At 48.2% G+C, this 137,062-nt stretch overlaps 2 protein-coding genes across 3 annotated transcripts in view; one reads left to right on the top strand and one right to left on the bottom strand.

Moving 5' to 3' along the window:
* Positions 1-20,393: 20,393 nt before the first annotated feature.
* Positions 20,394-71,896, bottom strand: socs7 (suppressor of cytokine signaling 7). 2 transcript variants are annotated; one of them, XM_078424474.1, is made up of 10 exons: positions 70,454-71,896; positions 44,627-44,691; positions 36,996-37,100; positions 35,120-35,239; positions 33,326-33,441; positions 32,196-32,364; positions 27,068-27,196; positions 25,439-25,574; positions 23,754-23,906; positions 20,394-22,887 (listed from the first exon to the last, which is right to left on the bottom strand). In XM_078424474.1, exons 1-9 carry the CDS (start codon positions 71,482-71,484, stop codon positions 23,786-23,788), a joined length of 1,992 nt encoding a protein of 663 aa, XP_078280600.1. In that variant the 5' UTR covers positions 71,485-71,896; the 3' UTR covers positions 20,394-22,887; positions 23,754-23,785. The 2 variants fall into 2 exon arrangements, with proteins under 2 accessions (XP_078280600.1, XP_078280601.1); XM_078424475.1 differs by lacking the exon at positions 35,120-35,239.
* Positions 71,897-112,121: 40,225 nt separating this feature from the next.
* Positions 112,122-137,062, top strand: part of gpr179 (G protein-coupled receptor 179) — a 54,408-nt gene continuing 29,467 nt past the window's right edge. Inside the window, exons 1-2 of the mRNA XM_078424493.1 lie at positions 112,122-113,470; positions 130,616-130,724. Of these exons, the coding sequence (XP_078280619.1) occupies positions 112,335-113,470; positions 130,616-130,724 (1,245 nt within the window). The 5' untranslated portion in view covers positions 112,122-112,334. The remainder of the gene's footprint in view (positions 113,471-130,615; positions 130,725-137,062) is intronic.

Genomic DNA, 137,062 nt, shown 5'->3' with positions numbered 1-137,062 from the left:
ACATACTGTCATTAAATAAAAGCATAAAACATTAGACCGTTTCCTTAATCATCGTTACTCTTTTGCATATTTTTTATTCATTTGTTCTATATCTATAAATCACCATCTTTATCTCTCCTTCCCCTTTCCCCTGACTCTCAGTCTGAAGAAGGGTCTCGAACCCAAAACGTCACCTACTCCTTTTCTTCAGAGATGCTGCCTGGCCTGCTGAGATACTCTACCACGTTGTGTCTATTTTACAGTATTTATCAGTGCCATAAGCAAGACGTCTGTCTATTCCCTCCCCAGATGTTATCAGACCTGCTGAGTTTCTCCAGTACTTTGTGTTTTAAGATGGCACAGTGGTAGACCTGCTGCCTCACAGCACCAGAGACCCGGGTTTAATCCTGACTACGGGCGCTGCCTGCACAGAGTTTGCACGTTCTCCCTGTGACCACGTGGGTTTTCTCCGGGTACTCCGGTTTCCTCGCACATTCCAAAGACGTGCGGGTTTGAGGGTTTAATTGGCTTCTGTAAATTGTCCCTAGTGTGCAGGATGGGACTAATGTATGGGTGATTATTGGTCGGTGCAAACCTGGTTGGACAAAGGGCCTGTTTCCACACTGTACCTCTAAACTTATCTAAAATAGTGGTTCCAGCATCTGTAGTTTCTTGTGTAACCATTTAATTAAACCTGTCTATTAAATGGAAAAGACAATACTGTGAGCAATAACATAAAAGCACACAAAAATAATATTCAATTGAAGAGGATGAATTAAGAAGATGATTAGTTGCATTTTTGCATTGTATAATCCCTTGTGTTTTGCTTCTCACCGATGCACTGACCATTTTTACACTAAATGAGTTTTGATAAGTCATTTAATGCCCTCCTCCCCTCCCCCCTTTCTCACTCCCAGTATTGCAGAGGGATGACCATGTCCTTAAAGATTAATCGTGGTGTTTGGTTTTCAATTTATATCCATGTTTTTAACAACTGAAAATAAATCACCCGAGATGAAAATGAGTTAAGATGCCATTAGTCCCACTGTGTCTGAAGGAACTGCAGATGCTGGTTTAAACCAAAGATAGACACAAAATGCTGGAGTAACTCAGCAGGACAGACAACATCTCTGGAGAGAAGGAATGGGTGACGTTTCTGGTCAAGACCCATAAGAAGTGTCTTGACCTGAAACGTCACCCATGAGTTCCACCGTCTACGTGCAATAACATTTGATTTTCAACAGTGCTGTGTTGTTATTGAAGACCCTGGTGTTCTGGGTTATATTGATAACAGCTCAAGAAACACAAATACACAGGTCTCTAAGTCTACACAGCAAGGGCACAGCAAATTATCTCTGGATAATAAAATGTTGACATTGACGCTATTCAAATTATGTTTTAGTGCAGGGCATGTACTATTAAAATAGTGACAGTGTAATTATTAAAATGAATTTGACAGGTGATTTGTCAGTAATTCAAATCTAAAGACGGGTTTTCAAGGGATTTTGTGTGAGGGGGTTTGGTAATGGAAGAGTCCTGATTCAAATCATTGTGTCCACTCCCACCACAGATGCTGCCTGACCCAATGAGTTACTCCAGCACTTTGTGTTTTTCTCAAGAGTCCAACATCTGCAGTTCTTTACGTCTCCCTTTAGAACACAGCATGTACCAGTACAATGAGCAAGGCTATTGAATCAAAGATCAACCTGAGCCATAAATGTAGATACTTTCCTCTGTGGCACATGTGGCACACTCCCTTGTTCCAGAAATGAGTATTTAATCATCAGCAAAACATGTAGTACATGTGTTGGCCGAAGAAAAGTGAGAGGTGTTGCATTTTGGGAAGTCAAACGAGAGCAGGACCTTCACAGTGAATGGTAGGGCCCTGAGGAGTGTTGTAGAGCAGAGGGATCTAGGAGTCCAGGTGCACAGTTCCCTGGAAGTAGTGTCACAGGTAGATAGGGAGCGTTGTAGAGCAGAGGGATCTAGGAGTCCAGGTGCACAGTTCCCCGAAAGTAGTGTCACAGGTAGATAGGGAGTGTTGTAGAGCAGAGGGATCTAGGAGTCCAGGTGCACAGTTCCCTGGAAGTAGTGTCACAGGTAGATAGGGAGTGTTGTAGAGCAGAGGGATCTAAGAGTCCAGGTGCAGTTCACTGAAAGTGGCATCACAGGTGGACAGGGTGGTAAAGAAGGCTTTTGGTACATTGGCCTTCATCAGTCAGGGTATGGAGTATAGAAGTTGGGATGTTATGTGAAAGTTGGACAACACTCTGATGAGGCTGCATTTGGAGTATGCCTGACCATTGCCCAGACCTTGCTGTTTGTGTGGGTGGCTTCACTTGCTGAGTTACAAACGGAACTGAACATTGTGCGTGCATCAGCACTCATCCCCACTTGTGACTTAACGACAGGAGGAAGGTCATTTTTTAGGGTTTTTTTTGTTAGTTTAGTTTAGTTTAGAGATACAGCGCGGAAACAGGCCCTATCGGCCCATCGGGTCCGCGCCGACCAGCGATCCCCGCACACTAACACTATCCTACATGCACTTGGGACAATTTTTACATTTACCAAGCCAATTAACCTACAATCCTGTACGCCTTTGGAGTGTGGGAGGAAACCAAAGATCTCGGAGGAAACCTACGCAGGTCACGGGGAGAACGTGCAAACTCCGTACAGACAGCACCCGTAGTCGGGATTGAACCCGGGTCTCCGGCGCTGCATTCGCTGTAAGGCAGCAACTCTACCTCTGCGCCACCGTGCCGCCCACATTGATCAACCAATTAATCCATTCATTCAGTATTCAGTTTCATGAATAATCTGCATGCTAAAATACACCAAAAGGAAGTCAACCCAACAAGAGAGAGAGAGTTAATATTATGCATTCCCCAAACTATAAATTCTTTATAAGACCTTGCTATTAATGCTCGAAAAAATAAATTGCTGGTTTTTAAAGAACAATGAATGCCCACGAATGGAAGAGAAAGAAAAAGTTTAATTCACGTTGCACCTTACATAATCTCAAGGTGTTCCAAGGTTCTGTACAAGGGCGGGAGACCCAGGTTCAATCCTGTATGTGTGGAAGTTGGACATTTTCCAAGAGTCCTCATTAGTTTCCTCCAGATGTTCCTGTCTCCTCCCACATCTAAAGACATGTGGGTTTTTAGGTTAATTAGTCTCAGCAAAATTGTCCCCAGTGTGTAGGAGTGGATGGGAAAATGGAATAATATGGAACTACATATGAAGATGGACACAAAATGCTGGCGTGACTCAGTGGGACAGGCAGCATCTCAGGAGAGAAGGAATGGGTGGAGTTTTGGGTCGAGACCCCTTCATCAAGTCAAGTCAAGTCAAATTTATTTGTCACATACACATACTCGATGTGCAGTGAAATGAAAGTGGCAATGCCTGCGGGTTGTGCACAAAACAAAACGGGTTGTGCGGGTTGTCCAGACTGAGAGTCGGGGGAGGGGGAGACTAGAGATATGTGGATGGGTAAGGCATTAAAACGACAGATCAAAGCAGACGGTGATCAAAGAAATGTAAGAACGGATCATTGTTAGCTGAGGGGACAAGGAGGCTTCCGATCAGCGACATTAATCAGGTGGACAGTGAGACTAGTCATAGATCTTGGGTGTGGGAGGGACGGGGCGGGGGGAAATAGAGAGGGAAGCAGAGAAACTAGTACGCTGTCCGCTTACACAATAGGCGACTTACGTAAACAGTTGTGTATTCAGACCCTCGTGCAATCAAGGCAGTTTGTCGTTTGCACCACTCTATGCGGTAGAGTTGCTGCCTTACAGCAAATGCAGCGCCGGAGACCCGGGTTCCATCCCGACTACGGGCGCTGTCTGTACGTAGTTTGTACGTTCTCCCCGTGACCTGCGTGGGTTTTCTCCGAGATCTTTGGTTTCCTCCCACACTCCAAAGACGTGCAGGTTTGTAGGTTGATTGGCTGGGCAAATGTAAACATTGTCCCCAGTGTTAATGTGCGGGGATCGCTGGTCCCGATGGGCCAAAAGGACCTGTTTCCGCGCTGTATCTCCAAACTAAACTCAAGTTCACTTCTGCAATAAGCCGCAATGGCAGCAGGGCCTTAGGATGGGTGACATTTGGGGTCTGATCCCTTGTTCTAGACTGAAGAAGGGTCCTGACCCGAAACGCCACCCATTCTTTTTCTCCAGAGAAGCTGCCTGAGTTACTCCAGCACTTTGTATCTATCTTCGGTATAAATGATCAGCCATGATCACATTGAATGGCCGTGCTGGCTCGAAGGGCCGAGTTGCCTCTTCCTGCACCTGTTGTCTATTGTCTAAATCAGCATCTGCAGTTCCTTCTCCACACGGTGCTGTCGTGTGAATGGGCGAAGGATGGGCACCGTGGACTTGGTGGGCAGATTTCCATGCTGCATCCCTAAGCTAAACTAAACTGGGCTGAGTGGTTCTCGTGTATTTTCACTTTTACAGCAAGTTTGTGCTCGGCAGTCTCCCACAGACGGCAATGAAGTAAAGACCGGGTTTTCTCATAGTGATTTTGAATATGGAATAAAGAAATTCCCAGACCTTGGAGAAGTAGGGACCACGATTGCTGTCTTTCATTTGTGCCCTGGGACTGTGTTCACCTTAAACAAAGAAGTGGTCCCTTGATTTTACACTAGAAGGGCCCGCTTTGGTTATTTATACAAGTCTTTGTAACGAGATTCAGGCTCTTGATACAGCACAAACATCACAGCTGACGATATCACAGGTGCCATTAAATGCACATCTTCCCCATCTTATGTCAACCGTTCTATTGGGAGAAGAGTAAAGAGAATCACTCTCAGCTCATCTCCATAGCAAAGAAATAGAAATAACCGCAAGACTTCTGAGACACCCTTGAAAATCTCCCAGCGGCCACATCAAGATCAAAGCTGGTCTCTGCTGGCAGCTGAAGAGCCGAGAAGATTTATAGGGATGTTGCCAGGACTCGAGGGCCTGAGCTATCCAGAGAGGGTGGGTGGGCAGGATCGTACTTTGCTCCTTGGGAGCGCAGGAGATTGAGGGGTAATCTTATCAAGGTGCATAAAACCATGAGGGGAATAGACAGGGTGAATCCACAGAGTGTTGTAACCAGGATAGAGTAATCAAGAACCAAGGTTGAAGGTTTAATTTAGTTTAGTTTAGAGATACAGCGCGGAAACATGCCCTTTCGGCCCACCGGGTCCGTGCCAATCAACGCTATCCTACACCCACTAAGGACAATTTTTACATTTACCAAGCCAATTAACCTACAAACCTGCACGTCCTGTGGGAGGAAACCAAAGATCTCGGAGAATACCCACGCAGGTCACGGGGAGAACGTACAAACTCCGTACAGACAACGCCCGTAGTCGGGATCGAACCCGGGTCTCCGGCGCTGTAAGACAGCAACTCTACCGCTGCGCCACCGTGACCGCCCTAAAGCTGAGAGGGGGAAGATTTAATAGGAACCTGATAGCAATTTGAAGGGTATATGGAACAAGCTGCCGGAGTAGATAGTTGAGGCAGATGTTTAAAAGGCACTTGGACAAACACATGGCGAGGTAAGATTAAGGGAGACCAGAATCAAATGCAACCACGTTAAATGGGGCATCTTTGTCGACATGGATGAGTTGGGCCGAAGGGCCTGCGTCAGTGGTGCACGACTCTGACTAGTTGGGAGTGCTAATCCTGTCAGACTCAGAATGACAGGCGGAAATACAGCATTTGCATGGATATTACGAACACAGAACAGAAAGGGGAATGCAAAAACAGATGGCACAGGACAGATAGCAGAACAAAGACGCCGTGACTATCTGGAGTGACTCAACAGAGTGGGGCTCTTCAATATATTAAATACATTCTTGGAGTGTCAGAACACATGTGTTTGAAATGACACCAAGACTTGTTAGATATGTGGGGGCAGGATGTCTGCTCAGGGGAAATAGAAGATTAGACACCATCAATAATCTGGAATCATTTGGATCATTTGGAATGTCCAATTAGGTTTTCAGGAAAGAAAACCTTCACCACCTCGTGCTGAAAGTGTCGCGCTTACTCCCACGTGGAGAGGCTGAGGCCACTCCAGCAGGTGTGTGCAGGCGGAGGCTGGACAGGTGCACGAGGAAGATAAGGGGACCAGGTTGTGTCGACGGGGAGAGATGGTGAAGGAGCCGGCCTGTGCAGCACGTGTCAGAGGCCTCTGCTCGCCACGCCGCTTCTTTGGGGGGAAAAAAGGAACTTCGAGTCATAGAGTCATAGAGTGACACGGCCCTTCGGCCCAACTCGCCCACACCGGCCAACAAGGTCCCAGCTACATTAGCCCCACTTGTCTGCGCTTGGTCCATATCCCTCCAAACCCGTCCCATCCATGTACCTGTCTAACTGTTTCTTAAACGATGGGATAGTCCCAGCCTCAACTACCTCCTCTGGCAGCTTGTTCCATACACCCACCACCCTCTGTGTGAAAAAGACACCCCTCGGATTCCTATTAAATCTTTTCCCCTTCACCTTTAACCGATGTCCTCTGGTCCTCGATTCCCCTACTTTGGGCAAGAGACTCTGTGCATCTACCTGGTCTATTATTCTCATGATCTTATACGCCTCTATAAGATCACCCCTCATCCTCCTGTGCTCCATGGAAAAGAGACCCAGCCTGCTCAACCTCTCCCCGGAGCTCACACCCTCTAGTCCTGGCAACATCCTCGTGAATCTTTTCTGAATCCTTTCAAGCTTGACAATATGTTGCCCTGTGGTTTTGTGAAGCGGCAATGGAATCCAATGCTCCTTGTAACATAAACAGCTGGAGGCGCTCAGTGGGTCAGGGGGAAGTGGAGCGATAGTGAAAGTCTAAGGAGCGATAGTGCTTTGGGCTGGGACCTTTCTTCAGACTCTTCAGCCCCGACCCGAAACATCGGCAGTCCATTTTCCTTTATAGATAGATGCTGCCTGGTCCGTTGAGTTCCTCCAACAGTATGTTTATTGCAAGATTGGCAGCCACTTGTGTCTTCATAAATTTTAGACCTTAGACTTTAGAGATATAGTGTGGAAACAGGCCATTCGGCCCAAGGAATGCGTGCCGACCAGCGATCACCCCGTACACTAGCATTATCCTACACACACACTCGGGACAATTTACAATTTTTACTGAAGCCAATTAACCGGCAAACCTGTACGCCTTTGGAGTGTAGGAAGAAACCGGAGCACCCGGAGAAAACCCACACAGGTGGGAGAACGTGAAAACACCCTACAGACAGCACCAGTGGTCAGGATCGAACCCAGGTCTCTGGCGCTGTAAGGCAACAGCTCTACTGCTGCATCACTGTACCACCCCTATACTTTATATTGAATATTCAAAGTTTGCACTCTTATAAAACATACAGCAGAAAGCTGCAGCACAAGAGGAGGCCCTTCAGCCCACAATGATATTCTGGGGACGTGTGAGACAGTTTGCAAGCCCTGTGGAAGGCATATCAAAGTGTAGGAAGGAACTTCAGATACTGATTTAAACCGAAGATAGACACAAGAAGCTGGAATAACTCAGCGGGTCAGACAGCATCTCTGGAGAAAAGGAATAGGTGACGTCGTTTTGGGTCTGAAGAAGGGTCTCGACCCGAAACGTCACCCATTCCTTCTCTCCGGAGATGCTGTCTGACCCGCTGAGTTACTCCAGCAGTTTGTGTCTATCTTCGAGGACATGTCAAAGCTGTTAGATCTGGCTGCTAGATTATAATCCCATATAATTAGTAATTAAAGTTCCGTCAGATGCCATGGGGAGGTGTGGGGCATCTTGGTCTGCATGGGCAAGGTGGACCAAAGGGCCTGTTTCCTCGCTGTATAACTCTATGATCAAACCTCAAAGCCACCCCTTTTAATCAAATAAAAGACACAAAGTGCTGGAGTAACTCAGCGGGTCAGGCAGTATCTGTGGAGAACATGGATAGGTGATGATTCGGGTCGGGACCCTTCTTTAGACTGATGGTGGGTGGGGGGAGTAGGGAGAAGGGGCAGGATAAGGCCTGGCAGGTAATAGGTGGATACAGGAGAGAGGGAGATAGGCAGATGGTTGCACAGAGTCCAGAGGCAAAAAGGCTGAAGGGACACAAAGTGATTGAGTAACTCAGCAGGTCAGTCAGCATCCCTGGAGAACATAGATAGGTGAGGTTTCAGGTTAGGACAGAAGATGTGAGACAAAATGATACATATCTGTGTTCTCCAGAGACGCTCATTGGAGACCTTTGAACTATCTTTAAGTATAAGAAAATAACTGCAGATGCTGGTACAAATCGAAGGTATTTATTCACAAAATGCTGGAGTAACTCAGCAGGTCAGGCAGCATCTCGGGAGAGAAGGAATGGGCGACGTTTTGGGTCGAGACCCTTCTTCAGACTGATGTCAGGGGGGGGCGGGTCCCACCCCCCTGACATCAGTCTGAAGAAGGGTCTCGACCCGAAACGTCGCCCATTCCTTCTCTCCCGAGATGCTGCCTGACTTTGAACTATCTTTAATCAGGCCTTGTCATTTATCTGGACTGTGGTGGCCCGATTGTGATCGTGGTGTCGTTTCTTTGACAGGAGAGCATGCAAAACCTTGACACACATGACAATAATAAACCGAACTAAACCCATTGCATTACTCCAGCACTTTGTGTCTTTTTTTATGTATAAACCAGCAGCTGCAGTTTCTTGTTTCTAAAAGTAAAGGTTGCAGTGAGATTTATTAACTGCCACCAGATGTCAATGTTAGTCCAGATTCGGTGGAGAAATGGTCGGGTTTTCACGAGGATCTTTAGACCTTAGAGATACAGTGTGGAAACATGCCCTTTGGCCCTGGAGTCCGTGCCGACCAGCGTTCACCCCGTGCACTAGCACTATCCTACACACACTAGGGACACTTTACAATTTTTTACTGAAGCTAATTAATCCACAATCCTGCACGTCTTTGGAGTGTGGGAGGAAACTGGAGCACCCGGAGAAAACCCACGCAGGTGTCGAGGAGAACGTACAAACTCCGTCCAGACAGCGCCTGCAGTCAGCATCGAACCCGGGTCTCTGGCGCTGTAAGGCAGCAACTCTACCGCTGCGCCACCGTGCCGGTCCTCAGATGTGCCAAGACTTCATGTGCACGTTCGCCAGGTTTGGGGTGCAGAAAGAAGCCCGTGCATGCATGCAAACGAATCGTGATAACCATCTCCCAGCTGCACTCCAATGCAGCCTGACCGCAGGGTGTAAGATCGCAGTAGCTCTCCAGCACGCACGCAGGTTAACCCACCTGTACAGCTGCTGCCTCACAGCGCCAGAGACCCGGGTTCAATCCTGACCTCGGGTGCTGTCTGAGTGGAGTTTGCACGTTCTCCCTGTGACTGCGTGGTTTTCCTCCTGTTTCAACCCACATCCCAAAGACGTGCGGGTTTGGAGGTCTCTGAAAATTGCACTTAGTGTAGTGTGTGGATGAGAAAGTGGGATATCATAGGACTAGTTGGAATGGGTGATCGATGGTCAGCATGGACTCAGTGGACCGAAGGGCCTGTTCCTGTGCTGAATGTCTGAACTGGCTAAACCTGGCCTGGGACGATACCTCTGTTCACGTGAACGGAAAGGAAGGATGATTGTGTAAAGTGAGATGGACACAAGGTGCTGGAGTAACTCAGCAGGTCAGGCAACATCTCTGGAGAGAAGGAATGGGTGACGTTTCGGGTCGAGACCCTTATCCAGTCTGAAGAAGGGTCTCGACCTGAAACGTCACCCATTCCTTCTCTCCAGAGATGCTGCCTGACACGCTGAGTTTCTCCAGCATTTTGTGATACCTTCGATTCGTGCCAGCATCTGCAGTTATTTTCCTACGTGGTGTAAAGTAAGATAGACACAAGGTGCTGGAGCAACTCAGCGGGTCAGGCAGCATCTCTGGAGAAAAAGGGTGGGTGACTTTACAATCATGATCCTTCTTCAGACCTAGTGTAAAGTAAGTTTTACGTTCAGTTTTGGACAGATTTGATAACTTGCAGTCACGGGGCATGACATCAAAGTTTGATCGGCAAGTTTCTGATGGATGCACTACACATCCGCATGATGACGTTGACCTGCCACTCCAAACAGCCTCGTTCATGAGGCTAAAGGACAACTTCAGAGCAGTGAGTACCAGATAGGGAACCTTTTTACACAAAGGGTGGTGGGTGCATGGAACGAACTGCCAGAGGAGGTAGTGGAGGCAGGGACTAACGCAACATTTAAGAAACATTTAGACCGGTACGTGTAACACAAAATACTGGAGTAACTCAGCAGGTCAGGCAGCATCTCAGGAGAGAAGGAATGGGTGACGCCTCGGGTCGAGACCCTTCTTCAGACTGGTCTCGGCCCGAAACGTCACCCATTCCTTCTCTCCAGAGATGCTGCCTGACCTGCTGAGTTACCCCGGCATTTTGTGAAATAAATACCTTCGATTTGTACCAGCATCTGCAGTTATTGTCTTAGACAGGTACGTGGATAGCATAGGTTGAGAGAGATTAGTGCCAAACGGCAGCAGGTGGGACTAGTGTAGATGGGACATGTTGGTCGGTGTGGCCAAGTTGGGCCGAAGGACCTGTTTCCACCCTGTATGGCTGTGGCTCTTCAGTCAGGAATTGAAGACATATATTTATTAATCATTGTTTCGTCCATCAGATTCAGCTCAGTGAGGGAGCGGTGATTTAGATGGAGCTTTGTCTCCTCCCCACATCAGCTCCCAAAGCACAATTTGGAATCTGCCATCTTCTCAGCACTGTCACCAGGATCCTCACCCAGTGTCCAGACCTGGAATCTCCTCCAGTCTAGGGTTGCCAACTGTCCCGTATTAGCCGGGACATCCCGTATCTTGGGCTAGATTACTTTGTCCCGTACGGGACCGCCCTTGTCCCGTATTAGTGGGGGGTTGCCAACTTCCTCGCTCCCATATACGGGACAAAGGGTGACGTCACCGCCCCGCGCCCCACGTGACCTCACCCAGCCAGCGGCCACGTGGAGCGGGAGCACGTGACCCTTTGTCCCGTATTTGGGAGCGAGGAAGTTGGCAACCACTACTCCGGTTGTACTCCCGTGAACAACAACATGCGAGAAGGTTGTTCCAAATGACCTTCACAACCGATGCAGCGCCTCTCAGGGCCTGTAGAGGGAGTGCCACGCTGCCTCAGAAGGCAGTGGAGGCCAATTATCTGAATGCATTCAAGAGAGAGCTAAATTAGATAGAGCTCTTAAGGATAGCGGAGTCAGGGGGGATGGGGAGAAGGCAGGAACGGGGTACTGATTGAGAATGATCAGCCGAATGGCCTCCTCCTGCACCTATTGTCTATTGTCTTCGGGAAGAGTGTGGGATCACATACAACGGGGGCATCTCTGGAGGAGACTCACTGTGATGGATGTTTCTTTTTTTTTGATTTGTGTTGGTTTGTGATTGTGTGTGAAAGTGCATATTTTTATTGCTCTTATTGTTGGACTGTGGGTAATGGAATTTCTCCCAAAAGACTTGTTTTTTTGGATGACAATAAAGGCTATTCTGATTCTGATCTCTCACAGAACTCACGCTGGAGATCATCTTCAAATCAGTTCCACGGGGGTTTCAGTCAGAAGCGGGAGATCCAGCAAAGACTGGTGAACAGTGACTGTCCTTCAGGTGCGGTTCAGGAGGTACCTTGGGACATCCTAAAATAGACTCCGTGTGAAATGGAAACAGGGGCAAGGTGAGATCAACCTTTCCCAGCTACTGCGAAATGGTACAGAATGAATATGAAAGACGCCAATTTTTTTGCAAGACAAGTGATCTGCTGAAAATGACGGGTGACGTTGAGGGATAAAGAATATGAAGGACACAAAGGATAAGTCCCTTCCTCTTAGAGATGGTGCTGTGGTATAATTGACCCAACCAGGATGCCAGGCTAGGTCCCATGTTATTAAGAGACCGCAGATGCTGGTTTGTACCAAAGATAGCCTCAAAGTGCTAGAGTAACTCGGTGGGTCAGGCAGCATCTCTGGTTTAAAAAATGACAGGTGACCTTTTGGGTCGGGACCCTTCATACTTTGGTTCAAATTGGTTTCATTTGGTATTCATCAAATTCACCTCTCCACCATTTGTTATTAGGCAATTGAACCGTCCTCTCACCAACTGGAGGGCAGTCCTGACCTCCCATCTACCCCAAAGGAGACCTTCGAACCATCTTTTATCGGACTTTACTGGACTTTATTGCACCAAGGCAAATTCCTTGTACGTACTTGCACCATACAATTCCTTGCATGTACACTAATAAAATTTATTCAATTCCAATTTCAATTCAATTCAAATCAAATCCAATTCGATTCAAATCCAATCCAATTTAATTCAATTCAATCTATCTTTCAAGACACCCTTTATCCTGTATCTGTTCACTGTGGACGGCTTGGTTGTAATCATCATGTATAGTATTTTCGCTGAATGGATATCTCTCAACAACAACAAAAAAGATTTTCACTGTCTCTGGTTCGGTGCACATGACAATAATAAGAGACTAAACTAATTCATGTGTAATAGTTACATGATTCCACAAGGTGGCAGGCCCGGTCCACTTTCACTGAAGGTTTCTGACTGAGGTGACTCTTCTTTGACCTCCTGCAAAAAATACCACCAACATAATAAAATCCTGAATAAAATAAAATTAAAACAAAATAAAATCAACAATCAACAGATGCAGCTGAGACTCAATTGCAAAATAGAAAAAAGAGATTTAATAAAAGTCAATTCAAATTGATTCTGTTGGCGAGTTCCAACCATTTATTGAAATGGACGACCTTCAAAAGCAGAGACGCAAGGAACTGCAGATGCTGGAATCTTGAACAGCGCACAAAGTGCTGGAGGAACTCACCGGGTCCAGCAGCATCACTGGAGAACGTGGATAGGTGACGTTTCGGGTCAGGACCCTTCTTCAGACTGATTGAAATTGGGGGCAGAGAGCTGGAAAGGAGATGGGGGTGGGGGGGTGGGGGGGTGGGGTGTACACACACACACAAAGCCGGGAAAGTGATAGGTGGATACAGGTGAGGGGGGGGGAGGGGGGGTTGACAGAAGGGTGCAGTAAGTGGCAACGGCTGGAGGCGAAAAGGAGACCAAAGGGAGTCAGACAAGTGAAATATAAATCCAGAGGGGATGGAGGGTGGAGAGGGATGGAGGGGATGGAGGGGATGGAGGGTGGAGAGGGATGGAGGGTGGAGAGGGATGGAGAGGATGGAGGGTGGAGAGGGATGGAGGGGATGGAGGGGATGGAGGGTGGAGAGGGATGGAGGGTGGAGAGGGATGGAGAGGATGGAGGGTGGAGAGGGATGGAGGGGATGGAGGGTGGAGAGGGATGGAGGGTGGAGAGGGATAGGGGATGGAGGGTGGAGAGGGATAGGGGATGGAGGGTGGAGAGGGATGGAGGGGATGGAGGGATGGAGGGGATGGAGGGTGGAGAGGGATGGAGGGGATGGAGGGATGGAGGGGATGGAGGGTGGAGAGGGATAGGGGATGGAGGGTGGAGAGGGATGGAGGGGAAGAGGGATGGAGGGTGGAGAGGGATGGAGGGTGGAGAGGGATAGGGGATGGAGGGTGGAGAGGGATGGAGGGGATGGAGGGTGGAGAGGGATAGGGGATGGAGGGTGGAGAGGGATGGAGGGGATGGAGGGTGGAGAGGGATAGGGGATGGAGGGTGGAGAGGGATAGGGGATGGAGGGTGGAGAGGGATGGAGGGTGGAGAGGGATGGAGGGTGGAGAGGGATGGAGGGTGGAGAGGGATGGAGGGGATGGAGGGTGGAGAGGGGTGGAGGGTGGAGAGGGATGGAGGGGATGGAGGGTGGAGAGGGATGGAGGGGAAGAGGGGCCGGATGGGGGAGAAATAGATAGGGTAGACAGTCAGAACGTTTTCCCCAGGGTGGAAATGCCAAATACTAGAGGGCAGAGCTTTAAGGTCAGAGGGACAAATTTTGAAGGGCAAATGTGCAGGACAAGGTTTTTTTTTACACCAGTAGTGGGATCCGTTGCCTGTCCTACTGACAACATGCAGCCACTGACTTCTGCAGATTGTTGTAATTAGCCAACTGAATGATAACGTGTGGGGCATGTCTTTACACAGAGGTTGGTGGGTACCTGGAACACGATGCCTTGGTGGTGGACGCAGATACGATCAGCAGGGATATGGAGGGATATGGATCACGTGCAGAGATTACTTTAACTTGGCATCTTTTTCAGCACAGACATTGTGGGCTGAAGGGCCTGTTCCTATGCTGTACTGTACTGTTCCATGTTCTACGTTCTCTCAGAAGAATCATTCATTCACCCTGTCAAGATTCCCCGGGATTCATTAGATCATAAGTGATAGGAGGAGAATTAGGCCATTCAGCCCATCGTCTACTCCGCCATTCAATCATGGTTGATCTATCTCTCCCTCCTAACCCCATTCTCCTGCCTTCTCCCCATAACCCCTGACACCCGTACTAATTAAGAATCTATCGATCTCTGCCTTGGCCTCCACAGCCTTCTGTGGCAGAAGATTTTTTGTGTTTTGTGTTGGATGGAGTTGGGTAATTTGCTTATTTTATTGCTCTTATTGTTGGACTGTGGGTGACGAAATCTCGTCCAAAAGACTTGTTTTTTGGATGACAAATAAAGATATCATGAATCCTGATCCAACGAATTCCACAGATTCACCACCCATTCATTCCCCACAGATTGAATGAGGTCTCTTGCCTTTAAAACTCACACGCATGCAAGTCTGCCCTGTCCTTTGCCTCAGAAGGCAGTGGAGGCCAATTCTCTGGATGCTTTCAAGAGAGAGCTAGATACAGCTCTTAAGGATAGCGGAGTCAGGGGGTATGGGGAGAAGGCAGGAACGGGGTACATTGTGAATGATCAGCCATGATCACATTGAATGGCGGTGCTGGCCCGAAGGGCTGAATGGCCTCCTCCTGCACTTATTGTCTATTGATCTACCCTTGGCTGACTGAATTAGTCCACAACTCTCCCTATAGAAACATAGAAAATAGGTGCAGGAGGAGGCCGTTTGGCATCCAAACACAGCAATAGATTTTAAAAACTGATCAATATTTTGTTTCTTGACATTTAACTTGGCAGCACTCATAGGAAGATCAGAGGAGCAGACAGAATGGGATCAAACATCGCAGAAATCTCTCAACCCTCAGGGACATCTAACCAGGCATGACAAGTGTCACTCCATAGATGTAATAATATTCAGCTTCATTTAAAACTGTCACCAATTTTGATGTATCTTATTATTAAAAATAAACACTGCTCTCCATCTTTGAGTGGGTTTGTAATATGTGTCATCTTTGTACGTTGTAAATGTCACTCCTAAGACTCGTCTACTGTGAACAGCTCTGTTCTTGTGGTATTAACTTAGCAGCAAAGATCTGCTTAAAATACACAGGGAGCCAGCCACAGTTTCTCCTGCAGAGTGTCTGGATAATACTGATCACCCTACTCTGAATATTTATTCACAAAATGCTGGAGTAACTCAGCAGGTCAGGCAGCATCTCAGGAGAGAAGGAATGGGTGACGTTTCAGGTCGAGACCCTTCTTCAGAATGAAGAAGGGTCTCGACCCGCAACGTCACCCATTCCTTCTCTCCCGAGATGCTGCCTGACCTGCTGAGTTACTCCAGCATTTTGTGAATAAATACCTTCGATTTGTACCAGCATCTGCAGTTATTTTCTTACCCAACTCTGAATGGTGCTGTCATCAGGGGCATGCAAAGAGAATGGGCATGTTTTTAAAAACAAAAACAAAAACGTTTCGCAGTCTGACAGCAAATCATTTATTGTCAGGTTCAAATCAAGACGGGGTCTCGAGCCTTCTTGTGCCTACCTGTGAGATCTTGCTGTGTAGACACTGTACAATGTTTTCCATCGATGGCCCCACTTCCACAGGCAATTTGCTGGCTGCAGCGGCTCCAAGTTACGAAAGTGGAACATACATACAGGGATGTAAAGCTGAGGCTTTGTAAGGCACCACTGCATTTGGAGTATCAGACTGCATTTGGAGTATCGCGAGCAGTTTTGGGCCCCTTATCTGAGGAAGGGTGTATCTGCGTCGGCATCTGCAGTTCTTTCCTACACAAGGATGTACTAGGGTTAGGAGAGGGTCCAGAGGAGAATGATCCCAGGAATGATTGGGTTAACATGTGATGAGCCTTTGACGGTTCTGGGCCTGTACTCGCTGGAGTTTAGAAAGACGAAAGGTACCGAATAGTGAAAGGCCCGGATAAGAGTGAATGTAGAGAGGATGTTTCCACAAGTGGGAGTGTGGAATTGTAATTTAATTATTAATATGGAACTCAGGGATGACGTCTGTGAAAACCATAAAAATCCACCCAGTGCCTTGTGGTCGTTCAAAGGAGGGAGGATTATTGCCTCTGTTCCAGGTACACAAGAGTTTTGGACACTTCAGTGAGAGCTGTGACCGAGTGGGTTTTCTCCAGGTGCACCGGTTTCCTCCCAAATCCACAAAGACATGCCAGTTTGCAGGTTAATCGACCTCTGTAAATTGCCCGGGAGTGGATGAGAAAGTGGGATAGCCGTAGAACTCGTGTGAACGGGGTGATCGCTGGTCGGCACGGACTCTCTGTACCTGGAATTTAGAAGGATGAGAGGAGATCTTATCGAAACGTATAAGAATATTAAGGGGTTGGACACGTTAGAGGCAGGAAACATGTTCCCAATGTTGGGGGAGTCCAGAACCAGGGGCCACAGTTTAAGAATAAGGGGTAGGCCATTTAGAATGGAGATGAGGAAAAACTTTTTCAGTCAGAGAGTTGTGAATCTGTGGAATTCTCTGCCTCAGAAGGCAGTGGAGGCCAATTCTCTGAATGTATTCAAGAGCGAGCTGGATAGAGCTCTTAAGGATAGACAATAGACAATAGACAATAGGTGCAGGAGTAGGCCATTCAGCCCTTCGAGCCAGCACCGCCATTCAATGCGATCATGGCTGATCACTCAATCAGTACCCCGTTCCTGCCTTCTCCCCATACCCCCTCACTCCGCTATCCTCAAGAGCTCTATCCAGCTCTCTCTTGAAAGCATCCAACGAACTGGCCTCCACTGCCTTCTGAGGCAGAGAATTCCACACCTTCACCACCCTCTGACTGAAAAAGTTCTTCCTCATCTCCGTTCTAAATGGCCTACCCCTTATTCTCAAACTGTGGCCCCTTGTTCTGGACTCCCCTAACATTGGGAACATGTTATCTGCCTCTAATGTGTCCAATCCCCTAATTATCTTATATGTTTCAATAAGATCCCCCCTCATCCTTCTAAATTCCAGTGTATACAAGCCCAATCGCTCCAGCCTTTCAACATACGACAGTCCCGCCATTCCGGGAATTAACCTAGTGAACCTACGCTGCACGCCCTCCATAGCAAGAATATCCTTCCTCAAATTTGGAGACCAAAACTGCACACAGTACTCCAGGTGCGGTCTCACCAGGGCCCGGTACAACTGTAGAAGGACCTCTTTGCTCCTATACTCAACTCCTCTTGTTACGAAGGCCAACATTCCATTGGCTTTCTTCACTGCCTGCTGTACCTGCATGCTTCCTTTCATTGACTGATGCACTAGGACACCCAGATCTCGTTGAACTCCCCCTCCTCCTAACTTGACACCATTCAGATAATAATCTGCCTTTCTATTCTTACTTCCAAAGTGAATAACCTCACACTTATCTACATTAAACTGCATCTGCCATGTATCCGCCCACTCACACAACCTGTCCAAGTCACCCTGCAGCCTTATTGCATCTTCCTCACAATTCACACTACCCCCCAACTTAGTATCATCTGCAAATTTGCTAATGGTACTTTTAATCCCTTCGTCTAAGTCATTAATGTATATCGTAAATAGCTGGGGTCCCAGCACCGAACCTTGCGGTACCCCACTGGTCACTGCCTGCCATTCCGAAAGGGACCCATTTATCCCCACTCTTTGCTTTCTGTCTGTCAACCAATTTTCTATCCATGTCAGTACCCTACCCCCAATACCATGTGCCCTAATTTTGCCCACTAATCTCCTATGTGGGACCTTGTCGAAGGCTTTCTGAAAGTCGAGGTACACCACATCCACTGACTCTCCCTTGTCAATTTTCCTAGTTACATCCTCAAAAAATTCCAGTAGATTTGTCAAGCATGATTTCCCCTTCGTAAATCCATGCTGACTCGGAATGATCCCGTTACTGCTATCCAAATGCTCAGCAATTTCGTCTTTTATAATTGACTCCAGCATCTTCCCCACCACTGATGTCAGACTAACTGGTCTATAATTCCCCGTTTTCTCTCTCCCTCCTTTCTTAAAAAGTGGGATAACATTTGCTATCCTCCAATCCACAGGAACTGATCCTGAATCTATAGAACATTGAAAAATGATCTCCAATGCTTCCACTATTTCTAGAGCCACCTCCTTAAGTACTCTGGGATGCAGACCATCAGGCCCTGGGGATTTATCAGCCTTCAGTCCCATCAGTCTACCCAAAACCATTTCCTGCCTAATGTGGATTTCCTTCAGTTCCTCCATCACCCTAGGTTCTCCGGCCCCTAGAACATTTGGGAGATTGTGTGTATCTTCCTCAGTGAAGACAGATCCAAAGTAACAGTTTAACTCGTCTGCCATTTCTTTGTTCCCCATAATAAATTCCCCTGCTTCTGTCTTCAAGGGACCCACATTTGCCTTGACTATTTTTTCCCTCTTCACGTACCTAAAAAAACTTTTGCTATCCTCCTTTATATTATTGGCTAGTTTACCCTCGTACCTCATCTTTTCTCCCCGTATTGCCTTTTTAGTTAACTTTTGTTGCTCTTTAAAAGAGTCCCAATCCTCTGTCTTCCCACTCTTCTTTGCTATGTTATACTTCCTCTCCTTAATTTTTATGCTGTCCCTGACTTCCCTCGTCAGCCACAGGTGTCTCTTACTCCCCTTAGAGTCTTTCCACCTCTTTGGAATAAATTGATCCTGCAACCTCTGCATTATTCCCAGGAATACCTGCCATTGCTGTTCTACCGTCTTCCCTGCCCAGCTCCCGCCTCATGCCTCTGTAATCCCCTTTGCTATACTGTAATACCGACACTTCCGATTTTCCCTTCTGCCTTTCCATTTGCAGAGTAAAACTTATCATGTTGTGATCACTGCCTCCTAATGGCTCTTTTACCTCTAGTCCCCTTATCAGATCAGGATCATTACACAACACTAAATCCAGAATTGCCTTCTCCCTGGTAGGCTCCAGTACAAGCTGTTCTAAGAATCCATCTCGAAGGCACTCTACAAACTCTCTTTCCTGGGGTCCATTTCCAACCTGATTTTCCCAGTCTACCTGCATGTTGAAATCTCCCATAACCACAGTAGCATTACATTTTTGACACGCCAATTTTATCTCCTGATTCAACTTGCACCCTATGTCGAGGCTACTGTTTGGGGGCCTATAGATAACTCCCATTAGGGTCTTTTTACCCTTACAATTTCTCATTTCTATCCATACTGATTCAACATCTCCTGATTCTATGTCACCCCTTGCAAGGGAATGAATATCATTCCTTACCATCAGAGCAACCCCACCCCCTCTGCCCACCTGTCTGTCTTTTCTATACGTTGTGTACCCCTGGATATTCAGTTCCCAGCCCTGGTCCTCTTGTAACCATGTCTCAGTGATCCCTACAACATCATACTTGCCCATGACTAACTGAGCCTCAAGCTCATCCACTTTATTTTTTATACTACGCGCATTTAAGTACAACACTTTAACTTCTGTATTTACCTCCTCTCTCACATCGTTCACAATTGGCCCTGCCCTTAATTTCTTTTCCGCTCTAGAACTTCTGTTCCCATTCTTCCGAGAGTCTTTTGCAATATCTCCTGTATTCCCTTTTACCTCATCTTCATATTCACAATTTGTTAACCCCTCCCCCCCACTACTTAGTTTAAAGCCACAGGTGTCACACTAGCAAACCTGCCTGCCAGAATGTTTGTCCCCCTGCTGTTAAGATGCAACCCGTCCCTTTTGTACAAGTCACCCCTAGCCCAGAATAGCGGAGTCAGGGGGTATGGGGAGAAGGCAGGAACGGGGTACTGATTGAGAATGATCAGCCATGATCACATTGAATGGCGGTGCTGGCTCGAAGGGCCGAATGGCCTCCTCCTGCACCTATTGTCTATTGTATGTAAACGGGCATGGCAAATCTAAAAGGGGGAAAGTTGGGTAAACACAGAGGGACAGGAAACAAAAGCTGTGCTTACATTCAACAGACTGGGACAAGGAAGCACTGGGGCAGTGACGCGCCTGACAAGACCAGCTGCAGCTATCCGCATGGTTTAATAAAGAAAAGTTGAAAAGAGAGAAAGCAAACGTCAATTCTGGCCCTCCACAAAACACACACACAACGCAACACATCTTTAAATCAACAGGTTTATAATTCAGTGACCTTTTACTCTGACCCAAGTCTGTACAAGTAATATTTTATACCAGTAGTTTCAAGAATAAAAATTCGATACAAATGCACAATACATAATCAACCTTCTCTGTCCAACATTTACAAAACATGAGTTGAAACATATACATTTGACGTCTGCCGACATCAGCACTGATTGTTCCATGGTCTTGTATATACTGAGAATGAACATACATGCGTATTAACAGGGTATGTACAAGGTGCAGTGGCTGCAGTTACCATCCATCTGCATTGCAAAATATATCTCCATTTAACAGGTAAGGCCATTCTTAAAGGGGTACAGCTTCTTGCTTTGAGGTTCGACCAGACTAATTCCACACGAGAAGAAGATGCCAGCCAGTCGCACGAACACCGGACAATATCAATGTTGTAGCAGAGGTTGTCCTTTAACCTGGGGGACGGATTTCTTGCCAGTGGGCTCCCTGCACCACCTCACACTGTTCTCCATGTCCCCACCTCAGTGCAAAGCCAAACGCCCACCAAACACGTCAGCATCAGAGTGGCGCCGAGCAGGAAGGTCGGAGGGAAGGTAAGACACAAAAAGCTGGAGAAACTCAGCGGGCCAGGCAGCATCCCTGGAGAAAAGGAATAGGTGACGTTTCGGGTCGAGGCCCTTCTTCAGACTCGACAGGTGACGTTTCGGGTCGAGACCCTTCTCTCGTTCTAAGGGAAGTGTGGGCTGTGGAAAGGACTCCTCTATTCTACAGTAGGATTCTAGGACAGGGTTGGGTGCTTGAGGGACCTCTGTTCTGCCTCTCACCCAGAAGCAAACAGGTTTAACACAACCCACAGCAGAAGCAGAGGGATAACTTTAGTTTACGGCTCAGCTAAAGCAATCAGTTGCCCCTGCCAACGTTACAGCTGTTTGGGCAACAGAAATTCTTCCTTACAGAATTCATGTACCACCATCCTAAAAATTAAATACACAAAATAAAACTTTGCTCAGGATTGATTAAAAAAATAAAATAAATAAACACAAAATATACACGCTAGAGACAGCAGATGCTGGAATTTGCAGCAAAAACATGATAGAAGTCATGATAGAGTCAGAGTGATACAGTGTGGGAAGAGGCTCTTCGGCCCAACTTGCCCACTCTGACCAACACGCCCCCGTCTGCACAAGTCACCTGCACCCAGACCCTCCGACTTTGTTGGGATTGCTTTCTGGAATGGATGAAAAATGTTTTTTTTTAAACTTATGTACAGTAAAACAAAACAAATGCTGGAGGAACTCAGCAGGTCAGGCAGCATCTGTGGAGGGGTCAGCAGACAATATTCCTTTATCAAGCTGCGTTTTCTTGATGTGTGCAGGGACGATGCAGATACACGCTGTGGAAAACCTTCTCTGGGAACACCGTCCCGTTTGGGTCTGAAGAAGGGTCTCGACCCAAAACATCACCCATTCCTTCTCTCCAGAGATGCTGCCTGACCCGCTGAGTTACTCCAGCATTTCGTGTCGACCCGAGGAGGAATGTTTACAGTCCAAGGTCAACGACTGGTATTTTACTCTGGGCAGAATTACTGTGCCAGGTGTTGGCCAGGTGAACAAAGGAGGACCCTTTGGTGCGGGGGAGGAGGAGGGAGGAAGGAAGGAGTACCTTTTGGAACTTAGTCCGCACCTTTGTAGCGACACGTTTGTCGGCAAAAACAAAAGCATTTCACTGCACCTACTTACACCCAGGGGTGGGAGCTTCACCCTGGGGTGGGACCTTCACCCTGGGGTGGGACCTTCACCCTGGGGTGGGACCTTCACCCTGGGGTGGGAGCTTCACCCTGGGGTGGGAGCTTCACCCTGGGATGGGACCTTCACCCTGGGGTGGGAGCTTCACCCTGGGGTGGGAGCTTCACCCTGGGTGGGAGCTTCACTGAATCTCAGTCTCAGCCTCTGTGGAGCGTGGCACAGGGTGAACGCTGGACTTCCGGCAGCGAAGGTGAAATCCGACCAGACAGAGAAGTTACTTATACATGATTTCCATAAATTATCAAGTTAAATAGCCTGCAAATATAACCAGTAGTTTAATCCATGAATGAACAAAACAAAAACAAACATTGTGCAATATAACCCTTCCATATATAACCCATTCAATGCCAGTCGAGGCTCTCGGCACTGTGAGTGTCCCTGGAAGCAGGAGACCAGTGTCTCTCTCCAGTATAAAGCTGTTAGTAACTAACGCCAGTCTTTTTTCTCAGCAAAGTGCAAATCCACCAAATCAGTCGCTTGATTGTCCCGTCCCGTCTCCAGCGTTCGGGGGGAATGTCCACCAGCCTCCATCCCGCGCCACACGGCAGCCCCTCGCGCCGGCCGCCTTGCACCATGGGCCCACGTTAGCATGGGGAGTGAGGAGCGCGCACACTTGCACAAGATCGGTGGGCCCGCTCGGTGCCAGAGTAGCCACCCCATCAGACTCTGCTGTTCCCACTGCCCACAGTGACCGTCGCACCTGCGTGGAAGTGGAGAGAAGGCAGGGTCAACCCCACTGTGTCAGTGCCAGCGTGTCCCACACGCCTGTACGCCGATCTCCGCACCCCGCGGGCATCTCACCACCCAACCCCTCTCCTCAGCAAGGAGCACAGCCGAACGTTAACTGAAGCAAATCGGTGAAGGCCTGGATAGAGCGGACATGGCAGCAACTCTGCCCTAGCTCAGCTGGCTGCCCTCACAACGCTGCACTCCCGCGCTACTGCACGGGCCAGAGTGGCCTCCTCCTGCTTGCATTTCTTGCCCTCATAAGTGATAGGAACAGAATTAGGCCATTTGGCCCATCAAGTTTACTCCGCCATTCAATCATGGCTGATCTATCTCTCCCTCCTAACCCCCATTCTCCTGCCTTCTCCCATAATCCCTGACACCCGCACTAATCAAGAATCTATCAATCTCCGCCTTCAAAATACCCACTGACGTCCTCCCCAGCCTTCTGTGGCAATGAAGGCCACAGATTCATCACCCTTTCACTTAAGAAACTGCTCCTCATCTCCCTTCTAAAGGTACGTCCTCATATTCTGAGGCTGTGCCCTCTGGTCCTAGACTCTCCCACAAGTGGAAACATCCTCTCCACATCCACTCTACACAGGCCTTTCACTATTCGGCAAGTTTCAATGAGGTTCCCCCCCTCCACCCCCCATCGTTCTAAACTCCAGTGAGTACAGGCCCAGTGCCATCAAATGCTCATCGTACGTGAACCCAATCAGAGTACTGGGCCAGGTGGCCACGCACCAAGCAATAGCCAACCTATCCAAACCCGGGGAGACAGGGCTGAGAGTCAGAGCGAGGAACAGCTCACGCGGGCGGAGCTCTGTTCGGTCTTACTGTAGACGATTCCAGCCGCCAGTCCGCACCCGCTACGTCTGGGTGTCCATGTCGTGGTCGGGGGCCGCGTTGAGACGGGCTTCTCTCAGAGACAGGTAGGTCTCCTCCTCAGGATCGTAGTAGTAGAACTTGCGCAGGTACGAGATGAGGGGCCTGGACAAGATGGACGACAGTCAGCTGGGAGCCGACCGCAGCGTAACGCACAGCTCAGTCATTAGGAATAGGAGTCGACTTAGGCCATTCGTCCCATCAAGTCTACTCCGCCATTCAATCATGGCTGATCTATCCCTCCCTCCTAACCCCATTCTCCTGCCTTCTCCCCACAACCTCCGACACCTGTACTAATCAAGAAATGATGGAGTGTGGCCATTCAGCCCAAACTACCCATGCTGGCTCACTGGTTGACTCCCCAGTCCCCACAGCTCCTTGCCCCTGGACTGCAATGTGTTCCATGAGAACCCTGATCCTGTTGATGCAGAAATAATGAACTGCAGATGCTGCTTTACACCAGAGATAGAGACAGAGTGCTGGTGTATCTCAACGAGTCTGCATCTCATAGTCATACAGTATTGAAACAGGCCCTTCAACACAACTTGCCCATACTGACCACCATAGCCCATCTCCACTAGTCCCACCTGCCCACGTTTGGCCAACATCCCTTTCAACCTGTCCTATCCTTACCTGTCTAACTGGCAGCTCGATCCACACACCCACCACCCTTTGTGTAAAAGAGTTATCCCTCAGGTTCCTACTAAACATTTCCCCCCTCACCTTGAACCTACGTTCTCAGGTTCTCGATTCCCCTACTCTGGGCAAGAGACTCAAGAATGTGTTTCCCCAGTCTATTCCCCTCATGATTTTGTTCACATCTCTGGAGAAAAAGGATGGGTGTGTGACGTGAAAGGTCTGAAGAAAGGGCCCGACACAAACGTCGGCCATTCTTTTCCTCCAGAGATGCTGCCTGACCCGCTGAGTTACTCCAGCATTGTGTGACCATCTCTGATCCAAGATTGTGTCGAAGGTCCCAGTAACTAGCCCAGGGCTCGTCAGTCCGACCCTGCCACCTCTAGACTGCGGTCAGCTCAAACCCCTCTCCCCACCCACACAGGGAGTACCCCCAACAACACCCACCCCCACAGTCTGCATGCCTGCAGGCCCAGCCTCGCGTATACTCACACTATCGTACACTCACCCCACGCCCACACTCAGCCCCCACCCACACTCACCCCTCCGCCCCCACACTCACCCCCCCGCCCCCACACTCACCCCTCTGCCCCCACTCACCCCCCTGCCCACTCACCCCCCTGCCCACACTCACCCCCCTGCCCCCACACTCACCCCCCCGCCCCCACTCACCCTCCCCAAACCCACACTCACCCCCCCCACACCCCCACCCACTCACCCCTCCGACCCCACACTCACCCCCCGCCCACACTCACCTCCCCCACACACGCGCGTACACCCACCCCCCCCCTCCCACACTCACCCCCCCGCCCACTCACCCCCCCCCCAAACCCACACTCACCCCCCCCCCCCCACACACGCGCGTACACCCACCCCCCCTCCCACACTCACCCACCCCCCCCTCACACACGCGCGTACACCCACCCCCCCCTCCCACACTCACCCACCCCCCCCCCCCCCCCCCCCCCCCCACACACGCGCGTACAACCCCGTTTGCTCACTTGGGCAGCGGCAGGGCGGGGATGTGGTCGATCCGGACCAGCTGGCGGATGCGGAAGCGGCAGAGGTGCTGCAGCGACTTCACGTTGCTGAACCGGGACACCGGGTACAGCAGCTGCACTGGGGTGGGGGGCAGACCTGCAGCGGCAGCAATGCAGCGGGTCAGAGCACAGTCGACCCACACCCCACAGAACACACCCCCACCCCCACTCCTCCCCACCCCCACTCCTCCCCACACCCCCACCCCTCCCCCTCCCCACATCCCCACACCCCCCCTCCCAGCGCAGGGGAAGAGAATCTGCAAGAAGGTCGGGTCAGTGCAGCGCTGTGCACGCACTCCCCCCTCCCCCCCACCCCCACCCCCAGGGCTGGGGAAGAGATATAGCAGGACAGTAGCCCCCAGGTCTGTGTGTGCACCCCACGCTTCCCCTCCCCTCCCCAGGGTGGGCCGGGAAACAGCAACAACATTCAGTCCAGGGGCAGGACAGGACAGGGCAGGGGAGGCATCTCAGGGGAGGGCAACTCAGCATACAATGGACACGTGGGCAGATGGGGTTGGGCAGCCTTGCACCAAGCCGACTGCCTGTGGAGCTGGAGATACTGCAGTCTGAGAACACACAGCTCCTCGCGATGAAGTGGAGACTCGCTAAAACACTACCAGGCTCATCATAACCCCAGGCCATTCGCCGGCTGAAATCTAAACCCGTCAAAGTCAATCAATCAGCACCGACCTCAAGTAAAGGACATGTCTAAAAATATGCAGATCCAGCCGTGCCTGGTGGTGTTCCTGCACTGGCTCCCCTCAATGACAAAGGGTCGAAGCTGGAACCAACCTGTCCTTCCTCATTGAAAATCCCAGCCCACCGACTAAGGAGTCCTTCCTTTTATTTTGTTTTAGGTAAGACACAAAATGCTGGAGTAACTCAGCGGGTCAGGCAGCATCTCGGGAGAGAAGGAATGGGTGATGTTTCGTGTCGAGACCGTTCTTCAGACTGATGTCAGGGGAGGGGGAGGGTCAGGCAACATCCCTGGAGAAGGGTTCAGACCCAAAAAGACACCAATCCATGTGCTCCAGGGACGCTGCCTGAACGGCTGAGTTACTCCAACATTTTGTCCGGTCACGGACATCAGGTGGTGAGTGTGCACGTGTGCGCGTGCATGCGTGTGTGCACGTGTGTGTGTGCTCGTGTGTGCACATGTGCATGTCCAGGTATGTGCGTGTGCAGGTATGTGCGTGTGCACGTATGTGTGTGTGCACCTGTGGGTGTGCTCGTGTGTGTGTTTGTGTGCGTGCATGTGCAGGTATGTGTGTGTGCACGTATGTGTGTGTGCAAGTATGTGTGTGTGTGCAAGTATGTGTGTGTGCACGTATGTGTGTGTGCAAGTATGTGTGTGTGTGCACGTGTGCGTGCATGTGTGTGTGCATGTATGTGAGTGTGCACGTGCGCTAGTGCCCATGGTGTGAAGTGAGTTGCTGGAAGATGAGAGGCATGCACAAGCAATGCACAACACACCTGGGTCCCAGGTACACTGGCCCCACTCAGGGAGTGGCATGGAGAGGTTACACAGAGCAGGTGCTTTATACAAAATACAAGCCAAGTTACAAAGGCTAGGAAGGACGACGTATTTACCAGGAACTCTGGAACGCAGGAAATAGAGGAACTTTCCGTTTTTGGAATGCATGATGGCCCTCTCGATGAACTCCACCACGGATTGGCAACGGTCTTCAAATTTTGGGTGGCACCACAAGCTGAATGTCCCTGCGGTGAAAGTGGGCAGAGTGAGTGGCAGTCAGGTCAGGGTCCACACTACAGGTCTTTAGAGATACAGCGCGGAAACAGGCCCTTTCTGCCCACCGGGTCCGCGCCGACCAGCGATCCCCGCACACTAACACTATCCTACACCCACTAGCGACAATTTTTTACATTTACCAAGCCAATTAACCTACAAACATGCACGTCTTTGGAGTGTGGGAGGAAACCGAAGATCTCCGAGGAAACCCACGCAGGTCACGGGGAGAACGTACAAACTCCGTACAGACAGCACCCGTAGTCGGGATCGAACCCGGGTCTCCGGCGCTGCATTCGCTGTAAGGCAGCAACTCTACCGCTGCGCCACCATGCCTCCCACAGTGGGTCAATGGCACTCCACTGCTGAATGTATCACGCTGCAGCTAAACTCTCAGTCCAGTGGCAATCTTACTATGCATCGGCAAAATCACACTCACTGTACAAGAGTGTAAGATCATAGATTCTGAAGCAGTATGGTAGAGTCACCATGTTTCCAGTGCCATTTGTACCGCCGACCAAAGATGCAGCATGGAAACAGGCTCTTTGGCCCATCGAGTCCACGTCAACCACCTATTCGTACAACATTGAGTGTAGAATCTAGCCCTCAGGTTCCTATTAAATCTTTCCCCCCCCTCACCTTAAACCCATGTCGTCTGGTTCTCGATTCCCCTACTCTGGGCAGTGCGTCTGCCCGATCTATTCCTCTCCTGATTTTGCACAGGTGCTCCCCGGCTTGCGATGTTTCGACTTGCGATAGTTCGAGTTTGTGATGGTGCAAACGGCAGCGACCTACAGCGAGCTTCCGCTCTCTTCCGCCCACGTGACCGCATGTCACAACACATTTCGACTTACAATACTTTCGGTTTCCGATGGGTTTCTCGGAACAGAACCCCATCAGAAGCTGAGGAGCATCTGTACGCTTCTATAAGATCACCCCTCACCCTCCTGCGCTCAAATGCACTTGAATGGATCCAGATGAAAGGCCCCATTTAACTGGTTCAGAGTTGATCTCTGTGCAGGAGGACAGACGCTAGGAAGATGGATTATTTAGGACACTCCTTTATCCCCCCCCCAAAAGATTTAGATTGTAAATAAAGATAAAGTATTTGCAGTGACAGATTGGTGGGTAGCCAAAGGGCGAGGTGACAGACTGCAGAGGCAGAGTGGGGTGAGCGAACACTTTCACATAGAGCTGTTGTCAGCTGCAAGGCACTGCCTCGAGAGGCAATGGAAAGAGGTTCAACCGCAACTTAAATGTTTGGCAAAAAAGGGAAAAGATGGACCTGCCAAAAGGGCCGGGACTAACTGGAGCGCAGCCTTAAAAGTGTCTGAAGAAGGGTCTCGACCCGAAACGTCACCCATTCCTTCTCTCCAGAGATTGCTGGTCAAAGCTGGGGGTGTTGAAGTGTGAGTGAGATTATCAGGTTGGGCTTGATTGGATTCTGAAGGACAGCTTGTGCATAAATTACTTAAAGGAGACGGATGAGAGGGGATCTTATCGAAACGTATAAGATTATTAAGGGGTTGGACACGTTAGAGGCAGGAAACATGTTCCCAATGTTGGGGGAGTCCAGAACCAGGGGCCACAGTTTAAGAATAAGAGGTAGGCCATTTAGAACGGAGATGAGGAAAAGCTTTTTCAGTCAGAGAGTTGTGAATCTGTGGAATTCTCTGCCTCAGAAGGCAGTGGAGGCCAATACTCTGAATGCATTCAAGAGAGCTGGATAGAGTTCTTAAGGATAGCGGAGTCAGGGGGTACGGGGAGAAGGCAGGAACGGGGTACTGATTGAGAATGATCAGCCATGATCACATTGTATGGCGGTGCTGGCTCGAAGGGCCGAATGGTCTACTCCTGCACCTATTGTCTATTGAGATGCTGCCCGTCCCGCTGAGTTACTCCAGTATTTTGTGTCTATCTTCGGTGTCGGCCAGCATCTGCAGTTCCCTCCTGCACTTAAAGTGCCAGCACGGACATGAAGGGCCAAATAATAATAATAATAATAATAATAATAATGCATTACATTTATATAGCGCTTTTCAAACACTCAAAGACGCTTTACAGGGATTACTAGAACATAGAGAAGAAAATAAATAGATAAATGAGTAAACGAACAGAAAAAGGAGACAGAAGTTGAGGTGACCTTCAGTGGTTGAAGGCAGTGCTGAACAGGTGAGACTTCAGTGATGTTTTGAATGTGGTGAGTGAGGAGGAGTCTCTGACGGTTTGAGGTAGTGAGTTCCATAGGGTGAGAGCAGCAATGGAGAAAGCCCTGTCCCCCCAGGATCTGAGTTTGGTCCGGATGGGGGGGGACAGGAGGTTGGCCGTAGCAGAGCGGAGCGTGCAGGTGGGAGTGTGCCTGTGGAGGAGGTCAGTCAGGTAGGATGGGGCCAGGTTATGGAGGGCTTTGTAGGTCATGAGGAGGATTTTGTACTGGATTCTCTGGGGGATGGGGAGCCAGTGGAGCTTGTAAAGGACGGGGGTGATATGGTCACGGATCGGGGAGTGGGTGAGTAGACGGGCAGCGGAGTTTTGAATGTATTGAAGTTTACTGATGATTTTTGAGGGTGCGCCATAGAGGAGGCTGTTGCAGTAGTCCAGACGGGAGGTGATGAAGGCGTGGATGAGAGTTTCTGCAGCTGTGGAGGAGAGGGATGGACGGAGACGGGCGATGTTTTTGAGGTGGAAGAAGGCTGTCTTGGTGATGTGTTTGATGTGTTTGTCGAAGGAGAGGGTTTGATCAAAGATGATTCCAAGATTCCGGATGTGAGGGGAGGTGGATACTGGGAGACCATCAATATTGAGGATGACGTTTTGGGTGGATTTGGCGAGCGTTTTTGGACCAATGATGATGATTTCGGATTTGTTGCAGTTGAGTTCCTGTGCGGTGCGGTTCCAAGTAATTAAAACCTCAGAGCTCACATAGTTGTTCAGAAGCCACAATGCCACAGGCAAACAGCCGGTTATTGCTTCAGACTGACTCACACTGGCTGCTTTTGAAACGCCGTCATTTACTAATTCCAGGCTACTGTGACGTTCTACAGTCATTGCACTCAGAACCAGATCTGGGGCAAGATACAGCACAGTGCCAACGCAATTTGGAAAGTTCCACCGGGTCTTTGACGTTTAAACAATAACGGCCCTAAAAAATAAAAGGCACGATGTTGAAAGGCAGCAAGCTTTGCATTGCCCGCAACCCAGTTTGCTCAGAATCCAATTAATCAGGTCACTGCCACCCTGCTCCGTGACAGGGAGATCTGATCAGAACTGCAGAGGCTGGGAATCTGAAATAAAAGCAGAAAAGGCTAGAAAACTCAGCAGGTCAGCCAGCTGAGAGAGGACAGAGAGTGCTGGAGTAACTCAGCGGGACTGGCAGCATCTCTGGAGAACATGGATGGGTGTCGTTTCGGGTCGGGACCCTTCTTCCGATTCGATCCAAACCATCACCTATTCACTCTCTTCTGAGATGCTGCCTGACCCATTGATCTGGCATTTTCTGGTCAGTTTCTTCCCTGCTAGTATCAGGCACCTGAATCATCCTACCACAACCAGAGTTTTGTTTAGTCTAGAGGTACAGCGCGGAAACAGACCCTTTCGGCCCACCGGGTCCACGCCGACCAAGGGCCCCCGCACATTAACACTATCCTATACCCACTAGGGACAATTTTTACATTTACCAAGCCAATTAACCTACAAACCTGCACGTCTTTGGAATGTGGGAGGAAACCGAAGATCTCGGAGAAAATCCACGCAGGTCACGGGAAGAGCATGCAAACTCCGTACAGACAGCACCTGTAGTCGGGATCGAACCCGGGTCTCCGGCGCTGCATTCGCTGTAAGGCAGCAACTCTACCGCTGCGCCACCATGCCGCTGTGCAGAGAGCGGAGCTGAACTACAATCTAGCTCATTGGTAACCCTCGGACTATCCTTGATCGGACTTTGCTGGCTTTCCCTTGCACTAAACGTTATTCCCTTTATCATGCATCCATACATTGTAAATGGCTCGATTGTAATCATGTAATGTCTTTCTGCTGACTGGTTGGCACGCAACAAAAAGCTTTTCACTCAAACACGGTACAGGTGACAATAAACTAGACTGCACTGAACTAAACTGGTAATGGTCATCAAGTGACCATCCAAATATATTAAAGCACCGTAATATCACAGGGACCACAGTACTGGTGAAGGAGGCAGACCAAGAGCGGAACTGGACACAGGTTCCGACCGTAGGCCTTTCCAGGGAGCATCAATAACACTGATGGTGGAGTACAGAGAGCACAGACGGCTTCCTGCTGCTGAAAACAATCCCAGTGATCGTGGCTTATCAATCACAACAGCGGAGCACAAAGATTGTCAGCACCATCTGCCTCCCTGTCACCGAGGCATTGCAGCCTTCACACACAACCCCCCCACCCCCCCGCAGGGCGGCAGCACCAGGTGAAAAATTCATCCGCTTTTAGAGATGAAAATCAAGACAGACCCCTGCGACACACACGTCTCACACCGCCTTTGTAAAAACGGAGGCGCTTGCATTTACTGACAGCTCTGCAGAAGCTGCAGCTAATCAAACGGAGCATGCAACGCATGGAATGCAACGCATGGAATGCAACAGGTTGGGCCGGCAGAGCGAGACCTTCGGTTTCCTCCAACACTCCAAAGACGTGCAGGTACGTAGGTTAATTGACTTGGCAAATGTAAAAGAATCGAAGATCTCAGAGAAAACCCACGCAGGTCACGGGGAGAACGTAAAAACTCTGTACAGACGGCGCCCGTAGTCAGGATGGAACTCGGGTCTCCGGCGCTGCATTCGCTGTAAGGCGGCAACTCTACCGCTGCGCCACCGTGACCGCCCTGGAATTTTCTCTCGAGGCTCCGAGAACAACATCCCCTCCGGCCGCCCTCCATTTGAAGGCCTCCCTCCCTCCCTCCCTCCCTTGGCGGGCTGTTTGTCAGAAGCCCCAGGCCCTCACCTCGATAGTGCTCCATCCTGGTGTGGTGGGTGATTCCCTGCGAGCGGAAGCTGAGGCTGAGGATGTAGCGTGGGTCCGAGCTGTCCCTCACCAGGAACGAGCCGTCGGGCTTCCCCTTCAACTTCATCTCAGCATCGTCCCAGTTCATGGGGCCCCAGTACCAGCCGCACTGCAGGGGGGCAACAGGGACAGGCACTGGTCTTCACGTACTGACATCACCACCGCGCCTCTCGTCCCGGGACACCTCGCGCTGCCGCCCGCCAGCGGGGTGGCGTGGACGTATCGCGTGGTGTAGGGACGCGGCAGACAGCAAAGGCCCACCACAGCAATCTCCAGACCAGAACGATGAGGGGGGACCTCACTGAAACTTACCGAAGAGTGAGCGGCCTGGATAGAGTGGATGTAGAGAGGATGATTCCACTCGTGGGAGTCAAGGACCAGAGGTCGTACCCTCAGAGTTAAAGAACGTTCCTTTATGAAGGAGACGAGGAGGAATTTATTTCATCGGGGGGCGGTGAATCTGTGGAATTCATTGCCACAGAAGGCTGTGGAGTCAATGGATATTTTAAGGCAGAGATAGATAAAGATTCTTCTTTAATACGGGTGACAGGGGGAGACAGGAGAATGGGATTAAGAGGGTAAGATAGATCTATGGAATTCTCTGCCTCAGAAGGCAGTGGAGGCCAATTCTCCAGATGCTTTCAATAGAGTTAGATAGAGCTCTTAAGGATAGCAGTCAAGGGATATGGGGAGAAGGCAGGAACGGGGTACTGATTGTGGATGATCAGCCATGATCACAGTGAATGGCGGTGCTGGCTCGAAGGGCCGAATGGCCTACACCTGCACCTGTTGTCTATCAGCCATGATTGAATGGTGAGTTAGACTTGATGGGACGAATGGCCTACTTCTGCTCCTATCACTGACGAACCAGCTGGCTCAAGGGTAGGTATTGGCCATGAGACTGGGGTAAAACTCTCCTGCGTTTTTTTGGGAATACTGACCTGGGATTAGTTACAACCACCTGGGAGAGGAGGCATCCCATTTGGAAGGCTGCCCCCCCCCCCCCCCCCCCCCCCCAGCATCACTCTCTGCAACAGACAGAGTAACGGTGCCGCAGCGAAGCATCTTACCTTCTCCAGTTCCCGCAAGCTGGCGGCGAAGGTGTTGGAGTCTCTCCTGTTCAGCGGGCAGGGCTGGTTCTGCAGGGTCATCGGTCGGACTTGGGGAGAGTTCCTCTGCAAAGTGTCTGGGTGACGTTTAAAAAAAAAATCCCAATTAGCGCCCGAGATGAGGGCCGTTCCAGACAGCAGAGCAAGGTGGAGGCTTTGCACGCAAGTTAAAACATGAGCATCTAATCTCACCGCAGCGTCAGAGGAAGAAACAATCCTTTCATTCCTTCACATTGCAGCTTCTCAACAGAACGTGTCAGAGGGGGACAATTAACTTTTTCCACCCATGTTTTAACTTGCAACCCAGGGTCAACCCCTGACCACAGGAGCTCCCAGTCTCAACAACACCTTCAGCAACAGACGGGTCCCACCAAGATGCACCACAGGAGATCCTTCTTCCCTGTGGCTATTAAACTGTGCAACTCCTCCCTCTTCTGTCGTGGGGCAGACTGAGAATGACTCCCCTCCTCAATTTTTACACATCCCCAATCCTTTCCACTGGTCACTTTAATTTCATGTGTTTTATGACTGTTGGTAGATCAATTTCCCACCTGGGATAAATAAAGTTCTATGGTATCGTATCGTCTCACATTCTCGTTCCGTTTGCCCCCCTCCCTCCAAGCTCACTGCCCCCTCTCGCCTCCATCACCCTACGATCCTCAAAACACCAGATGTGGCCGCCTTTGTGGCGACTCTTTTGTGTACTTTGTGTGAAGAAGCAAAGAATGTCATTGCACCTTGGTACACGACAATAAAGTATCATCATCATCATCATCAAATTCCATGGATCCACCATTGGTCGCCAAGTTTAAACCCATCATTGCTCTGCCCTCACCACTGAACCTCTCTCTCATCCTTTAGGATGGCACTGAGAGCTTTCCCATCCACCAACCCTTTGGCAGCCATCTTAATTTAACCAGCTGTCATGATAATGCTTTTATTGGCCACCCAGAACATTTTAGTTCGTTAATGCTTTATAAAGTCAAATTATTCTGTGGCAGGATTGTATTGTGTATTGTAAATCCTTCAAACGTTCGGCTGAGCTGAACCAGAATGGTGTCACTTCCCTTCGCAAAACAATGAGGAAGTATTGGTCTTCATCAGCAATTACCGAATAGTGAAAGGCCGGGATAGAGTGGACGCGGAGAGGATGTTTCCACTAGTGGGAGAGTCCAGGACCAGAGGGCACAGCTCAGAATAAAAGGATGTACTTATAGAGAAAAATAACGCCAACGTAATAGATTGGCCAAATGGCGTGACCAGAGTGAGGCCACATGCAGACTGGAGGACAAGGGCCTCATTCTACTGGGGTAGCTCACAACACAATGGTGTGAACTCCAATTTTAGTAAACCTCCTGTTCTTTTCCCCCACCCCCACTTTTTGTGCCTCCACCCATCATTTCTCCCACTAATCACCCCCACCCTCATCTCTTCCCATCTATCCCCACCTCTGGCTTTCAATTTCACTCTCTTTATCAGATGCCCTTTTCTCCCTTTGTCCTCTTTTGATTTCCAACCTCTGTTCACCGATCTGTCCATCAAAGCTCTCCTCACTTGTATCCACCTATCACTTGCCATGTTTTGTTCCTCCCCCCCCCCCCCATCTCTTTCTCCTCCCACTGCTACGATCAGTCTTAAGAGTCCCAACTCAAAGAGTCATCTGTCCATGTCTTCCGGAGATGCTGCCTGACCCACTGAGTTACTTCAGCACTTCTTTGCGCTACGCATCTGCGGTTCCTTGCGTCTCTCTCTTACCACTCAAGCTGAGGCTGAGCTGAATGGTGTGCGGAGGAGGTGGAGGCAAAGGGAGCGACTGTAGGCTGGCGGCGGCCGGACTGACCGGGTAAGACGCAAGCTGAGGCCCTCCAATGTCATCTGGAAAACAACACAAGGAGGCTTGAGACACCTCGGTGAAGACAGGGCAGCAACTAAGCACCAGCAGTGGAGCTCCAGTCACAGCAGAGGTTTGCATTGATTGAAAGATACAGCATAGCAACAGGCCCTTCGGCCCACTGAGTCCATGCTAACCACTGATCACCCGTTCACACAAGTTTAGTTTAGATTAGAGATACAGCGCGGAAACAGGCCCTTTGTCTCATCAAGTCCTCGCCGACCAGCGATCCCCGCACGCTAACACTATCCTACACGCACTAAGAACAATTTACAATTATACCAAGCCAATCAACCTACAAACCTGTACGCCTTTTGAATGTGGGAGAAAACTGGAGATCCTGGAGAAAACCCTCCCAAGCTCCCATAGTCATGATGGAACTCTGTTTCTGGCGCTGTAAGACAGCAACTCTATCGCTACCACCTAACACTGTGTTATCCCATTTTCACATCCACACCCGGGGCAATTTAGAGGATCAATCAGCCTACAAACCCGCAGGTCTTTTGGGTTGTGGGAGGAAACTGGAACACCTGGTCGCAGGGAGAATGTGCAAACTCCACACAGACAGCACCTGCGGCAAGGATCAAACCCGGGTCTCTGGTGCTGGGAGGCAGCAGTTCTACCTGCCGCGCCAGTGTTGCGCCCTAATGTTATCTAACACCTCGTGAACTGGCACGGAAGAATCACAGACGTCGCTGACTGGCGTAAATGAATTAACTGGAGTAAAGTGCACCCCTCCTGTAACCCTGGAGCACAAGGCAATGACCGCAGACCCACCTACAAATGGAGGACACACAGGGATCCAGGCTGCTCACTGACTTTGTGTGGAGAGCCATCTCTGCATACCTTACACTGGAGGGGGCCGGGCTGTCAGAACTCAAAGCATGTTGTTTATAACTGCAGGATATTTTTGCAGGAAACTGAAACTGCATCACTCAGAGGTCAGAGGATTTATTTTTAAATGAGGTGAATTCCCCTTCTACCTGCTATCCTGCTATAGGTTGCTCAAAAGTAGAATACAAGAGTATTAATGTTACTGCACCGAGAAATCTGGGTCACAACTTCAAACTAAAACTGGGCAGATATAGAACAACACAATGGTGTGGTAGGGAGGGGGGGGGTTCAGAAAAAGCAGAGCCAAATTTACCTCTTTCACACACTTGTAGAAAGACAAAGTTACCCCCACATTATTCAACCGGACATCGGAACATTCTGTCTGAAGAAAGTCCAAAGAAGGGTCTCGACCTGAAACTTCACTCATTCCTTGTCTCCAGAGATGTTGCCAGTCCCACTGAGTTACTCCTGCCTTTTGTGTCAATCATCAGAATGCTCTCATTAAAACAAGGGATCACTTCAGTTGCTAAGAATTTCTTTTTAAATAAGAGAGACATCGTGGAAACAGGCCCTTCGGCCCACTGAGTCCAAAATGACCGGTGATCACCTCATACTCTAGTTCTATCCTACACACAAGGGACAATTTATCAAAGCCAATTAACCTAGAAACCTGCATGTCTTTGAAATGTGGGAGGAAACCGAAGCACCTGGAGAAAACCCACGTGGTCACAGGGAGAACATGAAAAGCTCCACACAGACAGCACCCGTAGTCAGGATGGAAGCCTGGTCTCTGGGGCTGGAAGGCAGCAACTCTACCGCTGCGCCACCGTGCTGGCCGGTAAAGGGCTGCGTGTAACAGTGTAATACCGCGCGCGGTACGGCGTGGCAGACGTGCAGATACTTTACCGAGTAGGCTGAGGCTCCGGCGGGGAGGGGGTGGCGGCGTCGGCGGGTGAGGGGACGCAGGGCCACGGTGAGAGATGTCCAGGTCCACCAGTGACACCGTTTCTCCTGTTGGTTACACATGGAAGCAAAGATCAGTGAGGAGAGAATTAACCCTGGAATTTACCCCCTTCCCCCACCCCCCAGCGAACATGGAACAGTACAGCACAGGAACAGGCCCTTCGGCCCACAATGTCTGTGCCAAACATCATGCCAAGCTCAACTCTTATCTGCCTGTATATAATCCATATCCCTCCATATCCATATGCCAAACCAAGCGTATCTGCCTCCAATACCATACGTGGCAGCTCGTTCTAGACATTCATGACCCTCCGTGTGTACACCGATCGGCCAAAACATTATGACCCGATGAGCCAAAACATTATGACCACCTGCCTAATATGCTGTTGGTCCTCCGTGTGCAGCCCCATATGCAGCAGGGTGCGATGCACTGTGTATTGTGACACATTCATCCCGTGGCCACCATTAAACCTTTCTGTGACTTGTGCCACAGTAGACCTTCTGTCGGTTCGGACCAGACGGGATAGCCCTCGTTGCCCTCGCGCATCGATGAGCCTTGGGCACCCAACACCCTGTCGCCGGTTTGTGGTTTGTCCCTCCTCGGACCACTGTCGGTCGGTACTCACCACTGCTGACCGCACCCACAAGCCTTGCCGTTTCAGAGATGCTCTGACCCAGTCGTCTGGCCATAACAATTTGGCCCTTGTCAAAGTCGCTCAGGTCTTTACTCCTGCCCTTTTCTCCTGCATCCAACACAGCACTCCAACTCCCACTCCCAGTCTGACCTTTCTGTCCTGGGCCGCCTCCATGTCAGAGTGAGGCCCACCGCAAATTGGAGGAACAGCATCTCATATTTCGCTTGGGCAGCTTACACCCCAGCGGTATGAACATTGACTTCTCTAACTTCAGATAGTTCCTCTGTCCCTCTCTTTCCCCTCCCCCTTCCCAGTTCTTCCTGTCACCAACTACATCCTATCTTTGTCACGCCCCCTCCCCTGACATCAGTCTGAAGAAGGGTCTCCACCCGAAACTGCACCCATTCCTTCTCTCCTGAGATGCTGCCTGACCCGCTGAGTTACTCCAGCATTTTGTGATACCTTCAAGAGCTGACTGTTCACTTGCTGCCTAATATATCCCACCCCTTGACAGGTGCCATTGGAACAAGGTAATCAATGTTATTCACTTCGCCAGTCAGTGGTCAGAATGTTTTGGCTGATCGGTGTATATAAAACAATCCAAGTTCCCTCCTTAACCTCTCCCTATAGCTAATACCCTCCAATTCAGGCAGCATCTGGTAAGCCTCCACTGCACCCTATCCAAAGCTTCCACATCCTTCCTGCTTTGAGCAACCAGAACTACACGCAGTACTCCACTGAGCAGCAGTTTCACCCGCACCCCCACACCGCACAAACCCCCAAAATACCAACGCCCCAGCATCTGCAAATCCCATCCATCAAGCGTGAAAGATGGTCAGTCAGCAAATAACACAAGGAGTGAGATTTAACGCCGTTTGGCAAAACAACCCAGAGAAGGGGACAAGATGAAGTCATCATCTGGGTGTGGAGCCTGACGGGCATTCAGGAAACAGATTCCACAGCAACTGAAAGGGAACTGAAATATTCCTCAGCAACATTTTTTTGCTGATGGGGGAAATCAACACATCGTCAGTATGCCACGTCAAAGGAAAAAATCTGCAGAGGATAGGGGAACCAAACAGGGATGTGAAACTAATCAAAGTCAGAAGGAATAGGACTAGAATTAGGCCATTCGGCCCATCAAGTCTACTCCGCCATTTAATCATGGCTGATCTATCTCTCCCTCCAAACCCCATTCTCCTGCCCTCTCCTCATAACACCCGTACTAATCAAGAATCTATCTATCTCTGCCTTACAAAATATCCACTGACCCGGCGGCGGCCTCTGCAGCCACAGTTTCACCACCCTTCATCAGACCACTTTTGCAAAAGCCGCCACTAGTAATGGACCAAATGCTTCGATTGTATCTTTGATAAAGTGATGGACACAAAATGCTGGAGTAACTCAGCGGGTCACGCAGCATCTTGGGAGAGAAAGAATGGGTGACGTTTCGGGTTGAGACCCTTCTTCAGATTGTATCTTTGATAACGTGATAATTCACATCCAATACTCTACCCAACCAGGACTCTGTCCCGACGGAAGCAAGTATAATTATGGGAGGCAGAGAGAGCATAGACGGTCAGAACCTCTCCCCAATGGAGGTAATGCATTGCCACAGACAGCTGTGGAGACCAATGGGTATTTTTAAGGCCGAGATTGATAAATTCTTGATCAGTACGGGTGTCAAAGGTTATGGGAAGAAGGCAGGAGAATGGGGTTGAGAGGGAAAGACAGATCAGCCATGATTGAATGGCGGAGAAGACACGATGGGCCGAATGGCCTAATTCTGCTCCTAGAAAGTATGAAATGTCAAGGACGAGAGGCCGTGGATTTAAGGTGAGAGGGGCAAAGTTTAACAGAGATGAGCAGAGCAAGTATTTGGTTTACTTTATTAAAGCAGAGTGCGGGGTGCGTGGAACATGCTTCTAAGGGTGGTGGTGGAGGCAGATGGGATAGTGGCATTTCAGAGACTGTTTGGATAGGAACATGAATATGCAGTGAGTTGGGGGGAATGAGTCACGTGCAAGCAAAGGTGGCTGGTTTAATTTAGCATCACGTTTGGCGCGGACACTGTGGGCTTCAAAGGACCTGTTCCTGAGCTGCCCTGCTCTATGTTCATTGACTCAGGAGACCAGAAGCTGGCACGAAGGGTCAAATGGCCTCCTCCTGCACCTATGTTCTAAGCACAAACCTGCCTCAGTAACTCAGACAGACGCAGAATACTGGAGTAACTGGGGTGGTGCAGCGGTAGAGTTGCTGCCGTACACCACTTGCAGCGCCGGAGACCCGGGTTCCATCCTGACTACGGGAGCTTTCTGTGCGGAGTTTGTACGTCCTCCCCATGACCTGCGTGTTATTCGGTTTCCTCTCACACTCCAAAATGTACAGGTTTGTAGGTTAATTGGCTTGGTGTATGTGTAAATTGCCCCTAGTGTGTGTAGGATCGTGTTAATGTGCGGCGATCGCTGGTCGGCTCGGACTCGGTGGGCGATGTATATCTAAAACTAAAAAATTAAAACTCAGCGGGACAGGCAGCATCTCTGTAGAAAAGGAATGGGTGACTTTTGGGTCGAGACCCTTCTTCAGACAGAGAGGGAGGGGGAGTTACAGAGATAAGGAAATGTAAGGTGTGAGAACAAGACATCAAAGGGGATGACAATCAAGGAAAATGCAGAATGGATCATTGTTAGCTAGGAGAAGGTAACAACAAAGGAAACAAAGATAAAATATAAAGCACACATGGCTGTGGTAGCGAGTCTGGGTTAAAACTTGGTCGTAGACTCGGAGAGCAGGAGGAATCAAAGAGGGATAGCAGCGAGAGAGGATGTTGCAGAATGCTCGGCAGAGACCTTCTTCAATGTAGGCATACCTTGGGGAGATTACTGGGTGGAGCAGACGAACTGTGTAGGAAGGAACTGCAGATGCTGTCTTAAACCGAAGATAGACACAGGATGCTGGAGTAACTCAGCGGGACAGGCAGCATCTCTGGAGAGAGGGAATGGCGAGGTTTCAGGTCGGGACCCTTTTTCAGACTGGGACAGTCCCCCACAGCCAAAAATATGGAAGGAGTTATCTTGAGGAGGTCCATAGGTTTTTAAACTAAACTCCCACCAGCTTGTTGGGAAGATTCCTTTTTAATTCCTCATCTCTCCAATTACCCTGGAGAGCTCATGGGCGTCAACAGTGGTTCATTACAGAAGATGACGACAAAAAAAAAAACTAAAAATAAGAGAACTAGGAGTCCAGAAGAAACGAGAAGTTAAACAGCTTTTAAGCAAGTGACCAGGGAGACATACAGTGCGGAAGCAGACCTTTCGACCCGCCAAGTCCGCGCCGACTGGCGATCCCCGTACACGAGCACTATCTTACACATGAATGAATAAACCCTGGGCAGAAGAGACAATTAGTTGGATCTCTGGAGCGACAGGAATAAGTGATCGAGAGATAGAACTTAGTTGGGTTGAGGTAAGGTTACGGCTTTTTGAACTTTAACAAACCTTCGTTCTGAGGTACAAATTCCATCAATAAACAGCCCCGTGCAATCTTTAATTTGAGCCTGCTCCTGTTCCTCCTGGGTTGGGCAAAATTATTCCTTCAGAGACCAAGATAGGCAGCAGCACTAGAAAACCTTTGGGACAAAGAGTGTCTCAAATCAGGAAACGGCCCTTTGAACATCAATGGGCTTCAGCTCAGGCTGTTGGTGTCAGATCAGTGTGGGGCAGTGTCTGCTTAGAACATAGAACAGTACAGCAAGTGGAACAGGCCCTGTGGCCCACAGTGTCTGGGCTGACATGATGCCAAGATATTTACTCATTGTTGGCAACAGGAATAGAAGGAAGAGAGAAAAAAGAGCAGGAGAGATCAAATGAGGCGGAGGAAAAGAAGGGCAAAATCTCCTCAAGTTTGAAAGCTCTATACATAGAAACATAGAAAATAGGTGCAGGACTAGGCCATTCGACCCTTCGAGCCTGCACCGCCATTCAATATGATCATGGCTGATCATCCAGCTCAGTAGCCTGTACCTGCCTTCTCTCCATACCCCCTGATCCCTTTAGCAAAAAGGGCCACATCTAACTCCCTCTTAAATATAGCCAATGAACTGGTCTCAACTACCTTCTGTGGCAGAGAATTCCACAGACTCACCACTCTCTGTGTGAAGAAATGTTTTCTCATCTCGGTCCTAAAAGACTTCCCCCTTATCCTTAAGCTGTGACCCCTGGTTCTGGACTCCCCCAACATCGGGAACAATCTTCCCGCATCTAGCCTCTCCAACCCCTTAAGAATTTTATATGTTTCTATAAGATCCCCCCTCAGTCTTCTAAATTCCAGCGAGTACAAGCCCAGTCTATCCAGTCTTTCCTCATATGAAAGTCCCGCCATCCCAGGGATCAATCTGGTACTAAAGTACTAGTATAGTACTAAAGTAGAAAATGCTGAAGCACTCAGCAGATCAGGCAGCATCTGTGGAGGGAGAAACGGTTAATCCTAAAAAGGTTATCACCCCAAACCATTAACTTGTTATTTCTCCACATATGCTGCCTGATCCACTGACTGTTTATTCCCTTATCATGTCATGTGATAGGAGCAGAATGAGGCCATATAAAGAAATTTTATTTTCAGTATTTATGACACCATAAATACTGAAAATAAAATTTCTTTATATGCGGATGATGTATTACTTTATATCACAAACCCGGAAATTAGCATTCCAAATTTACTAAAATTAATAACTGAATTTGGATCATATTCAGGTTATAGTATTAATTGGAATAAAAGTGAACTTATGCCGATAAGGGTAAAAAATCTACATATATTACAACAATTTCCTTTTAAGATAGCAAACGAAAAAATAAAATATCTTGGAATTTATGTAACAAAAAGATTTGATTCTTTATTTAAATCTAATTTTCCGCTCTTATTGAACAAATTAAATAAAAATATTTTATATTGGAAAACATTACCAATCTCAATGATAGGTAGAATTAATGCAATAAAAATGATTTTTCTCCCACAATTATTATATCTTTTCCAAATGATTCCGATATATCTTCCTAAAAATTTTTTTAAAAAGATTGATTCCATAGTCACTAACTTTATCTGGGATTATAAGAGCCATAGAATAAAAAAAGAACACTTATGTAAAGCAAAAATAAATGGAGGTCTAGCTTTACCAAACTTTTTGTTTTATTATTGGGCAGTCAATATTAAAAATATTAACTTCTGGTTAGTAGAGACAGATAAACAACCAACCTGGTTAAAAATGGAAAAAGAAGATTGTTTGCCCTTTGAAATTAGTTCGATTTTATTCGCCAATAATAAAATAAGTAAGAAAACCTATAGTGAAAATCTTATAATAGATAGTGGAATACGTATTTGGAAACAAATAAAGAAAACATTAAAATTGGAATGTATACCACTAGCTCTTACTATTGTAAATAATATCACATTTAAACCTTCAATGATAGATAAAGGTTTTTTACAATGGAAAAACTGTGGAATAAATAAGATGGGAGATCTCTATAGGGAAAAATTTTTCCTTTCATTTCAAGAATTACAACAAATTTATGGATTACATTCAAAAGATTACTTTAGATATTTACAAATTAGAGATTATGTAAAAGCAAACACATATGAAATTAGAAATAGAAAGACAGAGATTTTAGATGAATGTCTAAATAAACACCCAAATACAGAAAAATTGATATCATATATTTATAATATTTTACTGGAAAACGACGCTCCAACGACAGAAATATATAGACAGTCATGGGAAAATGAATTAGGTCAAATTATTAGACCTGAGATATGGGATGAAAGTTTACAACACATACATCACTGTTCGCTAAATGCTAGACACTCTCTTATACAATTTAAAATATTACATAGACTACATTATTCCAAAACTAAATTACATAGTATTTTTCCAAATATATCTGCCATTTGTGATAAATGTCAGCAATTGGAAGCTAATTTAACGCATATATTTACAAACTGTGAAAAAATTACTAAATTCTGGTCAGAAATATTCAAAATAATTTCGAATGTGATTAATATGAAGCTGACCCCTGACTCAAATTTAATAATACTGGGAATATTAGAAACAGATCAATTAACAACAACGAATCAAAGAATTTTTATTGATTATAGCTTAATAATTGGGAAAAAATTAATACTGAAATTTTGGAAAGGTCCTACATCCCCCACAATTAAAATGTGGATTACAGGAATGTCGGAGACACTCCATCTGGAAAGATTGAGACTTGTACTCATGGACAGGTTGATTCTTTTCAGAGGAATATGGTCTCCATTTATCGTATATTTAAAGGGTCAAAATGGCTTGGTGCGAGGACCTGACCGCGGCCTGAATAATGGAATGGAGGAAGAATTATGAATTGTAAATCATCGATATATCTCCAATGATGGATAACTTTTTTAATACTCCATTCATTTCTCCAATTTGGACTTCTTATTTTTATTTTATTTTTCTCTATCTTTCCCTCTTTGAAAAAAAAAAAAAAGTATAGAAATGTATAAGATATAATAATTTATTAATATGTACTTATGCTTAATAAAAATATTTATCAAAAAAAAGAATGAGGCCATTCGGCCCATTAAGCCTAATGCGCCGTTCAATCATGGCTGATCTATCTCTCCCTCCAAACCTCATTCTCCTGCCTTCTTCCCATAACCCGTCTCCCACACTAATCAAGTACACTTATGTACTTGATTAGATGATCAGTGTACACCTATCACGTATCTCTGTACACTGTGGATGCTCGATTGTAATCATGTGCTGTCTCTCCGCTGGCTGGTTAGCACGCTATAAAAGCTTTTCACTGTACCTCGATACACGTGACAATAAATTAAACTAAACTATCTGCCAACTTATTTCAGATTTCCGGGCATTTTTTCAGGATTTTACTTTTGAAAGCTTCTTACCTGTGAAAGGTGGTGCTGAAGACACCGGAGTGAAGGCACTTTGTGTCCTGGTCAATCTGGGTTTGCTGTGGAGGAACGGACACGAGAGATCAGGTGATTGGAGCGGGACATCTCCGGCAGGTGCAACAAGGGGAGTGCAAGGCCAAAAGTGGTCAAATGGTCAAGCGTGAACATGCCCGGGATCTCCAGCCCATCCTGCCACACATTGTACTATTAGCACATGTCCTGTTAGTTTTAGTTTGAGATAAAGCACGGACACAGGCCCTTCAATAGACAATAGGTGCAGGAGTAGGCCATTCGGCCCTTTGAGCAGCACCACCATTCAATGTGATCATGGCTGATCATTCTCAATCAGTACCCCGTTCCTGCCTTCTCCCCATACCCCCTGACTCCGCTATCCTTAAGAGCTCTATCCAGCTCTCTCTTGAATGCATTCAGAGAATTGGCCTCCACTGCCTTCTGAGGCATTGAATTCCACAGATTCACAACTTTCTGACTGAAAAAGTTTTTCCTCATCTCCGTTCTAAATGGCCCAAGACAGCGATTTCTGCACACGAACACCATCTTACACACACGAGGGACAATTTACAACTTTACCAAGCCAATTAGCCGATAAACCTGTTCGTCGTTTGGAATGTAGGAGGAAACCGGAAGTCACGGGGAGAACGTACAAACTCCGCACAGACAGCACCTGTAGTCAGGATCGAACCCGAGTCTCTGGCGCTGTGAGGCAGCAACTCTACCACTGCGCCACAGTGCCGCCCCTGACCCGGGTCAGCTGCTCGGAAGGCAGCTAACACCACACCACCATACCACATGTCCTGTCCTGCACCCTCACGTCACTCTCCTCACCGTGTGTGCGGGCTGGGGGAGAGAGATGGGTGTTTGAACCATGACCACAGGAACAGGATGAGTAGAGTAGGAGTGAACAAGGGCGTAACTCCCTATGACCCCATGTAGGGAAATAGGTCAGGGTCACAGAACACAGCTCAGGACAGGCGGGAAACAGAGACCTGTAAGTGAGAGGTTGGGGGGGAGGGGGAGGAAACAGACCCAGACAACATGCTGGTAACCTGACCAACAATTACAAGAAAGATTAGCCGCTATCAGAATCTAAATCTACGCGTCGCTTGGTTTACACCAGAAGGCTTTGCTGATGGGGTAAATGTGCCCATATCTATCAGCTGGCCTACAATTAAAGAATTAACTGGTTTACTACTCAAAGGGCAGATATTAAAATCACGTTTATAAATAGCTCACCTAGAAAAGCTTTGCCTGGCTGTGTGTCTGAAATGCAGTGATGAACAGCCCCCTGACAGGGGTGAGCCATGTGTAGGCAGTATGATTCACAGCACAGAAACAGCAGGAAGCATTAGCTCACAACACTTAGCAAGCCTATGAATAATTTACAGACCAGGCTGTGCGGTTGGTGTGAGTGGAGTTGCTGCCTGCACAGTTCATCCAGGGACGCCTGACCCTGGCTCGGGGCAGCACAACCTGCCCTCTTAGGGTCGCCTTCGAGGCCAGCACCGCCATCCATAATCAGTAACCCGTTCCTGCTCTCTCCCCATACCCCTTGATTCCGTTAGCCCGAAGAGCTATATCTCACTCTCTCTTGAATACATCAAGAAACTGGGCCTCCCCTGCCCCACCTTTCTCTACAGCCCAAGGTCAGGTCATTCTGCCCAGCTTGGTCGGGTACTTGTTTATAGTTTAGTTTAGAGGTACAGCACGGAAATACGCCCATCATCCCACCGAGTCCGCGCCGACCAGCGACCCCCGCACATTAACACTATCCTACACACACTGGGGACAATTTATAATTATACCAAACCCATTAGAAAATGAACCTGTACGTCTTTGGAGTGTGGGAGGAAATCGGAGATCCCGGAGAAAACCCACGCAGGTCACAGAGAGAACAGATAAACTCCGTACAAACAGCACCCGTAGTCAGGATCGAACCTGGGTCTCTGGCGCTGTAAGGCAGCAACACTACTGCGACATGCTGCCCGTATAATACATTTACATTTTATTTGAAAATGAACCTGTGCTTAACACAGTCTTTAATATTTTTATGAAGCGTGCTATTGCAAACGTCTGCACTTCCAAGATTGTTTTTATTGTCATATGCACAGAAAACAGAAAAAATCCCTTCCATTGACTCCGTCTACACCACCTTGACCTTGGCAAGGCCAACAGCATCATCAAGGACCAGTCTCACCCCAGTCACTCCCTCTTCTCCCCTCTCCCATCAGGCAAGAGGTACAGAAGTTTGAAAACGCACACCTCCAGATTCAGGGGTAGTTTCTTCTCAGCTGTTGTCAGGCAACTGAACCATCCTCACCAGCAGGAGAGCGGTTCTGACCTCCCATCTGCCACATTGGATATCTTTGAGCAATCTGTAATCGAACTTTATCTGGCACTAAATGTTATATGCTTATCCTGTATCTGTACTCAGCCTGTTTGTAATCATGTATAGTCTTTCACTGACTGGATAGCAGGCAATAAAAAGCTTTTTCACTATACCTCACAGTACACTTGAAAATAGTAATCTAAACAAAATTCTTTCTTGCAATACCTTAACAGGCCAGTAAACTCAATACATACAGATAGAATATAATTTTAAAGAAATTAAATAACCACAATCTTAGGTAGCCAGAATAGCACAAAAACCATTGTACAACCAAAGACTGTCCACAGAAATGCATAGTTGCCGAGGTTAGTGATGTGCAGTGTTCACGAGCCTAATGGTTGTTGGGAAGAAGCCATTCTTGAATGTGGTGGCCACGGTTTTCAGGCTCCTGTACCTTCTTGCTGGTGGTCGGAGTGAAATGAGAGCATGGCCATGGTGGCGTGGGTCTTTGATGATGTTGGCTGCCCTTTTGGTCAATGGTGCTTTTATTGTCACATGTGCAAAGTGCTAACACGGTGAAATTATTTTTCATACAAAGAGTCCAGCAGAGTATTGCCATAACCACCCCCCGATCCTCAACCAGCAAGTGTACTGCAATAGTCCACTGAGCCGACATACAAGAGGTGCCATGTCCTGGTGCTATTTTTAAAGTCTACACTGTAGTTCTTATGAGTAGTGCCTGCCCCAGGCAAGTCCCAGGGTGCTGTGGGCCTTCGAGGCAGCACCTTCAACAGACGCCCTCGGTCAGTAATTGTTTTTATCCAAAAAGATCTTTTTCAAAAAGATCTGCACTCAGTCCCTCATCTTATGCCACTCCTTTCTCACTCCCAACCCTCTCTGATACCCAGCCGTTCCCCTCTCAATTGCCCCATGCAGTCCAATAGACAATAGGGGCAGGAGTAGACCATTCGGCTCTTCGCGCCAGCATCGCCCTTCACTGTGATCTTGGCTGATCATCCACAATTAGTACCCCGTTCCTGCCTTCTCCCCATATCCCTTGATATATCCATATCCATATCTTTATATATATATATATATATATCTTTAAGAGCTCTATCTAACTCTCTCTTGAAAGTATCCAGAGAATTGGCCTCCAATGCCTTCTGAGGCAGAGAATTCCACAGATTCACAATTCTCTGGGTGAAAAGGTTTTTCCTCATCTCTGTCCTAAATGGCCTACCCCTTATTCTTAAACGGTGGTGGTCCCTACGTCTAGACTCCCCCAACATTGGTCCCCCAAGACCATTGCAGGTTGTTCCTCATGGACCTAGACCTGCTGTGGTCAGCTCCTTGTTCGTGTTGGGATGCTGGTCTTCTTATCTCTGCACCCTCCTCTGTCCACATCTCCTCCCCTCCCCACCGGAATGCTGGGACCCCCCCCCCCCCCCCCCCCTCTCATTGCCGAACAAATCCTGCTGGAGTGCAGGGCAGTGCATGATGAATGTCACTGTCTTTGCTTTAACCATTGGAATGTGTTTCCTGCTCGTGTACTGCTCAACAAGACAATTCCCCATTTATGCTGGCTTGGCATTTCCTCCCTTCGCAAAGTTCTCTCTCGTGTCTTGCCCCAGTTTCCCCTTAAATGCTCCTACATTGTTCATTTCAGCTGCAGGATCCCTGGCAGATCAAGATCCACTCTCTTAGCATTTTGCGAGTCAAAATATTTTTTTGTGCAAACCCCCCTCTCAATTTCTCAACGCTCTCACATTAACGTTCTCTGGGGGCCCTCACATTCATGAGCAGAAGTGGTTCCATCAAAGCCCTTTCGTTTTTAGGAGGCTTCCGATTAGGTCCAGCCCGTTCACAGAGAGCCCCTGTTCTCCCTCTATCTTCCTGTCTCAGTACTGCGATCATTGAAGCGTGGTATAGTTGGGGTGTCTGCCTCCTCCCATTTCACAGTCAATGAGTTTGTGCCACGCAACAGAGGGCACGGTGGCGCAGCAGTAGAGTTGCTGCCTTACAGCGCCAGAGACGCAGGTTCCATCCTGACTGTGGGTGCTGTCCGTACGGAGTTGGCACGTTCTGCACTTGACCTGCGTGGGTTTTCTCCAGAGCTCCGGTTTCCTCCCACACTCCAAAGACGTACAGATTTGTAGGCTATTTGGCTTGGTGTAATTGTAAAAATTGTCCCTCGTGTGTAGGATAGTGTTAGTGCGAGGGGGATCGCTGGTCGGCGTGGACTCAGTGGCCGAAGGGCCTGTTTCCACGCTGTATCTCTAAACTAACTAACTAAACAGGAAACGCAGCCAGCAATACGATCTCACAGCATCAAAGAACGATACTGAGAAACAGGTGACGTAGTTGTCATCTTCCTGCCGTTTGAGATGATCACAGTCACACATCCCACTTGAAAGAAACTTGCATTTATATAGCACCTTGCACCAGTTTCAAGATGCACTTTCACACCAGAATCACAAACATCCATCTGCAACACTAACTACACTCAGAAGATACTTTGCTGGTAAATTGGCCGAGCTTCAATGCTGTAGAGGGAAAACTGGGCTGATTTAACTCTCGGATTCTAGCTGTCATAATGCCGAGGATGTAAAAGGCAATACTGAAATGCAGTAGTTGTTGCTTTCTTTGTTCAGCCCCAAACAGCTGCTTCAGGTGGCACAGCTGCTGCCTCACAATGCCAGAGACCCAGGTTCAATCCTCACCTCGGGTGCTGTTTGCTTGGAGTTTGCACGCTCTCCCTCTGACCACGTGGGTTTCCTCTCACATCCCAAAGACGTGCGGTTTTCTGGTTAATTAGCCTCTGCAAATTGCCCCTCGTGTATAAAGTGGATGTGAAAGTGGAATAACAGAAAGCGAACGGGTGATCAACGTTCAGCATGGACTCAGTGGGCCGAAGGGCCTGTTTCCATACTGTATCTTTCAAATCAATCAATCCTAAGTCATGGCATAGAAACACTAGGACCGTTAAAAGGACATTTACCCATCCCACCACCTCCCCAGCATCCTTAAATCTTCCAGAATCGCACCCTGGCCAATGCTCCCCTTTCTCATCGGGCAAAAGGTATAGAAGTGGGTAAAACGCACACGTCCAGATTCAGGGGCAGTTTCTTCCCAACTGTTATCAGGCAACTGAACCATCCTAATGCAACCAGAGAGCGGTCCTAAACTACTATCTACCTCGTCGGCGACCCTCGGACTATCTTTGATCGGACTTTACTGGCTTTACTTTGCACTGAACGTCAGCCACCTAACATGTATCTGTCCTCTGTAAATGGCTCGATTGTAATGGTGTATTGTCATGGCACTGACTGGTTAGCACGCAACAAAAGCTTTTCACTGTACCTCGGTATAGGTGACAATAAACTCAACTCAACTACATTTGCCAAAGGACAAACACAGAACGAATGATCACCATATTTCCCCAAGCTGTGAAGGTAATGGAATAAAAATAAAATCTTTGAGTAAGATGTGGCACTGAGCTTCAATCAGGAGGGATTCTCATGGAGCCAGTGGGGCAGGAAACTAGTTACCGCACAGTAACTGCATTTCAGTGTCCGTTCTTGTGCTGATATCCATCAATCTTGTTTCTAATCAGCTTGCTGTCTGGGTGCATATCAAAGGAGTTTCTGAGCAGCAGATTAAAGACACAGATGTCAGGCAATTATACAACTCTTCCTCACGTCTGTATCTCTTCCCCCGAGAAACTTCCCCAATACCCGCCCCTATACCAATCCATGTCTGATATTTGTCCCTTCCCCCCCCCCCCCCCCCCCCCCCCCCCCCCCCCCCGTGCGTCTCACCTGCTCCCACTTCAGTTGTCAGTGGACTCAGCAGTGCGTCTGGCTCTTATTTAAAGGCTGGCCACAGACAACGGGAGAGAGATGAGAACCATCAGCCAGAGGCCAGTCTTTGCCTCAACGATACCGTCGCCTTGTTGGAAGCTCACTCACCAGCTGGGAAGCGGAGAACCCACAGAGGACGGATTACTGCTGCACAGCAACACTTCAGCTTCACGAAGGTCACACAGATAATACAGAACCATCCACGTTTCACCTGTCCGGCCTCGTCCCGCCACTACCTCCTCCAGTTTTCTCCCCCCTTCTATCTGAAGGAAACGCCATGAGAGATGCTGGACACAGAATACTGGAGTAACTCAGTGGGACGCTCAGCATCTCCAGAGATGCTGCCTGACCCGCTGAGTGATTCCAGCATTTTGTGTCTACCTTCGGTGTAAACCAGCATCTGAAGCTCCTTCCTACACGCCACGAGATGCACTTCCTAATCCGCTGAGTTACTCCAGCCCTTTCTCTCTTTTTTTTTGTTGCAAAACCAGCCCCTGCAGTTCCTTGTGTCTATATTTATCCCAGTCGTGGGCACGTTTATTCCACACAAGGTTCTCCACCCATGCAACACAACCTTTGCTCTCTCCCATAGCTGCGTATTCAGCTTTCCCCAGGCACATTGACACTCCCCACTGCAACCTCTCCCAAAGGAACAACAGCCCACAATCTAATCATTTTCTCCTCCCCCCCCCCCCCCTTCAGTAAACATGCTTCTTTCAGATTCAGCAAAGAGAGAAAAAGCTGACTCCAGGGAGATTGTCAAGCGTTAATTCACGTGTGGTCATGAGGAGAGAGATCCCCAAGCATTTCACTAAATCCAAAAAGAATAAAAAAGTTTTAAAAAAATTACAAAACTAGGGGCGGCACGGTGACACAGCAGTAGAGTCGCAGCCTTGCAGCGCCAGAGACCCGGGTTCAATCCTGACTACGGGTACTGTCTGTACGGTGTTTGCACGTTCTCCCCATGATCTGCGTGGGTTTTCCCCGGGTGCTCAGGTTTCCTCCCACACTCCAAAGACGTACATGTTTGTAAGTTAATCGGCTTTGGTAAAGAATGTAAATTGTCCCCAGTGTTTGGGATGGTGCTCGTGTGCAGGGATCGCTGGTCAGCGCGGACTCAGTGGGCAGAAGAGACTGTTTCCACGCGGTGAACTCAAGCTGTGCTTCTTAAACTGGTGAATGGTTCACTCAAGGGCGAATGAAATTATTTTGGGATGAATGAAACTCGAGGGGTGAATGAAGGGTGAATGGCTTAATGAATATAAAATTATGCACAAGGGAGAATAAGACAAATATGACCAAAAAAAACATAAGAAAATTTAGTCGAGTGTGAATGAAATTTTGTGATAAAGACTCAAGGGTGAATGACACTGAAATAGTTTAAGAAGCACTGAACTAAAATAAACAAAAAAATTCATGTGTTCAATTCTGAGGCCAAATATTGGAAACTCTCCTGCCACATCTGAAGAGAGCGCTGCAGTTAGCATTACCCATCAACCTTCTCCGCAGAGGCTGCCTGACCTACCAAGGGTGCCAGCTCTTCCTGGTTTTATTTTGGCAACACACCAACCTGCAAAGAGGTCAATGACGGGTTCCAATGCAGAGCTTCCATCCTGCTGGTCACGTCATTGGTTTGACCACACAGGTTACTAAAATTAGCCTGCTGGCCTACTAATGATTGCAAATGTGCTTATGATTCAGGCCAATCAGGAACCTTAGGACATTTAACTGATGTCGTGATGAGGTTGGAGGAGGTGCAAGTGAACCTCTGCATCACCTGAAAGGACTGTCCTTTCAGGTTAGGCAGAGGATCACGAGCACCTCCGCCAACCTCATCTACTGTATCCGTTGTTCAAGATGTGGACTCTTATACATCAGCGAGACTACATGTAGACTGGGCGATCGTTTCGCTGAACACCTTCGCTCAATCCGCCTGAACCTTCTTGATCTCCCAGTTGCTAAACACTTTAATTCCCCTTCCCGTTCCAATAGACAATAGATGCAGGAGGAGGCCATTCGGCCCTTCTAGCCAGCACCGCCATTCAATGTGATCATGGCTGATCATTCTCAATCAGTACCCCGTTCCTGCCTTCTCCTCATACCCCCTGACTCCGCTATCCTTAAGAGCTCTATCTAGCTCTTAACACGGTCAGTTCCCACACTGACCTTTTTGTCCTAGGCCTCCTCCATGTTCAGAGTAAAGCCCAGTGCAAATTGGAGGAACAGCATCTCATATTTCGCTTGGGCAACTTACATCCCAGTGGTATGAATATGGATTTCTTCAACTTCAAGTAACCCCTGTATTCCCGTTCAATCCATCCCGCACCCACCCAAGTCACACCAGCCTTTCATTCTCACCAGCAAACAGCTAACAATGGCCCGTTTCCTTTGTCTCTGTTACTTTTTTGCATATCTTTCATTCATTTGTTCTATATCTCTCTACATCATCATCTACAAGTTTTCCTTTCCCGTGAAGAAGGGTCTCGACCCGAAACATGACCCATTCCTTCGCTCTAGAGATGCTGCCTGTCCCGCTGAGTTACTCCAGCATTTTGTGTCTAAAATTGGCCTGAATGGCTTGTTTCCATACTGCATAGTTCTATGAATGATATCTCATAGAACAGTAAAGAAACGTGTGTCTATAAACATCATCCATCATTTCAAAATCAGTCTGCAACAGCAGAGAACCATTTTATATTCTGGACACACCTGGTGGTCATTTTGGAATTTAAATTTAGAGGGAAAAAATTGAATATCATTTCTTCTTTTCTCCTCATTTAAATTCAGCGTTTTTTTTGTTTTAAAGCAATGTAATATTCAGAAAGGTGTTGGATCCTCAGATTGCAAGCTGAACACTTTAGAGTGAAAACAAATCCTTTCCTGTCTCTCTCTGCTGAATTATGAATGAGTAGGCAATCAATGCAGAGGCAGAGGACAGGTTTGTGTAACAGTGAGAGTTGGGAACAGCTTGAAAGCCCCGCTGAGGTCAAACGTGGCTTCCTCCAATGCAACCTCGTAACACAAAGCTACTTACCGATTCATTCGGACTGCAAACAGCCAGCAGCTGAAGGGATTATACACACTCTTTCACTGCCAAGCTTCATTTCCTTTCCTACATATCTTTCATTCATTTGGAGGAAGGAACTGCAGATGCTGGTTAAACTGAAGATAGACACAAAAAGCATGGGTAACTCAGCGGGACAGGCAGTATCTCTGGAGAGATGGAATGGGTGACATTTCGGGTCGACCAGAAGAAGGGTCTCGACCCGAAACCTCACCCATTCCCTCTCTCCAGCGATCCTCTCTGAACCCGCTGAGTTACTCCAGTTTTTTGTGTCGATCTTCGCTTTAAACCAGCATCTGCAGTTCCTTCCTAAACATTCCAGCAAATAGATTGATCGAATGAATACAGCATGGAAACAGGCCTTTCACCCACTGACTCCACACTGACTATCAATTCAATGGTTTCTCTATTGTCCTGTGAACCAGGTGCAGCGTAATGCATTTTTTGCATACAGCTCAGGAAGACTATCCCCGTACATAAACACAATCCCCACCCGGTTAGTACAGAACGTACAGAACAGCGTACTGAGTCTGTATGCAAGAGGCAGTCACCCGTTCACACTAGTTCTATGTTCTATAGTCTATGTTATCCCACTTTCTCATCCACTCCCTGCACACTGGGGGCAATTTACCTACAAATTCACGCTTGCTTGGGATGCGGGAGGAAACTGGTCACAGGGAGAACGTGCAAACAGCACCCGGGATCAGGATTGAACCCAGGTCTCAGGTGCTGTGAGACAGTAGCACTACCATCTGTGACTCTGTGCTACCCCAATCTGACATCACTGTCTCCTTTACACTTGTAGCCTTTGTCACTTACTCTACCCATCAGCCAAAGACCGTTCCCTAAACCACGATCAGACGGCATTTACCCCACGGACTCATGCTGCATCCATTCTGCACTGTGTGCTCATTGTTTCAATAAATGCATCTTTGACCTGGCCAGACCCAAGCCCAAAAGGAAACAGACGATATTGAGAAATGGATCTGTGGCACTCAGTCAATGATGCACTCTCTGTGAGTACAGCCAAGGCTGTAATGCCACAGACGTGCAGCTAATTTGTACACAGTGTTCCAGATGACTGCCCAGATAATCAGATCAGTGCGATGTTGATCAAGGACAACTCCCAGTACGAGAGTAGTCACAGGCACACGACATGGCTGATGGAATCTGAGTGAAGCAGCCCGTCGCAGAGACCCAACCTTCACACAGAGCAGGCATTAGTGTGGGGTCATGGGGAGAAGGCAGGAGACTGGGGTTAGGAGGGAGAGACAGATCAGCCATGATTGAATGGCGGGGTAGACTTGACCTAATTCTGCTCCTACCACATGAACATGAACAGTGCAATCTCAGCCCTTAGAACTACGCTGACCTAGGGTGGGGTTTGCACGCTCTCCCCGTGACCGCGTGGGTTTCCTCCGGGTTCCTCCTGCATCCCAAGCATCTGCAGTTTTGTAGGTTGATTGGTTTCTGTATATTGCCCCTAGTGTGTAGGGAGTGGATGTGAATGTGGGATAACAGAACTAGTGTGCACGGGAGATCGATGGCCAGCGTGGACTCGGTGGGTATAAGGACCCATTTCCATGCTGTATCTTTTAATCAATTTGCTGGGATGTTGAGGTCAAACAGTGGCCCTGCTCGAGGCCCATACTTTACCATTGACTAACTTTGCCGAAAAGCTTATCTGGTGATTGTGCTGCTGTTGTGGGTCCTCGCTAGATGTAAATTGCCCCCAGCCTCCCCCCCCCCCTCCTCATTCCCTCCCCCACTCCTCATTCCCCCCTCCCCCCATGTTAGAGTGGCTGCACATGAATAAAGCATATAATCACAGGATTTAAGGTCACAAAAGGCGCTACATAAAATTAAAGCCTCATCATCTGGTCTACCTTACAGATGAAACTCTATCCAACGTCCCAGAGGAAAAATAATCTATGTATTAGGGGCGGCACAGTGGCACAACGGTAAAATTGCTGCCTTACAGTATCAGAGACCTGGGTTCAATCCTGACTACGGGTGCTGCCTGTACATTCTCCCTCTGACCGCGTGGGCTTTCTCCAGGTGCTCAGGTTTCCTCACCACACTCCACAGACGGACAGGTTAATTGGCTTCGGTAGAACTTTGTAAACTTTCCCTCGTGTGTAGTATGGTGTCAGCGTACGGGGAGATCACTGGTGGGCATGGACTCGGTGGGCCGAAGGGCCTGATTCTGCGCTCTATGTCTAAAATCTAAAGTACTGGAGATTGTACAACCCTGGAATTAAAGCCCATTCGAGGTCACAGAGAAAAAATAGCACTGCGTGACCAAGGCAGCTTTTAATTCTACGCTCAGCACTAACTCGAAGGTATTGTGCCAATAATGATCCCCGGAGGCAAGCACTGCAAGGCAAACATGTGTCCCAATTAAATTTTCCCCATCCCAGTAGCCACTCAACATGTCAAACACAGAGAGAGATGCACTGCAGATATTTACAATTAGCTAGCTGCCTGCCTTCCGAAATCTCGGAGAAAGCTGTTACCACCGTCGGCAGCCGTCATTAGTGTCAGTGTGCCATCTGCAGATTACCAGCTCTGTTATACATTTTACACTGCAAACCATGACACCACTAGTCCTGGCAAGAATGCAGATTATTAGGCAATCTCCCTTGTCAGTCACGCCAGGAAACTGAGCTAGAAGGGATTAGGAAAATTATTTGATACATCTGCACCCATCCTCTTCCATTTGGCGTTTCTGAAATCTCTCTGGTTTTAGACAATAGACAATAGGTGCAGGAGTAGGCCATTCGAGCCAACATCGCCATTCACTGTGATCATGGCTGATTATCCACGAAATGATCGCCAAAGCATCCACGATTTCTCGGGCCACCTCCTTGAGTACTCTGGGATGGAGACCATCAGGCCCTGGGGATTTATCTGCGGTCACAAAATGCTGGAGTAACTCAGTGGGGTCAGGCAGCATCTCTGGAGAGAAGGAATGGGTGAACTTTCAGGCGGAGACCCTTCTTCGGTCTGAAGGAGGGTCTCGACCCAAAACGTCACCCATTCCTTCTCTCGGGAGATGCTGCCTGACCCGCCGAGTTACTCCAGCATTTTGTGTCTACCAGCCTTTATTTTATCTTGCTTCATGACTTCGAGACAGTTTAGGGCGTAATTAGAGTTAATGATGTTCTCTAGGTTTCTTCTCAAACAGGCCCTTGTGGTTTCCTCTTCAGTCCTACGGTTTCAATCTGGCCTGTGAGGAACACATGGGACTCACAGGCTGTGCCACAGAGGGGCAGGAGAAGGATGATGGAGCAGGTTCAGGGAGGTCTTCCGCTCCTGCAGTTGGTCACCCACACACTTACAAAGGGAACAGAGGTGCCCAAGACCTTAGGTCTTCCTCAGCCATTTTGAGCGATCAAAAGCAAGGGGTTCTCATCTGTCAAATGTGGCTTTGGTAATGTTGAAAAACTCTATTCCCTGGAATCCTCGACAAGAAAATCCCCAGATAAGAATCTAGTTATAGAGTCTTACAGCATGGAAACAGGCCCTTCAGCCCAACTTGCCCACACTGGCCAACATGTCCCATCTACACTAGTCCCACCTGCCTGCATTTGGCCCATATACCTCTAAACCTGTCCTATCTATGTACCAGTCCAAATGTTTCTTAAACGTTGCAATAGTACCTGTCTCCATTACATCCACTGGCAGCTCGTTCCACACACCAACCACCCTTTGTGTGAAAAAGTTACCCCTCAGGTTCCTCTACTCTATTCCATCTCCATGAGGGGGGACCTCGTTGAAACGTACAAAATAGTGAAAGGCTTGGGTAGAGTGGATGTGGAGAGGATGTTTCCACTAGTGGGAGAGTCTAGGACTAGAGGTCATAGCCTCAGAATTAAAGGACGTTCTTTTAGGAAGGAGATGAGGAGGAATTTCTTTAGTGAATCTGTGGAATTCTTTGCCACAGAAGGTTGGGGGGTCCAAGTCGGTGAATATTTTTAAGCCAAAGATAAATAGATTCTTTGATTAGGACGGGTGTCAGAGGTTATGGGAAGAAGGCAGGAGAATGGGGTTCGGAGGGAGAGATAGATCAGCCATGATTGAATGACAGAGTAGACTTGATGAGTCGAATGGCCTAATTCAGCTCCCATCACTTATGATATTATGATCCTTTGTCTACTCCAACCTCATGTTGCTTTAGGACAGTGAGAGAGAGATAGAAGAGTCCATGTATCAGCAGAGATACAACCAGGCGTCTGAAGCAGATGGCTTCTCCCCAGGAAATGGCAGGCCATTTGTTTGGCATCTTGCAAACACCACTACCATACGCACTCATCTCTGATAACAGATGCAGAATGTACAAATGTACTTCAGCTACTCGCCCAAGCTACTCCAAGAACACCTCACAAACATGTCATCTGTGCCACCAAGCAACACAAGGGGTACATGGTAACAGCAAGCTCCAAATGTGATAACGTTCACAAAAGCTATTGGGGGCGGCACAGTGTTGCAGTGGAAGAGTCGCAGCCTTACAGCGCCAGAGACCCGGGTTCAATCCAGACTATGGGAGCTGTCTGTATGGAGTTTGTACATTTTCACTGCGCCACATGGGTTTTCCCTGTGGCCACGTGGGTTTTCTCCGGGTGCTCCAGTTTCCTCCCCACTCCAAAGATGTACAGGTTTGTAGGGGTTAATTAGCTTCGGTAAAATTGTAAACTGTTCCTGGTGTATAGGACTAGTGTTGGCGTACGGCCGACGCCAGCACAGTGGGCCGAAGGGCCTGTTTCCATGCTGTATCTCTAAACCAAATAAGACTATAACCTTTAGTCTTAACCAGGAAAGATTGAAAAGGTATGTAAAGTGTGATGCCTGAAAGCAGAGTCAGTGAATTCCTACACCATTTCTAGCTAGGGTGGTGATCAAAGTTTAAAAAGGTAGGTTATGTACAGGATTGTCAATCAAATAATCCGTTAGACTAGGTTGGCGGGGGGGGGGGGGGGGGGGGGGGTTGGTGAGGTGGAATTTGTCTGATTTCCCCTCCCCAAACTACTGTTAGGCACCTACTGATTTTAGACATTTGGGATACATTACAAAGCAAATTTGCAATGCTCCAAGGGTATTAAAAGCAATAGCCAGTGCAAGTCTTTATTTCCTTTTCAAATCATTGGAAATTTATTGGTAGTTAGCGAAGTCAGCCCTGGAATTTTACACAGCCTTAATGAAAGATTACAGGGAGCTATGTGGGCAAAAACTACCGATTGATAAGTGCCCTGGCAATTTGATTGTCTGCAATTCACCAAGCAATTCTGTGCATGTTCAAAACAAAATGATTTAAATTTGCCTCACACGGCAGAACAGGCTTCAGAACAATGAGCAATTATGGGCCACATCTTCCACCGGCATTGAAAACTGCAGGCCCTAGCAATCAGTGCACTCCCAGAGTCCCGGAACACAAGTATCTGGCACAAACTCCTTCAAAATGAAATGATTAGCCGGCTTGCTTTTTATAAAAGTAGGCAGTGCATATTAGATGGGCCAATAAGCCACCTTCTGTGCCACGATATAATGCTATAAATTTTGCACATCAGACCACAAAGAACCGAGGGCCTGTGTAGTCCATCATTGTTTATATGAATTTGTAAATTCATAGCGACTACATTATCCACTCCATAAACAACTCACTTTGACCCTCAAGGTCAACTCCAGGGTGATTATGTGAGAGATGTTTGTGTCGTTTCGCCACACTTTACCCTGAATTAAATCAGATTAAGCTGCGAAAACCATCTGAAGCAACTGCCTCCTCCCCAATTAATTTCCCATGGGGCTTTGAAGGATCAGGGATGAGAGCAAGGAAAGACACTGCTGCCAATTTAGAAATGCTCAGTGTGAAATTCAACCTTTAGAATCTGCTCGAGGAACACACGGCACGGGGAGGGCTCACTTGGCCTGGTGAGACTGTGCCTTTCCTATCAGACAACCCTCCAATTAGTCCCAATCCTCTCTTCCTACCCTTCAGCCGTCGTATAAATTTACCGTCTTCACCGATTATTGTTTTAAAGCCAGTATTGAATCTGCATAGGAAGGAACGGCAGATGCTGGTTGACACCGAAGATGGAGACACGAAATGCTGGAGTAACAGCGGGACAGGCAGCATCTCTGGATAGAAGGAATGGGCGACGTTTTGGGTCGAGACCCTTCTTCAGACTCAAGAGTCTACATCTACTGCGGGTTTTCCAGATCCAAATAACCTTATTGGTGAAGAGAAATTACCCTTCTCTCACCTCACCTCCCCCCCCCCCCCCCCCGGTTCTGCTGCCAATTATCAGAGCACGCTACCTTCCTGCTGGCTCCCTCTCTCTCCCCATCCTTCCAATTCACCACGACTTTACAACCAGCACAGTCTAGCTGTAACAGTGGTAATCAATGGGTGCCGTCACGTTGGGCATTTGCTGTCTCTGACAACCATTCGGCTGGACATGGATAACAGGGTCGACAGCCTCTGCAAGATATACTTAGGTGGGTCCCCTCAGCAAGCAGGAAAGCTTGCTCACCCAAATCCACAGCCTTACCAACTGCGGCACGGTGGCGCAGCGGTAGAGTTGCTGCCTTACAGCGAATGCAGCACCGGAGACTCAGGTTCGATCCTGACTACGGGCGCCGTCTGTACGGAGTTTGTACGTTCTCCCCGTGACCTGCGTGGGTTTTCTCCGAGATCTTTGGTTTCCTCCCACAAGCCAAAGACGTACAGGTTTGTAGGTTAACTGGCTGGGCAAATGTAAAAATTGTCCCTAGTGGGTGTAGGACAGTGTTAATGTGCGGGGATCGCTGGGCGGCGCGGACCCGGTGGGCCGAAGGGCCTGTTTCTGCGCTGTATCTCTAAAATCTAAAAAAAATCCTCTATTTTTCCATTTCAGAGAAGCCTGATGTTCCAAGGCATGCAACATGTTTAACCACTTCCCCACTTCAGCCAATCTGCACGTGGCTGTAAACTCCAGACACAATTTAAAAGGTTGAATGGCAATTAGCCCAGGTGCTACAAAACCATAACTGCGTATTTCCCTTTCATGACGCCAAGATGTCTAAAAGCACTTCACCGCCATCTCAGAGTGGGGAACTAGCACTCAGAAACAACATCCAATTTGTGCAAGGAAAAAAAACTACAGATGATGGTTTAAATCGAAGGTGGACACATAATGCTGGAGTAACTCAGCGGGTCAGGCAGCATCTCGGGAGAGAAGGAATGGGTGACATTTCGGGTCAAGACCCTTCTTCGGACTGATGTCAGGGGAGGGGGCGAGGCCGAATAACGGTCTCGACCCGAAACGCCACCCATTCCTTCTCTCCAGAGATGCTGCCCGACCGCCGGAGTTAATCCAGCATTTTGTGCCTACCTCCAATTTGTGGAAGATAGACACAAAGTGCTGGAGTAACTCACGGGCGGGTCAGGCAGCATCTCTGGAGAAAAACGATGGGTGACGTCTCATACTGAAGAATGGTTCCGAGCCAAAACATCATCCATCCTTTTTCTTCAGTGATGCTGCTTCGCCTGCCGAGTTACTCCAGAACTGTGCGTCTATCTGTTGTATAAACCAGCATCTGCAGTTCTTTGTTATCACATCTCATGTGTACACACAGCCAGCTAATGTAAATGGAGACAAAAATGACCAGCGGAGTGTTTTTACAAATCATAAGATGCCATTGAAACGCAAGATTTAATTAACATTTTACACCATTGTTTATCCAGCTCACTCTTTCAGAAGCCTTATCTAAATATTATCAAAATATTTTAAATGCTTAATCTGTTGCCAAGTTCTTGATTTCCGTGGCCAGTTAATAATGGAGACAAGAAACTGCAGGTGATGGTTTGCACAAAAACACACAAAATGCTGGAGTAACTCAGGGGGTCAGGTAGCATCTCTGGAGGACATGGATAGGTGACGTTTCGGGTCGGAACCCTTCTTCAGACTCAAGGTGGGGGGGGGGGGAAATGGAGGTACGAGTTAGGCCTTTCCTACCTCCAGTTCCCCCCCATCTACTTTCAGTCTGAAGAAGGGTTTCGACCCGAAACATCACCTATCCATTACCTCCAGAGATGTTGCCTGACCCACTAAGTTACTCCAGTACTCTGCGTCTGTCTTCAGTATAAACCACCATCTGCAGTTCCTTCCTACACAGGGAGATACTAGACCAGGTAACCAAAATTCTTCAGTGAATGCCCAAGGCAGATTTTTTTTAAATATGAAGAGGTCAATGAGAGGGGATTTGGATGTCCAACCCACAGTTCCCAAGCAATGAAACAAGTGGGGAATTCTCAAGACTCCAGAATCATCCTTTAAATAGATTTATAACAGCGGAGAAAACGCAACACAACAGAAAAGGTATGAAGGATTGGACGATGATAAAAATTGATATCTGAAGCTTTGCTGGTGTGGTCACAGGAGACATGGATAAACGAGACTAGGCAAGTTCAAATAAGCCACGGGTTATAGATGGGATCAAAATTTTCCAATAACAGTGTAATGATTGAAAGTACAAATCTCGATGATCATCATCCTCCCTCATTCTACAAAATAACAACGCGCACGATAGTTCATGACAGCTCAGAACCATAAACGTAACAGTCCTTTCTACAAAACAAATAGCCACACTGAGGGTCTGGATTTTCAAAATCACCGCTTGAAGTTGTAATTCATAGCACCAGTGGTATCACCATGAGCACAGAGCTAGCTAATGCCCAGTTTCTTTTTTTCGGTTGATATCTATCCCTGATGTCACTGGATCTTGAGATGGTCTAATTGTCCATACCCAATCCTTAGGTTTAGATACAGTGCAGCAACAGGCACTTCAGCTCACCGAGACCCCGCCGACCAGCGACCCCCGTTACACTCCCACACACTAGCGACAATTTACAATTTTCACTGAAGCCAATTAACCTACAAACCTGTACTTCTGTGGAGTGTGGGAGGAAACCAGAGCACCCGGAAAAAACCCACAGTCACAGGGAGAACGTACAAACTCCGTACAGACAGCGCCCATGGTCAGGATCGAACCCGGGTCTCCGGCGCGGTAAGGAAGCAACTCTACCTCTAAGCCACCCAAGGAACGTGCCAATCTCTACAAACTTTGGTTCTTGCACTGCCACAGTCTGGTTAATGTAGAATAACTGATCATTTATTGTATATTTATTTGTTGTTGTTGCATTCAATGTGTTTGTAAAGCTTCAGCAAGTAAAAATTTCACTGTTTCGGTTCATATGACAAAAACACTCTTGATATCTTCTATCTGATAGCTCTGTAAATAACATGCCCAATAAGCTATGGGGATCATTAACTCATTTGTATTATTTTTGAAAATCTATATTATATCCATAGCAACAAGGTAATGTGTCCTTGCCAGATTATTTCGGTTTTCCTTCCTTGAATTGAAATCCCAGAATCCCATCCCCTTCTCAATACTTAATTTTACTTCAACCAAAAGAACCATTGATTAAACAGGCACACTGACAGACTCAGGGACAGTTTCTCCCCTGCTGTTATCAGGCGACTGAACCATCCTATTACCAGCAAGAGAGCGGTCCTGATCGCCCATCTACCTCATGGGAGATCCTTGGATTAACTTGAAATTGGACTTTACCTACCACTAAACAATGCAGATGCTGGTTTACACCATAGACACAAAATGCTGGAGTTACTCAGCGAGTTAGGCAGCATCTCTGGAGAAAGTGAATAAGTGCGTTTTGGGTCAGAACTCAAGGGTTACCTATTCCTTTCCTCCAGAGGTGTTCCCCGACCCTCTGAGATACTCTAGCATCTTGTGTCTATCGTTATTCCCCTTATCCTGTACCTGTACATTGTGGAAGGTTTGGTTGTAATCATGTGTAGTCTTTCCGCTGATTGAATAGCAATCAACAAATGTTTCACTGTGCGTCTGCACACATGACAATAACTAAACTAACTACACTCAGCACCCAACATCTAGACACCCCAAACTTTAAATTATATCACGATTTTGAATCATATGGCTCAACAAGCCGTCTGGTTCTGTTCAGGTTATTTCATTTAATAAAGCAATCATCTACTTGAATTATTTTAGAGCATCTTAGGGAGAGATAGAGACAGGTGTTGCAGCATCCAATTTACGACAGCACTCCTTCCAATGTTTACAAACTCAATATATGTACAGACAATTTCCAATCATTGCTGCTTTCAGATATGAAATGCCTTCTACAACATAGACTGTCCAAAGGCGCAAGAGCTTTTCTTATCCCATATAATCACATCAATCCAGAGTCATATGCAGATTACCTTGAAAAACTATATACAACTACGATAAAATGTCATAACCTCAATAAACTCTGGCCAGGTTGGTCTCAGTTGAAGGTCGACACAAAATGCTGGAGTAACTCAGCGGTACAAGCAACATCTCTGGAGAGAATAGGTGACGTTTTGGGTCGACCTGAAGAAGGGTCTCGACCCGAAACGTCACCCATTCCTTCTCTCCAGAGATCCTCACTGACCCGCTGAGTTACTCCAGTTTTTGTGTCTATCTGCTTTAAACTAGTATCCGCAGTTCCTTCCTAAACATTCCAGCAAATTGATTAATCCAAAGATCCAGAGTTACAGCCAACATCTCTGTTACAGCCAACATCTCTGGAGAAAAGCAATGGGTGACGTTTCAGGTCGAGGCCCTTCTTCAGACGTTGATCTCAGTTGAGCAAGGCAGTAACAATGTGCACTGCCGCAGGTCTGAGTAATAGGAAAGTCAACCAGGTGAACTACAGAGACCAAGGAATCTATGGATAGAAACAAGGAACTGCAGATGCTCATTTACCACGGAAAGACACAAAGTGCTGGAGTAACTCAGCGGGTCAGGCAGTATCCTTGGAGAAGATGGATAGGTGATATTTTGGATTGGATTGCCTTTCCAAGTAAACCATGGAGCTTGATTACAATTGTTCAACCATTAACTGGCAGAGCAGCACTTTCAATGCAGGTAATGTGCACTCAGCTCAATGGGAACAAGGGAGTTCCATTGCTCAGAATTTAGGGTATTGGACGAGCAAGAGTTAATGTCCCATCAGAGCGACATCTCTCTCAATTCTCATGTTATAGATATCATTGGCAAAGTAGGCTGGTACTGCCCTTCCCTTTATGGCCCCGAGAATCCATTTATCTTTGTGGAAATCTGCTGCAACTTCTACATCACTGTGGCACAAAGAGCTCCAGCGACCCAGGTTCAATCCTGACCACGGGCGGTGCCTTGTGGACTTTCCATATTTTCCTCTGTGGTCGTGTGGGATTTCCCCCAGTTACTTCCCCCTCTCACTTCCTCCCAGGAGAGCTGTTATTGGCAACTGTAAAATGCCCCGAGCATACCACCGGTGAGTGATGAAACGTGGACAGAGCTGACGATAACATGTTACAGGAAACAGACACAAAAAGCTGGAGCAACTCAGCGGGACAGGCAGCATCTCGGGAGAGAAGGAATGGGTGATATTTCGGGTTGAGACCCTTCTTCAGACACGAAACGTCACCCAGTCCTTCTCTCCAGACATGCTGCCTGTCCCGCTGAGTTTCTCCAGCATTTTGTGTCTATCTTCGGTTTGAACCAGCATCTGTAGTTCCTTCCTACACGCACATTACAGGAAAACTGTATTGATCAGTGATCCTACTTACGCTAAATGGGCTGAAATGGACTCCTAAGTGATACGGTAATAATGGGGAAAGAATTCATCTAAGAGGCTTGTTTGTCCACTTCAATGGGCAGTTAAGAGACAACAGGTGGCACACATTGACCCAACCAAGTAAGAAGCCACAGACCTTTTCTCCAGAGAACATTAATAAATCAGGTGGATCGTCACAATTCAACAGCTCCATGCTCAGACTTATCACGGCCAATTCCTTACAAAACACTCTCCTTCCAGAATTGATTCCACAAATCAAATTCAATAAAACCCATGCTCTGCCAGATGGAAATGGATAGCACAAACCTTCTCCTTGGTGAGCTGACACCACAGGAATGAGCACAAAAGCTGTTGTTAAAAAAAGATACAGCAGTGTCCTTCAGGAAAGAGAGCCCAAGGCCACCACTATTACATTGGTCTGTGTATGTGCGATGCCAGTACCACGCCACACACTAGTCCAAACTCACAGTAGTAAATACCAAGGCGCTGTTACTGCCCACGTCTGGAGAAGGAAGTTACAGCCAGGCCCACACCCAACTTTGAAGAGAAAATTGTCATTGTGGAGGTGCAAGAATGCAAATGGTTCACCAGCTTTTATTTTTTTCCTGCACTACTTGCAGAAATGCACTGGTAAGATGCTGAAAATGGACCATTTTGTGTACATGAATCTCCTTCACTCACACAAGGGATACTCAGAAGGTTCCTTCAGCTAGTTTGCAGAAGCAGCTTATTTTTCAGCCCTCGTTCTCCACCCCGCATTATCAAATCCCTTTGTGAAGTCACCCCTCCTTAACTCCGGCTCTGCCTCCACTCCCCCATCCCCACCCTCCACAATATGTGCACTGCTACAACTACAAGCTGTTGTTCACCATTGTTTTTAAAGGCAGAAAATGGCGCATATACCCAGTAGGTCAGGCCACCTCCGTGGAAAGAGAAACAGAGGTAACATTCCACAGCAAAGAACCTTCCCTTTTGCATATTTCCAACATAATCCGTTTAAGTTTAGATTTCTAGCATCTGCAGCTTTTAAAAAAAGTGTCATTTGCTGTAACTAATAGAGAAGGAACTCATGAAGACACAGAGTGCTGGCGAAGCTCCACAGGTCAGGCAGCATGCCAGGAGAACAAGAATAGGTGATGTTTCAGGCCTGGACTCTTCTTCAGACTGAAGCAACTCTTCTGTGTCTACCCAAGTGCTATAATTCCATCCACAAACGCTCACCTCTCTCAAGCTTTCAGCCTGATTCTTTGCCAAATTTATGGCCATCGACTTAATTAACATTAAGTGTTTGACAACTGTCCTTTGACCCAAAACATTACTTCTGTCTCTGCCAAGCTACTGCCCGGGCTACTTTTCACCCTGTGGCACGGTGGCGCAGTGGTAGATTGCTGCCTTACAGCACCAGAGACCCAGGTTTGATACTGACTACGGGTGCTGTCTGCATGGAGTTTGTACGTTCTCCTGCGTGGGTTTTCTCCGGGATCTCTGCTTTCCTCCCACAATTCAAAGACGTTCAGGTTTGTAGGTAGATTGACATGGTCTAATTGTAAATTGTCCTGAGTGCGTGTAGGATAGTGTTAAAGTGCAGGGATCGCTGGTCGGCGAAGTGGGCCAAAGGGCCCGTTTCCGCACTGTACCTCTAAACTAAACTGAAAATCCAGCCTGGTTGGCTTTTCGTTGCTGGATTAAATACAAAACTCTTGTTGCTGAAATCTGACAGCTTTCCTGCAGGTGACAGGTTTGTTTGGAGTGGAGACAGTGCATGAGATCATCATGAAAACACAGCTGTTCCACAGGGCTTTGCCAACGAATCGCTGAAAGATGCAGCAAGGGTGGACATGTAGTCCAATGTATTGCCTCTTCAGGAGAGCTCCAATTAATCCCATTTCCTGTAATTTCTCCACATCTCCATTTTTTCCCTTTCAACTTTTACGCTGCCTCTTCTGAATAATATGCAATCTACATTTATTTCCCTTTCATGCACTCAGTGTTCCAAATTACAACTCACTACACAGTATGTATGAGATATCTCCTGTGCCAGACACCTTAAACTTGCTTCCTCTCATTATCGACTCTCTTAGCACAGGAAACAATTTCTCCCCATTCACTGTATTGTAACCGTTTGACTATTCTGAACAGATCTGAAGTACTGTTACAATAACACCGTCATAGCCTTTGTGATAACTTTCAATTCACAACCTCCCCCATTACCACCTCTGGCGATGGATCCATAAGCATTGCAACTGAAAAGTGACGTCTCCATCAAACAAAAAGGCTTGCGTTTATATGGAACCTGCTCCATCTCGTTCTGAATGGTTCAACGTCCACTGCAGCGGATGAGATAGAAATGGTAAATGCACCATTTTGCTGCGTGCAGTGGCATAGAGTGGCACATCAGTCACCACCTTCTTCCCCGGGGTGGAAATGTCAAAAGAGTCAGGGACCTAGCTTTAAGGCGAGGGGGGCAAAGCTTAAAGGAGATGTGCAGGGCCAGCGTTGTTGTTACAGAGAGAGTGGTAGAGGCACGGAACGCGCTACCAGGGATGGTGGTGGAGGCGGATACGATGGGCCCATTTAAGCGGCTTTTAGATAGGGAGGTGAATATACGGGGAATTAAGGGATATGGTTGAGGAGGTTAGTTTAACATGGCATAATTTTTGACACAGACATTGTGGGCCAGAGGGACTGATCCTATGCTGTACTGTTCTGTGTAGCACATTGCTGCATGTAGTGGCAAACGCAGCGGTATATCCTGGCCAAAAACCTGACCAAGGTTGTCGATCTTAAACGTGCCAAGGAACAACAGTGGGGTAAATGACTACACAACATTGAGGACAAAGACACAAGAACAGCAGATGCTGAAATCTTCAGCAAAACAGTGTTGGAGGAACTCAGCAAGCAGGCAGCAATGCTGGCTCAAAGTGCCGAATGGCCTACCCCTGCACCTATTGTCTATTGGTGGAAGGAATGGATGAACACCTGCTATCTCCTGCATCTGCTCAAAGGACTAGATTGGGATTCCGTCTACTACTTCGTCAGAAAGACCCCACCACTGGTTGGGACCGCCAGCCCAGTGTCATAGAGTCATACAACATGGAAACAGCCCCTTCAGCCCAACCAGTCCATGCTGAACAAGTTGCCGCATCTAAACTAATAACATTTACCCATGTCTGGCCCACATCCCTCGACACCTTTCCTATCAATGTACCAGTCTAAATGTTTTTTAAATGCTTCTGTAGTACCTGTCTCACTTACCCCAGGCAGCTCATTCCACCACAGTGTGTTGAAAACATTCCCCTCAGATTTCTATTACATCTTTCCCCTTTCACTTTAAACTATGTTGCCTAGTTCTTGATTCCCTTACCTTGTGTAAAAGACAGTGCATTCACCTTATTCCCCTCATGATTTTATACAATTATAAGAGCACCCCTTGGGCTCTTGAACCTCCAAGCAATAAAGTCCTATCCTGATTAAACTCTTGAGTCAAACACTCCCTACAGCAAACTGTTAAGTCTTGGCAACATCTTCGTAAATCTTTTCTGCACCCTTACCAACTTCAATGACATCCTTACTATTGCAGGGTGACTAAAACTGAACATAAGTTCGTCCCCACCACAATCCAACTTCTCTGCTCAATTATAAAGTCCTTGAGTAAAACTCAGCATCTCTGGAAGGCGTGGTTCAAGTCAGGGCCAGACTCTGGAAGACATGGATAGGCGATGTTTCATTTCACTAAATAAGACACAAAATGTTGGAGTAACTCTGCAGGTGAGGTAGCATCTCTGGAGAAAATGAATAGGTGACGTTTTGGTTCGAGACCCCTCTTCAGACTCATTTCAGTACCCGGGTACCCTTCTTTGGACCCAAAACGTCACCTATTCCTTTTCTCCAGAGATGCTACCTCACCTGCAGCGTTACTCCAACATTTTGTGTCTATCTTCGGTGTAAACCAGCAGCTGCAATTCCTTCCTGCACCCTCTTCAGATTCTGTCTTCCAGAGATGCTGACTGACCCGATGAGTTACTCAAGGACAGTGTGTTTTTGCTTAAAACCAACATCTGCAGTTCCTTGCGTCCACATTCTCAACTCAATACCAAGAATGATTCCTCCTGCCCTCCAACTCTACCACCAGTCTGAAGAAGGGTCTCGACCCGAAACGTCTCCCGAGATGCTGCCTGACCCGCTGAGTTACTCCAGCATTTTGTGTCTACCATGAATGATGAAGGTCAATGGACCTTAACTACCTATGTCACATTCAGGGAGCCATGTAGCTATGTTCCTAGATAAGACACAGCAGGTAATGAACCTTATCTACCTGCGATGCCAGATTCAGGGGTTCATGTAGCTGTGCTCCTAGATAAGACACAGCACGTAATGGACCTTATCTACCTGCGATGCCACATTCAGGGGACCATGTAGCTGTGCTCCTAGATAAGACACATCAGGTCAATGGACCTTATCTAACTGCGATGCCACATTCAGGGGACCATGTAGCTGTGCTCCTAGATAAGACACAGCAGGTAATGGACCTTATCTACCTGCGATGCCACATTCAGGGGGCCATGTAGCTGTGCTCCTAGATAAGGCACAGCAGGTTAATGGACCTTATCTAACTGCGATGCCACATTCAGGGGACCATGTAGCTGTGCTCCTAGATAAGACACAGCAGGTAATGGACCTTATCTACCTGCGATGCCACATTCAGGGGGCCATGTAGCTGTGCTCCTAGATAAGACACAACATGCTGGAATAACTCAGCGGGCCAGGCAGCATCTCTCCTGGATGCCTCTGCTCTACATACAGTGGGTCTCAGGGACATGATCTCCAGCGGCAGGAAGGGCTCTGACGGCCCGAAGGGTCTCAGGGCGAGCTAGTAGACGGTAGGTACCTGGTGTCCGGGCCCTCGGCCGGCGGCGCCCCGTCCAGCGGGCCGTGTAGCTGTACCGAGTGCCGCTTGGCCCCGGGCTCCGCCGCCCCGTTACAGCTGCGGGCACGGAAGAGTTTGGTGAGTCGGCTCCTCAGCGAGCTCCTCCGAGGGCGGTGTCCGGCCAGCGGGTCGTCGTGGTCCCCCGGGCCCGGGGGGGCGGCGCTGGGGGCGGCGGCGGCGCTGGGAGAGGCCGAGGCTGTGGCCGGGGCCTGCTGAGTCTCTCCGCCCAGGTGGGCCCGGCACAGCAGCCGGAGCGGGCAGTGGTCGCCAGGCCCGTCCACCGCCTCGGCCTCGGCCTCCAGCTCGGCCCCGGGCCTCTCCTCCTCCTCCTCCTCATCCTCCTCCTCCTCCTCATCCTCCTCATCCTCCTGCACCATGGCGCCCAGCACCAGCACCGCGTCGCTCGTCTCCTCAGCGGGGGGAGGCCGGCTACCGGGGCCCGATGCGGCGGCCAGGCCCAACTCCAGCCCCAGGCCTAGGCCCGGACACGGACACTCGCAGCCCGCCTCGGCCGGACATCCCTCACGGCCCGGCCCCACCGTGAAGTCGCCGAAGTCCCGCGCCAGGTCGGAGACGCGCTGCTGTCCGCGGGCCCGGCCCGAGCAGTGGCGGTGCCGGGGGCAGAGGCCGGGAGAGGCCGAGGCTTTGGGCCTGTCGCTGCCCCCCGGCTCCGGCTCGATGCCCGCGGACACAGCCGCCGTTGGCGCCAAGTTACGGAACACCATCAGCTGCGGCCTCGCTCCTCCTGCTTTGGCGCCGGGCAGCTCCATCTCCATCTCCAGCTGCTGGAGCCGGCAGGCGGCATCCTGTAGTAGTGCGGCCTGGCCCGGGCGGCGGCTGCTCAGACCGAAGGGCAGAGGCTTCAACGTCAGCCCCGAGCCCGAGACCGCCACCGCCGCCATCACCGCCTCCTCCTCCCCCTCCCCCCCCTCCTGCAGGTCCGGGGACACAACGTGCAGCAACACGAAGCCAGCCGCAGCCTGCGGATTCATGTTGCCCTCTCCTCTCTCTCTCTCTCTCTTCCTCTCTCTCTCTCTTCCCCTCTCTCTCTCTGCCTCTCTCTCTCTCTCTGCCTCTCCGTCTGTGGGCTGCCCGAATGTTGCATTAACTCCTCTCTCTCTCTCTCTCTCTCTCTATCTCTCCCTCCTCGTCTCCTCTCTCCCTCCCTCTTCACTTTTCTTTCTCTCTCTCTATCTCTCCCTCCTCGTCTCCTCTCTCCCTCCCTCTTCACTTTTCTTTCTCTCTCTCTGTCTGTGGGCTGCCCGAATATTGCATTAACTCTTCTCTCTCTCTCTCTCTCCTTCTCTCTCCCTCTCTCTCCCTCCTTCTCTCTCTCTCCCTCCCTCCTCCTCTCCTCTCTCCCTCCCTCTTCACTCCTCTCTCTCTCTCTCTGTCTGTGGGTTGCCCGAATGTTGCATTAACTCCTCTCTCTCTCTCCTCTCTCTCTTCCTCCCCCTCTCCTCTCCCTCCCCCTCTCCCTCTCCTCTCTGCCTCCCCCTCTCCGTCTGTGGGCTGCCCGAATGTTGCATTAACTCCTCTCTCACTCTCTTCTCTCTCCTCCCTCCCTCTTCACTCCTCTCCCTCTCTCTCTCTCTCTCTCTCTCTCTCTCTCTCTCTCTCTGTGGGCTGTCCGATTGTTGCATTAACTCCACTCTTCCTCTCTCTCTATCTCTCCCCCTCCTCTCCTCTCTCTCTGCCCGTCTCTCTCTGTCCGTGGGCAGCCCGATTGTTGCATTAACTATTTACCTGCCCACATACACACACCACTTGCCACCAAAGATATCGAGTGGTCAAGCTCTGTGCTCTATCATCTTTGCTTGCCACTGTGAGCCAGCCCATCCCACTCACACGTGTGTACTAAGGGCTAACAATTTCTCATGAGACACCGAAATATTATAAAAGCTAACAATTTCTAACCAAAGATTGCAATGTTATAAGGGCTAACAATTTTGTAACCAACCATTGAAATATTGCAAGGGTTAACAATTTCTAATGAAACATTGAACAGTTTTAAGAGCTAATAGCTTCTAACCAACCATTGAAATGTTATGTAAGAAGGAACTGTAGATGCTGGTTTAAACCGAAGATAGGCACAAAATGCTGGAGTTACTCAGCGGGACAGGCAGCATCTCTGGAAAGAAGGAATGGGTGACGTTTCAGGTCGAGACACTTCAGAAATGTTGTATCGGCTGACAATATTTAATGAAACATTGAAATGTTTTATGGACTAACTATTTCTAACCAACCATTGAAGAAGAGTCTCGACCCGAAACGTCACATATCCAGTTTCTCCAGAGATGCTGCCTGACACGCTGAGTTACTCCAGCTTTTTGTGTCTATCTTCGGTTTAAACCAGCATCTGCGGCTCCTTCCTACACATTGAAATGTTATAAAGGTTAAGAATCTCCAACGAAACATTGAAATATTTTAAGGGCTAACAATTTCTAACCAACCATTGAAATGTTATAAGGGCTAACAATTTCTAATGAAACATTGAAATGTTTTATGGTCTAACAGTTTCTTCCAACCAGTGAAATCATTTAAGGGCTAACAATTTCTAACCAACCATTGAATTGATTGTCTCTCGATACAAAATGCTGGAGTAACTCAAAGGGTCAGGCAGCATCTCTGGAGAAAAAAGATTGGTGACGTTTCGGGTCGGGACCCTTCTTCAGACTCCCAATCATTCAGATTGTCTTTTGTTGCATTAAGGACCTCGGGCTTATTTGCACGTATTGGAGTCATTGATTAGTTGATTTTTTGTTTATTATTATCATATCATATATCTACAGCCGGAAACAGGCCTTTTCGGCCCTCCAAGTCCGTGCCGCCCAGTGATCCCCGTACATTAACACTATCCTACACCCACTAGGGACAATTTTTACATTTACCCACTCAAGAGAGAGCTAGATTTAGCTCTTAAGGATAGTGGAGTCAGGGGGTATGGGGAGAAGGCAGGAACGGGGTACTGATTGAGAATGATCAGCCATGATCACATTGAATGGCGGTGCTGGCTCGAAGGGCCGAATGGCCTCCTCCTGCACCTATTGTCTATTGTCTATATATAGATAGAGTCATACAGCGTGTAAACAGGTCCTTCTGCCCAACTTGCCCACACCGGTCAACATGTCCCATCTGCACTAGTCCCACCTGCCTGCGTTTGATCCATTGCCCTCTAAACCTGACCTATCCATGCACCTTTCTAAATGTTTGGATAGTACCTGCCACAACTACCTCCTCCGACAGCTTGTTTCATACACCCACCATCCTTTGTGTGAAAAAGTTACCTGTCGGGTTCCTATTAAATCCCTCCCCCGTTTAAACCTGTCCTCTGGTTCTCGATTTCCATACTTTGGACAAGAGGCATCTTTTTAGATCTCTGAGGATTGTGCTTGCATGCCTGGTATGCTTCTGCTGTCGATACAAATGACAATTAGACATTCTTGACTCTTGAAATGTTTTAAGGGTTAACAATTTCTAACCAACCGCTGACAATTTCTAACGAAGCTTTGAAACGTTTTAAGGGTTAACAATTTCTAACCAACCAACCACTGACAATTTCTAACGAAGCATTGAAATGTTTTACGGGTTAACAATTTCTAACGGAACATTGAAATGTTTTTGGAGACACATGGAACTGCAGCTGTTAGAATCTTGCGCGGTACAAAAAGTGCTGGACGATTCAGCAAGTCAGGCAGTATCTCTCGAGGACATGAATCATTGGCATGCTTTGAGAACTAACTATTTCTAACGAAACTGGAAACAGCGGTCGCTCGTGTGTGAAAATTTTCGAATAGTTAACATGTGACCTTTAATGTCAAGCAGGAAATTCATTTCGTGTTGTTTTGAAGCACCTTGTAGTTTTAGAGCATGCGTTTTAGTTAATATGGCTACGTAAGGTTTTTGTTGAAAAGGTGTGTAGGAAAGAACTGCACATGCTGGTTTAAATCGAAGGTAGACACAAAATGCTGGAGTAACTCAGCGGGCCAGGCAGCGTCTCTGGGGAGAAGGAATGGGTGACGTTTCGGGACGAGACCTCTCGACCCGAAACGTCACCCATTCCTTCTCTCCAGAGACGTTGCCTGTCCCGCTGAGTTACTCCAGCATTTTGTGTCTACCTTTGTTTGTTGATAACGTGTGTTACCTGTCAGCCGTCTGTCCCAGGACTGAAGGAACACACAAGCGAAATAAAAAGACCCACATCTTCATAAAATACATTGCCCGCTGTTTTAAAACCACACCCACTAATACTTCCGCAATTTCAACACAGTCTCCGCCCAATATATGTGCGCTACAGTTCTGTAGGTCAAGCGAGTCAAAACAAAATCCCAGGTGAATTCCCAGCCACAAGCTCTTGTGAATAAATACAAAGGCGAACAAAAACAATCTCACGCAGATATCTTAAATAAAACCTGCAAGGCGCTTCAAACTAACACCAAGCTAATTTCTTGGCCGAAATGAAAGGTCACGTTTTAACAGTTTTGCATTTTGTACACACTAGCAATTGGCTGTTTCCAGTTTTGTAAGAAATTGTTATCCCTTAAACATTTAAATGAACTGGCATTGCCCCCAGCTGGGTTATGGGTATTCTAGATAAATAGACAATAGACAATAGGTGCAGAAGTAGGCCATTCGGCCCTTCGAGCCAGCACCACCATTCAATGTGATCATGGCTGATCATTCTCAATCAGTACCCGTTCCTGCCTTTTCCCCATACCCCCTGACTCTGCTATCATTAAGAGCTCTATCTAGCTCTCTCTTGAATGCATTCAGAGAATTGGCCTCCACTGCCTTCTGAGGCAGAGAATTCCACAGATTTACAACTCTCCGACTGAAAACGTTTTTCCTCTTCTCCGTTCTGAATGGCCTACCCCTTATTCTTAAACTGTGGCCCCTTGTTCTGAACCCCCCCAACATTGGGAACATGTTTCCTGTCTCCAACGTGTCCAACCCCATAATAATCTTATGTTTCGATAAGATCCCCTCTCATCCTTCTAAATTCAAGTGTATACAATAGACAATAGACAATAGACAATAGGTGCAGGAGTAGGCCATTCAGCCCTTCGAGCCAGCACCGCCATTCAATGCGATCATGGCTGATCACTCTCAATCAGTACCCCGTTCCTGCCTTCTCCCCATACCCCCTCACTCCGCTATCCTTAAGAGCTCTATCCAGCTCTCTCTTGAAAGCATCCAACGAACTGGCCTCCACTGCCTTCTGAGGCAGAGAATTCCACACCTTCACCACCCTCTGACTGAAAAAGTTCTTCCTCATCTCCGTTCTAAATGGCCTACCCCTTATTCTCAAACTGTGGCCCCTTGTTCTGGACTCCCCCAACATTGGGAACATGTTCTCTGCCTCTAATGTGTCCAATCCCCTAATTATCTTATATGTTTCAATAAGATCCCCCCTCATCCTTCTAAATTCCAGTGTATACAAGCCCAATCGCTCCAGCCTTTCAACATACGACAGTCCCGCCATTCCGGGAATTAACCTAGTGAACCTATGCTGCACGCCCTCCATAGCAAGAATATCCTTCCTCAAATTTGGAGACCAAAACTGCACACAGTACTCCAGGTGCGGTCTCACCAGGGCCCGGTACAACTGTAGAAGGACCTCTTTGCTCCTATACTCAACTCCTCTTGTTACGAAGGCCAACATTCCATTGGCTTTCTTCACTGCCTGCTGAACCTGCATGCTTCCTTTCATTGACTGATGCACTAGGACACCCAGATCTCGTTGAACTCCCCCTCCTCCTAACTTGACACCATTCAGATAATAATCTGCCTTTCTATTCTTACTTCCAAAGTGAATAACCTCACACTTATCTACATTAAACTGCATCTGCCATGTATCCGCCCACTCACACAACCTGTCCAAGTCACCCTGCAGCCTTATTGCATCTTCCTCACAATTCACACTACCCCCCAACTTAGTATCATCTGCAAATTTGCTAATGGTACTTTTAATCCCTTCGTCTAAGTCATTAATGTATATCGTGAATAGCTGGGGTCCCAGCACCGAACCTTGCGGTACCCCACTGGTCACTGCCTGCCATTCCGAAAGGGACCCATTTATCCCCACTCTTTGCTTTCCAGTCTTTCAACATATGACAGTCCCGCCATTCCGGGAATTAACCTAGTAAACCTACGCTGCACGCCCTCAATAGCAAGAATATCCGTCCTCAAATTTGGAGACCAAAACTACACAAAGTACTCCAGGTGCGGTCTCACTCGGGCCCTGTACAACTGCAGGAGGACCTCTTTGCTCCTCTACTCAATAGCTGTACATTTTTTAAATAAGCTCTTTTATATGTTGCACTAAATCTGTATATTTGTAAGGAAATCACAGTTGATATTTGGCATTTTATATATTGCTAGGAATTTGGGGGTTAACCCCTGGAGTTTATATCTGAATCCAGCAAAGCCTATTGACTATCAGGAAATCAGTTAAAATGGCTTCAAAATCTTTAATCTACACTGTAATCAGGAACTGGGAAATAACTCTGGCCCAAAGTTATCTGCTTTATTCTGATAGTGAAAGAAAATAACTGCAGATGCTGGTACAAAACGAAGGTATTTATTCACAAAATGCTTGAATAACTCAGCAGGTCAGGCAGCATCTCAGGAGAGAAGGAATGGGTGATGTTTCGGGTCGAGACCCTTCCTCAGACTGGAAACGTCACCCATTCCTTCTCTCCTGAGATGCTGCCTGACCCGCTGAGTTACTCCAGCATTTTGTGAATAAATACATTTGCTTTATTCTGATGGCTGTTTCAAACGATGCTGCCTGCAACAGGGGGGGGGGCTGTGTTGACATTACATTATGGTGCCTTCTGAGACAGTGTTCAGAGCCTCGCTCTGCAGGTAAAAAACATGAAACTTCAATTTTTAATGTGTAGGAAGGAACTGCAGGTGCTTGTTCACACCGAAGATAGACACCAAATGCTGGAGTAACTCAGCGGGTCAGGCAGCATTCTGGAGAAAATGAATAGGTGACATTTTGGGTCGAGACCCTTCTTCACACACTATATTTAAGTTTACTTAAAGTCTATTTCTTCCATTTTTAAGTCATCTTTATAGAGGCATACAACAGAATCAGGCCCTTCAGCCCAACTCATCTAGGCTAGACCCTTTACCTTCATTTGGCCCATATTTATCTCAACCTTTCCTATCCATGTCCCAGTCCAAAGCCTTTTAAGGTTTTGTTATTTCACCTGCTTCAATGCTTTGGCGACCCGTTCCGTATACTCCCCACCCACTGAGTGAAAAAGGTCCCTATTAAACTTTTCCCCTCTCACCATAAACCTAAGCCCTCTAGTTCTTGAAGTGCCCACCCTGGGAAAATGACTCTGTGCATTCACATCTTTGTGTGGTAAATATGCCGGGTTTCTCAGTGGTTCTGGCAATCATCCTCAATCATCCTGGGATGGTCGCCTGGGGTAATCTGTCTTTGTGATGTTGCACGAGGAATTAATATTTAACCAAGACCTTGCGTTTTCTTCAGAATGGTGGCATGGGAATTTTTTTTAATGCCCAGCTGAGAGAGGGGAAAGATCTAACATCTTGTCCTAAATAACCAAGTGTATAGTGACCTAGAAATGAAGGGACATGGATGGCGAGAGGAAACGCCAGGAGGGGAGAGGACAGATCACAGGAGAGAGACTAGAGGATGAAAAGGAAAATGAACTAGACTAGGAGAGAAAAAATCAATGGGTGGAGAGGCCAACTTTCAAAGAAAAGAATATATCTGATTTAAAGTTGTTTTTTAGTTTCAGAGATACAGCGTGGAAACAGGCCCTTCGGCCCACCAGGTCCATGCTGACCAACAATCACCCATACACCAGTTCTATCCAACACACTGGGGACAATTTACCAAAGCCAGTTAACCTCCAAACCCGCACATCGTTGTGATGTGGGAGGAATCCGGAGCAACCGGAGAAAACCTATGTGGTCACAGGCAGAACGCACAAACTCTGCACAGACAGCACCCGTAGTCAGGATCAAACCCGGGTCTCTGGCGCTGTAAGTGAACAACTCTTACCCCTGCGCAAGTGTGCCGTTCCTGAGTAGAATATTTCTGAGAAATAGCTGTAGGCTACAGAGAGCTGAAGACTCAGTTTTAGGGCCACCATATACCTACTGAATGATATTTCATACACTGCTCCAACAATTACCATTAGTTACACTAACATAATGTGTGTGCATTCACATTTTTGTAATATTTTTTGGCTACCCTGAGATAATAAACTAACATAAGAAATTTGTATAACTTTCTGAACTGAAATTGCAAACTGTTTAACATAAATTGCCATTTGAAAAGCTGGAGGAAAGCCCAAAATATCACAATGCAGAAGTTTACACAATAACAACTCCTGTGCACTGGAGTTTATGTCACAAGCAATGCCCGTTCCAGGCAGCGCAGGCATTTAAAATCATTTGATCTTTCATGAAAACAGAAAAGTTATTCTCAAAAGCAAAATCTTTTCGTCTCACTTTCAGTGTGAGACTGATTCATCCCAGGCTGTGTCGCTTAAGAAGGCACTTTGAAAGAACATAGTAGAGTACAGCACAGGGACAGGCCCTTCGGCCCACAATGTCCGTGCTGAACATGATGCCAAGTTAAACTAATTTAGTTTAGAAGGTATTTATTCACAAAATGCTGGAGTAACTCAGCAGGTCAGGAGAGAAGGATCTCAGGAGAGAAGGAATGGGTGACGTTTCGGGTCGAGACCCTTCAGACCCGAAACGTCGCCCATTCCTTCTCTCCTGAGATGCTGCCTGACCTGCTGAGTTACTCCAACGTTTTGTGAATAAATACCTTCCATTTGTACCACCATCTGCAGTTATTTTCTTACACTAATTTAGTTTAGAGATACAGAATGGAAACAGACCCTTTGGCCCACCGAGTCCGCGCCGACCAGCCATCACCCTGCACACTATAACACTATCCTACACAATAGGACAATTTATAATTTTTACTCAAGCCAATTCACCTACAAACCTGTATGTCTTTGGAGTGTGGGAGGAAACTGGAGCACCCGGGGAATACCCACGTAGGTCACGGGGAGAACGTACAAACTCTGTACAGACAGCACCCATAGTCAGGATCGAACCGGGGTCTCTGATGATGTAGGGCGGCAACTCTACCGCTGCGCCACCGTAACTTGGATAGATTAGGTGAGTGGGCAAATGGATGGCAGATGCAGTATAATGTGGATAAATGTGAGATTTGGTGGCACGAACAGGAAAGCAGACTATTATCTGAATGGTGGCCGATTAGGAGAAGGGGAGATACAACGAGACCTGGGTGTCGTGGTGCACCAGTCATTGAAAGTAGGCATGCAGGTGCAGCAGGCAGTGAAGAAAGCGAATGGTATGTTAGCATTCATAGCGAGGGGATTTGAGTATAGGAGCAGGGAGGTTCTGCTGCAGTTGTACAGGGCATTGGTGAGACCACACCTGGAGTATTGCGTACAGTTTTGGTCTCCTAATCTGAGGAAAGACATTCTTGCCATAGAGGGAGTACAGAGAAGGTTCACCAGATTGATTCCTGGGATGGCAGGACTTTCATATGAAGAAAGACTGGATAGACGTCTTGTACTCGCTGGAATTTTAGAAGATTGAGGGGGGAATCTTATAGAAACTTACAAAATTCTTAAGGGGTTGGACAGGCTAGATGCAGGAAGATTGTTCCCGATGTTGGGGAAGTCCAGAACAAGGGGTCACAATTTAAGGATAAGGGGGAAGTCTTTTAGGACCGAGATGAGAACGTTTTTTTTCACACAGAGTGGTGAATCTGGAATTCTCTGCCACAGAAGGTAGTTGAGGCCAGTTCATTGGCTATATTTAAGAGGGAGTTAGATGTGGCCCTTGTGGCTAAAGGGATCAGGGGGTATGGAGAGAAGACAGGTACGGGATACTGAGTTGGATGATCAGCCATGATCATATTGAATGGCGGTGCAGGCTCAAAGGGCCGAATGGCCTACTCCTGCACCTATTTGCCATGTTTCTATGTAATCCCCTCTGCCGGCAGATGATCCACATCCCTCCATTCCCTGCATAACCATGTGCCCATCTACAAGCCTCTTAAATGCTACTGTGGTATCTGCGTCCACTACCCTTCCTAATTATGAGTGAAGAATTGATAATGGTCAGCTGTTTCATTTCTAGGCAGGTTGTGCTGTGTATTATAAGACACCCAACGCATTCTCCAGGGTCTCGTTTGATGGGTTTATGATGTGGTACAATTGTCTCTCTTTGAGATCAGTGGGATGGAATAAGATTGTTACTTCAATCTGTGCTGGTTTATCTGCAAGAGGCAGCTCACAAGACAGCGTGATGAAGTCTTCCTTCCACCGTCTCCATCGTTTGTACAAACCACTTGCTTGGGGATTCACTTGCTTGGGCAGCTCTATTTGTTCCACCGTGCATGATAGCAATTGAATCACACGGCTCGCTGAATCTTGGTGCAAGTCCCATTGGGAGGAACTGCAGCCAGAATTCCAACTCAGGCATTGTGTCTAATTCCCGTAGTCTCCAATCCCCTCGTTGGAGGCCCTCAAACTACCTTTGATCGGACTCTACTGACTTTATCTTGCACTGAACGTTATTCACTTCATCACGTATCTGTACACTGTGGATGGCTCGATTGTAATCATGTATTGTCTTTCCGCTGACTGGTTAGCGCGCAACAAAAGCTTTTCACTGTACACGTACTGGCTTCATAAACCAGCAATTCTGACATCAAGCCTCTGCTAATGCTGTAAAATTGTTATTACTTCACAGTAAAATAAACACTTTCTTCAATTACAGCGAGTGGCAGGATTACATTATTCTAATTATGGGTCTCTCCAGGGTGATAGATGGTCCCCGGAAGTTCTACACAAGATAATGTTGCAACTCACAGTACAGTTGGCCACATAATACGGGTCATGAAACGACATTAACTGTTGATAAAACTTGTGATCAATGTCGCACTTGCTATTTACTCGTGGTTGTGCAACATTTCCCCCTTCAACTACTGCACACACTTATGTAAGGGTGCATGTCACAAATGTGCAGTCAGTGCTTGTAAAGCCGTATCCACTGGGATAAACTAGGGTAGACACAAAATGCTGGAGTAACTCAGCGGACCAGGCAGCATCTCTGGAGAGAAGGGATGGGTGACGTTTCTCCAGAGATGCTGCCTGACCCGCTGAGTAACTCCAGCATTTTGTGTCTACCTTCGATTTAAACCAGCATCTGCAGTTCTTTCCTACACGGGATAAACTAGGGGGTGGCGCAGCTGGTGGAGCTGCTGCTTCACAGCACCGGAGCCACCGGTTCGATCCTCACCTCGGGAGCTGTCTATGTGGATTTTGCATGTTCTCCCTGTGACCACGTGGGTTTCCTTCCACATCTCCAAGGCAGGCGGGCTTGTAGGTTTATTGGCCTCTGTAAATTGCTCCTAAAGCGGAGGGAGTGGACGTGAAAGTGGGATAGCAGAAACTAATGTGAATGGGCGATGGTTGGTCGGCGTGGACTCGGCGGGCTGAAGGGCAGGTTTCCATGCTGTGTCTTTCAATCAATTGTCGCTAATTTGTATTCATTAAAATGAATGATAGAAAATCATGTAAACATCCTTACTTCAATGCTGAGCTTTTAACGTTAAATTGTTTCATAACTATGCAACTATCCATTAGCCTGTGGTCAAGTTCGAATGGGCATCAATGCTGCCCAATGTTCCTTGTTATTTAACCAGTGTCATAACAAATTTATATTTTCCTCACATTTTAGCCAAACATCTTATGAAAGATTTTGTTAAATACATACTGAGAATCAAAAATCTAACATCCATAACATTACAGGCATCCAGTTTGTCTGTTCAAAAGAATTCCATTAAATTTGTTAGGCAGGGACTTTGCTATCAAAAGCTGATTTTGACTTCAAACTACTGGCTTGACTAATGTATTTTTATAAATTATCTTGCATAATCTCAAATGTATTTCCTGTTATAGAAGGCAAGATAATGTTAAAATGCTTCGCAAGATTATATTCTGGCTGTTTCTAATTGTTTGGAACTACCTCAAGCGCTGAATGCAGGACAGAAAGTTTCCAGCCAGAGCTCTGGCCCCATTTCATTATGTATTCCTGGACATATTCCATCTTGTCCCTTTGGTTTATGAATATTCAGTACCTTCACTTTTTAATGACCGTTTCATTTTCCTAATCTCCATTTCGTTCACAAGTTCAGATACAAATCCTTTTTTTCCCCATTGCCTCGAAGGATGTGCCACCTTTGATGTCCTCTCTCATTAACTGTGACGAGACTCATTTATTCTCTGAGCAGCTCAGCATTAGACAATGAATCGCTGAATCTTTTCCAGTTCTGCATTTCTCTCTTAATTTCCTCTCGGGTAACATTTTTGGTCGGGGTTATTTCTCTCCGAGGTGTCAGGTGAACCTCCCTTCTGCATTAGAAGCTTTTAGGTTCAAGAACCATTTGTGAGTGTATAAGTTTTAGACTATGGACTTTAGAGATACAGCGCGGAACAGGCCCTTCGGCCCACCGAGCCTGCGCGGACCAGCGATCACCCTGAACACCAGCGCTATACTGCACGCAAGGGACAATTTACAATTTTACAGAAGCCAATTAGCCTACAAACCTGTAAGTCTTTGGAGTGTGGGAGGAAACCGGAGCACCCAGAGAAAACCCACGGGGTCACATGGAGAACGTACAATCTCCGTACATGGGACACCCATAGTCAGGATCGAGCCTGGGTCTCTGGCGCTGTAAGACAGCGACTCTACCGCCGTGGCACTGTGCCGCCCCGAGCTATACTTGCCACCTCTGTGCGACTATGTTGGCAGTGCTTTCTCTTGGTTGAGATTTTAAAGTGTGACATTGCGTTTTCTTTCTGGTGGTTTTATGTTACATATTTTATCTGCAATTATTCACCATATTATCAACAAGAGTCAAAGTGGAATTTTGATTTTCATATCCAGAAGAATGGGGTTTAGTTCAGCTTTGAGAACCAGCATACAGACGGGCCCTTCAGCCCTCCCAAGTCCACGCTGACCATTGATCGCCCATTCAGACTAGTTCTGTTATCCCACTTTCTCATCCACTCCCGACGCATTAGGGCCAATTAACCCAAAACTACGAAAAGTCGTTGGGATGCGGGAGGAAACCAGAGCACCCGGAGCAAACCCACGTGGTCACAGGGAAGGCTTGCAAACTCCACATAGAGAGCAGCCAAGGTCAGGAACGAACCAGATTCTCTGGTGTTGTGAGGCAGCAGCTCTACCATCACACTCCAATGTGCCGGAGTTCATGGGAATAAGGTATCCAATAGTTAGTCTTTTTTTTTACACAATCTTTCATTTTGAAATGTTATCTGTAATTTAGGTATGATTTATGTACGATTCATTCTTGTGTGTTGTTTGAGCCTATGTACCTGTAAGAAAATAACTGCAGATGCTGGTACAAATCGAAGGTATTTATTTCACAAAATGCTGGAGTAACTCAGCGGATCAGGCAGCATCTCAGGAGAGAAGGAATGGGTGACGTTTCGGGTCGAGACCCTTCTTCAGACTGATGTCAGGGGGGCGGGACAAAGGAAGGATATAGGTGGAGACAGGAAGATAGAGGGAGAACTGGGAAGGGGGGGGAAGAGAGGGACAGAGGAACTATCTAAAGTTGGAGAAGTCAATGTTCATACCACTGGGCTGCAAGCTGCCCAGGCGAAATATGAGGTGCTGTTCCTCCAATTTCCAGTGGGCCTCATTATGACACTGGAGGAGGCCCATGATAGAAAGGTCCGACTGAGAGTGGGGGGGGGGGAGTTGACGTGCTCAGCCACCGGGAGATCAGGTTGGTTAAGGCGGACTGAGCGAAGGTGTTGAGCGAAATGATCGCTAAGCCTGTGTTTGGTTTCGCCGATGTAAAGAAGTTGACATCTAGAGCAGCGGATACAATAGATGAGGTTGGAGGAGGTGCAGGTGAACCTCTGTCTCACCTGGAAAGACTGTTTGGGTCCTTGGATGGAGTTGAGGAGGGAGGTAAAGGGACAGGTGTTGCATCTACTGCGGTTGCAGGGGAAAGTGCCCAGGGATGGGGTGGTTTGGGTAGGAAGGGACGAGTGGACCAGGGAGTTACGGAGGGAATGGTCTGTGCCGAATGTAGAAAGAGGAGGGATTAGAAGATGTGGCCAGTAGTGGGGTCCCGTTGTAGGTGATGGAAATGTTGGAGGATGATTTGTTGGATACGCTGGCTGGTGGGGTGGAAGGTGAGAACGAGGGGGATTCTGTCCTTGTTACGAATGGGGGGAGGGGGAGCAAGAGCGGAGCTGCGGGATGTAGAAGAGACCCTAGTGAGAGCCTCATCTATAATGGAAGAGGGGAAGCCCCGTTTCCTGAAGAATGAGGACATCTCTGATGCCCTAGTGTGAAACACCTCATCCCGGGCTCAGATGCGGCGTAGACGGAGGAATAGGGAGTAGGGGATAGACTTTTTGCAGGAGACAGGGTGGGAAGAAGTGTAGTCCAGATAGCTGTGCGAGTCGGTGGGTTTATAGTAGATGTCAGTCACTAGTCTGTCTCCTGTGATGGAGATGGTGAGGTCCAGAAACGGGAGGGAGATGTCGGAGATAGTCCAAATATATTTAAGAGCAGGATAGAAATTGGAAGTGAAGTGTATGAAGTCAGTGAGTTTTGCATGGATACAAGAGGTAGCACCAATGCAGTCGTCGATGTAACGGAGGTTGAGTTCGGGGATGGGGCCAGTGTACGTCCGGAACAGGGATTGTTCGACGTACCCGACAAAGAGGCAGGCGTAGCTAGGGCCCATGCGAGTGCCCATAGCTACTGGTTTGGAGGAAGTGGGAGGAGTCAAAGGAGAAGTTGTTAAGGGTAAGAACCAGCTCTGCTAAGCGGAGGAGAGTGTTAGTAGATGGGGATTGGCTGGTTCTACGGTCGAGGAAGATGCTGTACCTGTGATGCCGCTGTGGTCAACATTCTTGTTGTTCCTGTACCTCACTGTCCTCATCCACGTGACAATAAACAACAAAGTCCAATGTCATTGCGGACTCTGGACCTTTTCTCTGGAACTGTCATGCGCCGATGCTGAAAAGCTATTCTGCGCTGTGATATTTTTCTCTTTGCTCCACCTGTATTTGTACGTGATAGATTGATTGTATTCATCTGTAGTGTTATCTGAGATGAGAAGGGAGCAGGCAAGCAAAAGCTTATCTCGGTACACCTGACAATAATAATAAAACAAACCCAACCAAACCAAATAAACTCTACTCAACTCTACTTGACTTTTCTCGCCTCCAGTTTATTCCACCCCCCCCCCCCCCCCCACCACCTCTAATTTCAGTCTGAAGAAGGATTCTGACCTAAAACGTCACCTATTTTTTGTTCTCCAGAGATGCTGCCTGACCTGCTGAGTTGCACCAGCTTTTTGTGTCCATCTACCTGACTATTCCCTGAATTAAAAAAGCTAATAGGCAATTTCATTAAAAGGGAGCCATTCAGTAGAACTATTTTCACTGGTTGGGAGATGCAGGAAAAGGGGATATAGTCTAAATATTGTAGCTAGATGTATTGAGCAGTAAAGATTGAGTAGAATTTGCCTCACAGTGGGTGGGAGATATTTGTATCACCCTTACACAAATCATTTATGATTTCTGGCCCGTTTTCCAATCTAAACTTGAGATTTTGAGAGCTTCGAATATTGTGGAATATGGGAGCACCTGAAGCAGCAGAACATCAAAGCACAAAAGTGCTGGGAGAACTCAGCAGGTCGGGTACATCTGTGGAGAGAAATGAATGGACGATGAGTCAAGTCCTGCAGACTGCATGGTGGCCCTGTGGTCGGGGGTGGCACGGTGGTGCAGCGGTAGAGTTGCTGCCTTCCAGCGCCAGAGACCCGGTTTCGATCCTAACCGGATGCTGTCTGTACGGAGTTTGTACGTTCCCCCGTGACTGCTTGGGTTTTCCCTGGGTGTTCCCATTTCCTCCCACAATCCAAAGATGTACGGGTTTTGGCGTTTATTGCCTTTGGTAAAAAGATGATAACTTGCTTCTAGTGTGTGGGGCGGTGCTAGTGTGCGGGGATCGCTGGTCGGCACGGACTTGGTGCACTGAAGGGTCTGTTTCCTTGCTGTATCTCTAAACTAAACTCAACTAAGAGTCTCAACCTGAAATGTCCCCTGCCCAATCCCTCCACAAATGCTACCTGACCTGCTGAGTTCCTCCAAACGGTTTGTCTTTTGTTCATCCTTCTACCATCTGCAGTCTCTTGTGTCTCCTGCACCCTATCAGTCCATTAGGATTTTCTCGAGGTATGAAAGATGGACCAGACTGAGGGGAATCATCCTGTTCCTCTTTGATAGTTATCACGTGAGGCAACATTTACCTGCTTTAGAATAAGGAGGCACTGGGGCATCTTTAACACTTCATGAGAATAGTTTATCCCATCCACAGTGTTGTTCTGTGCCACTCCCAACAGTGTAGTCAACCGTGAACATCCAGCAACCACCTGACCCTGTATTGAGATTGCTGAATTCACACAGGCGGTTGGAAATATACTTGCATATTTACTGAACATCACCAGCTGTTAAAATGGTACATAAAATTAACGTCAAGATGTTTGAGCATTTCCAGGGAGACGGGGTCTGCACGTCTTTCTCCCTGACAGATGGTGTCAAGTTCAAGTGAGAAGCCTTCACAACAGGCGATATCACCTACCACTGCATGTGAGCTTTGTGAGTGTCAGGGCCAGCTGTGTGAAATACCTTGATCCACCTCTGGCCACTTACACCACCTTCTGTTCTTCACACCACAACACAGAACTTTGCACCACATTCCTTCTTCCTGATCCAGGACTAGAGGGTGTGAGCTACAGGCAGAGGCTGAGTAGGCTGGGTCTCTATTCCATGGAGTGCAGGAAGATGAGGGGTGATCTTATAGAGATGTATAAAATCATGAGGTGGAATAGATCGAGTAGATGCACAGAGTCTCTTGCCCAGAGTAGGTGAATCGAGGACCAGAGGACATAGGTTGAAGGTGAAGGGGGAAAAATTTAATGGGAATCTGATGGGTAACTTTTTCACACAAAGGGTGGTGGATGTATGGAACTAGCTGCCAGAGGAGGTAGTTGAGGCTGGGACTATCCCAACGTTTAAGAAGCAGTTAGACAGGTATATGAATAGGGCAGGTTTGGAGGGATATGGACCAAATGCTGGCAGGTGGGACTAGTGTAGCTGGGACATGTTGGCCGGTGTGGGCAAGTTGGGCCAAAGGGCCTGTTTCCACACGGTATCTATCACTTTGTGATTCTATGATCCCTCCCTTTTCTGAAAATCAGGTTCAGGTTTAGGTTTGTATTTATTATTATTAATTGTACCAAGGTGTTGGAGCAAAATGGAAAGGCCACGCGGAGTTGGGGTTCGAAGTGACGGGCGATTTATTAAAACTGGTGCGCACCAGGAGACCAATCAAAGCTGATCTCCCAAGTGCGACTTTGGTACGGCTTTTATATTCTCAGATGCCAAGGTTGCACAGAAACTTGATTAACAGTAAAACGAGGTCTTGGTTACAGAATGGAGCTCAGAAAGGACTTAATTAGGTAACAAACAGAATAAAATGATTATCCACAAGTGTAATTTATTTACAGTAGATCCAATTTCAGGTTACAATGGTGGGTGCACTCTACAACGTAATCAATGAAGTTCTTGAAACTTGGGTGTTTATTAGTTATTAGCCCTCTCTATTAATTCCCCTACAACCCGAGTTACAGTAAAAAGCTTTGTTTCGCATTCTCCAATCAATTCAGGTAATACCATGCATAAATACAATCATGTCAAACTCAAGTACAAAGAGGAAGATACAGAGTGCAATATATAGTCCTCAGCATTGCAGTACATTCATTCCATAGCATTCCATGTGTTATCACTGATTTAAATAATCCAAATTCCCTGCCCCTCCTCACCTTTATCTTTCATTTTGCTCTCTCCAACTTCAAACCCAAGGCAAACTTCAGACAGCCACAATTTCCTGAACTGTTTCACCCTTATTTCTCTAGTGGTGCCCTGAATTACTGGCTTTTATTGGATTTTAATTATTTCTAAAAAAAAAAAATTCAGATCCAGAATGTATTAAAATCTTTCTGTTCTTATGAGTTCTCTGTCCCCTGAAGAGTGAAATTAATGGATCTGTGATTGTTAATGTTGTGCTGTAACTCAAAGATTGCACACTTTGTTTCTGAGTCAGAAACGGTCAATTCGGGGCAATCAGTCTGTCGATGACGAGACTGACGTGCCATTGCGATTGCAAGCAATTGTTATTGAACGACAGGGCGCACACTCAGGCAGACGTGAACGATACACAAAGAAAGGGAGATGCACTATTCACTTGATCCCAAGCATCGAAAGCATCCTCAAGGAACGCAAAAGAAGGAATGCACTGGGCGGTCACGGTGGCGCAGCGGTAGAGTTGCTGCCTTACAGCGAATGCAGCGCCGGAGACCCGGGTTCGATTCCGACTACGGGTGCTGTCTGTACGGAGTTTGTACGTTCTCCCCGTGACCTGCGTGGGTTTTCTCCGAGAACTTCGGTTTCCTCCCACACTCCAAAGATGTAGGTTAATTGGCTTGGTAAATGTAAAAATTGTCCCTAGTGGGTATAGGATAGTGTGGGGATTACTGATCGGCGCAGACCCGGTGGGCCGAAAGGGCCTGTTTCTGCGCTGTTTCTCTAAACTAAACTAAAAAACTAAACTAAGGAACTGCAGATGCAGGTTTACACCGAAGATAGACACACAAAATGCTGGAGCAACTCATCAGGTTGGGCGACATCTCTGGAGAAAAGGAATAGGTGACGTTTCGGGTCTTCAGTCTAAAGAAGAACCCGAAATGTCACCTATTCCTTTTCTCCAGAGATGTTACCTGACACGCTGAGTTACTCCACCATTTTGTGTCTTTCTCAAGGATCTCAGCTTGGTACGGGCAAGACTGCAAGAAATTGCAGAGAGACTAAAGAGGGGCCAGTCTGACTTTCAGACTGAAGAAGGGTCTCGACCCAAAACGTCACCTATTCCTTCTCTCCAGAGATGCTGACTATCCTGCTGATTTACTCCAGCTTTTTGTGTCTATCTGCAGAATTGACAATAGACAATAGACGATAGACAATAGGTGCAGGAGGAGGCCATTTGGCCCTTCGAGCCAGCACCACCATTCAATGTGATCATGGCTGATCATTCACAATCAGTACACCGTTCCTGCCTTCTCCCCATACCCCCTGACTCCGCTATCCTTAAGAGCTCTATCTGGCTCTCTCTTGAATTGAGCGTTACTGCTACTGAGAACATTTACAACGCACATCCATTTGAAACCTGCTTTACATTGCTTTAGATTTCTGTGGCCTGGACCACGTTCTGTTTGTGGCACTCCACTGCAAGTCTCCAGTCATGGCTGAGCTGCCTCAACACAGCAGGGATTGGCTTGGCAGCCGGGCCTTGGTTTAATTGCTGACTCTGCAACCTTGCGTGCAACATCCCTCAGAACCCACTGATGTAGTGCTGACGTTAACAGAAAGCCATTTGCTCCACCAGCTTTATCCGAACATACGAAGCGCACCGTGGCAACAGTCCCTCTTTTTTCTTTTGTTCAGTGAAGTTTGTTTATTTTCCTCCGACTTTCCTTTCATTTACTGCACTCCGCTTCAACCCTCACATTCCCGCAACGAGTCCAAGAACATCTTGACATTTGAGCACTAATTGTACATCCCTGAGATACAAAGTCACACGGGTAGGCTGTTCACCCTTCAAAACCGTTCTGCCCTGCAATTATATCAAGGTCTGTATGTGCCTTGGCTCCAACTAGCTTTCCTGACACTGTGACCGACAAATGACATTCCTCACAACCTTTCATCAGTTTCATCTACGAAATTTTCAATCACCGCTTTGCTTTTGAGAAGCAACCGCACATTTTGGGGCGTCACGGTGGCGCAGCGGTAGAGTTGCTGCTTCACTGTGCCAGAGACCCGGGTTCGATCCTGGCTACGGATGTTCCCTGTGCCGAATTTGTACGTTCTTCCTGTGACCGTGTGGGTTTTCTCCGGGTGCTTCGGTTTCCTCCTACATTCCAAACACGTCCACGTTAATTGGCTTCTGTAAAAATTGCCCCTTGTGTGTGGGATATGAAACTGAGATACTATAGAATTAGCCCATGGGTGATCGCAGATCGGTAAGGATTTGGTGGGCAGAAGGGCATGTTTCCACATTGTGTCTCTAAAGCTAAAACTAAAACTAAGAGGAGATTGCATATTTTCATCTGCCTTTTCAGTGCAATTGCACTTTCTGACATTATCCCTGAACTGCCTTGCGTGAATTTTAAGGTTATAACTCCTTATTCTGCAATCCTCTCAACCAGGGGAAACAATCTTTCCTTTTCTCTTCCATACGTACATTGATTAGATCATTCTTTATCTTCTGTACATTCTACATAACCTTAACTAAAGCTCATGAGTAAAATACCACTTTTGTTTCTTGCTGATAATTAGAAACATCTTTGTTAAATGGAGCATATAAATGTATGATACTGTAGGGACATAGGGATTGGCCAGGTAATAGAACCCTCGGATTGGGTTACGGTCACGGGGTGAGGAAGCGCGGGGTATTTAAATGCTTGGCGCCAAACGTTAGATTAGAGATTAGATTAGTGAGTGAGGTTAGTGTTCGTCCAGAAAGAAGTCTGTTGCGTTTGTTACGGGTTTTATACCAATAAAGTATTTGGATAATACCACTCGTCTGGACTCACTACATTGGTGACCTCGGGGTACTGGGCCAGAGGCTTCTACAAGTGCCGCCCCACCCAGCCTAGTTATCCAGTCCATTACCACGGCTCCTGGTCAGTTCGATGCGGTCCTGGCCGACTTCCCGCAGCTCCTCGTCCAGCGTTTTGATTCACCTTCGGAGAAGCACGGGGTCGTCCATTTCATTCCAACTGAAGGGCCGCCGGTTTTTGCCCGGGCACGGCGCCTCCCACCCGACAAGCTGGCCAGGGCGCGAGAGGAGTCTCCTAAACTTGGAGAGGTTGGGAATTATTCGGCCTTCGAGTAGTCCGTGGGCCTCCCCCTTGCACATGGTTTCCAAAGCATCTGGGGGGTGGAGACCATGTGGTGACTTCCGTCGACTCAACGCGGCAACACGGCCGGACCGCTATCCGATTCCACACATCCAGGACTTTTCAGCTAGCCTGGAGGGGGCGACAATATTTTCAAAAATTGATTTGGTGCGGGGATACCATCAGATCCCGGTCCACCCGCCGGACATTCCGAAAACAGTGACGATATTTTGATTGCCAGCCATTCGGTCCAGGAGCACTTGGTCCACCTCCGCACGGTGTTCCAGAGGCTGCAAGACCATGGCCTGATTCTCCATCCGGACAAGTGCCAATTCGGCCTGTCCGCGGTGGATTTTTTGGGTCACCGGGTTACTCCGGCCGGTGCCACTCCTTTACCAGCTAAGGTGGACGCGGTCCGCTCTTTCCCCCGCCCGACTACCATCAAGGGCTTGCAGGAATTTGTGGGCATGGTCAATTTCTATCATCTGTTCGTGCCTGCAGCAGCTCGGGTTATGCGCCCCCTTTTTCAATGTCTCGCAGGTAACCCCGCGGAGTTGGTATGGTCCGTAGCTGCGGAGACGGCTTTTGTTGCGGTCAAACAGGCCCTCGCCAATGCCACCATGCTGGTGCACCCGTGCTCCTCTGCCCCCACAGCTCTGACGGTGGACGCCTCAGACGTGGCGGTGGGTGGGGTTTTGGAGCAGCAGGTTGACGGTGAATGGCAGCCTCTTGCATTTTTCAGCAGGCAGCTCTCTCTCTCGAGCGGAGCTTAAGTACAGTGCGTTCGATAGGGAGCTCCTGGCCCTTTATTTAGCAGTCCGCCACTTCCGTTATTTTTTAGAAGGCCGTTCTTTCGTGGCCTACACGGATCACAAACCTTTGACATTCGCTTTTGCTAAGGTTTCTGATCCGTGGTCGGCTCGCCAGCAGCGGCACCTAACCCTCATTTCGGAGTTTACGACCGATGTCCGTCATATTGCGGGTAGGCTGAATGCCGTTGCTGATGCCCTGTCCCGGCCGGCCATTCCCTCCGTAGCCGTGGTTGGTAAACATGTGGATTTCCAGGAGCTAGCGGAGGCTCAGCGCCTGGAAGGAACTGCCGCGGTGTACGCCTCCACAACCTCGGGACTGCGTTTAGAGCAGGTGGCGTGTGGCCCCACAGGTACCAAGTTGTGGTGCGACGTTACTCTCCCACGCCCTCGCCCGGTGGTGCCTGCTGCTCTGCGGCGTAAGGTTTTTGATGCCATTCATGGCCTGGCACATCCGTCCATCAGGGCGACTTCAGCCATGGTGGCCGACCGGTTTGTCTGGCATGGCCTGCGAAAGCAGGTGGCAGCCTGGGCACGCGCCTGCATTCCGTGCCAGACCTCCAAAGTCCATCGTCATGTCCAGCCCCCACACCAGAGATTCGAGGTTCCCCCCGCCCGTTTTTTCCACATCCATGTGGATTTGGTGGGTCCATTGCCCTATTCTAGGGGTTACACTCATCTACTGATGGTGGTTGATCGGTTCACTCGTTGGCCGGAGGCGCTCCCGTTGTCGGACACCTCGGCGGCCTCCTGTGCACGGGCCCTGGCGTTGCATTGGGTGGCTCGTTTCGGGGTCCCGGCTATCATCACTACAGATCGGGGAGCCCAGTTCACCTCGTCTCTCTGGGCCGCGCTGGCGCAGCTGTATGGTGCTCGATTACAGCAGACCACCGCCTATCATCCCCAAGCCAACGGGATGGTTGAGCGTTTCCATTGGCAGCTGAAGGCGTCCCTCTGTGCTCGCCTGACTGGCTACGATTGGGCTGACCAGCTGCCTTGGGTCCTCCTCGGCATCCGTACGGCCCCGCGGGCTGAGCTGGGCACATCTTCGGCCGAGCTCGTCTACGGTTCGCCCCTGCGGGTGCCGGGCGACATTCTCCCTTCCACTCCCGCTTTGCCGCCATCCGTCACGTCAGTCTTGTGCTCCCTCCGGGAACGGGTGGGTTCTCTGGCTCCAGTCCCCACCTCTAGTCACGGAAGCACAGCAGTTCACGTTCCTTCGGAATTGCGGAGCTGTGATTTCGTGTTTCTTCGGAAAGATTGCCACCGTCCCCCTCTCCAGCCGGTTTACCAGGGCCCGTTCCAGGTGCTCAAAAGAGGGACTGTAACCTTCACCTTGCAGGTAGGAAATCGTCAGGAGCTGGTTTCAGTGTCCCGTCTCAAGCCGGCCCATTTAGACCAGGACCTCCCCGTGTCGGTGGCTCAGCCGCCGCGCCGGGGCCGGCCTGTGGCTGCTCGACTGGTCCCGTCAGCGGCGCCCAGTTTACCACGCCTTGGGCCTCCGCCGCCTATGGTTGGTCCCGGGCTGCCGTTGTTCATCAAGTGCCCCCCGTCACCTGCACCCTCCGCTCCAGTGGACCCCCCGCCTCCTGTCACGCTGGGGGGATCGGTTTCCCCCATCCGTACACGTTCTGGGCGGGAGGTTCGGCCGCCCGTGAGGTATGGTTTCGAGGGTTCTGGGGGGGGGGGGGGTCATGTAGGGACATAGGGATTGGCCAGGTAATAGAACCCTCGGATTGGGTTACGGTCACGGGGTGAGGAAGCGCGGGGTATTTAAATGCTTGGCGCCAAACGTTAGATTAGAGATTAGATTAGTGAGTGAAGTTAGTGTTCGTCCAGAAAGAAGTCTGTTGCGTTTGTTACGGGTTTTATACCAATAAAGTATTTGGATAATACCACTCGTCTGGACTCACTACAATACTATGATTTTCCTGTTGGATGATTCGATATTTATGAAGACCTTCATCATGTCTGTCTTCACAACTGCAATAACGTGCAAATGGTGTTCAGACTAATGGAGTTCTTGTCAAGGTGTATCTGCTTGGGTTTCTGTGAGTGGCTTGTTCGTGTGTAAGGTTGATAAAATTATATTCCATTTGAGTCAGTTTTACAGAGGTGGTCTTAGAACATAGAAGAGACCCTTCAGCCCACAATGTCTCTGCCGAACATGATGCCAAGACCAACTCTTATCTGCTTGCTCATAATCTACATCCATCCATTCCCTGCATATTCAAAAGTCTCTCAAATGCCTCTATTGTATCAGTCACCACCACCATGCCCCGGCAACCTGTTTCATGCACCCTGATGCTGGTTATAGTTAAGGCAGCCTTGCCCTGAAGTCCACAACCTTATTTTCCAGGGACTGACTGTACATTCACAGTCGATTTCTGGTCATTTCTGCTGTAACTCATCCATCTGTGATATTATTGATTCCATTTATTTTTCTCTCCAGAAGTTTAGCCCAACTGCTGGGTGTGCGATTACCAACACATACTCAGACAAAGCAGACCAATTATTTTCTGACTGTCCCTATTGACCCTAGTGTCCCGATCTCACCTTGTCACATATAATTCCTTTCTTCCATCCTCCCCCCCCACCTCCCCCTCCATCTCCTCCACAAGTTGTCTTGACCTGAAATGCGTCCGTCCATTTCCCTCCACAGTTCCAGGTGAATTGCCCCAGAGAGTGGATGGGAAAGTGGGTAACATACAACTAGTGTGAATGGGCGATCGATGGTGGGCACGGACTCGGTGGGCCGTAGGAACTATTTTCATGCTATATCTTTCAAACAGCTAAACCGCTACTACACTTAAAGGTAGTCACTGTCTATGAAACACTAAGGACACACTTGGGATTAAGAACACAAGAAAATAAGTGTAGGACTCTCAGCCCCTCAAGCCTGCCCCGCCATTCAATATAATCATGGCTGACTTGCCCCAGGCCTCATCCCCTTGTCTGTGTCTGTTCCCCATATTCCATATAACATATATATATATATATAACATATAACAACTACAGCATGGAAACAGGCCTGTCCGGCCCTACCAGTCCACGCCGACCATTCTCCCTGACCTAGTCTCATCTACCTGCACTCAGACCATAACCCTCCAATCCCCTCCTATCCATATACCTATCCAATTTTCTCTTAAATAATAAAATCGAGCCAGCCTCCACCACTTCCACCGGAAGCCCATTCCATACAGCCACAACCCTCTGAGTAAAGAAGTTCCCCCTCATGTTACCCCTAAACCTTTGTCCCTCAATTCTGAAGCTATGTCCCCTTGTTGGAATCTTCCCCACTCTCAAAGGGAAAAGCCTACCCACGTCAACTCTGTCCGTCCCTCTCATAATTTTAAAAACCTCTATCAAGTCCCCCCTCAACCTTCTACGCTCCAAAGAATAAAGACCCAACCTGTTCAACCTCTCTCTGTAGCCTAAGTGCTGAAACCCAGGCAACATTCTAGTAAATCTCCTCTGTACCCTCTCCATTTTGTTGACATCCTTCCTATAATTTGGCGACCAGAACTGCACACCATACTCCAGATTCGGCCTCACCAATGCCCTGTACAATTTCAACATTACATCCCAACTTCTATACTCGATGCTCTGATTTATAAAGGCAAGCATACCAAACGCCTTCTTCACCACCCTATCCACATGAGATTCCACCTTCAGGGAACAATGCACAGTTATTCCCAGATCCCTCTGTTCCACTGCATTCCTCAATTCCCTACCATTTACCCTGTACGTCCTATTTTGATTTGTCCTACCAAAATGCAGCACCTCACACTTATCAGCATTAAACTTCATCTGCCATCTTTCAGCCCACCCTTCCAAAAGGCCCAAGTCTCTCTGTAGACTTTGAAAATCTACCTCACTATCAACTACTCCACCTATCTTAGTATCATCTGCATATTTACTAATCCAATTTGCCACACCATGATTAGACTTTAGAGATACAGTGTGGAAAAGGCCCTTTGGCCCACTGAGTCCGTGCCGACCAGCGATCACCCCGTACACTAGCACTATCCTACACACTGGGCACTATTTACAATTCATAGAATACATGTCTGCACATCTTTGCAATGTGGAAGGAAACCGGAGCACCCGGAGAAAACCCACGTGGTCGCAGGGAGAACGTACACACTCCACACAGACAGCACCCGTAGTCAGGATTGAATCCGGGTCTCTGGCACTGTGAGGCGGCAACTCTACCGCTGCACCACCTGATATTTGCAAAACGTATCTACCTTCTCCTTAATCACCCCCAATGATTCTGCCTTCCGGGGTAGGGAATTGCAGAGATTCATCATCCACTGAGCCGTGAAAACGCATGCCTGACGTTTCTTATTGTCATTTTACCTATTGTATTTGAAAGAACCACTGAGAGAAAATGTTCAAATAATTGGTGAATTATCTTAACATTTTCTCTTAAAGGTACTTTTTTTTGTTGCAGATTTCATTTCCTCAAAACACTTTTCCAAAACTCCAGAGCCTTTAGCTTCCTGCCTCACTGAGACCGCCAAAAAACAATTCTGAAGTCATTAACCTCAGCTGGAATGTTCCGGAGAGTTTCAAGATACATTTGCAAGAAGCTAAACCAGATATCAACGGCAAATCTGAGAGATTGGTGATCTTCTCACCTTTGCAACATCTAGTTCAAGTTTAAATATTTGCTTCAAGTACTGAATTATAGATAGCTCCTCAACCCAGAAATGTCATTTGTGTTCATTTTAGCATTTCACATGATTTTTTAATAGTTGGTTGTAAATCCGAAAATGGATTTAGTTCTCATTTAATCCGAAGGCATAGTAACATTATTTTCTGTTTGCGCACTGAAGCAAAAATTACAACATGAAGAAAGATTCTGGTAGTAAGTATTTTAAGAGCCTTTTTTCTTAATCATTCCGAAGATGATTTTATCTAGATAAAACCTTCAGAGTTTGGTCAGGGGAATAATCCCAGCTCTCTCCACTCTGCGAACATCAGCTGTGGTTTGAGGCTGTGTCAGTGAATAGAAATCATCCAGAACGTTGAACACAAAACAGGACAGCACAAGAATAGACACAAAATGCTGGAGTAACTCAGCGGGATAGGCAGCATCTCTGGAGCGGAGGAATCGGTGGCGTTTCTAGACAATAGACAATAGACAATAGACAATAGGTGCAGGAGGAGGCCATTCAGCCCTTCGAGCCAGCACCGCCATTCAATGCAATCATGGCTGATCACTCTCAATCAGTACCCCGTTCCTGCCTTCTCCCCATACCCCCTTACTCCGCTATCCTTAAGAGCTCTATCCAGCTCTCTCTTGAAAGCATCCAACGAACTGGCCTCCACTGCCTTCTGAGGCAGAGAATTCCACACCTTCACCACCCTCTGACTGAAAAAGTTCTTCCTCATCTCCGTTCTAAATGGCCTACCCCTTATTCTCAAACTGTGGCCCCTTGTTCTGGACTCCCCCAACATTGGGAACATGTTATCTGCCTCTAATGTGTCCAATCCCCTAATTATGTTATATGTTTCAATAAGATTTCTGGTTGAGACCCTTCTTCAGACTCAGGGGAGAGGGAGATACAGAGATAAGGAAATGTTAGGTGTGAAAATGGGACAAAGGGGGTGGAGATCAAGGAAAATGTAGAGTAGATCATTGTCAGCTCGGAGAAGGTAACAACAAAGCAAACAGAGATATAAATGTAAACAAGGACCGTCAGACTAATCGGGGAACTGGGAAGGAGGGGTGGGAAGGGGAGAGAGGGAAAAGTTACTTCAAGTTAGAGAAGTCAATATTCATACTGCTGGGGTGTAAGCTGCCCAAACGAAATATGAGGTGTTGTTCCTCCAATTTGCGCTGGGCCTCACTCTGACAATGGGTCCAAGAGGACAGAAAGGTCAGTGTGGGAATGGGAGGGGGAATTAAAGTGTTTAGTAACCGGGAGATCAGGTAGGTTTAGGCGGACTGAGCGGAGGTGCTCAGCGAAACGATCGCCGAGCCTGCTTGTCCGCCTACAGCATAGGAACAGGCAGCTGCCTATTTAGTCTACTGTCGGGGCAAGTTGGGAGGTGGGTCAGGAGAGCATTGGAACAGTCATGTAACGGGTTAAAGGCATGGACAGTTGGGCCAAGCAGGGTCAGAGAATAAAGTTCATGTTCATTAGTGATGGTAACAGAATTAGGCCATTGAATTAACTCCGCCATTCAATCATGGCTGATCTACCTTTCCCTCTCAACCCTATTCTCTTGCCTTCTTTCTCCCCATAATCTTTGGCATCCTTACTAATCAAGAACATGTCAATCTCTCCATTAAAAATATCCATTGACTTGGCCTCCACAGTCGTCTGTGGCAATGAATTCCACAGATTCACCCTCTGACTAAAGAAATTCCTCCTCTTCTCCTTTGTCAAAGTATATTCTTTAGAAAGGAGATGGTGATTCAGACACTGCACTGGTCTCCATGGTGATTTATTCAGCTTATCTAGTTTTGAACCTTCTTTTAAATTGACTTATGTTTGAACTCGGCTGTATTGAAACTGAACTAAGTGAGAGAAGGGAAATCGTTCAGGATTCCCAATTCTGAGGATTAACTGGAAACACCTTTGCTTGTGAGACCATCCATGGACTTCAGGGGTTATTCACTGTGAAGGTCCTGCCCTGGTTTGACTTAGCAAAATGCAACACCTTGCACTTATCTGCATTAAACTCCATGAATCATTCCTCAGACCATTTGCCCAGCTGGTCAAGATCCTGGCTGTAATGTTTGATAACCATCTTTGTTCATAAGTTCTAGGAGCAGAATCAGGGTATTCGATCCATCAAGTCTACTCCGACATTCGATCATGGCTGGTCTATCTTTCCCTCTCAACCCCATTCTCCTGCCTTCTCCCCATAATCCCTGACACCCATACCGATCAATGCTATTGCATCCGTTGCTCTAGATGTCAACTTCTTTACATCGGCGAAACCAAACGCAGGCTCGGCGATCGCTTAGCTCAACACCTTCGCTCAGTCCGCCTTAACCAACCTGATCTCTCGGTGGCTGAGCACTTCAACTCCTCCTCCCATTCCCAGTCTGACCTTTCTATCATGGGCCTCCTCCAGTGCCATAGTGAGGCACACCGGAAATTGGAGGAACAGCACCTCATATTTCGCCTGGGCAGCTTGCAGCCCAGCGGTATGAACATTGACTTCTCCAACTTTAGATAGTTCCTCTGTCCCTCTCTTCCCCTCCCCTTCCCAGATCTCCCTCTATCTTCCTGTCTCCACCTATATCCTTCCTTTGTCCAGCCCCCCTGACATCAGTCTGAAGAAGGGTCTCGTCCCGAAACGTCACCCATTCCTTCTCTCCTGAGATGCTGCCTGACCTGCTGAGTTACTCCAGCATTTTGTGAATAAATACCTTCGATTTGTACCAGCATCTGCAGTTAATTTCTTACAATGCTATGTGTATTGCTATCTATGATATGTATTGCTAGGAAGGGTATAGAGGTTCTATGGGCCAAATGCAGGCAAAAGGATCTAGCCCAGTCTGCCACCCTGGTTGGTATGGACAATGTGGGCCGAAGGGCCTGTTTCCGTGCTGTGGTAGCTCGATGACTCTATGACTATGACTCGAACCAAGCTCGTGCACAAAGAGAAAGGCAGGGCACTAGAGGGCACTGCAGGAAGGGTTGACATCTTTGAGCAAGGAGGAAAGGGGTAGTTGTGCCAAAATGTGTGATTAAATGGGGAACAAACACAGAAAATGCTCTGAGCATCTCAGCAATAAAGTGAAGGTTGATTTCTATTTTAGGTGCAATCAGGATGTCGGGTTCAGTTTGGATTACTGTTCAACCTTCCGCTAAAATATGTTTGCTGAATCAAAGGCAGAATTCCAGCACCATCGGTCAGCAGAGTTGAATGTAATTGTTAAATGTATTAAATTATGAAACATTCATTAATTCGTTTAGGAGCATTAACCATGCAGCTTTAATAATGCAACTGAAATTGGGCTTTTAGCAACAAAACAAAAAAAAATTGTGAAATGCTTTGCATAATTTGAAATAAGCATAGCTTTAAGGTGAAAGGGGCAAGGTTTAAAGGAGGGCAAATATTTCTACAGAGAGAGTAGTGGGCGCCTGAAAAGTGCTGGCAGGGGTGGTGGTGGAAGCAGATTCGATAAGCAGTCGTGGTGTGCACGAGGTTTTCACATAAACTCACGGATGTGCTGGGAATGGATTACGTTCAGGCAGATGTTTAACATGCCATCATGTTCAGCATGGATATTGTGGGCCGAAGGGCCTGTGCCTATGGGAATTGGGAATCCTGAACGATTTCCCTTCTCTCATTCAGCTGTTCTATACGAAGAGACACCTAGTCTTCTGCCAATTTTATATAACTGATAAGTGAAATGAGAACGGTGCCCAGCATGGTGTGGGTCTCTGAAGATAACGGCTGCCTTTTTGAGGCAGCAACTCCTGTAGATCCCTTCGAAGGTGGGGAAGTCAGTACCCCAGATGGACTGGGCAGTGTTCACCCCTTTTTCAGTCTTCATTAATTAAATATGTTTGCAACTGTAAGATCTCAAAAATGCGCTGACCAGCAACTCTACATGTAAGGACACAGACAATAGACAATAGACAATAGGTGCAGGAGGAGGCCATTCGGCCCTTCGACCCAGCACCACCATTCAATGTGATCATGGCTGATCATTCTCAATCAATACCCCGTTCCTGCCTTCTCCCCATACCCCCTGACTCCGCTATCCTTAAGAGCTCTATCTAGCTCTCTCTTGACCTTCTACCGCTGCACCATAGAGAGCATCCTAACACATGGCATCCCTGTGTGGTATCTCAGCTGCACGGAGGCAGAGAGGAAAGCTCTTCAGCAGGTAGTCCATAGAGCTCAGAGGACCATCGGAACACAGCTACCAGCCTTGGAGGGCAACTACAACACACGATGCCTCAGAAAAGCCACCAGCATCCACAAAGACTCTTCACACCCTGCAACAGTCTGTTCGAACTTCTACCATCGGGCAGACGATACAAAGCCTTCTACGCTCGCACCTCCAGACTCAGGAACAGCTTCATCCCCAGGGCCATAGCAAGTCTGATGTATTGATTTGGGAGTACAGTTGATTTTTTCCTGACTTTGAGGTAATATGCTCTGGAGTTTTGTATTAAAGTTTGCAGAAACTAAAAATAAGCTAAACGCAATTTATTTCAAACTTCCCAGAAATGTTATCCAATTTCACTTTAAGAAAACTAACACTCACACTAACTCAACCCCAACTCAGTTTAGTTTATCGTCACGTGTACCGAGGTACAGTGAAAAGCTTTTTTGTTGCTTGCTAACCAGTTAGCGGAAAGGCAATACATGATTACAATGGAGCCATTTACAGTGTATAGATACATGATAAGGGAATAAGGTTTAGTACAAGATAAAGCCAGTAAAGTCATATCAAAGATAGTCCGAGGGTCACCGATGAGGTAGATAGTAGTTCAGCACTGCTCTCTGGTTGTGGCAGGATGGTTCAGTTGCCTGATAGCAGCTGGGAAGAGACTGTCCCTGAATCTGGAGGTGTGCGTTTTCACACTTCTATATCTTTTGATATTTTTCAACATCAAAATGTTGTAACAGAATTATTAAGTTATAAACAAGGTTTATATTGTCGGCCATTCACTGCCTTGTTGCAAGCTTGGATTAGATTTAGGTTTAGGTTTATTATTGCCACGTGAATCAAGGTGCAGTAAAAAGTAAAAGGCCTTTGTTTGCATTCCATCCAATCAAATCAGAAAATCCTTTACGTGAACACAATCAAGTCTAATGCAAAGAAAGAGACCAGAGAGTAGGAAGGAACTGCAGATGTTGATTTACACCGAGATAGACACAAAATGCTGGAGTAACTCAGCGGGACAGGCAACATCTCTGGAGGGAAGGAATGGGTGACTCTTCAGTCTGAAGAAGGGTCTCGACCCAAAATGTCACCCATTCCTTCCATCCAGAGATGCTGCCTGTCCGGCCGAGTTACTTCGGCATAGTGTTTCTATGATAGATACCGGAGTGCAGAATGTAGTTTCTCAGCATTACAGGGTGAGAGTTCTAGAGAAAAGTCCAAACAAAAGTTGGAAAATAAGAACTACATCCTAGCTTATGAAAGGACCATTCAGAAGTCTGATAACAGAGGGGAAGAAGCTGATCCTGAGTCTGGCAGTGTGCACTTTCAAGCTTCTGTATCTTAATGGGGAGAGGGAGAAATGACCGGGGCGGGAAAGGTCCTTGATTAAGTCGGTTGCTTTCCCGAGAGAGTATGAAGTGTAGATGGAGTCAATGGTGGGGAGACAGATGGAGATGGAGATGGAGATGGAGGTGTACATAGAGTCAATGGTGGGGAGACAGATGCAGTAAAGGTTTATCTGTTCATTTCTGGACTGGTTTGGTCTGTTTTGCCATGAATCATTATCTGGAAGAATGGTAGAAACAGTTTCAGTAACCACTTGCGAACAATAATTGGCAGGAAATGTTTTCGTTTTATAGGTCTTTGGCATGAGAACAGCTCAAAGATAACTACGAGCCAACACGGACATGAGAGGCCGAATGGCCACCTCCTATACTCTATGATCTTTCTAATAAGCAAAAGCAGTACCTTAGCTCGATGGGATACATGTATGAGCAGAATGCAAATAAATGCCAAACTAATCATCTACTTCACCTTGCCAAGGCAAAGCTTGGCTCAGAGTGATGCGGACTCATGGCCAACCGAGACTGGATGTTGCTGAGGAGATGTTCTGGGCCGGGATCCAAACAGGAAACAAACAAGTTCTCAGTTCAAACGCTCCCTGGAAGATGGAGGCACAATATAATGTTACCATGGAGACACTGGACAACTCCTAAGCACCAGGCAGATTGAGACAAGGTCAGTATCAGTGGCCATACTCTGCCAACTCACAAAGTGCTGGAGGAACTCGATGGGCCAGGCAGCATCTGTGCAGGGATTGAACAGATGACATTTCAGGCCGGACTCTTCTTCAGACTAAAAGAAGTGCCCCCACTCAAAATGGCACCTGTCCATTCCTTGTGATCTATTTTACTGCAGCACCAAAGTATGCCCACTTTGAAGATGTTCACCTCCAGATTCAGGGACAGTTTCTTCCCAGCTGTTATCGTGGCAGAGCTGTTCAGAAGCCTGATAACAGAGGGGAAGAATCTGTTCCTGAGTCTGGTGGTGCTGTTTTCATGCTTCTGTACCTTCTGCCGGTTGGGAGCAGGAAGAAGAAGGAATGACCGAGGTGGGACATCTTTGATTGTGTTGGCTGCTTTTCTGAGGTGTAATAGTCTGTACGAAAAAAACTCGTGATTTCTGGAGCCTTCTCCACCTGTGCAATTGCACAGTGTCTTGTGGTTCCTCTAATTCACACCCCTTGCTCATCATCAATGTCCACTGTCTGATCTCTCCGGTGCCAAACCATTTAACACCCCGTACCATTCCCACACTGACCTTGGCCTCCTCCATTGACAGAGTGAGACCACACACAAATCGGAGGAACAGCACCTCATGTTTCGTTTGGGCAGCTTACACCAGTACTAATTTCAAGTAACACTTGCATTCCTTCCCCCCCCCCCCCCTCTCTCCCTCCCCACTCTGTCCCCCACCCCCCTCTCTCCCTCCCCACTCTGTCCCCCACCCCCCTCTCTCCCTCCCCACTCTGTCCCCCACCCCCTCTCTCCCTCCCCACTCTGTCCCCCCCCCCCCCTCCCTCCCCACTCTGTCCCCCCACCCCCCTCTCTCTCCCTCCCCACTCTGTCCCCCACCCCCCTCTCTCTCCCTCCCCACTCTGTCCCCCACCCCCCTCTCTCCCTCCCCACTCTGTCCCCCCCCCCCCTCTCTCCCTCCCCACTCTGTCCCCCACCCCCCTCTCTCTCTGCCCCACTCTGTCCCCCACCCCCCTCTCTCCCTCCCCACTCTGTCCCCCCCCCCCCTCTCTCCCTCCCCACTCTGTCCCCCCCCCTCTCTCCCTCCCCACTCTGTCCCCCACCCCCCTCTCTCTCCCTCCCCACTCTGTCCCCCCCCCCTCTCTCCCTCCCCACTCTGTCCCCCACCCCCCCCTCTCTCCCTCCCCACTCTGTCCCCCACCCCCCTCTCTCCCTCCCCACTCTGTCCCCCACCCCCCTCTCTCTCTGCCCCACTCTGTCCCCCCCCCCTCTCTCCCTCCCCACTCTGTCCCCCACCCCCCTCTCTCTCTGCCCCACTCTGTCCCCCCCCCCCCCTCTCTCCCTCCCCACTCTGTCCCCCACCCCCCTCTCTCCCTCCCCACTCTGTCCCCCCCCCCTCTCTCCCTCCCCACTCTGTCCCCCCCCCCCCCTCTCTCCCTCCCCACTCTGTCCCCCCCCCCCCCTCTCTCCCTCCCCACTCTGTCCCCCACCCCCCTCTCTCCCTCCCCACTCTGTCCCCCACCCCCCTCTCTCCCTCCCCACTCTGTCCCCCACCCCCCTCTCTCTCTCTGCCCCACTCTGTCCCCCACCCCCCTCTCTCTCTGCCCCACTCTGTCCCCCACCCCCCTCTCTCCCTCCCCACTCTGTCCCCCACCCCCCTCTCTCTCTCTGCCCCACTCTGTCCCCCACCCCCCTCTCTCTCTGCCCCACTCTGTCCCCCACCCCCCTCTCTCCCTCCCCACTCTGTCCCCCACCCCCCTCTCTCCCTCCCCACTCTGTCCCCCACCCCCCTCTCTCCCTCCCCACTCTGTCCCCCACCCCCCTCTCTCTCTCTGCCCCACTCTGTCCCCCACCCCCCTCTCTCTCTGCCCCACTCTGTCCCCCACCCCCCTCTCTCCCTCCCCACTCTGTCCCCCACCCCCCCCCCCTCTCTCCCTCCCCACTCTGTCCCCCACCCCCCTCTCTCTCTGCCCCACTCTGTCCCCCACCCCCCTCTCTCCCTCCCCACTCTGTCCCCCACCCCCCTCTCTCTCTGCCCCACTCTGTCCCCCACCTCCCTCTCTCCCTCCCCACTCTGTCCCCCACCCCCCTCTCTCTCTGCCCCACTCTGTCCCCCCCCCCCTCTCCCTCCCTCCCCACTCTGTCCCCCACCCCTCTCTCTCTCTGCCCCAACCCTAGTTGTTCCACTAGCTCCATTGTTTGTATCCTTGTATCCCTCTCGTTAGCACAGATTCCTCAGCTAGGGGTTGCCAACTTCCTCACTCCCAAATACGGGACAAGGTGACGTCACCTCCCCGTTTTGTAGGGTTGCCAACTTCCTCACTCCCAAAGAAGGGACAAATGGTGACGTCACCGCCCCGCGTGACCTCACCCAGCCAGCGGCCACATGCTCCCGCTCCCCTTTGTCCCATTTTCACACCTTTTACTTCCTTATCTGTATCTCCCTCTCCCCTGATTCAGTCTGAAGAAGGGTCTTGACCCAAAACGCCACCCATTCCTTCTCTCCTGAGACACTGCCTGTCCCGTTGAGTCTCTCCAGCATTTTTGTGTCTACCTTCGGGTTAAGCTGGCATCTGCAGTTCCTTCCGACAACATTTTGTCCTACATCCACGATGTGAAGACTGGTGTAGCGTGCTCATTTAGCACCTCAGCTTTCACCTCTGTCTCAGTCAGTCGATCTCCTTTATTACCACTCATTTACTGATTACATGCCTTTGGACTCAACTCACTGGAGCTGAGGTTATTAATCTCGGGTCCGTACTGATTAGCACTGCAAGACAGACCATGGAGTTCACAGAACTGGTTGTGTTGAGAGGGGAGAACAAATCTCAGTGGAGACATACCCGACCGTGTGATTATTTATTGTTTTTATTTAATCCACTTGCAGGATGTTAGTGTCACAGGCAGCAGCAGCCCTACATTACCCTTGAAAGGTATGGCTTCCACAGGGCAGATAGGAACCAATCACGTTGCTTCAGGTCTGGAGGCACAGGGTAGGTAAAGCAGAATTACATAAACGACATTAGAAAACCAGATGGGGCTTTTACAATAATCCAGTGGTTTCATGGTCACCATTACTCACTGGCTTTTTAATCCCAGAATTTAGTTTAATTAACTGAATTTAAACTCTCCAGCTGTTACACGATCATTGAAGTCAGGCTTCGGATTGCTAATCCATACATTGAACAAACACGTTATCATCCTCATTTTTAATAATTCTCCCCTTTTTCAGACATTTCCCTGCGAGTCTGTTAATACAGCAAGACAAATGGCTAAATAAGGAATGAGTAGGTTAACATGATCCCAGGAATGTGTAGGTTAACATGTGATGGGCTTTTGACAGCACTGGGCCTGTCTGTACCCACTGGAGTTTAGAAGGATGAGTGTGGACCTCTTTGAAAAGTACAGAACAGTGAAAGGCTTGGATAGAGTGGATGTGGAGAGGATGTTTCCACTAGTGGGAGAATCTAGGCCTAGAGGTCATAGCCTCAGAATTAAAGGACGTTCTTTTGGAAAGGAGATGAGGAGGAATGTATTGAATCAGAGGGTGGTGAACCTGTGGAATTCATTGCCTGTGTAGGCCAAGTCTGTGGATATTTTTAAAGCAGGGATAGATTCTTGATTAGTACGGGCGTCAGAGGTTATGGGGAGAAGGCAGGAGAATGGGGTTGGGAGGGAGAGATAGATCAGCCATGATTGAATGGCGGAGTAGACGTGATGGGCCAAATGGCCTAATTCTACTCCTGTTACTTACGATCTTATAATCTTATGATATAAGAGTGCAGGGTACAGTGTGAAAGGATGTTTAGGTTAAGGGTTTATGATTGTCATGGGTACCGAGGTGAAGTGAAAAGCTTCGTTTTGCATGCAACCTAATCAAATCAGAAAATACTGCACTTAAATACAATCAAGCCAGCCTGAAGGACAATAGGTAGAGCGGAGAGAACGTGAGTGCAGAATATAGTTCTTGGTATTGTAGCGTAATAGTTCCAGAGACAAAGTCCAGTTTTGGCAATGAGATAGTGCAATGAAAATGGTACGGATTGTGGATGATCAGCCATGATCACAATGAATGGCGGTGCTGGCTCGAAGGGCCGAATGGCCTCCTCCTGCACCTATTTTCTACGTTTCTATAGGTTGGAGAATCGGGACTGAATTTGTAAAGCTAACTGAAACAGCACAGAGGAGTGAATAAGACTTCTTTCAAAGTTGAAACACAACTTGTCCTTCAAAGATAAGATGTAGTCGGAGAAAAGATAGGATGTAGCCCTTACTTTGTCCTGCCCCCTCCCCTGACATCAGTCTGAAGAAGGGTCTCGACCTGAAACGTCACCCATTCCTTCTCTCCAGGGATGCTGCCTGACCCGCTGAGTTACTCCAGCATTTTGTGTATCTATACACTAAAACTCTTGTTCGTTTGTTTGTTTGTTCCTGAACTACAGCCAAAACGGTACACGATAGCTCGACAATGCTAGGCCCACCTTACTCACCGTCGTCCCTTTGGTGCTAATGGAAGAAGTTTCACTGAAATCGGTGTTATATTTTTAAAGTCATTCACATTTTAAAGTCGTCCTTGGGAGGGAGGGGGGAGGGAGGGAAGGGGGAGGGAGGGAGATGGATGGAGGGTAGGGGAGGAGGGAGGATAAGGGGGGATTGAGGGGGATAGAGTGGGGGGGGGGAGGGGAGGGTGCTGCACCCATACAGGAGAGGTTTGGGCCCAACGGGTCCACTTGGTCTTGTAACTATAATAACTGTTGTGGACAGATGCCCCTGTCCCAGGAAGATGGGGGAAGATGAAGATAAATATGTTTATCCCTTATGCTGTTTGCTCATTGACAATAACTGTAATTATATTCCAGATCCTGTTACTGACCATTCAATCTTACACACACACTTGTTGACATTGATTGATTATTTTAATATTAGTTCATTTATTAATCACAATACTATTATGTTAGCTAGTTCGTTTCGTTTATTGTCACCTGTACCGAGTTACAGTGAAAAGCTTTTGTTGCATTGCCAGACAGGGGAAAGGCTACACATGATTACCATTGAGCCGTCCACAGTGGACAGATACATGATAAAGGGACTAATGTTGGTGCAAGAGAAAGTCCAGTAAGATAGACACAAAATGCTGGAGTAAGTCAGTGGGACAGGAAACATCTCTGGAGAGTGGGAATGGGTGATGTTTTGGGTCAAGACTCTCCTTCAGACTCGTCTCAACCCGAAACGTCACCCATTCCTTCTCTCCAGAAATGCTGCCTGTCCCGCTAATTTATTCCAGCATTTTGTGTCTATCTTTGGTGTAAACCAGCATCTGCAGTTCCTTCCTGCACATAAAGTCCAATCAAGTCGGATTAAAGATAGTCCGAGGTGACTCGGTGGTGAACAGCCCTCTGTGGTCAAAGTCTCATGTCCTTCAAATCCCTTTCCAAACCTCCTGGCTTCTCCATTGCCTCTCTTCGCTTTGCAGATGCATCTTAAAAACCACCTTCAATGACCAAGTTTTGAGTCATCCACTCCTGCATCTCCCTCAGTATCGAGCTGTGTTCGTCAGCTTTCCTGTGAAGAGCGGGGTACTTTGCTGCAATGTAGAATATAGAACACAGAATAGTACAGCACAGGAACAGGCCCTCTGGCCCACCATGTCTGTACGGTGCAAGATGCCAAGATAAACCCATCTAATCTGCCTGCACATGATCCATATCCCTCCGTTCCCTACATATCCATGTGCCTACCTAAAAGCCTCTTAAACACCACTTATTGCATCTACCTCCACCGCCATCCCTGGCAGCACCTTCCAGGCACCCAACACCCTCTGGGTAAAAATATTTGCTCTCCTTTAAAACTTGCCCCTCTCACCTTAAAGCTGTGTCCTCTAGTCTGACATCTCAACTTTGGGTGAAAGGTTCTGACTGTCTACCCTGTCTATGCCTCTCATTTTGTACAAGAAAATAACTACAGATGCTGGTACAAATCGAAGGTATTTATTCACAAAATGCTGGAGTAACTCAGCAGGTCAGGCAGCATCTCAGGAGAGAAGGAATGGCCGATGTTTCGGGTCGAGACCCTTCTCACCTCTCATTTTGTATGGAGGCTTTATAATCAATATAAACATCGTTATCCATGTAAATTCAAGGAATCCTTCCGCTTCATTCAAGACACTGATGATACGAACAGGTTCACACGAATAATTCCCCTGATTCTCATGAAATCTCGTGTGGTTCAGTTTTGGGCATAAGGTTGATGCTACTCTGCTTGAGGCCCGAAGATCAATCTTTTGCAACAATTAGAACTTGTTAATTAACAAACACGTTACTGACTTTAGCTTTTTTTGGGTCAGCTAAAAGGATAAACTAGAATTTGTCCAAATTCCTGCACCAGTGCTGATGTGAATTGGCACATTCAGCAGACTCGGAGTTTCATGAAGCTCGGATCATCAAATAAGGACCTCCCTCTCCCTCTCACACTCACCCCTGTCACATACACACACACACAGCTAATGTACACTCCACACACACCCCACTCACACACACACCCCACACACCCAAACACACCGCACACACCCCACTGACACACACCCCACACACCCAAACATATCGCACACACACACCCCACACACCTAGACACACCACACACTCCTCACACACACACCCAAACACACCACACACACCCCACTCACCCACACACCCCACACACCCCACACACCCCACATACACACCTAGACACACCACAAACTCCTCACCCACACACAAATACACACACACCCCACACACTGAGACACACCACACACACCCCACTCACACACACACCCCACACACCTTGACACACCACGCACACACCCCACTCACACAAATACACGCACCTAACGTAAACACAACACATACACATAGTCACACCCACACACTGACAAATGTCCATACCTAATTGGGCCCCATCCAAAAACAAACAGACACAGACACACACACACACACACACACACACACACACACACACACACACATGCACACACAGATACACACACATGCACAGGACACAATGCTGCACCTAGTGCGGTACCTAGGGTTATTACCATCCAGCAGACAGTCTGTCTGTCCCGGTTGCTTTATCCCCTCAACTGATCCAAAACAAAACTGATCCTAAAACCCAGCTGTGGATTAGTTCTTGTGCTGCAGGGGAGCAGAGCTTGTTTGTGTGGACAGGCTGTGGCTGTACAGGTCGGTTCACACTGGAAGATGAACAGGGAACGGGCAAGGCTTTGCTCCCTTCAACAACGAAAGGACAATTACTTCCCCTGGACTCATCTTCTCCACACGAGATAAACACAAAAAGCTGGAGTAACTCAGCGAGACAGACAGCATCTCTGGAGAAAAGGAATAGGTGACGTTTGGGTCGAGACCCTTCTTTAGACTGAGAGAATCAGGGGAAAGAGAAATGAGATTTATAGACAGTGGTATAGAGAGAAATAGAACAAATAAATGAAAGATAAATCCAATAAAGTAACGATGATAAAGGAAACGCCATTGTTAGCTGTGGGCCAGGTGACAACAAATTACAGCCAATGGAACTCACCAGGACGACATTGAAACAAACTAGTACATGGACTAGGGTGGGGACAAGAGAGAGGTTGCAAGGGTTACTTGAAGTTAGAGAAATCAATATTCATACCGAAGATAGACACAAAAAGCTGGAGTAACTCAGCGGGATAAGCAGCATCTCTGGAGAGAAGGGAATCCGAAGAAGGGTCTCGACCCGAAACATCACCCATTCCTTCTCTCCAGAGATGCTGCAGGTCCTGTTGAGTTACTCCAGCATTTTGTCTCTGTCTTCAGTTTAAACCAGCACCGGCAGTTCCTCCCAGGATAAGTTCCACCCTCTTGTTGTACTTTGTGGGATTCGTGATTGGACGATTGAGGGGATGGGGTGGGGAGGGGATGTGGGGGTGGGGAGTGGCGGGGGAGGGGGGTGGGAAGGGAGGGGAGGGGAGGGGAGGGGAGGGGAGGGGAGGGGAGGGGAAGGGGTGGGGAGGGGAGGGGGTGGGGAAGGGAGGGGAGGGGGTGGGGAAGGGAGGGGTGGGGGAGAAGGAAGGGAAGGGGTTAGGGAGGGGAGGGGAAGGGGTGGGAGGTGGGGAGGGGGGAGGGAGTGGGTGGGGAGGGGTGGAGGTGGGGAGGGTGGTGGGGGGGCATTTATTGATGCGCTTCTCTCGCCACGATAGACTCATAGTCATAGACTGATACAGCGTGGAAACAGGCCCTTCGGCCCAAGTTGCCCACACCGGCCAACATGTCCCAGCTACATCTGTCCCACCTGCCCGCATTTGGCCCATATCCCTCCAAACCTGTCCTATCCATATATCTGTCTAACTGTTTCTTAAACGATGGGATAGTCCCAGCCTCAACCACCTCCTCTGGCAGCTTGTTCCATGCACCCACCACCCTCTGTGTGCAAGAGTTACCTATGAAATCGTTTCCCCCTTCACCTTGAACCCATGTCCTCTGGTCCTGGTTTAAGGGACTCTGTGCATCTACCCGGTCTATTGCTCTCATGAGAGGGTGCGGGGATGGTTGTGGGCTGTTGCTTCTGTTGTCAGTCAGCCAGACTGACTGGAGAACGGGTCATGCCGTTGACTGACGCCTTGTCCTCCGTTACCATGGCGAGCAGCGCCGCCTTCATCATCCAGCTTGCGCTATTCCACAGCATTACAAAACAAAAAGAGATCCGAATTTCCCATTCCACCAAACGAAATGAGATTGCCCCGCGTTGCAATGGTCTTGCCCGCCCTCTCTAATGCCCGGACTATTTTTAACATTCGTTTAAAAGACATGGGATTGGGAGGTGGGGTGGGGAGAGAGAGAGGGAGCTTGGACATGTGGATGGAGGAACTGTAGGTGCTGCTCAACGCCGGAGATAGACGCCAAGGGCTGGAGTAACAGCGGGGCAGGCAGGCAGGCAGGCAGGAGGCATCTCTGGGGCGGGTGGTCTATCTGTCCTTTGGACATGTTGGTCAGGAGCTGGGGCAATGGGATGGAGCAGAGACGGGGCGAGGACTCTGGCCGGGCAAGGTGCCCACACCAGTAGCATCTCACCACCCGGCTCCCCGCGCCTCGGCAGCGGAGCGAGGGCACAAGTTGGCAGAGTTTCCACCCACCCCCTCGGCGGGGAGTCTGGCAACTTGGTGGAGGGGAGCGGCCGGCCGGGGGTCAGTGTCCGGCGACATCCTCCTGCCAATGGCCACTGGGGTCCGGGCAGATTGAAGGCTGGGCGGGAAGGAGTCACAAACATGACCGTCTCCCTGCTGGGCGCCATCCTCTGTATCCACGTCGGGGTGCTAGGCATCTCCGGGCCGGGGCAGCCCAGGGCAGGGGTGGCCAATGTGGCTGGGGTCGCCGGCTTGGCCAGGGCCCCGCTTAGGGAGCGGGGCATCCCGGACCGGGACATGTCCATCTCTGACCGGGACATCTCCATCCCAGACCAGGACATCTCGGAGCTGGACATCTCGGACGCGGCCACCCGCTTCCTCTACACCGGGGACCCTGCCAGGCTGTCCCGGGTCAACTGCAGTAGGCGGGTGGAGATGAGGGGGTTGAAGGGCGAGGCGGCCGCCAGCCTCCTCCCCGTGGTCCACGCCGCCGTGGACACCATGCTCCACGCCACCAACTTCCTCAACCTGGTCTTCCAGACCAATGACATCCGGGAGTCGAGCGTCAGGGAGGACATGGAGTGGTATCACGCCCTGGTCAGGAGCATGGTGGAGTCCGACCCCAACATCTACAGGGCGCTCCTGACCCTGGACGTGCCCGCCGCCCCCTCCCAATCTCAGCTGGTCCTCCAGGCGACCAGGAGGAAGGATGCCATCTTCCTGAAGGACCTGTCTCGCTCCCACTACCCGAGGAACCAGACGGCGGACAGCCAGTGGTTCCAGGGGCTGAAGTCTCAGAAGGTCCCTCGGCTCAACAAGAGGCTTCTGCACAACGACCTGCAAACTCTGGACACCCCGAAATGGAGCCAAGGCCACAGCTACATGGTGGATAGAAGCCACGTCAAGTGGTCCAGCCCTTTCTTGGACTGCCAAGACGAGAAGTTGCTTCCCAAGTGGATGGTGACCCTGTCCGCCTCGTTCTACGGACTGAAACCCGACCTCAGTCCCGAGTTTAAGTAAGTCGAACAACATCCCTCTACTTTGCTGCTGCTTTAGCTGGCTGTCAGGGGTAATGGGGAGAAGGCAGGGGAATGGAGGAGGTAGTTGAGGCGTGGACTATCGCAACGTTTAAGAAACAATTAGACAGGTACCCCGATGGGGCAGGTTTGGTGGGATATGGGCCAAATGCGGGCAGGCGGGACTGGTGTAGCTGGGACCTGTTGGTCAGTGTGGGCAGGTTGGGCCGAACGGCCTGCCTCCACGCTGTATCACTCTATGACTCTCTGGGGTTGAGAGGGGAAGATTGATCAGCCATGATTGAATGGTGGAGTAGACTTGATGGGCCGAATGGCCTAATTCAGCTCCTATAACTTATGAACTTTACTAATTCAGTAACTGTGATGTTACCTATCATCCACCATCCTCCTCCCCCCTCCCCCCCCCCCCCCCCCCCCCCCCTCCCCTCCCCCCCCTCCCCTCCTCCCCCCCCCCCCCCCCCCCCCCCCCCCACCAAGACTGGGTGTGAAGAAACACGTCTGCAGTTGGTCCCGATGGGAAATCAGGGACTCAAACTAATTTTGTCTTCTCATTTACTCTTTCCAAAATAGAAACATTTCAGATTCACTTCCCACCTTCACGCAGGATGATAGGGACAGCACTAAGCCTAATTAGACACAAAATGCTGGCGTAACTCAGCGGGTCAGGCTGCATCTCTGGAGAGAAGGAATGGGTGACGTTTCGGGTCGAGAAGGCGGTTTGGTCTCGAAACGTCACCCATTTCTTCTCTCCAGAGATGCTGCCTGACCCGCTGAGTTGCTCCAGCATTCTGTGCCTATCCGGTGTAAACCAGCACCTGCTGTTCCTTCCTGCACACTAAACCTAATTAAATTGGTGCATTCCCAGACTCAGGCCACACATTTGTATCAAGACCTATTTAATAATGAATACCCATTATCATGCTGAGGATGGGCTGCTTCGGAAGCAGCACTTTGATGTGGCTCGTCATCATTGATCTGCCTCACCATCCTGCCTATCTGTGACTCATAGAACAGTACAGAACAGCAACATGCCCTTCGGCCCACAATGTATATGCTGAACACAATGCCAAGACAATTTCCATCTGCCTGCACGTGATCCATATCCCTCTATTCCCAGTGTCGCCAAGTGTTCCTATCACACACACCTCCAGATCCAGGGATAGCTTCTTCCCAGCCGTTATCAGGCAACTGAACCATCCTATCACCAACTAGAGAGCAGTCCTGAACTACAATCTACCTCATGGGTGACCCTCAGACTATCTTTGATCGGACTTTACTGGCTTTACCTTGCACTAAACGCTATTCCCTTATCATGCATCTGTACACGGAGAATGGCTCGATTGTAATCATGACTTGTCTTTCCACTGACTAGCCAGCACGCAACAAAAGCTTTTCACTGTACCTCTGTGCATGTGACTGTAAACTAAAGTAAACTAAACTATCTAAAAGTCTCTGAAATGCCAGTATCATATTTGCCTGCAGCACTGCCTCGGCCCATTGAGAGAGGAGATACTTCATCTCTCAGTTTCTCCAAAACATAGCGCCAGACACTCATAACTTTGTTTATTATTAATTTTTTTTAATGTTGTCTTCTTGTAAAAGAATTGCCCAGTTTTTTGTTGTGCAGGAAAATAACTGCAGATGTTGGTACAAATCGAAGGTATCACAAAATGCTGGAGTAACTCAGCGGGTCAGGCAGCATCTCGGGAGAGAGGGAATGGGTGACGTTTACGGGTCGAAACCCTTCTGCACTCAGTACTCTGACTGACGAAGGCCAATGTGCCAAAAGTGTACAGGAATAATCTACGGAGTCACTTGCGTGAGGTGCCATGTTCAAAGTACACGCTCTAGTTCTTATGGTCTTGTCTATTGTCTATTAACAAGGGGCCACAGTTTAAGAATAAGGGGTAGGCCATTTAGAACTGAGACGAGGAAAAACTTTTTCAGTCAGAGAGTTGTGAAGCTGTGGAATTCTCTGCCTCAGAAGGCAGTGGAGGCCAAGTCTCTGAATGCATTCAAGAGAGAGCTAGATAGAGCTCTTAAGGATAGCGGAGTCAGGGGGTGCGGGGAGAAGGCAGGAACGGGGTACTGATTGAGAATGATCAGCCATGATCACATTGAATGGCGGTGCTGGCTCGAAGGGCCGAATGGCCTCCTCCTGCACCTATTGTCTATTGACCCACATCTTGTGTCTAGCTGAGGTTTGGAAGGATATCGATCAGGCACAGGCAAGTGGGACCGGGGTTGGTTGAGTAACTTGGTTGACATTTCTGAATTGGTCTGAAGGACCTGTTTCCATTGCTGTCTCGCTCTCTGACTTGTTTTTTAGTTTAGAGATACAGTGAAGAAACACGACCTTTAACCCACCAAGTCTGGGCCGACCAACAATCGCCCGTCCACCGGTTCCATCTTATCCCAGTTTCCAACCATCACACGAGGGGCAATTTACTAAAGCCAATTAACCGACAAACCCGCACGTCTTTGGAATGTGAGAAGAATGGAAAGATGGCACATGGTCGGAGGGAGAACGTACAAACTCCGTACAGACAGCGCCCTTAACTTGGATGGAACCCAGGCCTCTGGCGACATGGGGCAGCAACTCTACCGCTGGCTGGGCCCTTTGTGCTCAATCCCCGCTGCTCTTTATCTAATTTCTACACCAATGGGCTGAATCTTTAACCTTGCCCACTCGCCCCCCCCCCTGCCCCAGCAGCTAGTTAAAGGGTGACCACGTTTGGAGATGCATGTGTTTGTTTTTTAAATATGTGCGTAAAACCTGCACTGTATAAAAATGAGCGGAGCAGTCTCTCGAAGCAGTTTGGAACAGCGGCGTTTGGCGAGGCGGGAGTGGGGTGTGCGTGTGGTGTTGGGAGCTGTGCTCACGATGATCAGAGAGGGCCAATGCTACATCTGATCTTCAGGCTGCTGCATCCACTGGGGCTTCTCAGTAACTGCAGGGACTGTGTCTCTGAACTGTCACACCGGGCAGCAGCTCATCCAGAGGCAGATGAATCACTCACTGACACATCAAAGTGATGTTTATATTTAATTAATGAAAGTGCCCTAATTGCTGCCAATGTCATTTTCTGCAAATGACATTAATAATTGTTCAGAGGTATTTGCAGGCGCGTAGTTCCCAAAGGCGGTGGTTCTATAAATGGTCCGTGTGGCAGAGGAAGACTGTTCCAACCAGAAGGGAAAAAAATCTCATGTCCTTTCATTTTAAATCTTGTGTCGTTCATTCCCATGCCTTTCAGCAGCGGTAGAGTTGCTGCCTCACAGCGCCAGAGACCCCGGTTCGATCACGACTACGGGTGCTGTCTGTACGGAGTTTGTACGTTCTCCCCGTGACCCGCGTGGGTTCTCTCGGGGTGCTCCGGTTTCCTCCCACACTCCAAAGACGTGCAGGTTTGTAGGTTAATTGGCTTCGGTAAAAATTGTAAATTGTCCCTAGTGTGTGTGTAGGATAGTGCTAGTGTTGGTTGGCACGGGGTCGGCGGGCTGAAGGGTCTCTTTCCACGCTGTATCACTAACGTCTAAAGCCTTAATCACTAACTAAAAAGAGGAGGGGGGGCACTGCATTTCTGTTGCATATTGATGTCGCTCCCTGGATGTCTCGCTGTATGTTGCAGCCAACCAAGTATTTTTGAAGAGCAGACACTATTATAATGTTTTGAAGCACTGTGCCCAATTTGCACACAGCAGCGCCCACACACAGCAATGTAGTAATCATTAAATAACCTGTTTCTTCAATAACATTCAATGAGGAATAAATATTGGCCGTGGTACCAGGCAAAACTCCTCTGCTCTGCCTTGAGCATAGTAATATGCACTTCCAAAGCCTGGAAACTGTTACATTCACCTCTACCCCATTGCGGATTTTAAACTTTGTCTCTGGAACTGGTGCACTACAATGCTGAGAACTATATTCTGCACTCTGTATCTTTTCCTTTGCTCTACCTATTTGTACTTGAGCTTGGCTTGTTATTGTACTTATGTACAGTGCTATTGATTTCATCGCAAAACAAAAGCTTTTCACTGTACCTCGGTACACGTGACAATAATAAACCTAAACCTACACCTTTTAGTTTGGTTTAGAGATACAACGTGGAGTCCACACCACCCATCAGTCACCCGTCCACACTAGTTCTATGTCATCCCACTTTCTCATTCTCTCCCGACACACGAGGGGCAGTTTACAGAGTACAATTAACCCCCCTCCCCTGACATCAGTCTGCAGAAGGGTCTCGACCCGAAACGTCACCCATTCCTTCTCTCCCGAGATGCTGCCTGTCCCGCTGAGTTACTCCAGCATTTTGTGTCTACCTTCGATTTAAACCAGCATCTGCAGTTCTTTCCTACACATGAGTATTACAGTATAGCAAAGGGGATTACAGAGGCATGAGGCAGGAGCTGGCCAAAATTGACTGGAAGGAGGCCCTAGCAGGGAAGACGGTAGAACAGCAATGGCAGGTATTCCTGGGAATAATGCAGAGGTTGCAGGATCAATTTATCCCAAAGAGGCGGAAAGACTCTAAGGGGAGTAAGAGACACCTGTGGCTGACAAGGGAAGTCAGGGACAGCATAAAAATTAAGGAGAGGAAGTATAACATAGCAAAGAAGAGTGGGAAGACAGAGGATTGGGACTCTTTTAAAGAGCAACAAAAGTTAACTAAAAAGGCAATACGGGGAGAAAAGATGAGGTACGAGGGTAAACTAGCCAATAATATAAAGGAGGATAGCAAAAGTTTTTTTAGGTACGTGAAGAGGAAAAAAATAGTCAAGGCAAATGTGGGTCCCTTGAAGACAGAAGCAGGGGAATTTATTATGGGGAACAAAGAAATGGCAGACGAGTTAAACCGTTACTTTGGATCTGTGTTTACTGAGGAGGATACACACAATCTCCCAAATGTTCTAGGGGCCGGAGAACCTAGGGTGATGGAGGAACTGAAGGAAATCCACATTAGGCAGGAAATGGTTTTGGGTAGACTGTGGGACTGAAGGCTGATAAATCCCCAGGGCCTGATGGTCTGCATCCCAGGGTACTTAAGGAGGTGGCTCTAGAAATAGTGGAAGCATTGGAGATCATTTTTCAATGTTCTATAGATTCAGGATCAGTTCCTGTGGATTGGAGGATAGCAAATGTTATCCCACTTTTTAAGAAAGGAGGGAGAGAAGAAAACGGGTAATTATAGACCAGTTAGTCTGACATCAGTGGTGGGGAAGATGCTGGAGTCAATTATAAAAGACGAAATTGCTGAGCATTTGGATAGCAGTAACAGGATCATTCCGAGTCAGCATGGATTTACGAAGGGGAAATCATGCTTGACAAATCTACTGGAATTTTTTGAGGATGTAACTAGGAAAATTGACAGGGGAGAGTCAGTGGATGTGGTGTACCTCGACTTTCAGAAAGCCTTCGACAAGGTCCCACATAGGAGATTAGTGGGCAAAATTAGAGCACATGGTATTGGGGGTAGGGTACTGACATGGATAGAAAATTGGTTGACAGACAGAAAGCAAAGAGTGGGGATAAATGGGTCCCTTTCGGAATGGCAGGCAGTGACCAGTGGGGTACCGCAAGGTTCGGTGCTGGGACCCCAGCTATTTACGATATACATTAATGACTTAGATGAAGGGATTAAAAGTACCATTAGCAAATTTGCAGATGATACTAAGCTGGGGGGTAGTGTGAATTGTGAGGAAGATGCAATAAGGCTGCAGGGTGACTTGGACAGGTTGTGTGAGTGGGCGGATACATGGCAGATGCAGTTTAATGTAGATAAGTGTGAGGTTATTCACTTTGGAAGTAAGAATAGAAAGGCAGATTATTATCTGAATGGTGTCAAGTTAGGAAGAGGGGATGTTCAACGAGATCTGGGTGTCCTAGTGCATCAGTCACTGAAAGGAAGCATGCAGGTACAGCAGGCAGTGAAGAAAGCCAATGGAATGTTGGCCTTCGTAACAAGAGGAGTTGAGTATAGGAGCAAAGAGGTCCTTCTACAGTTGTACCGGGCCCTGGTGAGACCGCACCTGGAGTACTGTGTGCAGTTTTGGTCTCCAAATTTGAGGAAGGATATTCTTGCTATTGAGGGCGTGCAGCGTAGGTTCACTAGGTTGATTCCCGGAATGGCGGGACTGTCGTATGTTGAAAGGCTGGAGCAATTAGGCTTGTATACACTGGAATTTAGAAGGATGAGGGGGGATCTTATTGAAACGTATAAGATAATTAGGGGATTGGACACATTAGAGGCAGGAAACATGTTCCCAATGTTGGGGGAGTCCAGAACAAGGGGCCACAGTTTAAGAATAAGGGGTAGGCCATTTAGAACGGAGATGAGGAAGAACGTTTTCAGTCAGAGAGTGGTGAAGGTGTGGAATTCTCTGCCTCAGAAGGCAGTGGAGGCCAGTTTGTTGGATGCTTTCAAGAGAGAGCTGGATAGAGCTCTTAAGGATAGCGGAGTGAGGGGGTATGGGGAGAAGGCAGGAACGGGGTACTGATTGAGAACGATCAGCCATGATCGCATTGAATGGCGGTGCTGGCTCGAAGGGCTGAATGGCCTACTCCTGCACCTAATTGTCTATTGTCTATTGTCTATAGTATCCTAAGGGCTTTTTTGCTCGTTATTAATTCTTATGGATTTAATTATTGATCTTCCACTTATTGCTTTCATAGTGATTGTAACAAGGTGCTGTGTCAATACCCAGCCACAGCCTTCACTCCACAAACCCATTGTTCCCACATCTAAGTCATCTCAGCTTTAACCTGCACCATTGCTTCTGCAACACTTTCTGTTTAATCTTTGTGCGGCAGGCACGGGTTACTGATTGTGGATGATCAGTCATGATCACAATGAATGGTAGTGCTGGCTTGAAGGGCCTAATGGCCTCCTCCTGCACCTATTTTCTATGTTTCTATAATCTCTGGCTTTTTGCGTATGGACTTAGATGGGACGGTGGTTCAGCGGTAAAGTTCATTGCTCTGGAATCCATTGCCACAGATGGCTATGGAGGCCAAGTCAATGGATATTTTTAAGGTGGAGATTGGCAGATTCTTTATTAGTACGGGTATCAGGGGTTGTGGGGAGAAGGCAGGAGAATGGGGTGGAGAGGGAAAGATAGATCAGCCATGATTGAATGGTGGAGTAGACTTGATGGGCCAAAAGTCCTAATTCTACTGCTATAACTTATGAATTTGTGAACTTATGATTAACTTTTCATAAAACCTTTTATGACTTGGTTCGATTACATTCAACTTTCCCAAATGATCCCTGTCTGAAGAAGGGTCATCGAACCATGTTCTCCTGAGATGCTGCCTGACCCGCTGAGTTACTCCAGCACTCTGTCAAACGTCACCTATCCATGTTCTCCTGAGATGCTGCCTGACCCGTTGAGTTACTCCAGCACCCTGTGAAACGTCACCTATCCATGATCTCATGAGATGCTGCCTGACCTGCTGAGTTACTCCAGCACTCTGTGAAACATCACCTATCCATGTTCTCCTGAGATGCTGCCTGACCCGCTGAGTTACTCCAGCATTTTGTGTCTTTTATCCCCCAACTGTTTCATTATTTCCTCTTTGATTATCGACTCTGGCGCCTTGACAACAATAGACGCTAAATGAACTGGCCTGTAGTTCCATCCAAGTGTCTTCATCTTCGCTTTGAGCGAGGGAAAGAAAGAGGCAGAGAGCAGAAGAAAAATGCTGAAAATCAGAAAGAAAACCTGTCAGATTTACAACTCGATTCACAGGGCGGTCACGGTGGCGCAGCGGTAGAGTTGCTGCCTTACAGCACTTGCAGCGCCAGAGACCTGGGTTCGATCCCGACTGCGGGTGCTGCCTGTACAGAGTTTGTACGATTTCCCCGTGATCGTGTGGGTTTTCTCCGAGATCTTCTGTTCCCTCCCACATTCCAAAGCCGTAGAGGTTTGTAGGTTAATTGGCTTGGTATAAATGTAAATTGTATAAATGTAAATTGTCCTTAGTATGTGTAGGGTAGGGTCGTGTTAATGTGCTGGGATCACTGGTTGGTGCGGACTCGGTGGGCCGAAGGCCCTGTTTCCACTCTGTATCTCTAAACTAAACTAAACTAAACTAAACTAAACATGTACAGAGTATCTGCCAAAAGTGTTAACGTGTAATTGGTACATTAGTAGATTCATCATTCATTATATAGATCTTATCCTTGATGACAATCTTTTAACAGGTTGTAAAGTTTGTAAACAAATTCCTTTAGTGGTACCCTAATTAATTGTGCAATTGAAATTCCATTTCAATTAAAAATGTCAGAATGTCTGTGTTGCAATTATCCAAGCAGTAAAAGACGAGCAACTTTTGTGAAAGAGACAGAAAGTTTTCCAAGAAGCATCATTTCACCCTGTGTGGTCTGACTCCTAAGCCACATCTGAACTATAGAAACAAGGAACTGCAGACGCTGGTCTACAAAAAAATGACACAAAGTGCTGGAGTAACTCAGTGGGGTCAGATAGCATCCCTGGAGAACAAGGAGAGGTGACATTTTGGGTTTAGGACCCTTCTTCAGACGGATTGTACAGGGAAATAAAACTGGAAGAGAACAGGAGCAAGGTAAAGTGAGGCAGGTAACTCACCTGTGCTGAGTTACCCGTTACCTGTTACAGGTGTGCTAGTGCTACACAGGTGGGTTTAAGCTCGATTGGCAGGGGGGCAGAATCCAATGCAGAACTGAGGCAGGAAGTTTAGTTTAGTTCAGAGACACAGCGTGGAAACAGGCCCTTTGGTACTCTGACCAGCGATCAGAGGGTGATGGTGGAAGGTTGTTTTTCAGACTGGAGGCTTGTGACTATTGGTGTGTCTCAGGGATCAGTGCTGGGCCCATTGCTGTTTGCGGTTTACATCAATGAATTAGATGAGAATGTAGAAGGCTTGGTTGGTATGTTTGCAGATGACACTAAAGTGATTTGTATCTTAGAACACGAATATGGTTATCAAAAATTACAACAGCATCTTGATCTCTTTGGAAAATGGACTGAGGAATGGTTAGTGAAGTTTAATAAGTGTAGATGGGGCATGTTGGTCGTTGTGGGCAAGTTGGGCCGAAGGGCCTGTTTCCACGCTGTATCACGCTTATGAGTCTATTAGAGGGAGTCGTGAGACCAAAGTTGTTTTTCAACAAGGGAGAGGGTAGTAGTGAAGACATCAGGGCATGTTGGTCCACATGATCTGCCTTTGAAACATTGAAGTGCAGAACAGAGCTGTTGGCTACAACTCGTAAAATATTCATCAGGACCCATTTCACTCTTCATTAGTTTTATCTAAACCGTCTTGTCAGTCTATCTGCTTGCATCTGTGAATTTACCATCACTCCTGTCTGCTGTGCTATCTCCAGGCAATTCAAATTCCTCCTCCGTCTCAGTTTTGTCTACATTGCCCATCGCATGGAAGGTCCTTTGAAAAACAATAATTACTTCTCAAGAGGAGCTCTATGACATTATTGGTTCATTTTATGCTCCAGTCGAAAGTCATCCTTTAAAAGCCTAGACCGGGTTAGACAGTCAGAACCATGTTCCCCAGGGTGGAAACGTCAAAGGCCAGAGGGCTGGGACGCTGAGCAAAGACGCAGGAGGAGGGAGAAAAACAAATCTGAAAGGCAGAGAACCAGCCAGAGAAAAAAAACTGCAGATGCTGAGAATTAAAATTAAAAAGAGTAAACGCTGGAGCAAAGAACAAATTGCTGGAGGAACTCAGTCAGAGAGAGGAAGAGAGCTTCTTCATAAAGGTGTACATGTCTGAAGAAGGGCCCCGACCCAAAACGTCACCTATTCATGTCCTTGGGCAGCACAGTGGCCCAGCGGTAGAGTTGCTGCCTCACAGCCCCAGAGACCCGGGTTCGATCCTGACTATGGGTGCTGTCTGCATGGAGTTTGCACGTTGTCCCTGTAACCGCATAGGTTTTCCCCGGGTGCTCGGGTTTCCTCCCTCTAGTATTTAATCCTGGGAGATAAGTTCAGACCGTCTTTCCCATCCATGCCTCTGGTCATTTTAATATTCTTCCATCAGCTCTCCCCGCAATCCCCAGCATTCCAGAGAAAACAGTTCAACTCTGCCCAACCTCTCTCTCCCTGTAGCTAATGCCAAGCTACTCCACGCACCATTCTGGTAAACCTCCTCTGCACCATCTCCAATGCCTCCACATCCTTCCCGCAACGGGGCAACCAGAACTGAGGATTGGATCGAGAACTAGAGGGCCCTGACATCAGTCTGAAGAAGGGTCTCGACCCGAAACGTCACCCATTCCTTCTCTCCTGAGATGCTGCCTGACCTGCTGAGTTACTCCAGCATTTTGTGAATTAATTGGATCGAGAACTGATCAGTCTATTCATGGGAGGCAGACACAAAAAGCTGGAGTAACTCAGCGGGACAGGCAGCATCTCTGGAGGGAAAGAATGGGTGACGTTTTGGGTCGAGACCCTTCTTCAGACTCTTCTCTGTACCCTCTCCAACTTGACAAGATCTTTCCTATAACATGGTGCCCGGAACTGAACACAATTATCTAAATGCAGCCTCATGAATGTCTTACACAACTGCAACATGATCTAGTTAGGGAAGAGGGGAAACGAGAGATATAGACGATGATGTAGAGAGATAAAGAACAATGAATGAAAGAAATGCAAAAGAGTAACAATGATAAAGGAAACAGGCCACTGTTGGCGGTTTGTTGGGTGAGTTCATGTCCACTCATGGGAATGTCCTGTTTGTGATGTTAACTGAGCAGGTACATGAGATTACAGGTCCAGTAGAACAATGTACAGGTTTAGCAATTTTACTGTAGTGCTTTGAATTCTCATCGTTACTTCCCATTATTTATTTTATTAGGACATAAAGCAGAGATTAAAGCACTTTGCAGCATGTCTACTTGACAGCAATTGCCTGACCAAGCGTGCGCTGTAATGTACAGTAAATCCTAATGCAGTATAAAGCTCTAATACTGCGGCTTAATATCACCCATTGAATCCAAGTCAATGGATATTTTCACGGCAGAGACAGATAGATTCCTGATTAGTGCAGGTGTCAGGGGTTATGGGGAGAAGGCAGGAGAATGGGGTTAAGAGGGATATAAAATTGTGAGAGGCATAGATAGGGTAGACATAGAAACATAGAAAATAGGTGCAGGAGGAGGCCATTCGGCCCTTCGAGCCAGCGCCGCCATTCATTGTGATCATGGCTGATCATCCACAACCCGTGCCTGCTTTCTCCCCATACCCCTTGATTCCACTAACCCCCAAAGCTCTATCTAACTCTCTCATACATCCATCCAGTGATTTGGCCTCCACTGCCCTCTGTGGCAGAGAATTCCACAAATGCACAACTCACTGGGTGAAAAGTTCCTTCTCACCTCAGCTTTAGATGGCCTCCTCCCTTTATTCTTAGACTGTGGCCCCTGGTTCTGGACTCGCCCAACATTGGGAACATTTTCCCTGCATCGGCATGGCTTTAAAGTGAGAGGGAGAAAATATGAAGGAGATGTGCGGAGCAAGTGTTTCACACAGGGGGTAGTGGGTGCCTGGAAGGTGCTGCCAGGGGTGGTGTTCAGAGAGCAAGACAGGGTAAGAGGGAATTGTGTCAACTCCAGACAGATTTGCAGAAACTGCTCCTTCTGCAGAGGAGAGGGGTGGATGTGAGGGAGGAACTGAGAGAGTTGAAGGGCCGGCAAGCTCGGCTCTTTACCTCTGAATCCTCCAAGATCATCTTCCGGTCTAGGGTCCGCCATGTTGAGCAGGATGAGACGTGCTCACGTTTCTTCTTCCATAAGGTTCACAGGGGGAGCTCTGTGATCAAAAGCCTTAGGGAGGAGGACGGCTCGGTAACATCCTCGCAGACAGACATGCTCAAGATCTGCAGATCCTTTTATAAGGATCTGTACGATAAAAAGACCACAGACAGCACCGCCTCCCAGAACTTCCTGTCCTCCATCACGGAAGTCTTGGACGACAGCAAGCGGGAGAGTCTGGACCACCCACTGACCCTGGAGGAGCTGACTGGCTCCATCCGTTCCTTTGACTCGAGTAAAACTCCCGGAGGCGATGGCTTACCGGCAGAGTTGTACTGGGCTCTGTGGGACTGGGTGGGCCCGGACCTGCTGGAAGTGTACAACGACATACTTCTAGCCGGCAGCATGTCAGACTCTATGAGGAAGGGCAGCATCACCCTGATCTACAAGCAGAAGGGGGAGATGAATGACATAAGGAATTGGAGACCCATCACATTGTTAAATGTAGATCCAGGACTACAAGATCCTGTCTAAGGCCATCGCCAACCGGGTCAAGTCTGCTCTGGGACAGGTGATCCACCCGGACCAAACCTGTGCTGTACCTGGCAGGAAAATCTCAGACAGCCTGGTGCTGCTGAGAGATACCATTGCCTACGTGCAGGACAGACGGGTGGATGCCTGCCTGGTCAGCTTGGACCAGGAGAAGGCCTTCGACAGGATATCGCACACGTACATGAGGGACGTGCTCTCCAAAATGGGCTTTGGGGAGGGAATCAGGAAGTGGATACAACTGCTCTACACCGATATCTGTAGTGCAGTCCAAATTAATGGGTGGGAATCAGACAGCTTCCCCGTCAGGTCTGGAGTCAGGCAGGGTTGCCCTCTCTCCCCTGTCTTGTTCGTCTGTTGCATTGAACCCTTTGCCGAATCCATCAGGAAGGATGCGAGCATAAGAGGAGTGACATTGCCAGGCAGTGGGGTCACTCAGGTCAAGGCCTCCCTGTACATGGACGATGTCGCCGTCTTCTGCTCGGATCCAGGGTCGGTCCGCAGACTAATCAGCGTCTGCGACCAGTTTGAGTTGGCCACGGGGGCCAGGGTAAACCGCAGGAAGAGCGAGGCCATGCTCTTTGGCAACTGGCCCGACCGATCTTCCATCCCCTTCACCATCAAGCCTGACTTCCTGAAGGTGCTGGGGATCTGGTTCGGGAAGGCTGAGGCATGTAACAAAAATTGGCTGGAGTGGATAGCCAAGGTGGGGAAGAAGCTGGAGCTGTGGAAGCAGCGCTCCCTCTCCATCACGGGGAAAAACCTGGTCATCAGGTGTGAGGTGCTCTCGGGGCTGCTGTACTTGGCGCAAGGTATGTAGGTTAATTGGCTGGGTAAATGTAAAAATTGTCCCTAGTGGGTGTAGGATAGTGTTAATGTACGGGGATCACTGGGCGGCACGGACTTGGAGGGCCGAAAAGGCCTGTTTCCGGCTGTATGTGTATGATATGGTATGATATGAAGTGTGGCCCGTCCCTCCCTCCTACGCCACGGGGATCACCCGGGCCGTCTTCCGTTTCATCTGGGGGTCGGCGATGGACCGGGTGCGATGAGCCACAATGCACAAGTCGGCAGACAACGGGGGTAAAGACGTGCCCAACGTCGCCCTCATTCTGATGGCCACCTTCGTGTGTGGCTGCATCAGGCGGAGCGTAGAGCCAAGGCACGTGGGCACCAAATGTGGTGTGGCTGTGTTCTGCAGCTGCGGCTCACCGGCAGTCTCTCTGTTTTTTTGTTGTTTTTTTGTCATTGTCGTCGTTAAATGTACGTTTTGTTTTATTTTTAACTCTGTGTATGTGGGGGGGGTGGTGGGGGGGTTGGGGGAAACCTTTTTTCAAATCTCCTCCTCAACGGAGATGCGACCTTTACCGTGTCGTATCTCCGTTCGCGCTACGGCCTAACATCGTGGAGTCGGCGGCCTCCAGCTGGGATCGACCTCAAAGACTCCGGTCGCAGGGCCTGGACTTACCATCTCGGAGGCTTCGGCCGTGGGCCCTGCAGACCGCAACATCGGGAGCTCGCAGGTCCCTGGCTGGCGACCGGCTTTTGGGAGCTCCAGCCGTAGCAGCTTCGACCGCCCCGAAGCGCGAGGTACGATCGACCCGCTCGCAGGCCCTTCATCGCCCTGCGTGGCTCGGCCGCAGCACTTTCCATCGCCCGGTGGGGGCTCAGGACCTTCATCGGCCTGCTCGGCTCGGCCCTGGGACTTTCCATCGCCCGGTGGGGGCTTCAAAAAGTTGGGAGCCTCGATCACCTCGTGGCACCACGGGAGAAGAATGAGGAGGAGATAAGACTTTGCCTTCCATCACAGTGAGGGTATGCCTAGAGCAATCACTGTGATGGCTGTTTGTGTAAAAATTATATCTGTGTGTCTTGTGCTTTTTGATGTCTACTGCCGGACCCTGACGTGAGAGGACGCTGGCGTTGTGTATTCGCCGCTTTTCCGTCAGGATAGTTTGTCTGTTTGTTTCTATGTTAATTGTTTTTGTAAAGCGCTTTGAGCACCCGATAAGGCGCTATATAAAATAAATGAATTATTATTATTATTATTAAATGCCACTACCTGCTGAGGTTCTACCTGTCCCCGGTGTTGCGAAGGATGGGCCTGGCGCAGATGCCACGCAATGTGCCAGTCAGCTGGACATTGCCGAACCATCTGTCGTTTGTGGAAAGGTTCTTCCGGACCAACACCTTTGACCACAAGTCCATCGGGCAGTGGTCAGCACGGAACGTCCTGCAGGCACTGCAGGGGAATGACTCCATGGATCCTGTGGCGTGGTTCCCAGAGCAGACTGCCCAGCTTGTCTGGCAAAATGCCTCATCGCCAGAACTCACCAACAAGCACCAAGACCTGGCTTGGCTGGCGGTGAGGGGAGCCCTCCCAGTCAGATCCTTCCTGCACCGCCGGAACCTCACTACCAGCGCACGCTGCCCTCGGGACAGCTGCTACGGAGAGGAGACGGTGGCCCACCTCTTCACAGAGTGTGGATTTGCCAAGAGAGTCTGGAGAGGTCTGCAGGGGTCCCTGCCACGATTCATTCCGAGCAGCTCCGTCACGGAGGACTCTGTGCTCTACGGACTGTTCCCAGGGACGCATTCCGAGACTGACATCGAGTGCTGCTGGAAGGTCATCAACTCGGTGAAAGACGCTCTTTGGTCTGCCCGATCCTTGTTGACCTCCCAGCGGAGCGAGCTGTCCGTCAAGGAATGTTGCCGACTGGCCCGCTGCAGACTGCAGGAGTACGTGCTGAGGGACGCTCTGAAGCTCGGTGCAGCCAACGCCAAGGCCCTGTGGGGGAGGACCACAGTCTAGGGTCCTTCCGCTGCTGGACATGGGGGGGCAGGGTGTGGTGGAGAGAGACGCCCCTCCAAATAAGGGATATGTATGTAAATGTATGTAAATGTCTAAATGAATGCCTGTATCGAATGTAACCTCCGGAAATGTCGGATGGGCTTGTTTAAAAATATGTTTTGTAAATGATATTTATTATTTGAATAAATTATTTTTTGATATTAATTTTTTTTTAAAAAGGGGTGGTGGTGGAGGCAGATACAATAGACAATAGGTGCAGGAGTAGGCCATTCGGCCCTTCGAGCCTGTACGCACCGCCATTCAATGTGATCATGGCTGATCATTCTCAATCAGTACCCCGTTCCTGCCTTCTCCCCATACCCCCTGACTCCGCTATCATTCAGAGCTCTAGAACGGAGATGAGGAAGAACTTTTTCAGTCAGAGAGTGGTGAAGGTGTGGAATTCTCTGCCTCAGAAGGCAGTGGAGGCCAATTCGTTGGATGCTTTCAAGAGAGAGCTGGATAGAGCTCTTCAGGATAGCGGAGTGAGGGGGTATGGGGAGAAGGCAGGAACGGGGTACTGATTGAGAGTGATCAGCCATGATCGCATTGAAGGGCGGTGCTGGCTCGAAGGGCTGAATGGCCTACTCCTGCACCTATTGTCTATTGTCTATTCTCTATTATCTAGCTCTCTCTTGAATGCATTCAGAGAATTGGCCTCCACTGCCTTCTGAGGCAGAGAATTCCACAGATTCACAACTCTCTGACTGTAGTTTTACCTCATCTCTGTTCTAAATGGCCTACCCCTTATTCTTAAACTGTGGGAAGCTTTTAGATAGGCGCATGTATTTTCAGGGAATGGAAGTCAGTTCCCGAAGTTTGTTGACGCAAGGCTCTTTGCGTGCTGTTTAGGAGAGGCCTGCTGTGTGATTTTATGGCTTTGTATGAAAAAACAAAGCACTTCACTGAACCTAGGTACATGATAATGAAGCACCACTGAATCATTGAATAAACAACATGTACGGCACAATCATTGTGGGCCGAAGGGCCTGTTCCCATGCAGTACTGTTCCCTGTTCTATGTTCTTTGTTCTCATGTTCGATGTCCTTTGTAAGTTAATATCTCGGAGGAAAACCAAGTTCAGTTTTGAGAGCTGAAAGCCCCTCAGATGTGTTGAAGACTCTTAGTTCCACTGAGATCAATGTGAATATCTACATCTCACATCTGACCCAGAGGGTGAACTTTACCATCTAGAACTTTGCATGGATCTTAGTTTAGTTTAATTTGGAGATACAGCGAGCAAACAGGCCCTTTGGCCCACCGAGTCCGCACCGACCAGCGATCCCTTGACTTGACTAACACTATCAAACTCACACCTGGGACAATTTTACATTTATTCCAAGCCAATTAACCTACAAACCTGTACATCTTTTGGAGTGTGGGAAGTAACCAAAGAGAAAACACACGCAGGTCACGGGGAGAACGTACAAACTCCCTACAGACAAACACCCGCCGTCAGGATGGAACCCGGGTCTCTGGCGCTGTGAGGCAGCAACTCTACCGCTGCACCACCACAGTCATCACTTTTTCTGCAAAGTGAATCTGATAGAGCTTCATCTTTAAGGACATGCCCAATAAAGGGAGATCCTCTTTGACAACAGATATTTTGTCTTGCTTTACGTAGAACATAATGCATCGAGCACTACAGCACAGGAACAGGCCCTTCGGCCCACAATGTCCATGTGAACATGATGCCCAATTAACCCATCTCCACTGCCTGCGCATGGTCCATATCCCGCCATTCCCTGCATATCCATGTACCAGATCCAAAAGCCCCTTCAACACCGCTGTCATATCTACCTTCACCACCACCCCTCTTGTCTTGAACATTTCCACCCTGGGATGAAGATTCCGACTGTCTACCCTATCTACGCCTTCCGTAATCTTGTCTAATTCTATGGGGGCTCCTCTCATCCTCGGGCTCTGTGGGTGGCCGAGCTATCTGCCTGTACAATATTGCCTTCTCTGTTCCAGGGGTGTGGTTCGCATTGACTTCAACCTCGAGACCTTGGACATTGACCAATGCTCCAGTGGGGATGGCTGGTTTGCAGATTCACATCGGTGTGACGTAAACACCACTCAGGTAGGCCAACCGAGACAAGGCACTGGCGCAGGTAGGATTTACCTGCGTGCTCTTGTGCTGTCGGGAGAACCAAACGTGTGATTAAAGTTAACATTTTAGTTTAGTTTCATTTAAAGATGCAGCGTGGTAACAGGCACTTCAGCCCACCGAGTCCGCACCGACCAGCAGTCCCCACACATTAACACACATATCCGACACTCGCTAGGGATGATTTACACTTATACCAAGCCAATTAACCCTCAAACCTGTACGTCTGTGGAGTGTGGGAGGAAACTAGAGATCTCGGAGGAAACCAAGGTCACGGGGAGAACGTACAAACTCCGTAAAGACAAGCACCTGAAGTCAGGATCGAACCCGGGTCCCTGGAGCTGTGAGGCAGCCACTCTACCGCTGCAATGGCGTGCACCCGGATCGCTGGTTGGCGTGGACCCGGTGGACCGAAGGGCCTGTTTCCGCGCTGTATCTTTAAACAAAATGAAACTAAACTAAACTAAACTAAACAATAGACAATAGGTGCAGGAGGAGGCCATTCGGCCCTTCGAGCCAGCACCGCCATTCAATGTGATCATGGCTGATCATTCTCAATCAGTACCCCGTTCCTGCCTTCTCCCCATACCCCCTGACTCCGCTATCCTTAAGAGCTCTATCTAGCTCTCTCTTGAATGCATTCAGAGAATTGGCCTCCACTGCCTTCTGAGGCAGAGAATTCCACAGATTCACAACTCTCTGACTGAAAAAGTTTTTCCTCATCTCCGTTCTAAATGGCCTACCCCTTATTCTTAAACTGTGGCCCCTGGTTCTGGACTCCCCCAACATTGGGAACATGCTTCCTGCCTCTAACGTGTCCAACCCCTTAATAATCATATATGTTTCGATAAGATCCCCCCTCATCCTTCTATATTCCAGTGTATACAAGCCTAGTCGCTGCAGTCTTTCAACATACGACAGCCCCGTCATTCCAGGAATTAACCTAGTAAACCTACGCTGCACACCCTCAATAGCAAGAATATCCTTCCTCAAATTTGGAGACCAAAACTGCACACAATACTTCAGGTGCGGTCTCACTAGGGCCCTGTACAACTGCAGAAGGACCTCTTTGCTCCTATACTCAACTCCTCTTGTTATGAAGGCCAACATTCCATTGGCTTTCTTCACTGCCTGCTGTACCTGCATGCTTCCTTTCAGTGACTGATGCACTAGGACACCCAGATCTCGTTGTACATCCCCTTTTCCTAACTTGACACCATTCAGATAATAATCTGCCTTCCTATTCTTACCACCAACGTGGATAACCTCACACTTATCCACATTAAACTGCATCTGCCATGCATCCGCCCACTCACACAACCTGTCCAAGTCACCCTGCAACCTCATAGCATCTTCCTCACAGTTTGCACTGCCACCCAGCTTTGTATCATCTGCTAATTTGCTGATGGTACTTTTAATCCCTTCATCCAAGTCATTAATGTATATTGTAAATAGCTGCGGTCCCAGCACCGAGCCTTGCGGTACCCCACTAGTCACTGCCTGCCATTCTGAAAGGGACCCATTTATCCCCACTCTGCCAACCAATTTTCTATCCATGTCAGTACCCTACCCCCAATACCATGTGCTCTAATTTTGCCCACTAATCTCCTATGTGGGACCTTGTCGAAGGCTTTCTGAAAGTCGAGGTACACCACATCCACCGGCTCTCCCCTGTCAATTTTCCTAGTTACATCCTCAAAAAATTCCAGAAGATTAGTCAAGCATGATTTCCCCTTCATAAATCCATGCTGACTCGGAACGATCCTGTTACTGCTATCCAAATGCTCCGCAATTTCGTCTTTTATAATTGACTCCAGCATCTTCCCCACCACTGATGTCAGACTAACTGGTCTATAATTTCCCATTTTCTCTCTCCCTCCTTTCTTAAAACGTGGGATAACATTAGCTACCCTCTAATCCACAAGAACTGATCCTGAATCTATAGAACATTGGAAAATGATCACTAATGTGTCCACAATTTCTAGAGCCACCTCCTTAAGTACCCTGGGATGCAGACCATCAGGCCCTGGGGATTTATCAGCCTTCAGTCCCATCAGTCTACTCAACTCCATTTCCTGCCTAATGTGAATTTCCTTCAGTTCCTCCGTCACCCTAGGATCTCTGGCCACTAGAACGCCTTGCCTTTTCATACGGCTAATGTAATAGAATCCTTCTGTGAATAGAAATTATTCACAAACTCAACATAGCTAACATCTCATCTCCTCTGCAAACTAATACAATTCAGTCTGAAGAAGGGTCTCGACCCGAAACGTCACCCATTCCTTCTCTCCTGAGATGCTGCCTGACCCGCCGAGTTATTCCAGCATTTTGTGTTTACCTTCGATTTAAATCAGCATCTGCAGTTTTTTTCCTAACACAATTTGTAATTTCACCATCACTTATCCCATTACGGTAATATTACATTCAGCTCGGCAACCAACTGGAAACACAAAAAAAATCATTCAGCAAGCCTTTAGACACATCTCCCCATGATTGTGGAGAGGGGATCTTATCGAAACATATAAAATTATTAAGGGGTTGGACACGTTAGAGGCAGGAAACATGTTCCCAATGTTGGGGGAGTCCAGAACAAGGGGCCACAGTTTAAGAATAAGGGGTAGGCCATTTAGAACGGAGATGAGGAAAAACTTTTTCAGTCAGAGAGTTGTGAATCTGTGGAATTCACTGCCTCAGAAGGCAGTGGAGGCCAAGTCTCTGAATGCATTCAAGAGAGAGCTAGATAGAGCTCTTAAGGATAGCGGAGTCAGGGGGTATGGGGAGAAGGCAGGAACGGGGTACTGATTGAGAATGATCAGCCATGATCACATTCCACGATCACATTGAATGGTGGTGCTGGCTCGAAGGGCCAAATGGCCTACTCCTGCACCTATTGTCTATTGTCTAGAGTGTGGGATACGGCAACTCAAGGTGATGGAGACGCAGAGAAGGTGTATGGTATGGTATGCTTGCCTCCATCGGTCAGGGCGTTGAGTTTAAGAATCAGGAAGTCACAGTGCAGGTTTGCAGGACATTAGCTGGGCTGCAATTGGAGTATTGTCTGCAGTTCTGGTCGCCCCATTACAGGAAGGACGTGGACGCTTTGTAGAGGGGGTTTATCAGAATGATTCGATGAGTCAATGATACATTATAATCACTTGCACAGTGAAATGCTTTGTATTGCATACAACCCGGTAAGTCAGAAGCCAGTGGAAGGAGATTCAATAATAATCTTCAAAAGGTAGATACCCAAAGAGATGATGCTTGTAAGACAGAGGAAGGCTAATTGGTTGTCACTTGAAGAGGCTGGCGGGCAGAATAGATTTGCTTCTCTGTTCTACTCTGCCTCTGCTGCTGTGGTCTTCACTGCCCGCAAGTGAACAAACATCTGATTGCAACATATTGCACTGATTAATCTCCCATAATTGCTTCCTGATCATGAATAGACAGCGACAGGCTTGCCTTTGAATTAAAACCTTCCCGGGTGCTGCAACGCAGTTTAATACGAAAACCATTAAAAATGAATTAGTATACACGGAGACAGGAACTGAATTATGTATCGAGGGAAAGCTATCAGTTCTGATGCAGAGGGTTGGTGGGGCAGGCAGGTGAGGGGCCAGTTGGATTTTATTCTCTCGCCCACTCTTACATCGCCCACTGCAGTTCATTGAAACCTCAGTCTTGACTACAGGTTCATAAGTTCTAGGAGCAGCATAGATTCGGTGGGCCGAAGGGCCAGTTTCCATGCTGTATCTCTGAATAAATTAAAACTATGCCACGCGTGGGAAAGAACTTCAGATGCTGGTTTGTACCAAAGATAGGCACAAAGTGCTGGAGTTACTCAGCAGGTCAGGCAGCATCTCTGGAGAAAAAGAACAAGTGATGTTTTGGGTTGAACAAGTGATGTTTTGGGTTGCTGGGTGTGTATTTCTTACACACATTATCTCCTCTGGCAGCTTGTTCCATGCACCTACCACCCTTGTGTAAAAAAGGTGTCCTTCAACAGTTAAATATATCAGGTCAGGTACATGTGTAGGAAAGAACTGCAGATGCTGGTTTAAATCGAAGGTCGGCACAAAATGCTGGAGTAACTCTGCGGAACAGGCAGCATCTCTGGAGAAAATGGGTGGGTTACGTTTCGGGTCTAGTTTAGTTTAGTTTAGTTTAGAGATACAGCGCGGAAACAGGCCCTTCAGCCCACTGGGTCCACGCCGACCAGCGATCCCCGCACATTAACACTATCCTACACCCAGTAGGGCCAATTTTACTTTACATTTACCAAGCCAATTAACCTACAAGCCTGTACGTCTTTGGAGTGTGGGAGGAAACCGAAGATCTCGGAGAAAACCCACGCAGGTCACGGGGAGAACATACAAACTCCGTACAGGCAGCCCCCTTAGTCAGGATCGAAGCAGGGTCTCCGGCGCTGCATTCGCTGTAAGGCAGCAACTCTACCGCTGCTCATGTGACCCTTCTTCAGCCTGATATGGGCCAAATGCATGCAAATGGGACTAGTTAAATGGGGCAGCATGGACAAGTTGGGCTGAAGGGTCTCTGTATGACACTATGGCTCGATGTTACAATAAGGGTAACTGTAGAGGACAGACATTGCTGATGTACAGGGTAATAAGTTTATGGGACAGTTTTCAGAAGGGGGTGGGGAGGGCTGTACCTGGTCACTATCTCCTTGGAGGTGTGGGATCCTACTGTGTACAAATCTACTGCCTGACTTGAATTAAAAAGCAGGGGATTCAGAACATGATGGGCTGAATAAAATCCTCCGTGATCAGTGAAATAAATGAGCCTCGGGAATCAGAGAGATAAATGACAGAGGGGAAAAAAATTAATGCTTTAAAAATAACCAGAATCAAAGCCGGCCTCATCTGTCAGATTGGCACTGCACAAGCTGATTTGGATGCACAGTTGCTGTCCTCTGTAGATGAACAAATGATCGCAGACTCGCCGTGTTATTGTGATATCTGTAAATATCAGGAGAGGAAGGGTTAGTTGTTTTTCCTTGTGCCAAATGACTCATTTGTTACAGAGAGTGAGGAGACTTGACAGGAAGCCTCAGGAATGTGTTTGCATCGACTTGACATACCCAGAAAGCAAAGATGCAACAACTATTTATAAGTGATGCAGTTTGCTGTAAATCGGGGCCGCATTAGGAAATCGAGCTTAAAGCCACGTCGCCATGGTTACTAGGCAGTTATCTGTCTATTCTGTAGTGAAAGATTGAGAATCTTAATGGTGCAGTTTTTTTTGTCATGTTCATCGTTCACTACCTGTTGCGAAGTGCTGAATATATTTTTAAGGGGGTTTGAAATAAAAACACAGCTATTAAACCAGGAGGCTTTGTGTTCTGGCCAAGGCGTACCTGAGTGCAGGTTCCATCACTGGTGTAAGGGTCCAAAGCAAGAGATGTCTGGTATTGGCATGGTGTTGAGGGGCAGCACAGTGGCACAGCAGGTAGAGCAGCTGCCTCGCAGCACCAGAGAGCCAGGTTCGATCCAGACCACGTGGCTGCTGGCTGGGTGTGGAGTTTTGTTTTTTTTAGATTTTAAAGCTACAGCGTGGAAACAGGCCCTTCGGCCCACCAAGTCCGCGCCGCCCAGCGATCCCCGCACACTAACACTATCCTACACACACTAGGGACAGTTTTTGTTTTTTTAAACATTTACCCAGCCAATTAACCTACATACCTGTACGTCTTTGGATGGTGGGAGGAAACCGAAGATCTCGGAGAAAACCCACGCAGGTCACGGGGAGAACGTACAAACTCCGTACAGACGGCGCCCGTAGTCAGGATCGAACCTGAGTCTCCGGCGCTGCATTCGCTGTAAGGCAGTAACTCTACCGCTGCGCCACCGTGCCGCTCGAGTTTATAGATTTTTCACTGTGACCGTGTGTGTGGGTTTCCTTCGGGTGTTCCGACAATCTCCCACATCCCAAAAGACGTACGGGTTTGTAGGTTAATAGTCCTCTGTGAATTGGTCCATCAAGTCTACTCCGCCATTCCATCATGGCTGATCTGTCCCTGATTCTCCTGCCTTCTCCCCATACCCCTGAGACCCGTCCCAATCAAGAATCTATCTATCTCTGCATACACCCACCATCTTCTGCGTGAAAAAGTTGCCCCTCGGAGCAAAGAGGTCCTTCTACAGTTGTACCGGGCCCTGGTGAGACCGCACCTGGAGTACTGTGTGCAGTTTTGGTCTCCAAATTTGAGGAAGGATATTCTTGCTATGGAGGGCGTGCAGCGTAGGTTCACTAGGTTAATTCCCGGAATGGCGGGACTGTCGTATGTTGAAAGG

Source organism: Rhinoraja longicauda, chromosome 29, assembly GCF_053455715.1.
Source record: "Rhinoraja longicauda isolate Sanriku21f chromosome 29, sRhiLon1.1, whole genome shotgun sequence".
Taxonomy (NCBI): Eukaryota; Metazoa; Chordata; class Chondrichthyes; order Rajiformes; family Arhynchobatidae; genus Rhinoraja; species Rhinoraja longicauda.
This window is presented reverse-complemented; position numbering and strand designations above follow the sequence as displayed.

Coding starts and splice junctions, on each gene's coding strand:
- socs7 (XM_078424474.1), bottom strand. CDS start 71,484: ATGAATCCGCAGGCTGCGGCTGGCTTCGTGTTGCTGCACGTTGTGTCC. Junction 37,101..44,626: donor TTCAGCACCACCTTTCACAG/GTAAGAAGCTTT, acceptor TGTAACCAACAG/GAGAAACGGTGTCACTGGTG. Junction 23,907..25,438: donor CCCGCCCTGCCGCTGCCCAA/GTGAGCAAACGG, acceptor CATCTTGTCCAG/GCCCCTCATCTCGTACCTGC.